The sequence below is a fragment of the Camelus ferus genome, chromosome 19 (genome assembly GCF_009834535.1).
Source record: "Camelus ferus isolate YT-003-E chromosome 19, BCGSAC_Cfer_1.0, whole genome shotgun sequence".
Lineage (NCBI taxonomy): Eukaryota > Metazoa > Chordata > Mammalia > Artiodactyla > Camelidae > Camelus > Camelus ferus.
The window spans coordinates 32,501,794-32,617,399 of record NC_045714.1 but is presented as its reverse complement, the minus strand read 5'-3'; the positions used below and the strand labels follow the sequence as shown (position 1 = coordinate 32,617,399).

Genomic DNA, 115,606 nt, shown 5'->3' with positions numbered 1-115,606 from the left:
CCCTGACTTAATTCCATCCTTGGCTTGAGGCCAGGGACGCTCTCTGAGGTCCTGTTCATAGCAGTGGGTGCAGGGCCTGCTGGCCTCCAGCCTCCGCCACAGCTCCCTGTAGTGCTCCACAAACTACTGTTGCCAAGCTTAATGGCTCTTTGTTCAACTGAATTTAGTTCATGCAACAATCCAAACAATTTGGTCATTGTTTCAGTTGGTTGAGGACCCTCTGGTTCTGAATTTTTTCCCACCATATGCAGGATGTGCCACCAAATCACTGATGAAATGGACAGCAGGGCAAAGCCAGAGTCCACACAATGCTACTCAGACCGCGGGTCCGCTGACTCATCATTAATTGACTAATCAGCATTCTACTCTCCCTCCAGTCAACTAACAGTTAAGAGTATACACAACACAACCACTAGGGAGGTGTATCCATTAACTAATGCTACATGAGAAATTATGCCAAAACTTAATAGCTGAAAACAACACGGTCGGTATCTCACAGCTTCTGTGGGTTAAGATTCCAGGTGCAGGTTGCTAGATCCTCTGGCTTAGGGCGTCTTGCAAGGCTGTAATCAAGGTGTCGGCCAGGGCTGCAGCCATCTCAAAGCTCACTTTGGGGAGGATTCACTTCCAAGCTCACTCATGTGGTTGTTGCAGGATTCAGTTCCTCACTGAATTGTTGCTCTGAGGGACGCACTTCCTTGTTGGCTGTTGGACAGAGGCTGCCCTCAGTTCCTTGCCACACGGGCCACTCCATAGGGCAGCACACAGCATGGTAGCTCACTTCATTAGAGTAAGTGAGAGAAAAGAACTAGAGAGATTATGAAAGCAAAACAGAAGTTACAGTCTTTTGTAACTTAATTGTGGAAGTGATATCCCATCATTTTTGGGAACTGCACTCAAGTGACAATTTACCAGGAAGTGGGGATCACTGGGAGCATCATTTTAGAAGTTTACTACCCCAGGAGGTGAATTTGGCTCTGTTCTGCAAAATAACATGTGTATTTATTCTTTGAGCTAGCAATCCTATTTCTAGAAATCTAAGCCAAAGTTCCATTGGCAAAAATAAACAAAGATGCGTACAAGGCTATTCAATATGGCACATTCTGTAAATAGCAAAGGACTGGAAATAAGCCAGGTGCCATCAGTAGGTCACTGCATAGACCGTGGTATCTCCACATTGCAGTGCCATGCCGCTAAAAATAGGAATGAGAACTATCCATATTACTGTTACCGCATGATTGCCATGATTTTGCTAAATGAACAAAAGGGAAAAATGTATATAGCATATAACCTTTTATTTTAAAAAAGAACGAAAAAGCTTTATTTGAGAGTTGAGTCTTAGCATCCTGTGTGGCTCTACAGGGAGAGGACTCTTGGGAGTTTGGGCCTGATTTCCTCTGGGCCTCACCTCCTGCAGCCTTTCCATTTGCTGATTTTGCTGTGTATCCTTTCCCTGTAAAATCTTAAATGGTATTTAGTAACCACATTGTTGGTAATAATATTGATATTTTTATTCTGAAACTATTATCTGTATATTTAAAGATAAATAAGTAGTGAATGTTGTTAAGATCTTAGATTTTCAAATTAAGATAAAAGAAATTAAGTAAAAACTCTGTAACCTTAAAAATGAATGGAAAGTATTAGTATAAATCCATCATATATTTTTCTCTTTAAAAATGTATTTTCTGGCTCTATTCAGCAACATGGCCTAGGAACAATGAACAGCCCAGTAGTAATGAGCACTCCTAGTGTCCAAATTGTAGCCTTTAGATACCATTCCCACTGAAAGGAACAGTTACTCCTTGGAGAAATGGCTAATTCAAGATCTGGACTGGAAATTTGTAGAGTTGAGGCTGGAACTTCTTGTCACACCAGAGAGCAAGGAAGCTGTTTGAGACTACCAGAGTCATGTTTAAATGACTGAGGAGTCAATCTGAAGGGCTTCCTTTGGCCAAATGTGGGGCAATCTGAACTCAAAAAGAAGAGTGTCTCTAATGTATTGAAATTCATCAAATACATTTTTAAAATGCATGAGTTCCAACATAATAAAAGCTATTTATGACAAACCCACAGCCAGTATAATACTCAAGGGTAAAAAATGGAAAGCCTTCCCACTAAAATTTGGAACAAGACAAAGAAGGCCACTCTCACCACTTCTAGTCAATGTAGTATTGGAAGTCCTAGCCTTAGAAATCAGATAAGAGCAGTGAGGATATAGCTCAGTGGTAGAGCACATGCTTAGCATGCACAAGGTCCTGGGTTCAATCCCCAGTACCTCCGTATAAATAAAGAAATAAAATACTTAATTACCCCTCCCCACTACTCCCCCAAGAGAAATCAGACAAGAAAAAAAAAAGGGATCCAAATTGAAAAAGAGGTAAAATTGTCACTATATGCAGATGACATGATACTATATATAGAAAACCCTAAAGGCTCCACACAAAAACTACTAGAGCTGACAAAAGAATTTGGCAAGGTAGCAGGTTACAAGATTAACGTACAGAAATCGGTTGTATTTCTTTACACTAACAATGAAATATCAGAAAAGGAAAGTAAAAAAAAAAAAAAAAAAAACCCTTTTAAAATGGCATCAAGAAGAAAAAAAAAAAAACTTTAGGAATAGACCTGACCAAGGAGGTGCAAGACTTATATATGGAGAACTACAAAACATTGATTAAGGATATTAAAGATAATTTAAAGAAATGGAAAGATATCCCATGCTCTTGGGTTGGAAGAATTAATATTGTTAAAACGGCCAGACTACCCAAAGCAATCTACAGATTTAATGCAATCCCTATCAAATTACCCAGGACATTTTTCACAGAACTAGAACAAATAATCCTAAAATTTATATGGGGTCACAAAAGACCAAGAATTATCAAAGCAATACTGAAGAAAAGGAATGACGCTGGAAGAATAATCCCCCCAGACTTCAAACAATACTACAGAGCTACAGTAATCAAAACAATATAGTACTGGCACAAAAACAGATACATGGATCAATGGAACAGAATAGAGAGCCCAGAAATAAACCTACACAAAAAAACTATGGTCAATTAATCATGGACAAAGGAGGTAAGAATACAAAATGGAGAAAAGTCAGTCTGTTCAACAAGTAGTGTTGGGAAAACTGGACAGCTGCATGTAAATCAATGAAGTTAGAACACACCCTCACACCATACACAAAAATAAACTCAAAATGGCTTAAAGATTTAAATATAAGATAAGACACTATAAACCTCCTAGAAGGAAACATAGGCAAAACATTCTCTAACATAAATCTTAGCTATGTTTTCCTAGGGCAGTCTACCTAGGCAATAGAAATAAAAGCAAAAATAAATAAATGGGACCTAATTAAAATTATAAGCTTTTGCACTGCAAAGGAAACCATAAACAAAACAAAAAGACAACCTACATAATGGGAGAAAATATTTGCAAATGATGTGCTGGACAAGGGCTTAATTTACAGAATATTCAAACTCATATGACATCATATCAAAAAAGAAAAAAAGCGAACAACCCGATCCAAAAATGGGCAGAAGACCTAAACAAGTATTTTTCCAACGAAGACATACAAATGGCAATAGCCATGTAAAAAAATGCTCAACATTGCTAATTATCAGAGAAATGCAAATCAAAACCACAATGACGTATCACCTCACACCAGTCAGAATATGACAATTATTAAAAAATCCACAAATGATAAATGCTGGAGAAGGTGCAGAGAAAAGGGAACCCTCCTAACATTGTTGGTGGGAATGTCGTTCGGTGCAGCCATTATGGAAAACAGTATGGAGAGTCCTTAAACAGCTGAAAATAGACTTACTATATGATCTAGCAATCCCACCCCTGGGCATATATCCAGAGGAAACTGTAATTCGAAAAGATATATGTGCCCCAATGATCATAGCAGCACCATTTACAATAGCCAAGACATGGAAACAACCTAAATGTCCATCGACAGATGACTGGATAAAGAAGCTGTGGTGTAAATACACAATGGAATACTACTCAGCTATAAAAAAGAATAAAATAATGCCATTTGCAGCAACATAGATGGACCTGGAGATTGTCATTCTAAGTGATATAAGCCAGAAAGAGAAAGTACCATATGATATCACTTATATGTGGAATCTAAAAAAATGACACAAATGAACTTATTTACAAAACAGAAACAGACTCACAGATATAGAAAACAAACTTATGGTTACCAGTGGGCAATTGGGGTGGGAAGCGGTATATTGGAAGTTCGAGATTTGCAGGTACTGACTACTATGTATAAAATAGATAAACAGCAAGGTTCTACTGTATAGCACAGGGGAATATATTCAATATCTTGTAGTAACCTATAATGAAAAAGAATATGAAAAGGAATCTATGTATGTACATGTATGACTGAAACATTATGCTAAATACCAGAAATTAATACAACATTGTAAACTGACTATACTTCAGTAAAAAAATGCATGAGCCCATAATAATACTAAAAAGAAAATAATTTATTAGTTATCTCTAGAGGATGCCAGGAAACCAATTCATTCTGAAAGCTGGTCAATAAAAAGAAAGAATCTAACTCAATAAAATTAAAAACAAAACAAAACAAACAAACAAAAAAAGAAAGAATCAATCCTGCCTTTTCTATACAAGTTGTACTTCAGGATACCAAAGAGTGATAAGGGAGGGTTCTTCTTTATCAGGGAATTTTAGTTAATTAAGTGCAGAAGAGATAATAGAATTGGACTGTCATAATTTTGCAGCCCCTAATGAAATAATTTATCACCATTAGGCAATATCACTAATAGCTGGTAAAATCAGTAGATGAAGAATTGATAGAGAACTTTATAATGCATTGATTAGTCTGATGATCCCTGAACCAACTGACCAATATTAACTTCTCAAAGAGAGAAGGTAATGCAAATAAATAATGTTATAAACTAGGATTTTCCTGTTCTCCTGATGACATGAATAGGATGTAAATAGCACCATCTATGAAGAATTAGTTTAAAGAAAGCAAACCTGAATCTAATCAAGCCTCTTAGCTCTGTCAGATTACAAGAAATATACGGGACGGAAGAACAGGTTAAATTACAAAGATGCGATCATCAAAATCCTGAATGTGGGAAACTCTTCGGACAAACAACCTGGTTTCTTCAATAAATAAATTGCAAAGGGAAAATAAATAGAGGGGAGATCTTTGGGTTAAAAAAGATTTAAGAGACAAAGCAATCAAATGCAACATGTTGACCTTAGTTTGGAAACTAATTTGAACAAAATATTTGTAAAGAATAAGACTGACAATTGGGAATTTACGCACTGACAAGTAGTTAATGATATTAGGAAATTATTAATTTTTTTTGTGTGTTATAAAGTTTCTGTGAGAGTGTTAAAGAGTCGTCATCTTTTAGAGTATTTATAATGTAGTGATACATCTGGGATTTACTTCAAAATAATCCACTGAGACATAGAAGGGGTGGGGTTAAAGATGAAACAAGAAAGACTATGAATTGGATACTGTTGAAGTTGCATGATTAGAATGTGAGGGTTCATGATACTTGACTTTTGCACAGTTTTGATGTTTTCCATAGTCAAAAGGTAAGAAACCATTTTTCTTGCATCCTGATAGCATGACTTCCCCAAGCGCTTTCCTGAAACCACAGAGCCATGGCACCCACATCATTTCTCTGAGCTACCAGTCACTGACAGCAAAGGACTAACAATAGCTAAGTACTTACTAAGTGCCAGAAACAATGCTAACTGCTCTACGTATATTATTTAAGTATCCACCAACGTCCATTTTTAGTTTTTATCTTTTCATGAACACAGACAATACAGATGCTTATATTTTTGTTTTTTTCAGTTAAAATATTGTGGGAATCACTCCAGAGCATATAAAAACATTACATATCCCTTTTGATGGCTGCATAGCTTTCCATTGTGTAGACCTGTCACAGCTTATTCAAATGAGGTTTAGCTAGGTTAAGCGCTCGCCCCAAATCACTCAGCTGGTGCAGCCAGGATTAGAAAAGGCTGACTCTAAAGCATCTAAACTAGTGATTCTCAAACTTTGGTGCATATGTGAATCACCTGGGGCTTTTGCTAAAACTGCAGATAAGGTAGGTCTGGGGTGAGGCCTGAGATTCTTTATTTCTTATAAATAACTAATTATGCAAAAGCAAGGCCAGCCTGGTACACTGGCTACCAACCTTGACTGCACATTGGAATCACCTGGGGAGTATTAAACACTACTGATGCCTGGGTCCCACCCCAAGAGGTGCCAACTTCATTTGTCTGGGATGTAGCCTGGCTATCTTTTCTCCCCTAAAAGCTCCCCAGGTGATTCCTGAGTGCAGCCTGGGCTGTGAACTACTGTCCCAGAAGCCTGCTTGTTCTGAAGGATTCTTCCAACCTCACTATGCTTATTAAGCTAGCTCCTGGGCAGGAGCTGATTGGTATCAGGTGATTTCTAATTCAGAGCAGCCTGGTGTCATTCTGTTTGTTTGTTTGTTTGTTTGTTTGTTTTTTTAAATGGAGGCTCTGTGAATTGAACCTAGTACTTCATGCATGCTAAACCTGCACTCTACCATTGAGCTACTTCCTTCCCCTCTTATTACTGTTTTAAGTTTGGGGGTTATTTTTTACCTGGTAATAGACAACTAATATGCTAGATATGTGTTTGTATGCTGTTTTGTCGCTAAAATGGCTCTAGATTTGCAAGTTCTTATTTTAGAATTTGGTTAGTTCTTCTGAAGCACTATGCTTACCATGACCCCTGTGCTTCTTATTCTGGTGTGTATGTCAGAAAATTGGCTTCTTCCTGAGGGTAAATAACTGAGAGACGTGATAAAGATAAAGTGATTAATAATGCTCTCCCTATGAAATAAACTATTATAGTAATCATAGAGAAAGAAACCTCTTAATTGCTACTTTCATTTTTTGGGAAAAAAATCTAAGTGTAATCATGGGTTTACTTTGCTCTAAGGCAAATCTTCAATTTCTCTTAAAAAAATGTTTTTACTTCAGTATAACACACATACAGAAAAGTGTACAAATCAAGTGAACACCTTGATGAAATATCACAAAGTGAACACATGCATGTAACTACTACCCAGACCAAAGAAACCAAACATTAGCAGCCTTCTAGTAGCCTATCAGGTAACTGCTCATCACTACTCTCTCCCCTTCCCCCAAAGTAACAAGCATCTGGACTTCTAACATCATTTATTACTGTTGAACTTCATATAAGTGGAATCATATAGTATGTATTCTTTTGTATCTGGTTTCTTTTGCTCAATTTGCATTTTTGAGTCAGGATTATAAACATCTTGCCTAATTGACATTAATATATGCTTTACCTGTTACTTTGCATAAAAGTTATTTTATTTATTTTTTTATTGAAATATAGTCAGTTACAATGCGTCAATTTCTGGTGTATAGTATAATGTCCCAGTCATGCATATATATAAATATATTCATTTTCATATTCTTTTCCATTAAAGATTATTACAAGATATTGAATATAGTTCCCTGTGCTATAGGATAAACTTTAATGATAGCCACAGACTGCATGCAAGTTCACACTAGAGAGCGAAGACACATATATGTATTTAAGAGGAGAAAATGCCTCCCACTAATTTACTGGAATTTCACTGAATCTGTGCCTTTTGGTAATTTTAAGGTGGAGAGTAGCTGAAACTCTCAGGAATCCAGACTGTCATTTTTCAAGCTGTATGCCTCTGGATGAGTTTCCTCACTATCCAAAGGTTGTTGGGAGGATTAAGTGATATGGAAAGACACTCGACACTGTTTTGCTTTGTTTGTTTTTAACATTTTTTTTAATTGAGTTATAGTCAATTTTTTTCACTCTACACTGTTAAAAAATATTTCAAGTGTTGTTTTGAAGTTGGGGTTTATCTTGGGACTTCAGATGAGGATGATTCTCGATTCTTCAGGATGATCTATCCGATCTCACAGACTTGGATGAAAGAATAGGTTTTCTCGGTTCTTGCAGGATCCATCTGGGGTGGCTTCCTGCAATAGCTGGAATTTCCAGAGTTAGGAAATACGGCTTCCAGAGTTATTCCTACAGTGAGGGAGCTAGTTTCAGGAGAACATGGTAATTCTATTCAACAAGGGAGAAGCTCATCTTTCTTGTTCAGCCTGCAACTAGCAGTCATTATGGGAAAGGTGAAGAAAATGAGGGACATTACAGTCACCCAGGGGAGGCACTTATGAAATCATCACCGAGCAAGATAAACCCACAATCCTGTTAAACTTGACTGGAGTGAGGGAGTGCCTTGGTGGTACTGAGCCGTGGATCATTCCAGGCTCGGACAACCTTTGGGAGAAGAGACGCTTGTATGGGTCTTTGGTATCTCAGGTCCGGAGGTGGCCATGTTCTCGCCCCCCAAAAGAAGATAATGAGATGACTTAAAAAACAAAAAAACCAAGCAAAACCCCCAACAACCCAGGCTCCAAGAAAGCCACCAAATCTTTCTATGTCCCTCTGTGCACCACACAGACGGGGGGGGGGGGGGGGGGGAGTCCAACCTCTCCTTCAAAAAGCCAACCCTGTTTCCTAGCTCCCACACCCCAGGCTTCACTGCAGGAGGGTGGCCAAGGATTTATAACCGACTCCTTTCTTCCAGTTGCCATGGAGACCAACCCCAGTCCTTTCATTTCTTGTGGTGCTGGGAACATTTCTCTAACGTAAGAGAAATGGAGGGGGCTTAGCCCAAACACGCCGGTGGCAGTGCTGGGGCGGGGCCGTGGGGGAGGTAGCGGTTAAACAGAGCGCGGGGGACTGTCGGCCTAGACGGCAGTGGCAGAATCAGGCCAAGGGACAAAGGCTAAGGTCAGCCTCAGTTCAAGCCTTTCCGTTTGTCAGCGAAGACGACCAGCAACTGTGGGCACACTGCTGGGCTGGAGGAGGGCGCGAGCTGGCAGAATACAGGATGTAGCAGCGGGAGGGACTCGGGGGCGCGAGGCCGCGTCCCGGGAGAGTTCTGGGTCCCGGAGCGCTGACCGGTCCACTCGAAACGGAGAGTGCGGGCCCTTCCACCCACGCGTCTATTGGGCGGCGCCGCCATCACTCTTCACTCAGCAACACCACCGTCTCCTCCTCTGCCCAGCCTGGATCCCCTCCCCCACCATCCACCGCCCTGCCCCGCCTGGGAGCCTCTCATTGGACGGAGGCGCAGTCGATCCGCCTCGAGTCCGTGAGCGGATTGGACAATAGGCCTTCGGGCCGCCCCTAGCCTACTTGGATTGGCTTGCTGCGTGTTGGCGCAACGGAAGAGGCGGCCTGTGAAGGGTGCTCCTTTGCTCTGGGTGGATTGCCGCGGAGGAGGCGACGAGGGGTTCGGCGCTGGGGGGCTGGCTCGGGCGGCAGCGGTGGCTGCTGCGGATGGGAGCGGGCCGGTTCGAAGCGCCCATGGAGCGCCACGGCAGGGCCGCAGCCACCTCCACCTCGTCAGCCGGGGAGCTGGCGCCTGGGGCCCCCGATGGGCGGCGGCGGGAGCCGCTGCGGCGCCGGGCGAACAGCGCGTCGGCGCCCACCGTCGGGGCCTCGGCCTCGGCCTCGGTCTCGGCTTCGGCGGAGCGCGTAAGGCGGAACCGGCCTGGCTCTTACAGCGGTGCTACCTCGGCCTCCCGTCAGCGCGTCGAAAGCCTCAGGAAGAAGCGGCCGCGTAAGTGCCCGGCCGGGCGCCCTGGCGGCTCGCCCTGCCCCCTTCCGGCCCGGCTGCCGTTTTTCCCGCGCGCTCGCGCGGAGACAGTGCCCCCGCACGGTGGTCCCAGGTTGGTGCGTGGGCTGACACCTGGTTGGAGGCCTCGGGTCCGCCAAAACGCGGGGGCTTCGGGGTTCGGCCCCGCCTGGCCCTCGCTTGCAGTGGTCCGCGCTTCCCCGTTGTCCGAGTGGAGTTTCCTTCTTGAGGACCTTTCCTCCCTGTTCTTAGCTCCTTGGACATTCTTTGCCGGAGAATCACATAATTTTATTCCTCGGGAAGGCTTCTTTTGACTCATTTTCATCGCCTCCCCTTTCTCTAAATCGTTTGAATTCTCAGTGTCTTTCTTAACGTGGTTTTCCAAGGAGCTACTCTTCCAAGACATTACATCCTTTTTATCTGAAGATTTCGACCTTACAGGAAAATAGTTGAGTTACTGCAAACTAGATTGCGTGTTCTGTGCACTAGATTTGGTTGCTTTTCTTCCCACGAGAATTCGGGTCATCTTTCACCTAGATATCGCCTTTTTCCTCCCCATCTGTTTGTTGGTTCTCACGATTCAGGCCTGAACCATTCTGGGCATTAAGCCTTTTTCTTTTGAGGGAAAACGACATATTTCTGAATCTCGGTTTGTCAGTGCACACGCTCTTCCCAGAGAATCGGTTTCTCCATTTTATTATTAGGTTTTTCTGCCTTGTGATCTAGTCCAAATATTTTTTTCCCTTTACAGGCCTTCAGGTCCTCTCTCTAGCAGCCATTACACTTCTTGAAGGTGTCCACTAGCTTGATAACTCTAACAGGAGCTTTACAATAGAATATTTTACATATGGTTAGACTTTTTTCTTGTTGCCAGAATCCTGTTTCAGGAAATCAACTTGTTTTAAATGCAGATTATGAGAGTGAGAAGGTGGCAGGGTGAGTGTGAGGTCTTTACTGGATAGTCTTGTACCTTAGCCCAACAACCCAGTTGCTTTACTCTTACCTTTTATGATTTAGATGATTAAATATTAAATACAGCCGTATTTTGCTAGGAAAAATTTGGGAGTTTTCAAGTCTTTTGTCTTTTCCTATCTTCTTGAAAGAGATTTGGAAAAGAGGTTATCCACTCTCAACCTATGCCATTTTTAGAACCAATTTCCTGGTTTGTGTTTGGAGAAACACCTGATTTTTAAGTGATGCAAAACATTAATTCTCTCATGATTTTGTACTACCTTGTTAGAGATGGATGTAAATTCCAGAGGTTCAGCAAATAGGAATCACAGCACATAGCCAGCACTTTGTGGCCAGTGACCACAAAGATTCTAAGTAAGTATTGTAATTTGGGTTTTTTAAAATAGTTTTTTTCATGTAGTCTTTTGAGAGCTTTAATAACTCTTTAGCCCTTATAACTTCTAGGTGGGTGGTAGTATTCCATTTTATAGATGAGAAAACTGGGAAATATTTGCCCAGTGTCAAATGGCTAGTGCGTGGTGGAATGGAAATGCAAACTCAGAAATTCTGGCTTTTTATAACATCTGCTCTTGAATACTTGCTTTATTGAATTGTTTCATGTTCTATTAGCTGTTTCTTCAATTGCTCTATGAAGCATGATTACTCTCTTTTGCGTTCAAGGCTCTCTTACTTGAGGTGAAAATTTCCTAGCTACTGTGGAAGTACTTCCGTATTTTGAATACAGAAATGATCTTGGGAGTTAAAGATACAGATTCCCTGGGTCCAGTTCTCTGTCTTTTGAGTCGAAATCTGGAGAGGGTTCTAAGAAGCTGCATTTTTAACAAGCTCCTTGTATCATTCAGATACAGGTCACTCTGAGACCACTGTGTAAAACACTGGTTTAGACTGTAATGGGAGGATGAAAGTGGTATATAAGGTGCTTTTGGAATGTCTTTTGGGAGCTAAGACAATATTCATCTTGTAGGATTTATTTATTTACTTATTTTTGTTTTGGTAGCTGATGTTTGTCATGGTCCCCTTCATTGCTTTTCCTGACTGATAAGTCACCAGAAGCCATCTCTAAGGTAATGGGACCTACTAAAGAAATAAGCAAGGTATTGTTCTTCCATCCCTTTGTTCTTTCTGTAGTATCCCGGGATGCACCTGTTAGATGGAAAGGCAGTGTATTGACTGCTGAACCCTCCAGGAATATACTTAAGTATTGACTTTGAGGGAATTCGATAAAGGTTAAATCTTTGTATTTTCTTCTTAGGAGAGTTGGGGATGGGGTGTTGCCATCTTTCTTTTGAGATTAGAAAATCTCATTTTGACATCATTGCACTGCTTATCTAAAGGTAGAAGACTAGTTGTCATCTGAAACTGGAAGGAGCTGTTTAGTTTCTCTTAGGAATTGTTGTGGACCCTGATTGTGGTCATGTTCTGCCACACATGTTCCCTAGAGCCCTGTGATTCCCAAACCTGTCCCCACCTCAGACTTAAGACATCATAGTCATTAGGGATGAGGCTAGACATGTGTGTCTAAGAAGTTCTTCAAAAGTTTTAGATCAGCTGGAGTATGTCTCATAGGACTGAGAAATACCTAATAACAATTAGTTTAAAATAGTGGAAACAAAGATGCTAATGATGGTAACATAGTGCTTACTTGTTTATGTTAGAGGCTGTGCCAAATACTTTGTAAACATTTTTTTTTTTTTTTAAAGTCTTAACAGTTACCCTGCCAAGTGGGTATTTGTTGTCTCCAGTTTCCAAATGAGGAAATGGGCTCAATGAAATTGTCCTTTTGTCCAAGGGCATATAGTGAGTTGGTAATGGAGCTGTGTTTTGATTTTAGGTGTCTGACTTCAGACCCAGGTTCTTGAGTTTCTCCATCTTGGAGGGTACATGTGCAGTAATCCAGAGTAGTGGTTCTCACATGCAGTCACTCAGAAAAAAACCTCTCAGATCCTCAGAGGGGTCTAAAAATGTCTTTTAATTTTTAAAATTTTATTGAGGCATAGTTGTGTACAGTAAAATGTACAATTTTCACAAATGTATATACATGCATGTAACGAAAGACTTCATTTTAATCAAGGGCCCCAGATATACAGCAGATGTGCAGGAGGTGTGGGGACTCTGAGATCAGAGTGCTTCACAGCAGTGTGGGGAGGATGAGCTGCATCCTTGAAGGTGCCTCCCGAGCATGTTGTAACACTCCAGGGAGCGCTTTGGGACACGCTTGATTTTGGACTCATGCCAATCTCAGAATGTCTTTAACCTCCATTAGTCTAGAAAATTAAGCTTTTGTTTGTAGCTTGATAATACTAACCTAGAAAATAGATTGCTTTTCCTTGGTATTTTGGGGGGAGCATTGGTGGTGTCAGAATGGAATTGGCGCTGGGGCCCTGGAGGACTGCATTTGATCAGGTGCAGAGTTTCATCTTCAGTTAGGAAATTAGGAAGGGCTGCCCAGTGACTGGGAGCTGAGGAAAGAAGTTAGATTTCTGTTGCTTTGTAGCCCAGTTTTGAGAGATAGAATGGGAGAGGATGCTTTTTAACCTATTGTTTTATCAACTAAATCTAAATGAAATAAAAGTAAACATAGCCCTTCTTCTTCTGAATAAGAAATATAAAGTATTAAGCACAGCCTAAAAATAATACAATTAGCAGCTTGTAAAATGTACAGTATGTTTTTTAGGCATGTATGAATTATGCATTTCGATAATATGATTGTTGAGTGTTGGCATCCCTGCCTTCTATTTATCTGGAGAGATGGTAAGCAAGAAAGGATCTATGCTGTTAAAAATATTTTGCTTAAACTCATGTGAAAAGGAGAAATGAGGAACAAGATAATAGACTGTAGGTTATTTGAAAGTACCTTATCAGGCAGTGAAAAGATAGCTATTTTGACTGGTCATTTAGAAGAGCAGTAATGTTCCTTGGGCTTAAATTTATAAACTTTTCAGGTTCATAATTTGAGGTATCTTTACAGGCACTGTTTTTTCTCAATTTATATTCTTTCTCAATTTTTGTCAGCAATACGGACTAGGATTGAAAACCCCTTTTTCCAAATAATGGCTTAAAGTTTGCTTTCTGAAAGTGAAAACTATCTTGCAGTTTTTAGTAGTCTGTTAGGTTTTGTATGTTTATATTTCTTGAATGTAGAATTTATTATTGAGTCTGCTGGTTTTATAGTAGATAATATTTTATAAGTATCTAGTCCCTGAGTTAAAGCTACTTTGGGAATAAGAAGAATTATTATTAAGGTACATCTTTTAGTGTGAGGCCAAAGAGTGCTGCCTAGACCAGCCTGAAGATTTAGGTTTGCAATATCTTAACCATATGTGGTCTGGTAAAGATGTAGTTCATAATGTTGGAAAATTGAGCACACTTTTATAAACCATATATTTCTCACTGGAAAGCATTTCAGTTGTTGAGACCTATTATGAGACAGTGTGCTAATAATGATTTTACATAAATCTGTAAGGGAAAGTTTAAATTCTTTCTAAAGATGTCCTAAGTCAAGACAGTCTAGGTAGAGTACATTGGATGTCTGAATATCAGGAGATATGCTAAAGGCTAAAAATAGCCTAAAATACCTGAAAATTAATGGAAAGACCCACTAATTAGATGTGATAAAATAGATATTCTTTTAGTGAGATAGGAGGAATGTGATGTGTGGCAGAAGTTTGTTTTTCCATGACTTTTCCCACCAGAAACACATAGTGTTTTTTTCTTTTTTTCTTTTCTTTTTTTAATTTGGGCGGGGAGGTAATTAGGTTTGCTGGTTTGTTTGTTTGTTTAAATCTAGGTACTGGGGACTGAACCCAGGACCTTGTGCATGCTAAGCATGCACTCTACCACTGAGCTATTACCCACCCCCCAACACATAGTAAGAATTTTTTGAGTAAGAATTGGAAGGCTTATTCCAGTAATCATTATATTATAGTTTATGGGGGCAGTCTCTCAGTCATTGATAGGAATCTAAACCCCTTTCAACAGGCTGAATGTTTAGAAACAACAGAATTGTATGGCCTGAGAAATTATCAGAGAGCATGCATCTAATGGATCTCCCATGTCTTTAATTGCCTCTCATGTCTTGGATACATAAATGGTTTGATCAGTAGTATAACAAAAAAACCAGAAACCATTAAAAGCTGCAACAGTATGAACTGAGCTTTTTGCTTTCTTTTCTTAAGACTCCTTATCTATTGCTGGTCCTCTTTATTAATTTAACGTATGTGGTTTTTATTAAACTGCTTTTTACTTAAAAAAAATTTACCCAAGAAAATATGTTCTGTGCTTTTAGGTTTATATAGATACTGGTTAAAAGGATTTAGGAAATCTGGGTTTGAGTCCCACTTCTGCCTTTTCTTGACTGTGACCTTGGGCTCTTTGACACTTCAGTTTCTTAATCTGTAGAGTGAGATGATTGCCTTGCATGGTTAAACATAAAATAAGCTCATGCAGTAAAGTGCTTGGCTGTTAAGGTGATCATTTAAGACATAATAGCCATATGCTAATGTTTCAACTTTTTAATCTAAGGAAAGGGGAGTGAGACTTAATTTGTTTTAAGCATTGCAAAACCTTCCATTGTTCTTAGATATGTCCAGATATGTTCATTCCTTTCAGTCCTGTTGATGAGGTATGTTTGTTGGTAGAGTGCTGTCTATGTCTCTTTTCCTGTGCACCAGGTTGGCAGTATTTTAAAGTTGATGGTTAAAGAATGGTGCTGCTAGTAGGAAAATGGGAATGGGATCGCCTTGTTTCAAGTCATATCCAGCCCTGTTGCTTTCATGAGTGAAGAAACTTTTTTTTTCCTTCTCCTTGCCATGGACAGACTTCATGACTCATGCCAGGTTGAGTTACTCCCTCATTACTGGGAATGAAGTTTCTGTTGGTGTTTAAAAAAAAAAAGTCTCCTTGTGACTGAGTTGGAATGGCTGTGGGGAGTCAGCCACAGTATTCCCTTTAGTATTGCATTGACATTGTTAGATTAATTTGGGGAGAATTAACATTTTAACAGCATTTGCTTTTCCTTCCTGGAACATGATACATCTTCCCCATTACTGTGACTTTCAGTATACAGTTTTGGTTGGGGGGAGTGGAAATTAGGTGTATTTATTTTAATGGAGGTACTGGGGATTGAACCCAGGATCTCAGGCATGCAAAGCACGTGCTCTACCATTGAGCTATTCCCTACCCGCCTCAGTATGCCATTTTAATAGCAATCATACATATTTAGTATTAATTTCTAAATACTTTATGGTTTTGTTATACATGACATTTTTTCATGTAGTTTTCTTGCTAGGTTTAGCTTATAACATAGGGAAAACTGTTGGTATTTGTATTGTTGTGTGTCCAGATAATAAAAATTTTTTAAAAAATTTTGTTGGCTCAATTGATTCTCTTAATTTTTATTTTTTGGAATCTATTGAGATAATCATGGTTTTTCTCCATTAATGTACTAATGTAAGCAAATCTCATTAATTGGAATTTTAATGTGAAAGTCATCATTGCATTCCAGAGAAGAATCTCTATTGACCATGGTGTATTACTCTTACTGCACAGCTGGATTCTCTTGTTTAATAATTTAATATTTTTGCATTTGTGTTGTGAGGTACTTTTCTAGTTTAGATATGAGGTTAGAATGACTTGAGAATCTTTCTAAATTTTTCTGTGTCTTATAAAGGTTTGCCTGAAAACCATTAGAGCCTGCTGTTTTTGTTGTTTGGGTGGTAGGTTTTGACATTGTTAAAAAATTTTTCATTGCTTTTGATTTCTGTTTCCTACCTCATTTTGAGCCACTTTGTGTACTGTTTTTTCTACCTAATCCTCTATTTAGTGTACATTTTGAATTTACTGTTACAAAGTCGTAAATTGGCTTATTTGTATAATTTCTGGTTAAGTACTTTCATCTTCTCTGATTTTTTTTTTTTTTTGAGAAAAGCTATATCTTTTCTTTTCTTGGGTAAAACAAATTTGTTTTAGTGGCTTTTTCAAAGCTTGGTTTTACTGATGAGCTTTGTTGTGGCTTTGTTCACAGTGATGATGTTTTTCTAATTTCATTTATATATTCTTTCATTTTTAATAACTTCCTTCTGCTTATTTTGGGGCTGTTTTATTTTTCCAGCACTTCAGATTGTATGCGACATTCTCTTTTATTGAGGCTTCCTTCTTTTTGAATACATTTGATAAACATTTAAGGCTCGAAGTTTCCCTTTAAGTACCACCTTGAGTATATCCTATTCTTTTTGATACATGGTGTTCTCATTGTCATTCATTTAAAAAAAGTTTTGTTTTGATTTCACCTTCAATCTCAAGAGTTAATAGAAATGGATTTGAAAGTTTCCAGATGGATAGATTTATTTCTTTGTGTCTGTTGGATTGATTTCTTATTTTGAGGTATTGTGGAAAGTGTAGTTTGGTTTTGTCCTTTGGAATTGGAGAGTTTTAGTGCTGTTAATTTTTGTGATTGGTTTATGAATATTTGAAAAGGAAGTATATTTGGTTTTTTGGTACAAAGTTCTATTTCTGTTTAATAAATCCACCTTTTTAGCTGTAATATTTAAATCCTCTGTATATCTTTATTTTGTGTGCGTGTGCAAATTTCTGAGACTCATTTCATTCTCACACTGATTTGTAGATTTGTCAGTTTCTTTTTAATATTTTTTGAAGCATGTGTCAGGATCATATCAATTACACATTTTTATGCACATGACATAATTTCTTTTTGTCCCCCTTTTTTGGGTGGGATTAATTAGATTTATTTATTTAATTAAAGGACATACTGGGGGATTGAACCTAGAATCTCGTACATGCTAAGCATGCGCTCTACCACTTGAGCTATACTCTCCCTCCATGTCTCCTTGTAATGCTTTTTGTTTGAATTCTTTTCAGTCTGCTAGTATTGTATTTGCTTTCTGTTAACGCTTGCTTGATACAGCAGAGTAACACTGTCCAGGCATTTATTTTGCTTACCCAAATTCAAGTATATAAATGTGTCAAAGCAGTTAAATAAATGGTGCCAGTAACTCTACTCACTGATTTAGTCAGTTAATATATAATTGCGAGTGAGCACAGGGATGAGAGTTGTGAATCTTACTTTGGTAGATCACTGTTTGGAGGGACACCTCATAATGTGAGCACGATAACCCTTGTTAAATGCAATGCTGGTTTTGAAACATAAGATTTGACTTTTACTATGTCTTGTTTCTTAAATGTAAGTCAATTGCTCTGTCTAGTTTATCAGTCTTCAGTGAGGTGCTTACGATTTTGATTTACTCGTTTTTGACTGAATGCCATTTTCATCTTAAAGCTTCCAGTTCCTTAGGATGGGACTCTATTGTGGGTGTTTTACCATTATTTACCTTCAGTCTGCTTGTATTATTTTATTTTAGATGTATCTTTTTATATAAGCATATAGTTTAATTTTCTCTTCAGTCTGGAAGAGAAATTTGACCTGTTTGTGATTACTCATATGTTGTATTCAATTCTGTCATTTTGTTCTGTATTTAATACATTTTTTCCCTCATTTTTCAACTGATTTTTTTTTCTACTCATTTGAAGGTCATATGTTCATTTTCTCTTCTTCTGGAGTTACTTGTAAATTTTTAATGCATTTAAACCATCACTTCTTTATTCTTGTTTAGAATTAATCAGAATCTGTATCTTCTGTTCCCCAACAAGACAGAACTGCTGCTTGCTTTGACTTCCCTCTCCTTTCTCTTCCTTCTTCGACTTCCTCTGTTGAAATCATGTAAGTATTTTAGTTCTAGATTGCTTATTTTCCTAAAAGTCAACTTGTATTGCTTCCTGCGCTTATCATTGTTTATTATAGTTCATATCTTCTTGGGTGCTTTAAAAATCTATTGGAGTGCATCTACTATTATTTCAGAGATCTTTGAGTAGTAAACGTTGAGCTCTTTCACATGTGAAAATGTCTTTCTCTTGCATTCCCACTTGAAAGCTCATTTGGCTGGGTATGAGCTTCAGGTTGCTTGCCTTATGACTTTGCCAGTGCTCTGTTGTCTTCTAGCATCTGTGTTGCTGATGGGAAGTCTAATTTTACCTTTATGTGAATGTATCTTTGTAGAAATTCACTTTTTTCCTTTAGAAATTTTTTAGTATATCCTGAAATTTCAATAAGATGTGTCTGTAAGTCTCCTCTTTCTCTACTTACTAATTTTGTTTAACTTAGGGGATCTTTCAATCCAATGATTCGTGTCCTCCCCGCCTTCTCCCCTGGAAAATTTCTAGAACTCACACAATGTAGATGTTGGGCTCTATGGTTCTGTGTTTTGTATATCTACCTTTCTTTCATACTCCAGAGGGTATATGGGAGAATTTTAGTTTTGTTTTCTATTTGTATTTTCTGTGCCCATTTTGTTATTAAATGTATCTGTTGATCTTTATTTTGGAAATCATATTTCTGCTTTTTTCTTTTATAAAAGTGTCTATTGGATATGATTTACATGCAATAAAACACATCCACTTAAAGTGTACAATTCCATGCATTTAGACAGATATATATACCCATGAAGCTTCCCTTTTGCCCCAACAATCAAGATTTGGGTTACCACAGAAAGTTTTCTTCTGCCCTTCTATAGTCCTTCCCTCCTTCCCTCTTTCCATCCTACGGCCTGTGATCTGCTTTCTGTCAGATGCAAAAATGATTAGTTTGCATATTCTAGAGTTTTATATAAGTGGAATCATATAGTATGTAGTTTTTCACACAAGGTTTCTTTCCCTCATCCTATTTTTGAGAATCATTTATGTTAAGTGTATTGTTCCTCCCACCTTTTTTTTTTTCCTAGCTCTGAAAGCCCCCAACTACTAGGAAACTTAACATTGATATAGTTCCCAGGCCTTATTCAGATTTCACTAGTTTTATGTGAACTTTTGTGTATGTATATTTCTCTCTATATAATTTTATCACGTGTGTAGATTCTTGCGGCCATGGCTACAGTTGGCAATCATTTCTTAATTTCTAATTTTCATTTATGATGGCTTACTCATTTTTCATGGGTGAAATCTCATTTTACCTCGGAGAGTGTTTATGATTCTCTTTAAGTCCTCTGTTCCTGCAGCTCTTTCTTCAGATGTTTAGCTTCTCGTTTTTGTGGTGTTGATTTCCCTTTTGGTGATTCTAGTTTGTAAAATGATCATCTCTGGTTTGAGGATTGCTGTTCTGTCAGTGGATGCAGTGTCTGTTTACCAGTTTGTCAGGATGGATTGTAGGGGAGAGATGGGAAATACGGCCAGACTTGGGGACACCTCATTTCTTCTGGGTAGTAGCAGCCACCTGGAAGCCATACTGATTCTTGGACTCAAGTGCCTGCGCTCAGTGAAGACTTTGCCTCTGTAGGGTGGGAGGTGGGGAGTGGTTTTCAGTAAAGGGAAGTGGCTGCCCTGTGCAGTTGTGCCCAGTGTGTTTCCCCACCGGATGGCCTTGACTGCACCAGGGCCTGCTCCCATTTCCCCAGGGCAGCCACCCCCTTGGCCTCTTGGATTGAGCACTCCTCTGCTCCCCTCACCTTCATAGCTGCTCCCAGCTTTTATATCCATTCTCTTTTGAGGATTCTGGACAGTTACTGCTTTTGTCAACCTAGTTCTGCTGGTGAGATCACTTCTTGTTCCTCAGAGTTATTTTAGAAAGTCAGTAAGTCTGTTTCTTTAGTCATTTCTAGGATTTAAGGTGGGAAGAGAAGGCATGTACAGTTAATGCGGTTTATCTTGATCCAGTCTTCAGAAGCCATTTTTCGGGAAGGAATTTTTTTTTTTTTTGGAAATGGATATTAATTAACTTTGAAGCACCTGCTCAATAGATGTCCATTGAACCCTTACCTATTGACTTATTGATTGATTGATTGACATCAGGTTTTGAGAGAAACTGACCACTGTAGCTTATATGTTATATAGTATTGGGAATTTCTTCTACCCATAGTTTGAGTACTAAATGAGAGCTCTGAAAATTCTCAACATTTCTTTAAGCCAAGGGGAAGTATGATTTTCATTCTCAAGTCTCTTTTTTTCAGAGATGAGATTCATGGGTAGTCATTTTGCTGTGTTTTTTTTTTTTTAAATGATTTCACTGTGCAGTTTGTTTGTATAAGAGGTTTGGTTGGCTTAATATTGTGATAGTTTTCTTTTTGATCTTTGTATTTTTTTTTTAAGATTTGCTTCCAGATCAGGCAGAATCATGTCTTCTCCAGAAAATCTTCTACTTAATATAGTTCTTGGAAACCTCAGGGTATGAAATAGTCTAATAAGTATAAATTTAGATTTCAGAAAAATAGCTGTTCTGACTTTTTTTTCTTCCCCATTTAGTTTTTCCTTGGTTTGGCTTGGATATTGGTGGAACTCTGGTCAAGCTGGTTTATTTTGAACCCAAAGACATCACTACTGAAGAAGAAGAGGAAGAAGTGGAAAGTCTTAAAAGCATTCGGAAGTACCTTACCTCCAACGTGGCTTATGGGTCCACGGGTATTCGGGACGTGCACCTGGAGCTGAAGGACCTGACTCTGTGTGGACGCAAAGGCAATCTGCACTTTATACGCTTTCCCACTCATGACATGCCTGCTTTTATTCAAATGGGCAGAGATAAAAACTTCTCGAGTCTCCACACTGTCTTTTGTGCCACTGGAGGTGGAGCGTACAAATTTGAGCAGGATTTTCTCACAGTATGCATTTTTTAGCTTATATACAATTTACGGTAACCTGATTGTTAAAAATAATACCAATAGCAAGTAGTGGAATCATTTCCATCTCTCATGGAACTTGAATTTTCTTGAGCCAAATTAAGATTAAATATAACTTAGTGATAGGAGGTAGCCACCTAGAGATTGTTGTATGGTTTACTTCTTGCCCATTTCAGATGAGTTGTTGAGAGTCAGAACCACTAAAAGCATAGCATTTTGTTGTTCTTTCAGTATGAAAAAATAGTGAAGCTGTGAAGCAGAGTAAGGAACTACCTGCAAGGAACAATTTCTAAAGTCTTGAACAATGATACTGAAGAATAATTTAAACAAATTAAATGTCATTTCATGTCATAAAATTGTTTCCAATCTTGCCTACCATGTAATTTTTCTTATCCCCCTCATTTGTTTCTTGGCAGGTAGGGAGTGGGGAGTGGTTTTCAATAAAGGGCAGTGGCTCCCCTGTACAATTGTTTTACTATTTAAAAATAACAAGGAATTCTGGTCCAAAGCAGTGTTTTTTAGGACTCAGGGCGAGTCAGAGATGGTTGACAGCAGTCTCCTCTCCCCAAATGCCTTTTGATGTGCTGCTTGCTTGTTAGCCAGAGTCTCTGGATCATGTCTGTACACTAGGGGGCGTGCCAGTGGGCACTTGGTTTTGTTTTCATTCACTGAACACTAAGGCCTTGAGGCTAGGTCCTTTGAGGGTGGATGTGGGGGTAGATGGGAGAATTGACAGGCGAATTGGCCAAGACTCTTACCTTCAGGGTGCACTGTAGATTTAAAATATCTTCAGTGACCATGTGTTTAATACCACCAGTGAGAATATTACAGAGATTCTGCCTTTGTCTATGTTATTTTGCATCTTTTTTCTCTCCTGTGTGTTATTGTGTGGTTTGTGACCTTGTTCTCTTTGTCCTCTATCTCCTTTCTTCCATAACTGACCATCGTAATACAAAATTGACATGAATTTTTAAACAAGGTTTTATATTCTACTCTTGAGTTTTTCTTGGTTGTTGGTGTTCAGTGGTTTCTTTTGCACTTACGAGTAAATGGGAAAGTAGCAGGAGGAGAGATCTCCTTACTTTGTGGTTATAGTGGACTCTTAATTGTACGCGGTAGGACTCTGAATTGTGTATGCTCTGTTTCTCGGACCATGTAGATGCCTTTGGAACATACTTGAAAACCACTCAGGCTGTTATCAGAGGTTCTGTGTTGTGTTGGTTTACAAGGAGAGGTGCAGAGTGGATTCTAGGCCTTAGGAATTAGCTCTTAGGCTGTTGGTGTTTCTCATCTGTCTGCACCAGGGCTATCCTTGAAAATTGTGTGAAGGCAAAATGCCTAACAAATCCGGTTTGTGCATTAAGAGTGACTAAAATTTAATAAACCACACTGAAGTATTTTTTAAAATACTGAGTTTATCCTTTCTTTTTTTATGTGAATCAGATTTCCTCACATTGTATTGAGTTTGCTTGTTGGTGCAACACCTACATTATGAGTGACTTGAGTTAGTGAAATTACTCGTGTATTCAGTCATCTAACTTTATCAGTTAGGCTGGGATTCATTAGGAATAATAGCATAGCAGGACACTTCAGGATAACATCAATTACAGGAAAGCTAAAAGGGGATGGTTTGACGTACAATGGTAGAAAACCACTTTGATTCCAGTAGGCCACCAGTGTAAAATGATTTGGCTTCCAAATGAAAATGCTGGCACTTGAGATTCAAGTGTCAGGAAGTTGGAATTGAATTTATCATGATCATGGCAGGGAGGGCATGAGCAGGTGAAATAAGGACATTGATGAACACTTCACAGGCTTGGGTTTGGTCAGAGGAGTAACTTAATATTCTTAATTAGGGATTAATTAAGGATTAAGATGAAGTTACCTATTAATTTCCATCTCCTGTGGATTGTTATAAATTGAGTGTAAATTTAATCAAACGGAAGTTGAGTTAAAGGAGGGGAGGACTTGCAGGGCTAAACTTAGTTGTAAACAGAAATAGGTGTGTTAGTGAGTTGAGGCATCTACATTTGTCACATACATCGAGTAGATATGCTGGTAAACATTCAAATGGGTTAGAAGTTCATAGTGTAAAAAGTGAAAATTTCTTTATATCATCTCTTTAAAGTCATCACTGTTAAAAGTCTGTGTATCTTTTTAGTTTTTCTGTGCATGTAAACATTTTTTTTTTTGGAGGTACTGGGAATTGAACCCAGCCAGGTGCTTTGTATGCTGAGCACATACATGCTCTACGACTGAGCTATACCCCCACCCCCACATGGTTTTAGAAATAGGCAAATTGGATCATATTTTATAAAATGTTTTTCAGCTTTTTTTTTTTTTTGACTAAAAACATGTTATGGAGTTCTTCCCACTTTAATTCTTAATTCAGTAAAGATCCTCTTCATTCTTAATTGCTTTACAGCGCTCCATAATTTGAACAGTAATTTCACCATTCACTTATTAATTATTTAAATAGAATTAAGTTGATACCAATGTTTTAAATTTTGATTCTGCTGAACTGCTGCTCCTCCCCACCCCACCTGCTGTAACTGGTTTAGATTGAAAACTTTTGCCTTTTAATTGGACATTTTCAGCCCTTTGGCTTCAGGTTATTAATAACACAGTGTGGCCTACTTTGATACTGCTCTGTAGCCTTGAAGATGGTCTTTTGGAGGTAGAGGTTGGAGTCCTTGTGGCTCCTGCTGTGTGTCACCAGGTGCTTGCATTGCTTGGATATTTTTAGAGTCTGCTTTCTGGTAGGGCTGTGTTCCTGCCTCATGGTTCCCGTAAGCAGACGTCTTGTTATCTGCTTGGGTTTTTGGCACATTTCTCCAGCTGCTGCAGTGGTTTGTAGGTAGAGTGTATTTGGGTCGTTGGGGGCAGAAGTCTGGCTTGTTAGTTCATCCCTATGTTTGTTGTCTCCAGATCTGTTCTGTAGAACATGCACGAGTAATGTATGTCCATGAGCCCTTTTTTGGTTTGTCTGATGTAGAGGGGATGCCTTATTAAATGGAGATTTTATTTTTGTTTGGCTTGTTAAAAAACTCTGAATGCATCTTTATTTCATTACAGATAGGTGATCTTCAGCTTTGCAAACTTGATGAACTGGATTGCTTAATAAAAGGAATTTTATACATTGACTCAGTTGGATTTAATGGACGATCACAGTGCTATTACTTTGAAAACCCTGCTGATTCTGAAAAATGTCAGAAGTTACCATTTGATTTGAAAAATCCATACCCTCTTCTTCTGGTGAACATTGGCTCTGGGGTTAGCATCTTAGCAGTATATTCCAAAGATAATTACAAACGAGTCACGGGTACCAGGTAGGTCTTTTGTATGGAGGACATTGTTTATTATTGATATCATAATAGGTTGAAATTTAGTTTTCAGGTATTGCATTTAAGTACATCTTTAAGAACTTGTTAAAATTATATGAAGGGTATGTTTCTCTGGGATTATACAAGCAAATATTGTTTCTCTTTGGAAATTCTGATTTCATGATCTACTTTTCTTTCATCTCTATTGCTGAAGATTTCATTACCATAGCTTCATAGAATATCCTATCAGCAGGCTCACTGAGCCCGTAGTCCCTGCCCTCAGGTAGTGTATGGTGTGCATACAGTGTAACCAGGGCTACGAGGTAACATCTATAAGGGAAAGGCAAGACAAGATCCCAGCTTTGAAAGCGGCCTAGAGTTTACATGTATACACACACTCACGTGGTCGGGATATGTGAGGTCTAGAACTTGAGCTACTGAGTAGTAGAAAAATGACTGGGAGAGGGTAGCCCAAAAAGGGAAGATTAGGTGGCAGATGAGAATTGAATACCTTTTGGTTCAAAGATGAGAAATCACTTGAGGAAAAACAGGTGGGTGTTGGCAGTAAACAAGTTTTATTTTTTTAATTTTTATTTTTTTAAACAAGTTTGAGTTAAAGAATAAGAGGAGTACTTTTGGGAGAGAAAGCACATTCATAGATGAGTTCTAGTCAGGGAGAGGGGCTGATGACCCAGGGTGACGAGATGCTTGGTTGGGGATGGCTTGGTGCTTGCACTTGGAGAGAGAAAGGAAGGAGGTGCCCCCATGGCCCTGGGTATGGTGGGCTGATCTGCACCTGAGGTTCCTCCTACTCTGCAGGTGCCCAGACTGCATTGAGGACGTGGGCAGGGAGGCAGGTCCTGTGTTTTGCCACTTTGCTGGCTCACATGAATATGTCTCTTCAAGGTGTCTATTAGGCACTTCATGTTTATGTTTTCACAGACTTGTTTCCTATTGGTGGCATCTGCACGACTGGGTTGGGGCAAGAGTAGGTAGATATATGAATATGGTTTGGGGCTCATAAACATTACCTTCCTATTCTTATTTTGAAAATGGCTGTAATACTATGTTTATTTTTAATCACAGTCTTGGAGGAGGAACTTTTTTTGGTCTTTGCTGTCTTCTTACCGGCTGCACCACATTTGAAGAAGCTCTTGAAATGGCATCACGTGGAGATAGCACCAAAGTGGATAAACTAGTGCGAGACATTTATGGAGGGGATTATGAGAGGTTTGGATTGCCAGGCTGGGCAGTGGCTTCGAGGTAAGGGAAAGGGTGTGTGTACTCTAAGAAATACAGGGCTAAAGTATTAACTATTGGGTGTATCTTTTACCTTTTAAATAGCTTTATGTACTATAAAGCCACCTGTTTAGAGTATATGATTTAGCAGTTTCTGGTATATTTATAGAATTTTGCAGCCATCTCCATAGTCTAGTTTTCAAAAGTTTTCATCACCCCAGAAAGAAACTTTATGTACATTAGCTGTCACTCCCCATTCCCCCACCCCCAGTCCCTGGTAGACACTAGTCTGTTTTCTGTCTCTATGTGGTATCATACAACATGTGATTTTTGTGACTGGCTTCTTTAAATTAGCATAATGTTTTCAATGTTCATCTATGTTGTAACATGAATCAGTACTTTGTTCCTTTTTATTGCTGAATAATATTCTTTTGTGTGGATATACAACATTTTATTTATCCATTTATCAGTTGATAAACATTTAGGTTGTTTCATCTCTTTGGTTATTATGAATAATGGTGCTGTAAACATTGATGAACAAGTCTTTGTGTGGACACGTGTTTCTGATTCTCTTGGGTATAAACCTAGGAGTGGAATTGCTGGGTCATAGGGTAACTCTGTTTAATCTTTTGAGTAACTGTCAGACTTTCCAAAGTGGCTGTACCATTTTACAATCCCACCAACAGTATATAAGAGTTTAAAATTTTCTACATCCTTGCTAGTTCTTATTATTGTCTGTCTTTAGTTTTAACTGCTTTAATAAATGTAGAGTGATTGCTCATTTTGGTTTTGATTTGCATTCCCTGATAACTAATGATGTTGAACATCTTTTCATGTACTTGTTGGCTCTTTTGTCTTTCTTTGGAGAAATGTCTATTCAAATCTGTTGCTCATTTTTTTCGTTGGATTATTTGTCTTTTTATTACTGAATTGTAAAAATTCTTACATGTTGTGCATATAAGTCCTTTATCAGGTTTATAATTTGTAAATTTTTTCTCCCATTCTGTTGGTTGTCTTTTCACTTCCTTGATGGTGGCCTTTGTAGCACAGAAATTTTACATTTTGATGAAGTGATTTGTGTCTACTCTTTCATCACTTGTGCTTTTGGTGTTATGTATAAGAAACCATTGCCTCACCTAAGATCATGAAGGTTTACTTCTGTGTTTTCTTCTAAGCATTTTATAGTTCTGGCTCTTACATTTAGGTCTGTAATTCATTTTGAGTTAATTGGTGTGAGGTAGAGTTCCAAATTCATTCTTTTGCATATGGATGTATAGTTGTCCCAGCACCATTTGTTGGGTAGACTTACTTCCCCTTTGAATTCTCTCAGCCCCTTTGTTGAAAATCACTTGACCATAAATGTATGGGTATATTTCTGGGCTCTCAGTTCTATTCCATTGATCTGTATTTCTGTCCTTATGCCTGGTACCACACTCCCTTGATCACTGGATGCTTTGTAACACTAAGTTTTGAAATTGAGAAGATTGAGTCCTTCGACTTGTTCTTCTTTTTCAAGATTGTTTTGGCTAGTCTGGGTCCCTTGACATTCCACATGAATTTCAGGATCAGCTTGTCAATATGTGCACCAAAAGGCAAGTGAGATTTTGATAGAGATTGTGTTGAATCTGTAAGATCACTTTGGAGAGTACTGCCATTCTGACCTATCAGTTCTTCTGACCCAAGAAGATAGAATGGCTTTCCATTTAGATCTTTGCTTTCTTTCACCAGTGTCTTGTGGCTTTCAGTGTACAGATGTTATTCTTTGGTTAAATAAGTAGTTTATTCTCTTTGATGCTGCTGTAAATGGAATTGTTTTCTTAATTTCATTTTTGGATTGTTTGGAAATACAGTTTTGTGTGTGTGTGTTTTGGGGCACATGTTTTTTTCCCATAATAATAGAAAAAGCCCTCATATATACATGCCTGTTTACTAATTTTAAGCACTTTGTGAATGCTGTAGATTGCATTTTCTGTTTGTGTGGCATTTGCTCATTGATAATCACTTCCTTTTCTGATTAGTTGGGTTTGTGTTCAGGTCACAGCTATTAATATATCAATTCTGTTGGAAATACTTGATCTAATAGGGAGATCTGAAACTCTTATGTAGTTTACTCTTGGAACTCAGCTGTCTGTACTCTGCTTTGCTTAGATAAAGCAGCTTGTGAGATGTGAATGTGACGATTCAGGTGAGTGGCACAGCTGTGTAGTTGGGGACGAATTGTTAATTGAGGTGTCTTCCTGAACTAAGCCGGTTGCTGGAGCATGGTCCCTTACAGTGGGTCTGAATGTGCAGCTATATGATGTCAAAGCTAGATTTCAGTGGAAACCGCAGAGAATATTATTTGATCAGAGTGTTTAAGTTCTTGAAGGTGTATTTCTCTTTGAACAGATGCTCTGTTATTTTGTAATAAAAAGTTTGAAGAGTTGAACAATGTTGCCCTGAAAGTCACTTTTATCTTAATAAAGTAACACTGATGTTCTCTTGGGCTGTGTTGTCTTTGGTTTAGCAGTGGTATGTTTGTTTGTTTTTTTCCATCACAGCTTTGGAAACATGATGAGCAAGGAGAAGCGAGAGGCTGTCAGTAAAGAGGACCTCGCCAGAGCGACTTTGATCACCATCACCAACAACATTGGCTCAATAGCAAGAATGTGTGCCCTTAATGAAGTAAGGGGACGTGGATTTCTTTAGTTGCTCTGAGGAAAATACAGAATTTACTGTGTGGGCCCCACCTTGTATGCAACGTTCTGTCTTCTCCAAACAGTGCCTAAATGTAGTTGTAAATAGTGCAGTTTGCTTCATTGGCAAAGTTAAAACTTTTCACGTGTAGGTTAATAATCTTAATTGATTTTTTTCCCTTACTAAAGGTAAACACTGCTGTTACCTAGAGGTAGAGGAGAGAGTAGAGGGCGGTAGGGAAGGGAGCCAGTGTTGCAGTGACGGGACTGCTGGGCGGTGGCATGGGTGGCGATGCTGAGTCCCAGCGCCGCGCAGCACTGTTGAGCTCGCTGGGAAGGAATGCAGAGAAAGGCACTGAAGCTGGGAGAAGACCGAGTGGGCCGAGAAATGTCCCCGCCCCCTTCTACTGCAGCAGAGCTGTCTTTGTGCTTTCAGCTTCTTTACAGTGCTGCCTTGTAGCATTCAGGTCAAGCAGCATTGTACAGGGCTATGAAAGAACTGAGAATGGCCTTCCCTGGGGCATCCAGTTGGTGCAGCTTTATAGCCTGTCCCTATTTATACACTTTTGTTTAAAATTATTCTTTTAAATAGATAATATAGGCATGTGACTTTAAAGGAAACCTCAAAAGATACAAAAGGATTGTCTCATTTTTAATTAAAAAGATACTGTATCAGCATCAAATAACTAAACATCTTTTATTTGAATATTTGAACACCTGTTTTCTTTATTGCATGTTCCTTTTCCTGTGCTTATGTATTTTAAGGTATTTTAGTTGGTGTACATACCATTTTATGTTTCTCACTTAAATATTTTAAATTGTCTCGCTATGTATTTGATTTTTATACCGTAAGTCATTCATGTAGAGCTGGGCATTTGGTGGCTTGCCAGTGATAGCTTTGCAGTAAAGCATTTTTAAGTGTGGAGCTATTCCTTGGATGAATTTATTCCTGGTAAGGGACTTACTCAGAAGTGAGATTTCTCATCTACAGAATGTGGTCATGTTTATGAATCTTGATAGGTATTGCCAAGATGCTTTGTACAAGGGCTGCACCAATTTAAATCATTTTTAGCAATGAATGAGTGGATCAGTTTTATCACAATTTGACTAATATTAGGGGTAGAATTTCAGTTAGTTGTTTTGCTAACTTTCAATGGATCTAAAATTTTACTTTCTTTGATCACTTAGGTTGAATTTTTTTCTTTTCTGTGATATTTTTGTATAATTTGCCTATTTGCGTTATTTCCTTTGAATTGGATCTTGCTTTTTTTTTTATTTATCTGTATAAAACTTTTTGTTTAATAGTAGTTGTTGTTTGCCATGTTTAATTCAAATGCTTTTCCCAGTCTGTTTTCTACTGTGACGTTTTCTGGCATGCTTTGAAGTGGGTCTTGAGTTGTCTGGGGATCAAATTTAAGTAGTCCTGGATCAACTGAATTAAATGTAAATACTACTTTTTTCATCAGCAATCAACTTGCTGCTAAAAACTTTGTACATGGTACACTCTTTGGGGTAACTTTTACGAGAGAACAAATTAAGATGAAAACTAATTGCCTTTTTTTGATGTGCTCAGAACATTAACCAGGTGGTATTTGTTGGAAATTTCTTGAGAATAAATACGATCGCCATGCGGCTTTTGGCCTATGCTTTGGATTATTGGTCCAAGGGACAGTTGAAAGCACTTTTTTCGGAACACGAGGTAAGCGGAAGTACTTTCTGTGATGTGCTGTTTCACAAAGGGCGTGTGGTTCACCCTGCACTGGGATTTGAAGCTGTGCTTCTTATTTGTTTCTGTGCTTGTGTGATGTGGGTTAACTTCGGTCGTGTTCAAAAGCTGTTTCTTATGTGATTTAATGTAAGGTAGATTTTTGGTTAATTTAATTGTGAGCTTCAGCAATTTTAGAGAAGGAAGTCTTGATGAACAGCTGTATTCCTGATGCCATGTTCTTTTCTGAACCCCCCTTTATACTTTCCCCATTGCAGTTTGCACTTACTTTGTAAATGTGCTTACTCTGAATTCTCCTTTTTTCATTTTTGGGTGTCTGTTTTTATGTGTTGATTAGTTTATATGTCCATTTATTTAAGATGTATGTTCTAATCAGTAAAAAAACATTCCAGGATTAGAACCACACTGTCATTAGAACTTAGCACATAGGCAGGCTAGAGATGACAGAATGGAAAAGAATCATTGAGTTGCTCAACCTGTTTTTCATTTTGAGGGACAATAGAACCAGAGCTGTGGAAGGGGCTTTCTCTTTCCTCCCCTTGGTTGTGGGGCAGTCAGACTCTTTTAAGTGTTGCTGGATTGTAGATGGTGTTAAACTATCATGAACATTTTCCACAGTTGTATGTGCTTATTTACTTTAACAGTGTTTATATAAGTTGACGGAAGTCAGAGTAGGATTTGAAGTGACACAGAGAGGTTGCTTTTTCCTTAAAAGTTGCTCTAAGTTTTTCTTTTTCAGTCGCTTAAGTTCATAGTTAAAACCCAAAGTGTATAAATTCCCCATAAAAAGCTTAAAGTTTAAGTCATTAACTTTTTTTAACCTCTAATGTTATTATATTAGTAAATCAGTACTGAATTATCAGTTTCTTATAACTTTTACATACATCTTGCTTTTTGTGATTTTTGACCTGTTTTGTTTTGCTTAATACTAGAATAAAAAGAAGCCCTGTTTAATGTTACGTCTTAGTATAACCTGCGTCCTGCTGAGTTTCTGCCTCTTGTTGGACCTTTTTCTAGCCAGAACGTGGAGGCTAGTTTCTTAGTTTAACTTTATTTTTTAACTTACATCTTTATATCATAATAGTTATGACATGAACCCTTTATGAAATTTTGTGTTTACATTTTGTCATTCTTAGGTCCTGCCCTCTGGTTAGCACTGTTTTTCATTTATATTCAGGCCTGTGACTCTAGTGTTGATTTCTGCACTTGTGGAACTCTGATTATTTTAGGCTCTCTAAGTCATAACATACCCTCCTGCCCTCACACTGAAGTCAGCATAACTATCATGAGAGCTTTGTATAGATTCTTCTCAAGCCTTTCTCTTTTGTCCTTCATGCTTCTTGGCTTATAGCAACCTGTCTGCCTTTTTACTGGATGGTAGGTTCTGGGTCTTCAGTGGCACTCAGTGTAATGGTTAACTTTATCTCTTCTTTTTTGTTGTGGAATAAAACCCAGCTACAGAAAACCACATAAAGTGTGTAGCCAACTCCTATATTGTGAACACCCTTGAACTCTGTCCTCTGGACGTGATTGGGGGTTTCTGAGCGCTGTGGGTCTTGCCCAGCTGTGTCCCTCCTACAGTTTCTGGCCTTTTCTTATAACACATCCGTGTGGCTGCTTATTTTTAAAACCAAGAAATAGAGTGAAAGGGCAGGCTTCAGCCTCTCTGGTGTGTGGCTGCATGTTTTTTGGAGAAGCTTTTCTTGGAAAATATATTGGACCTTAGTTATTTGATATTTCCAAGCCTTCAGGTACATTCTTTAATCCACAGCAAGTCTTCAGGATCTTCCCATTTCCTTTTTCAGTCATTTCTTAAAGTACTTTACTATCTGATCTCATCCTTTGGAGACCTTGGATTCTGTATCATTGTAGGCTTATTCTGATTCCTGCTGGCTTTCTCTTTCTGCCAGTATGGGTTTTGTCTTTTCTTTTCTATTTAATCCTTGTTTTGGTTTGTCTTTGGGTTGTTGTGTCTTGGTTGTATTTGACTGTGACCGCTTATTTCAGGAGGTGGTCCAGCATTGTCTTTCTTCCACTGCTGCCTCTGTCTCGTGCTTCTGTCCTCTCCTCAGGTGCTTGTGTTGGTCTTCGGATGTTGCTCTTCCGTCCTCGTCCCTCTCTGCATGTTGCCATAGGGTTCTGTTGTCCCCTCCTCTGCTGCCTGCCTCTGCCAGTGCTGCCCTGCCCGCTGCTCAGCTCCGGATCCGGACGTCCCGTCACCACCTGGATGCGGCTGCCCAGCTGCCCGGAGCACTTGGCTTTGCACGTCCTGTGCGGAGCCCGTTCCCTTGCTCTTCACATCTCTTGCTCCTGTGTCCTTGTTCTCAGGGGTGATGGCACCAGATGCGTGGGAGGGCCCTAAACCTCCCTACTGCCCCCTCTTCTTCTGGCAAGTCTTAAACCCATCCCACCCCCAACCAGCTAGGCCCTCACCCGTGACCTGCCCCCACTTCCGCTTCACTGCACTTCATGTGTCATCCTCCCCTCATCCCGTAGTTGTCTGGAAATGCTCCAGCCCTTGCAGCTTCTTACTTCCTCATTCCCCAGGAGACAGTCAGGTGCCGTCTCTTTCCAGAGGTCACTGGGCTGCTGCAGGCCTCATAGCTGGTCTGACGTGCCAGAGTGTCTGGTACGGTTAACCCTCCCCCCTGGCCTGGGGGCTCCTGGAGCAGCTCTGCTCCCAGGCTGGCCTTGGGCTCAGCAATATGGGTGTCAGGAATTAAGAGCTGTGCTGGCTTTAATACTGGTAATCGTATTTATGGTCATTTAAATAGTTCTAAGGAGAATCGCTCTTATTTTTCTTTTTTCTTTTTCTTTTTTTCAGGGTTATTTTGGAGCCGTTGGAGCACTCCTTGAGCTATTGAAGATTCCCTGATTGCTACCTGGGGAGGGGTTCCTGGAACCTTCCACGATGGGATCTGTGGACCTGTGTTTTTTTAAGAGACTTACTCAGTGTTATGATTGTGTACTACCTGAATCAAAGCGAGAAAGGACAAGTGTATTTTTCTAAGTCATCAAGATAAATCCTTAAAAATTCAGTCTGAACTAATAACCAGTAAGGAAAGATACATGTTAAAAAACGCGGACCATGTCCATGTTGGTGAGGATTCGCTGTATTTAAGTTGCCCTTCAGTATGGCTTTGTTCAACTTGCTGTGTATTTTTGAAATTCAGCATTACTCGGTGGAGCCACTTCAGGGGGAGAGCTGTTCTGTGCTGAGCTGGCTGTGGTTTTATGTCCTGTTGAACTTCCTAAATGTAAGGCAAGCTGCTGTGTATTGTAATCTAATCTAATCTAATCACAGTTTTGTCAATATGGCTTTGGAGATCATCTTCTGTGCATTCATTCTGGTGTGCATTTAGCCTGTGTGAACATATTGAAAAACATGTTTTGTTTCAAGGTTCTGCAAACTTACTGGAAAGGTTAATTCTGTACCTGAAACTTTGAACAATGAGGCAATTTTTGGAAGGTATTTCCAGATTGTTTACATTGTAGATCCTATTTCCTTGGGTAGTGGGGGGATTACTGACATGTTGGAAGTAAGCTAGTAGAAAAGGCACATCTGGAAGACTGAAAGCAGACACAGAGGGCTACATCTTTTCAAGGAACAGGGGCAGGGGTGGAATCTGGTTATATCCGGCTGGTAGAAAGGGAGGAATTGGGGTGTCCATTGACTAACTCATGGGGAGCAGGCCGGGGCTCTCCTGATTTCCTTTCACTCCTGCCTTGTGCTTGCTGGAACCTGCCTGGCAGGCTGGCTCAGTTGGATCCCCAGTGTGGGGGGCTGTATGTGGGAGGCTCAAAAGGCAGCTTGAGGACAGATGGGGTCTTGGTAGAGGTTGACCTTGAACCTTTTTTTTCTGCTGTGCAGAATAATTTGAAAAACATTCTCCTTGGAGATAGAGCAACATTTGTATCTAATTTTTTGTATTATTTGGTTCCTACATCCCTGTTGGAGGCAATGAAGGTCTGTATAAAGCAGTCTTTGAACTAGAATGAAACCCCAGGGCTCTATGGCCTCTTTGTGCCCCTTGGTTTCAGGTGAGATTGGCCTGGGAGGGACTGGATGGGAGGCAAGGTTCCAAGGGACAGAGGTGTGCAGGAGGGTAGGGCTGGTTGTCAAGGGAGGAGGGGTGAGCTTCGGCAGCGTGGGGACAGCAGAAGCTTGCCTGTTGTGAGAGCTATGGTCCACCCTCTTGCAGGGAGGGCAGAGCCGGGGTGGGGTCAGCCCAGTGCCATTTCCCAAGGGTGACCGCCCTTGCACACTTTTCTGAATTTGTGGGTTGTGGGTGCTGTTGGCTGGTACAGGCCACATTGCTGGAGTGACACTGGGTTGGATGGGAATTGTGGTCCCTGGCGGTGATCAGTCTCCTCTGCTGTTGCCTCCCATCCTGGGCCTCAGCCTGAGCCACCTCCAATCCTGTCCTTCTGCTCTTCTGCCCTCGGCTGCTTCCAGCCATGTGCTTGGTGGCCCCAACTTTCCCCTACAGCTGCCAAAGTCAGCACCGCCGCCCACTCATTGGTACCACAGTCATGCCTCCCCAGCCCCTTGTGCCCCAGGCTTCCTCCCAGCTTCCTCTAGGCTAAGCACTCTTCCTCTGGAAAAGGGATGGAGCAGGAGCAAGCCTGCTGCCCATGGAGACCCAGGCCAGCCTCCAAGACCCCGTGGGTCCAGCCTGTTCTCCCTGCGTGAACTGTGCTCATGAGGCTGTGCTAGTGCTTTTTGTGGTCATCTCATGCAGCCTTGGTCATCCTGCAACCTAACAGAGGAGGAAACCTGTCACACAGCTAAAATCAGGCAGAGCCCCCTTTTCTCTCGTGCCTTGCACCACTTCGTATTCTGGAGAAGCTGCCTCTGTGACTTCAGTTTGTGCTTTGTGCTCAGTCCATCCTTGTATGCCAGTGAATCCCGTTGCTAAATCTAATGGACAGTTAATGTCCTCATGAAGACGTCAGTTCTAACACTGTAGAGCCCTCTTGCTTTTCCTTCTGCCTCCTAGGCCACTTGTCCCTGCCAGTTTATTCTCCTCTGAAGACAATTAGATATTGACAGCCCTCAGGCTCAGTCCTGGCTCTCCCTAAGCAATCATCAGCACTCCCCTTAACTCTGATTTTCCAAGCACTATGTCTAGCCCACCCCTTGCTTCTGAGTCCCAGTCCCAAGGCAATGACTGCTTCCTCTTCTCTTCTCCCTTCTCTACACAGAGATGTCTCCATCTTCTCCCCTGAACATCCACCAGGATCCTTTCCCAGTTTACTGCCACTTCACTACCTCTAGCTTGTGAGATGCATGTAAGCTCAATCTCTAGTCACCACCGCACCACCCTGGTGTAAGCCACTGCCCTTTCTCATCTCTGCAGTTGACCCTTCCACTCTCCCCTCCACATTCTGTAGCCTGAGGGTCCCTCCCCACACTCCCCTAGTAGAGGCACTAGTCAGGGTGGTAGTGGCTGTGGTCACTGTCCAGGTGTGAAAGGAAGGGGGCCAAACCAAGATGGGAACAGCGGATGGCCAGGTAGATAGAGAGGCTTCAGAGGGCTGAGTTTTGACATGTGGAGATTGGAAATGGGGGAGGGAGATTCTGTTGAGGGCACCTAGACTTGCTGGGGAGACTTGGTTTGGGGCTGCCTGATTTTCTGTACCAAATAGGCAGCTGATACTTGGGTTGGAAATAACAGACCTGAGAATGATGTGCATGTAGGTGGGTAAACTGTAGGCAGGGATTTAGTGAATCCCAAGTTAGAGTGAGAATAAGATAGGCAGAGAAGGAAACAGCTGCAAAGAACACGGAACGGTGGTCAGGGGACTAGCGTGGGGCCTGTTGGTCAGGAGAATTGAGTGGAGAGGAGCTCTCCAGGGGCCTGCATTAAGAGGAGGTTTCAGAGGTGGTCCAGATTTGGCTGCAGGGTCATGGATGACCTTGAGGGAAGCAGTTTCTAAAGCTATGGGGCAGAAACTGAGCTCAGAGGTCCTAGTGAGGGTTGGTGAGTAGAAACAGCTGCCACACGGTGGCTTTGGACCAAGAGATTTTCTTCTCCTCCCAACAGAATAGTTGGTATTTCCCAGCCTGGGACATAGCGAGAGGGGTGGAGTGTGCGCTAGTTTGCCACTTCAACCCCCTTTAGGACTAGCACCCACGTTTGGGAGACTGCTTGTCTGTTTCCAGCCACATCTGCACGCTGAAGCCAGCCAGGGTGGTTGGTGGGGACTCGGCCTCTGCCTTCCCCCTTGCTGTGGCCTGGGGCTCTATGTATCACCACCGACCTGTGTCCCACCTGCACCCCACACCACGGGAGGAGACAAGCTGGAAGCTCCTCCATCACAATCATCTGTTGCTGATGACCAATTTCACTTGTTCAGAAACACTCACCTTGACTTTGCAGCTCTTGCTACGTGGGCTTAAGTGGGGTGTGGGTGGCCAAGGGTGGGTACATGCTCAGCACGAAGTACTTTCAAAATCTGTTTATTTACATTAAGTCAATTACATGCATGTTTTATTTTTTAAACGAGAGTAATTAGCAAAATGCATTAAAATTTTAAAATAGCAATTAAATATACAAAAATATAGCTTACAAAAAAAGGCGAATGTTTAAAAATATTCTGCTGCAGAATTCTTAGTGTACAAACATGTCTATGAAACCTGAGGCTCAGCATTTCATAAACCTTTTTTTGAGGGAGTTATATGATATTTAGTGAATAAATCCCATTGGGCTTAAACTACAAGACTAATACCCTCCTTTCTGGCAATGATCTGTCAAGAGACACAGAAATGACAGTTCAGGGACACTCTCTTGGAAGACTGAGCTGTCACTAGGAAGGACTTCCTAATACTGGCCCCACTTGCCTCCCACTCTAGTGGGGCCTGGGAGGGAAGGAGTGGACGGAAGGACAGTGTGCACCTTGCCCAAGATGCAAAGCCACTAGGCCTTTGCTGGCCTAGGGAGCAGAGCTGCCTGGAAGAAGCAGCTTTAACTTTGATCTCCTGCAGGGGCAAAAAAGAACTTAAAATTTTTTTTAGAAGAAAATATTGGTGGGGAGAATATTCCATCTATTGAATAGAAAAAAATATTGGGCAAGGAGAAAATTCCATGGGGATGCTTGCTTTTTAGTGTGTGCAGGAAGAGTGGGGAGGGGAAGGGAGCAGGTTGGTTTGTGAACTTGGACTTTCAGGCAAATCTGCTGTTAATTCTGAGGCGGCTGACCACCTATTTGCTCAGCAACATCTGAGACATTGGCCCCACAAAACAAGGATGCCTCAGCCTTCAGTTACTGCTGCTTCTCAAAATTCTGCCTCAAAAATGGGACCTTGCCTAAGAAACCGTCACCGTTGTAGCCAGACGTCACTGTCTGACTCCAGGTCCTCACTTGGGGGTCGGGGTGGGGCTGCAGCATGTCCAGGCCCCTGCAGGGGCTGCTGGGCTGTGCTGTCGCTTTTGGCCATGGCGCCTGTTTGAGTGTCCTGTCAGATCAGGAGGATCTATGGAAACTGGTTGTGCTCTCATTTGGGCATCTGTCTGTGGTTAGGGTCAGGGTCAGGGTCAGGGAGGGATTGTAGCTTCTGATTTATATAAAAAAGAATTGCAGCATGCTTCAATCAATGGAAAATATGCCTTATTCAAAGGAGATGTGATTGCAAAAACATCCCCCAATTCTGGGCTCACCTTTTTACAGATATTCTGACTTCTGGGATGGTTCTTCCCACATGAACAGGAATGCTCCTTGAATATACTTGTCCAGTATTAAGTTAAAAAAAAAAAAGTTAAGTACACACAGTTGATTCTTGAACATGGGTTTGAACTGTGCAGGTCCACTTACATGCAGATTTTTTTTTTTTAGTAAATACATTCTACACGATCCAAAGTTGGTTCAGTCCAGGGATGTGGAACTGGATATGGAGGGCTAACTGTAAAGTTGTGCAGATTGTGCAAGGAGTCAGCACCCCTAACCCCTCCGTCATTCAAGGGTCAACTGTATATACACACACACATACCTACATACACTCATATATACATACACACCTGTATTTGCTTGCGTATGCATAAATGATCTCTGGGAGGATACACAAGGAACAAATAGTGGGTACTCAGCAGGTGAAAAGCTTGGCTGTTGGAGGTCAAAGATGCAAGGAAGACTTAACTGTGATTTGAGAGCCATGTGAAGGTAGTACCTTTTTAAAAACTTAAGGAATATTCAGCCACAGCAACCAAGTCGGGGAGCACTGTGGGCACAGGTAACTGGAAGCAACTAAGGAAGATCAGGAGGGGAAAGGGAAACGAGCCAGGCAAACCAGGAACCTGGGGAGAGCCCCTACATCTCAAGGAGGCTCTGCCGAGTTTGTTTCCACTGGGACAATAGAGCCCCAGTGGCCAGCATGATGTCACCTAGTAGCAGCAGCTCCCATGACTCCAGGCCTGCTGCCCACCAGGCTCTGGACATGGTGGCCAATCCCCGCAAGAGCCAGTGAGGACACTGTTACTGTAATCCCTGGGGGGCAAATAAGGAAACAGGCTTTGAGAGGCTAACCTGCAGGAAGGCACATGGCTGGTGAGTGGCAAGGCAGGGTTCAAATCAGTCTCGGCACCTTTTCTGCCCAGAGCTCTGGGGATGCTGCCCTGTGTGCATAATTCCCAGAAAGCCTCAGAAGAATAATTACAAATGGTTCAGAGTAGCTTAGCAGAGTGGGAACAGGCCATGAAAATGACAAGCTTTGGAGTGGAGCTGTGGAAAGAACAGGGCCCAAGGTCATTCCTCTGATGGACCTGAAGGGCTAGGCACTGGAGAAAGGATCTATTTGTCAGCATTTGGTATGTGGCAATGGTGTGAGGTCCCCTGAACGCCTCAGCCCAGACTTCCTCATGGGCTCCCTGTCCCAATCTGGCCATTACTGTCTTGTCCTGTTCCTTGGCTAGGGACCTTCCTACTCGGGATAGGCCTAACCAAATCACTACAGCAAAGAAAAGTGGCATATGACAACTAGTGTCTTATGCCTGCTTAACCAGGAATCAAGTCAGGCTGGTTTTGTTCCCTGTTCCTAAAGCCAGCTGAATTCAGCTGCACCCCTATTAACACCGAGATAATGTCTCAGTCATCCATGGAGTCCAGTTGGGGCTGAGTTCTGCTCCACTAACCACAGCACACAAGCAACACCATTCTGAGCTGCTTAAGACATATTAAGACCAAGTTAAAAAATCACCATGTCACCAGCCAGCAGCCAAAAGGCAGATCAGAGTCCTCACGTGTCTACAGATTAACAAAAGGTCAACAACTCATAGAGACAGATTCAGCCAGGGCAGCCCCCACTGGTCTCACTGTGGGGTGAGGTGTGAATGATCAAAGAGTATTAAGAGATCCTTAACTTATTAAAAAAAAAATCCAGATGGAGATTTAACCTTGTCTTTTCACACAAAACTGTGGTTTTAATCAGAATTAAAGGGAGACAAATTAAACCCCGGCCATTCTGTTACAGCAGTGCAGCCCAGGGAAGTCCTGGAGGGAGCCCCAGATGTGGGGAGCAAACACATCTGCACTGTGTTGCTGAGGTGTGAGAACTGCAGTTGACACTGGCCATGCTGCAGCAGGACACCAAGCCAAGAAAAGGAAGACGACTACAGGCAGAGTGAACACGCTTAGCCCCACCTCCGTGAAAGAGCTGTATTTTTAAAAGCCGTCCACATTCACAAATGTTGAGGTCATGGGGTAAAGCAGACCCACGATGGTGCCTAGTGGAGAGTGCGTAGCATTCTCAAGCTCTCCTCTAACGGCTGGGCTTTGCGCCACTGGCCCAGTGCTATGCACCAACCACCTCAGCTTGCCTTTGGCTGTGACACAGTGAGGTGAATTAATTGGCCTCCCTACAAATACGGACACACACGGATGGAAAAAGGCTGCAACTGAAAGGCTATATAATCCTACAAAAGCTGTGAGATGAAATAATTTGTAGTATAGAATACAAAAATTCCTCCTTTGTAGGGAAAAAATTCTTTTTCCTATTGGAACTCCATAACAAAGATTTGTCCCAAAGCCACTATGTGAAAATGGTGAGTGCTGGCTATTACTGAGACTAGTCCAGAAGCAAGCCCACTTCTGACATTGCCAGTGACAACACCTCACTGTGAGCTGGGCGCTCTGCAGCATTCAGCTCTATTGTGCTACAACTAGAGGACGCAGAAACAGAGGACGAAAGTAGGAGCGTACAAACAGTTCTTTTCAGGGGTGCCAAACAGGCTAAGGCTTTCATATAAAAATATTCCACACCTCCCTTGCCCTGTTTAAAGCAGCAGTCCAGTTGGCATACCACAAATAGGTCACACATAGGAAACAGCCAATTCTGACCAACTGGATCTGTAACTTTCCAAACTGGACTCTGCCCAGCACTTTTCTAGGCTAATGGGAATTTTCCTCCTCATCTGATCCCAGCCACCTGAGCCAAAGACAGGTTCCCTCTCCCGTTCTAAAATGGCAGAGGCTGGATTCCAAAAGAATTCCTGGAGACATGCCATGAACACAGTAGCAAAGCTTCCTTCACTCTCTCCGAATCATGCAGGCTGTATTTCCAAGGAGAAACTGCCCCCACTCACACCTGTGGGATGGAGCAGAGGCAAAGAAAGCTGTCAACAAGGAGTCCACCCCTATGATGGAAAGAGGTGGAGAGCAGGGCTGTGGAAAAGAACTTCCTACCTGACCCAACGCTGCTTCACATAGTTAACTTATACACTATTCACGAATCCTAATGGACTCTGAGTCATTTCTAGAAAAGTTGGACAGAAAGAGCCAAAGAGCAGCATGCATTTCTCTCCCATCAAGACACTTCAACTAGTTACCCCAAGTGTGAATGCTGAGGCACAAACCAACGGCAAACAGCCCCGCAGGAGCTTCCTGAAACCACGGTTTCAAGTGGATCCCCACCTTTGGAATAACAGGGATCAATCTTATTTGGGAAGATTTAAATCATTAAAAAGTTAACAACAGGCATTTTCTCAAGTAGAAAGAGAGCAAGAGAGGGAAGAGAACAGAGGGAAGGACAGAGAGGCAAGGAGTTCAGCATCCTCCTCTCAGCTCACCAGGGCCAGGAGGACTGGCCATTATCAGAAAGATGCTCCTCTTCGGAGCCGTGTGAGGCGCTCGCAGCAGCTCCCTACTCAGGCAGTGGGCTGAGACCGGCAGCTAGGCTGGAACCACACTGTGTACATGGGGATGTGGGCAGCACCCTTGGGTCCCCGGGTCACGCAGGGACAGCATGGGCTCAGAGGCCCACCCCCTGCTGTGGCTCCTGATAGCAGCTTGGCTGTGCCTCACTGGTGAGCGGGAGGGGGAAGTAAGAGGAAATGGCTTCTGACCAGACCTTTCCAAGTGCATCTAATGTTTTTAGCTTAGATCATCTGATAAGTAAGTCTTGTGAACTCGAGGGAGAACTGGTGGCAAGGGACACTGCTGCTCTGTTGTAACCAAAGCCCTTGGGTTTCAAGACAACCTTATCAAAGGAACTTAACGTGAAAAGCCTTGTTGGCACTGCCTCCGGCACTGGAACCGGCTGGGTGTGGGCTGAGGTAACCACTGTTTTCACTTGGCTCAGGGGCTGCCCGGAGGGTCTGCTGCTGCCCAGGCACACGGTCTGTCCTGTCACAGGGTGGTGGCTTTAAAGACCTGCCCTCCGTTCCCTCCTCTAACACTTGTGTTTATCTTCCTTTCTGGTTGATAAAGATTCACCTTAACGTGGAGATAAGTGTCTGGGAGACAGAGAGTAATGGAGTTAGCAAGAGACCCTCGTGAAGTTTCCTGAACCAAACCCGAAGGCTCATCCACTCCTCTTCTCATGGGGTAGTGTCAGAGTACTTTGGTTGTCACAAGACCCAGAAGTCTGGGTTCCCAGCTTAGCTGGCCCAAGAGTTCTTCATGTGACAAAGGAAGTGGCAACTGGTGCCCCAGGTAGCGCAGCCAGCACAGAGACTGCTTCTGTTCTTCCCGGCTCCAGGCAGACGTTGGATCCTGCAACAGTTTGATCCTTGTGGTGAGCTATACAATGTTTTCTGCCCCGGGGAGGGGCCCCTGTGGGGGTCCACGGTCCTGCTTACTATGCAACTGGGCCTAGCTGCAGAACCGGCATGTTGCATAGGGGACACACTTTGCGAACCTCCAGCCACTTAATAAGGCACCTGCAGAACAAGACACCACAGGAAGGAAGATGTCAGTCTCATGGCACCCCTGGCCACGTGTCTCACGTGAACACATCTGTTGCCCAGAGCTGGGGACTGGGTGACCAGCCCGGTCCAGAAGAGTTCTCCCACCAGGCGGAAAGCACATTTCACCCTCTGGAGGAACCAGAGACTCCAGTCTTCCAAAAGGTGATACAATGAAGCCACAGACAGCATGCTACACCCTCAGTCACCCATGACTTCTTAAACAATGAAGTACACTGAGGACTAGTGGGGATGAGGATAAATTAAGTTTTCTAACAGAAATACAAAACACATACAATTGCAAGAGAAGGGGGAATATTAAATATGTCTGTAGGAATGGGGAGGAGATGGTTCCACACTACTATTTACATTCAGACTTAACTTATTTTGTTTTAAAACAACTATGGTTTTGCTTAAAGTAAGTTTTTAGGAATGGAAACTCTCATTGGAAAGTTCTGGTTAAATAGCTCTTTATAGCTTGGGCTCCAAGGAGGTGTAGGCTTGTCTGGCTCTTTGCCTGAAGTCCTGCCTCGGTGGTCATATTGTACCACCCGGTGCCTTCCTAATGTCACTGTCATTCACACACACACACACACACACACACACACGCACACACACACACACACGCATGCACGCCCCACCCTGCAGGGTGCCTTTGGCTTTTTGCATTATAAGCCAATCATGAAGCCACCAAGCTTGTCGGGCACCGCCCCAAGCCCACAAATGAGTTGGTCAACATGCCTCAAACTCAGGTGCCCTTAAATAATTCCACATTAATACTCACTTTCTGTGGAAGGCATGCTTACATGGACAAATCCCCAACTCATCTCGAGGCTTGAAGTCTTCTAGACACACTGCACAGAGCTGAAAAACAAATTCACAGATGAGACAAAGTATCTGAGAAGTGCTCTCCCAGGCCAAAGTAAAGTGCAGGCCCCTGAGGGCCAGCTATCTGAAGGGACTTACAATGTCCCACAACTCTTTAAGTGAAAGAAACAGGCTCGAATGGGCGAGGTCTTCTGAAGAAGAGTCTTCTGTTCTTCCTGTCACATGTCTTCAAGATAGAGGGCAGATGGGAGAAGACAGAAAGCAAGAGACAGGTTCCTTTACTTTGGTGCCATCAGAAGAGTCTGACAGGTTTATTCTCACCAGATACACTGACCACAATGTAATTTTCTGTGCTGTGCCAAGGGGCTGACTATCTGCAGGGAATGTTCTGCCTGCTTAGCAGCACGGCCCTTGAAGGGACCACTCACACCCTGGGACAGGCCCTGGGGATCTCCTTTCTCTGGCTTTTATAATGTATAAACTATAAACCAGGGCAAAGCCTGCAGTAACATGCTTTATGTAGTTCCTTGGGCCCCTTACTTTGGCACTGTCCTTCTGTCAGTGTCTGTCTTTGTCATATAAAAAGTTATGCAAGAGTCACTGAATTGAAACTTACAAAAATGAGAAGATGGGGCCAGGATTGCTCTGATAGGTGGCTAGGCTCCACTGCTTGGAAAGAAGCCTTCTTCACATCCAGAGGCTAGGTTCTAACCACTACTTCTTAGACACTTACCAGTGCCCAGGGGCACCAGTATCAGCCCATTTACTCTCTTTACAGAGAGGGAGACTGAAACTCAGAGCCATAACCATGTTGCCTGAGGCTGGGGCCCCCGGTTCTGGTGCACTTCTGTCCGCCCAAAGTTTGAACTCCTCCCTGCGTGCTTCCCTGTCCATCTCCAGGGGTGCTGGTTCAACCATCACCATTTCTTGTGCAGACTGCTGACCTGCCTCCCTGTCACCTGTTTCTTAACCTATAACATGTAACCCAGTATTCTTAGGCTAAGTGACAGGACATGTGGGTCCTTGGGGCCCCATGGCCAGTGCTGGGAATGCTGGTCTTCCCAACACCCTTCTCCAGGGAGGAGGAGAACGGACAACTGTCTTATCAGATCTGGCATTACTGCTGATACTGCAGGAGAGCAGGGAGGAAGGCAGGACAGACGGCTGGCCTTGGCTCAGACACCCACTAGCTGTGTCACTTCAGCCATCGTGATGCCTCTCAAGCTCTGCCCCTTCATCTGTAAAGTGAGGATGCTACCTGCCACCATCCCCTGCCTGGGACTGTCACCATCCCCTGCCTGGGACTGTCACCACCTAGGCACCACCAATACCAGCTGTTTTTATTCATGTTTAAATTTAGTGATGGGAGCACTATTTTCAAGCCCATTTTTAAATAAATGCAGTACTTCATTTATTATTTTTTTTAATGGAGGTACTGGGGACTGAACCCAGGACCTCGTGCATGCTAAGCATGTGCTCTACCACTGAGCAACATCCACTCCCCCAAGCCCATTTTTGTTTTCTGGAGGAAGGCTGTGAACAAGTTGTGGATAAAGATGAGAAACTAGCAGTTCCAGCCTTTGGATGACCTTCCTGGGCCTCAGCTTCCCATCTGTAAAGGGGGAATGATGTTCCGCCTCCTAGACTGTATGAACAGGTCCTCAAGCTTTAAACACCCAGCTTCTCTCCCAGCACAGCCTTCTGAAATATTTATCAACAACTTACCTCATGTAAATTCAGTTCTTTTACTTTCTCTTTTAATATAACCTGTAAGACAAAAAGTACGCTTTTATGCCCACTTACATCTATAATTTAAAAAGTTTCTCATTATACTCACAAATATTTTTCTTTTGTGTATATAGCTTATTTTCCCTCATATTCAGTATTGGAGAGAATCTCTTTTACAGTTTGAGACAGAACATTTTAGCAACATTCTTTTAACTTGAGCAATGATGCAATATTCTCCTGAAAAGCAATTTTAAAATCTCTTTGAGAATATATTAAATTTTGGGAAAAGACATTGACACATGCCTATCTGGAGTTAAGTGCTAATATGGGTGGAAAATAAATGAGATTGCTTGCCTTATGATTTAGTAAAACAGTATTGGCTTGTGGGATTGACTGATAACTTATAAAAGATTAAAAAGTAAGTCAATTGTTATTTTGGAAGTTTTGCTTATTATTATATATCATGATCCTCAGAAAATTTTGTTATGTAAAATGGGCTTAAAGTTCATCCAGGTGCTGTCCCCAATCTGACTTTGTGGTGACTGGCTGTCAGTTAAAAGGAATATAAAATGACAAGAAGGCAGATTACTATTTAAAAAGAATATTTCTAAGAATAAACTTAGTTTACTAGAGTTATATTTCATTTTAAAGTGAAAAAACAGGCAAGTGAAATTTGGGGAAAATTTCTAAATCTTGAGTATCTGAACCAAAAATCGTTTTGAGGACAAGTCATATTTCCAGAAATAGCAACCAGAAGCTACCATCCAGCTAAGCAGGGATGTACTAAATTTCCAATTCAGTGTGTGTGTGTATGTATGTATGTATGTATGTATACACATATACACATACACTTTTTTTCTCATTCAGTATATTTTAAAGACCACTTTTGCCATCTGTCTTGTGACTTAATTATTTCTATCAGTCAATCTCACCTTTTAAATGACCACCATGGCCAATTTTAATCTCTAGTTAGCTTACATTCAAATATCTTGCAGGTTGTCAAGACGATGATAGAACTGAGACAAAAGGATTCATTCATTTAGAAAACTAAAACATTCATTTCTTTACATGAATCCCACATAAGACCCATGGGGAAGAATGGACATCTAAGGAGCTCACCAACGAGTTCAGATTTCAGAGACACGCAAAAGATGGACAAAAAGATACGTGATCCTAAAATGATTACATGGTTCTGTAACATCAGCGTCAGCAAGATTAAAGACCCAAATGAACTGAAGCTTGCCCTCCCAACCCCTTCCCCCACAAACTGCTATGGACAACAAAAGTAGTTTTATGCTTAGGGTCAAAAGAAAATTAAGGAACACTTAGGCCCACTGTTTGGTGTCAGTGGTAAAATATTAACAGATAACACATGTAACAAATTTTACTGGCTTTCAAGAACAGCTAAATTATTACCTTAAGTAACAAATCAGCAAAGGGATAGTACAAAGGGCTGGGGGTTAACAGGAATGATCCAAGTATTAGGACTTCTAATGGTGTGATGTGAGCTAACATTTAAAATACAAAGGGGAGGATGTAAGATCACTGTAATGTAGCTGGTTACCTCTGAGGAACTAGTATGTCTTCTAATAAAGAAGGAGGTAAAAAATTCATTTAACTGGGGAGGAGGGTATAGCTCAGTGGTAGTGTGCATGCTTAGCATGTACAAGGATCTGGGTTCAATCCCCAGGACCTCCATTAACTAAATACATAAATATATCTAATTACCTACCCCCACTAAAAAAAACAACAACAAAAATTCATTTAATGGAATCTCTGAACTCCATTTAGGGTAACAGTAACAGTAAGGATTTTAAGCTACAGCATTTCCTTTTAGCAAAATGTTGGCCAAAGTTCCCTGTTAAATTACTTTATCATCTGAACTTTCTATAACTTCAAGTAATACTTAAGAAGGAAAAGAATACTTGAAGTGAAGTTGATCTATTTTGTAATGCAAACTGGCAAGCAAAATACTAAAATGAACACAAGTAAATCCAATCCCAGTTTAAAATATGAATGGAACTCCAAATTCTCATTTTAGGTAAGAAACATGATCAAAGCCAATCTTAAGTAAATCTTGCTCACCTGTTTGTAGGCATAAAATTCTTTGTGTGCTTGATGTCTTAGCCTAAAAGACAGAAATGAGCAATGCAATATTGAGATTTCCAATATAACAATTTGAAAAAAAATTTAATTGCTGATTTTTGGTATTAATTTTTATCATTTATGGTTTTAAATCCAGAATCTTTATTCTAGAATACACCCAAATGACATATCTGTTACATGTTATAAGAAAGTGAACAGTGAACTATAAAATGTTATCCAAATATATAAGTTCAAGTAAAACCTTGTTAAAACAAAAGATCAAATATTTTAATGAATAAGTCTCAATTCTTTTTTTAGTGATGACAGCCTACATATTCCAATATTTATCACATTTTTCTTAATTAAAGAATTGAAGTATAACATATACCTAATAATGTACATAAGCCTTAAGAATATAGATATTAAAAATAATTTTATCTATGTATACATACACAACAGTGCAACTGTCACCCAGATCAATACATAGAACATTTCTAGCATCCCTCAAATGACGCTTCCCAATCAATGTCCATTCCAAACACTATCCTACTTTTTATCGTTGTAGATTAACTATGCTTATTTTTGAACTACATAAATGGATCATTTCGGTATATACTCTTTTGGCTTCCTTCAGTCAACAATTACTTGTGGAATTCATCCAGGTTGTTGGGGTAATTATCTTGTTGACTGACATATATTGTTTCTTTGTATGAATGAACATAAAGCTATTTATTTATCCATTCTACTGTTGACAAATATTTAGGTTACTTCCAGTTTTGGGCTATTATGACTAAAACTGTTATACAAATTCTTCTACATGTCTTTCAGTGGACATATAGACTCACTGCTGTCGAGCATATGCTCAGGAGTAGAACTGCTAGTTCAAAGCACTTGTACCAATTTCTACTCCTATAGGCAATGCATGAAAGCTCTAGTTGTTCCACATCTTTGCCACTGCTTGGTAGGGTCAGTTTAAAATTTTTTAGCCAATCTGGTGGGTGTTCAGTGGTATCCCATTTTGGTTTTAATTTTGCATTTCCCAAATAATGTTTAGGGCCCTTTCATATGTTTATTGCCCATTTGAGTATCTTCTTTTATGAAATGCCTGTTTTAAGTCTGTTGTCCATTTAAAAAAATGAGTTGGCTATCTTTTTTCTTATTGATTGTAGGAGTTCTTTAAACATTTTAGATCCAAGTTCTATGTTGGGTCTATGTATTGCAACTATCTTTTCCTACTCTATTGCTTGCCTTTTCATTCTCTTAATGTTATCTTTTGATGAACTGAAGCTATTAAGTCAAACTGGTCAACTCTTCCCAATATCAGTTCTTTTTGTGTGCAGTTAAAGCAATCTGCCTACTCCAAGATCATGAAGATACTCTTTTGTGTGTGTTGTGAAAATAATGTTATTTTACATGTCATATTTAGGTCTATGATCCATTTGAAATTAGTCTTTATATACGATGAGAGGCAGGGGTCAAGATTCTTTTTATCTACATGCAGACTTTCATTTGATTCATTTATTGAAAAGACCCACCTTTCCCCATTGTGTTGCAATGGCACATCTGTTGTAAGTCAGACCCAGTATGTGGTTGTATTTCTAGAGTTTCTATTCTGTTCCATTGGTTTATTTTCCCATCCTTGTGTACAGGGTTGAACAGTGTCTCCTCAAAAATTCATGTCAAACTGCTACCTCCGAATGAAATCTTATTTAGAAACAGAGTCTTTGCAGGCTACTTATTAGTTAAAATGAGGTCATATTAGGATTAGGGTAGACCCCAAATCCAGTATTACTGTTGTCCTTAGAACAAGAGGAGAGGACACGTGGAGACACAGGGAAGAAGGCCAGGTGAAGACAGAGGCGGAGACTGAAGGGATGCAGCTACAAGCCAAAGAGGATCAAAGATTGCTGATAACCACCAGGACCTAAGAAGAGGCAAGGAAGGGTCCTCCCCTAGACAGCCTTTGGAGGTAGCATGGTCCTGCCAACACCTTAATTTTGAACTTTCAGCCTTAAATTTCTGTTGTTTTAAGCCATCTGGCTTGTGGTACTGTGTTACAAAAGCTCTGGGAAACTAACGCACTTTGTGTCCATACCATGCCGGTTTTTAAAATAAATGTTTATTTTGAAATAATCTTTGATTTAGGCAAGTTGCAAAAAATATCAGAGTTCACATACTTCTCTCTCTGGTTTTCCAACACTCACATTTTACACAACCATAGTACAATGATCAAAACCAGGAAGTTTACACTGATATTTTGATATCAATATTTATACAATATTAACTAAACATTTTATTCAAATTTCACTAGTTTTTTTCACTAATGTCCTTTTCCTGTTTTGTGATCCAATCCAAGATCCCACTTTGCATCTATTTATGGCTCCTTAGCTTCCTCCAATTTGTAGTAGTTCCTTGTTTTTCCTTGTTTTTCAAGATTTTTATCACTTGGTTATGGCAGTGTCCACCGGGTCTCTCTACAGTAAAGTTACTATTTTCCCCTTTGTAACTGATCAATATCTTGGGGAAGAGATGTTGAATCAATGCAAATGTCCTATTTTTTCTCAAGCTTTTGCTCACTGATTTTAGCATCCATCTTGCCTACAACTATAGTGTTTGCCTGGTGGTGGTTTTGTAGTTACCTAAATCCTTGTACATTTATTAACTGGAGTTCCTCTGTAAGGAAGAGATGTCCCTTCTTCCTCATTCATTTATATCAGCATGGACTCATGGATATTTGTTTTAGTCTATGGTTATAATTCAATATTATCATTTATTTTGTTGTTCAAATTGATTTAGGCTTTTAGGTGCTCCTTTAGGTTGAGTCTTGTGTCCCTTCAACATGCCCTCATTCTTTTCCATGCATTTCCTTGCTTACTGGCACCAAAAGATGTTACAGGCTTATTTGTATTTTCCTTGCTCTACTTGTGGAATTAACCGTTTCTTCCAAAGAGCCTTGGTTCTTTTTATTGGAGAATAATATTTAGAAACCAAGACCTGGGTGCTAAGTGAATAGTACTGGAGCTTTGTAACAAGTCTTGGGGTCCAGCAGTGTTAAATCTGTAAGCTTTGTTCTTCTTAACTATCTTAGCCATTCTTGGTCCTCTGCATTTCCATATAAATTTCATGAGCTTGTCAATTTCCAGAAAACATGTTAGGGTTTTGATCATGATTGTGTTTAATGTAGAGATCAGTTGGGGGAAGAACTGACATCTTTGCAAGAATGAGTTTCCAACCCATGAACACATCATACTCTATTTACCAGAGCTTCCTTCTCTGCACACGTTCCTACGTAGAACACATATATCCTTCAAATTTATTCCTAGATATTTGGAAAGTTTTGATCTACTATAAATGGTGTTTAAAAAATTTAAATTTTCTAAATCTTTGTTGCTACTACATAGAAAAAACCCTCAATTTCTGTATATTGATCCTTTATCTAGTGACTTGCTAAGTTCACTTACTAAATGTAAATATTTCATCTGCAGAATCTTTTGGATTTTTAATATATACATTTTGTCTGCAAGTAGTAACAGTCTAAGCTCTGCCTATTTAATCTTAACATATTTTGCTTCTTTATTCTTTATTTCACTTCTTTTCCTTTCTTCTTTTTTCCTGCACTGGCTAGGGCCTCCAGTACAATGTGAAGTAAAAGTGGTGATAGTGAATGTCCTTACCAATATGTTACTATAAAGTATGATGTTACTATTAAGTATGATGTTTTTTGTAGATATCCTTGATTCAAATAAACAAAATTCCCTTGTATCCTAGTTTTAGATTAAAAAAATCATGAATATACATTAATTTTTATCAAATGCTTTTTTCATCCCCCCCCCCTTTTTTTTTTACTGTTAATGTGGTATATTGTACTGATTTTTGAATATTAAAACAACTTTCATTCCTGAACAAATCCCACTTGGTTGTGATGTACTACCCTTCTGTACATCTCTAAACTTGATTTACTAATATTTTGCTCATGAGAGAGATTAGTCTATATCTATAATTTCCTTTCTTGTAATGTTCTTGCCAAGCTTTGGAATCAAAATTATCTGGCCTCATATGAGTTGAGAAGTATTTCTTCTACTTCTGTTCTCTGGAAAAGTCATATAAGAGTAGTATTTTTTCCTTAAATGTTTGAAGGAATTCACTGGTGAAGCTACCTGGCTTGCAGTTTCTTTGTAGGAATGCTTTAATAAATAACACAATTTCTTACTAGATATATAATTATTAATGTTTCTATTTTTTCCTGAGTCAGATTTTTAAAAAGTTACTCTTCTTTATTGTATCACATAACATACAATTAGCCATCTTACAGTGTATAATTCAGTGGTATTTCATGTATCACAATGTTGTGCAACCACCAGTTCTCTTTAGTTTCAAAACTTTTTCATCAGAAAACATCTGAGGGCATGGGGTGTATAGTTCAGTGGTAAAGCGCATGCTTAGCACGCACGAGGTCCCGGGTTTAATTCCCTATACCTCCATTAAAAAAAAAAGCTCCTCAGAAAACATCTGGTACTCATTAAGTAGTTGCTCCCCATTCCCCCATCTCTGGCAATCTCTAATCTCCTTTCTGTCTCTCTGGATTTGCATATTATAGATATATTACATAAAAGAAACTGTACAATACGTGACCCCTTTCTCTCTTTTCATTTAGCATGTTTTCAAGGCTGTTCCTACTTGTAGTATGTATCAATACTTCCCTCCTTTTTATGGCTGACATTTCACTGTATGTATATGCCACAATTTGTTGGTCCATTCATTTGTTGATGAGCATCTGGGTTGTTTATACCTTTTGGCCATTATGAATAATGCTATAAGCACTGTGTACAAACTTCCGTGTGGACATCTCTCTTCATCTGTCTTGGGGATACACCTAAGTGAAATCTCTGGGTCATGTGGTAATTCTGTGTTTAACTTTGGAAGGAACTGCTGAACTCTTCCATAGCAGCTGTACTGTTTTACATTCCCACCAGCAATGTATGAGGGTTCCTAGTCCTCCACATTCTTGCTAACACTTAAAACTTTGCATATTTTTAAATACGGCACCCTAGCAGTTGTGAAGTGGTATCTTACTGTAGTTTTAATTTGCATTTCCTTAATGACCAATGCTGCTGAACATCTTTTCATGTGCTTGTTTGCCATCTGTATATTTTCTTTGCAGAAATGGCTATTTAAGTCCTTTATCTGTTTTTAAATTCAGTTGTCTTTTTGTTGTTGAGTTGTAAGAGTTTTATACACACACACACACACATATACATATATTCTGGATATTAAAACCCTTATCAGATATATGTGATTTGCAAATATTTCTCTCCCATTCTGTAGGTTGTTTTTTAACTTTCTTGATAATATTCTTTGATACACAAATATTTTTAATTTTTATAAGTTCAATTAATCTATTTTTTCTTTTGTTGCTTGTGCTTTTGGTGTCAAATCTAAGAATCCACTGTAATTCGAGGTCATGAAAATTTCCTCCTGTTTTTCCTCCAAGAGTTTTATAGTTTTAGCTCTTACATTTAGGTCGCTGATCTATTTTTTGAGTTAATTTTTATGTAGGATATGAGATAGCGGTTGAACTTCATTCTTTTACAGGTATCATTCAGTTGTTTCACCTTTGAAGAGACTACTCTCTCCCCACTAAATGGTTTGGCACCCTGATCAAAAATCAATAGGCCACAGATGTTTGGGTTTATTTCTGGACTCTCAATTCTACTTCAGTGTCTATTCCTATGCCAGTACCATACGTTTTAATTACTGTAGCTTTGAAGTAAGTTTTGAAATTGCAAAGTGTGAGTCTTCTACTATGTTTTTCCTTTTCAGTACTGCTTTGGCTATTTGGGGCCCCTTGCGGTTCTAAATGAATTGAGGATCAGTTTTTCCATTTCTGCATAAAAGGTTATTGTAATTTTGATAGCCTTTGCATTCAATCTGTAGGTTGCTTTGAGGAGTATTGGCATCTTAATAATATTAAGTCTTCTAATCCATGAACATAGGATGTCTTTCCATTTATTTAGGTCTTCTTTATTTTAGCAGTATTTTGTAGTTTTTCAGTGTACAAGTCTTTCATTTGCTTGGTTAAATTTATTTCTAGGAATTTTATTCTTTCGGATGCTATTCCAAATGTTTCATTTATTTCCTTTTCAGATTGTCCCTTGCTGGAGTACAGAAATACAACTGATTTTTCTTTTTTTTTTTTTGGTGTTGATTTTGTATTCTCAAAGTTATTTTGTTTACGAGTTGTAGATTTTTTTTTTTTTTTTGGTGTGGATTCTATGGGATTGTCTATATATAGAATCATGTCATCTGCAAAAAGAAATAGTTTTACTTCTTTTTTTCCAATTGGATGCCCTGTATTTCTTTCTTGCCTAACTGCTCTGGCTAAAACTTCTAGTACAAAGATGAATAGCAGTGGTGAAAACGGGTATCTTTGTCTTGTTCCGGAACTTATAGGAAAAGCTTTCAGTTTTTCACCATTGAGTACGATATTAATTGTGGTTTTTTCATAAATTCTATTTCTTATGTCAGTTTTAATGTGATATATTTTTTCTAGAAAAATGTCTAATTCAACTAAAACTTCAAGTTTATTGGTATAAAGTTGTTTATGATATCCTTTGCACTCTTTTTAATGTTTGTAGAATTTGTAGTAATGCCCCCCCTTTCATTTCTGATATTACTAAATTTATGTTTTCTCTTCTTTTTCTGGACATCTTCCTAGAAATTCATCAATTTTGTTAATCTTTTAAGAATCAGCTTTTGATTTCAATAATTTTATTATAAATTTATTTTCTATTTCATTGATTTTTGTGCTTAGCTTTTTAATTTTCTTCCTTCTATTTTCTTTTGGATTTAATTGACTTTTTCTAGTTTCATAAAAGGAAAATTCATATGAATGGTGTTCAGTCTTTCTTGTCTAATATATGATTTCAAAACTATAAATTTCTCCTAATTAGCCCAAATTTATTAATCATGTAATTCAAATCTTCCATATCCTTACTTTTTTTTTGTATTCTTGTTTTACTGAGAGAAGTGTAGAGTACACTTTCATATAAATGCATAAAATTAACTTCATTAGAGTTCATTAAAATGAGGCCATATTTGTAAATTTATTTTGCTTATTTGACTCTTTCAGTGGGATCTATATATTTTCACAAAGCATCATTACTTCCAGTCACAGGACTGGTCAATCTGTGTTCACCTTTTTCTTCAACCCATGGCTCAAAAATTAATCTCTTCTAGAAATTCCTACTTAAATTAATGTCACCCTTCTGATTATTCCTTTACTCTAAGTCCACTAATTATCTAATATTTCAAATTGCACCATTTTATTTTGCATTTGTTATGCATTTAACACAAACATATTTTTGTTATTCCTTCCTATAAACATATTGGTAATATAGATTATGACTTATTTGGTGAAAGGAGGTAAAAATGAGGAATATTTTTCATTTCCTTTTTCTTAAGTACCTTGTTACTCATTAAAAGAAAAGTATGTACTGACTTCATTAAAAAATTCCAGGCTCAAAAAAAAGTTTTAATATTGTAAATCAACTATACTTCAATAAAAAAAGTTTTAGAATATCTTCAATATGTTCTTTGAAATGTTTATTTGAAATGAAGCCTGATAAATATAAACATTATTTTTTAAGCAGTTAAGAGCATATGCTCTGGAGTCAGACACAACTGGGTTTGAGTCCCAGCTCTAACCATCTTTTTTTTCTCTGTGTGACTGTAGGAAATTATTTAACTTCTGTAAAATACAGCATATGGTCTGGCATATAGTAAGTACTTAATAAATACTGGTTTCTAAAAAAGTAACTGAGAGGTCATAATTAACAATGCTGAAGAGTGCTGGGAAAAAAATGATAAAACCATGGAGCTTATGGTCACTACAAATCTGTAGTCTCCATGCTAAGCTAGATCCTCCACACTGCTCTCTGATTCTACCAATTCATGCTGAATATCCTAAGCTTCCATGCCATAGTCATTTCAAATACTAGCCACTCTCTTCAAGCTTTATCTTACCACCTCCTTCCCCATGCTTTTCAACTACTTTTCAGAGAAAGAAAGAGGTTTTCAGGTAAGCAGCTCTCTTGCTCCCAACTCCACATACCTATATGTGTACTGTTTTCCACAGTTACCTTCACCTCTGTCTTAAGAAGGTATTCTCCTATTTAGGGCCAACACTGATGTAATTTTTAGGTATGTCTCTTCTCACCTCCATGATTCATTCTTTTTCACAAATCCTCTACAATTAGTTTTTTCTCCTTAGTATTATATTTATACATATGCCTAAATCTCTATCTTAAAAAAACCCAAACACCAAAATACTTCCTTAATTTACAGCAAACTGCACTCCCCAACTCTGATCTTTTCTTAGCCAATATTCTTCAAAGAGGAAGTTACATTCTTTGTATCCATTTTCACCTGCTGGTGAGACTTTGTCCCATTATAACTCGCCTTTCATCACCTCTGTACCCATGCTACTGAAATCTTTCTAACCAAGACTATGGATGCAAAGCTAATTGTAAAGTGTAATGAGAAATTTTAAATTCTTCTTACTGGACTTCCCTGAGAACAGCTAACACAACTGTTCTGGGTGTTTGGAATACAGGAAACAGAACAGATAGTCTAGGAAGAAAGATGAATAACAAACATAAATTAGAATATTACATGATTCATTATAAAATAGGATGACTCCTAGCTATGCTATGAGGTCCTTTTTGTGCCACGGCTAATTCTATAATTAAAAAAAAAATGAATATTTATATAACATTTATCAATCTAATATTAAAGAAATGTTAGAAAAAGGAAATTTCTGGAAATAAACAGATTTTTAAAAAGTTTTTCCTGAATGCTATAATTATACTAGCTAAGTATTTAATTTATTTATCTGAACAAGACCTAAAAATCATCAGCAGACAGCATATAAGGGGAAATTACATTTTTGAGAACTTCAGAAAAGATTCACTTTCTATAAAAATGTAAATTAACTTGTCAGAAAATTAGGAACTACATACAAAATTCATTCGACTTTGACCATTAGTAAGTGAGTGCCTCCAAAACACTAGTGGCAAAAATGAATTACTGATGAAAGGTATCTGTTGATGGTATTTACCTTAACCATAATCATATATTATACAAACACTAAAAACTGTTAGATGTATAAGCTATTTAATAAAATTAAATTCTCTTTTATTCCATAAAGCTCTTTGAATACAGTGTAAAATTTATTATAGCCTCATTTTTGGCTTTGAAAATTAGGACCTAATTAAAAACTTAAAAAGAAAAAAACGATTGCTTAAACAATTATGAGTCAGTTAACTATGAGTCTTTACTGTTCAAACTCATTATTCCTTCAAGTGGGTTTTTTATCCTTTGTCACTTGTCTGTACGTGTGCTATAGAACTTGTAGAGTATTTAGTCTTTTATGCAGATAATCAATCTTCTGAACACCTGACCAGTTCAGCAACAAATGGAAGCTTAAGATCTTCTTGAGACCACAAGAACCTGTTTAAAGGCTTGGATCTTGTTTTGGACACTGTTTTCTAATCCCTAATGATTTTAGCTAACAATGAGGCAACACCCTCCTGAAAAGCAATCTTGAAATTTCTGTGAAAGTAGATTAAATCCTAGGGACAATGACATAGGTGTATCTGGGCCAGGTGCAAGTATGTCAGAAAAATAAATGAGGACAATTTTCCCCTATAGTGTAAAACACCTCATCAGCAGATAAGACTGAATAAAGATGTTTTACTGATCAGTAACCCACAGCAGGTTAAAATGTTAAGCCACCTTAATTTTAGAAAATTTGCTAATTATTATATTTATAAAAAATTTAATCTAAGGGTAGAACATATTTTGAAGCAACACAATGAAAACTGATTACCTAATCAAGTAGCAACAGAAGAGTAAACTAAGGATGAAGACAAATATAGCAGTGCCAAAAACCACAATATATATGTTGAGCGGCAGATTCTGAAATCCAATATTAGGCATCCTGAAGTTGTAATGCAGGAAATCCGAGCTCATGGATGAACTAAGGAAAGAAAAGAATGGAAATAAGTTAGGTTACAAAGATAAGAACCAAGATAGCATTATCTTTGCACATGTACAGAGGCAAATTTTTTCTTAAGGCTTGACCGCATTTGAAACAATTATGATAGACAAAGGGTTAATATCCTTGTCATTAATCATGCCACAAATATTTATTGAGTACGTACTATGTACTTGGCACTATCCCAGAAGCTTGAGCTCCTACACGAAAAGCTTTATAAAAAGGTATTCATGGAGAGCTATTCCACTGAAATAATACTAGTAATCAATATCAATAAACATATGAAAAAGTTCAATCCCAAAGAAATGCAAAGGAAAAAAAAGGACAAGTGTCAAGATTTTAAAAACTCCTTAAACTTTAAAGTAGTAATATTAATAATGGTAAAATACTGGAAATAACTTAGATATCTCACAAGGAGATAATGATTAAATAATTATGTAGAGTCATGTTATAATATTGTTAGGTCATGTAAACCTGTTTTCAGTAAATTTTAACTTTTAATAAAGATACATGGGAAAAATGAATCAGGATATAGCTTGTATATAAAATATGATCCCGATTTTGTGAAAGGTTGAAAAAAAGGTAGATTATATATTATATATATATGTGTGTGTGTAGCAGGAAAAAGTCTGAAAGCTAACAAATCAAAATATTAACAGTGGCTTGTGGTTTACTAGTCATTTTGATTTTCTTCTTTAAAAAAAAACCCTTTATTAAGTCAGGCTCTGTTATAAGCATTTTATTGGCTTTATTTAATTTAATTCTCACATAAAACTTCTATAGGTAGGTACCATAATATGTCCCCATTTTATAGATATAGAGACTTTTGGCCACATAGTCATGACTGACCAAATATGTATGGGGGCCAAGGCATGTATCTTTTCCAATTAGTGTTTTGTTTTGTTTTGTTTTTGATAAATACCCAGGAGTGGAATTGCTGGTCATACGGTAGCTCTAGTTTTAGTTTTTGGAGAAACCTTCATACTGTTTTCCATAGTGGCTGCACCAATCTGCATTCCCATCAACAGTATACAAGGCTTCCCTTTTCTCCACATCCTTGCCAACACTTGTTATTTGTAGTCTTTTTGATGATAGCCATTCTAACAGGTGTGAGGTGATATCTCATTGTGGTTTTAATTTGCATTTCTCTGATGATTAACATTGTTGAGCATCTTTTCATGCGCCTATTGACCACTTGTATGTCTTCTTTGGAAAAATGCCTATTCAGATCTGCCCATTTTTTAATTGGGTTGTTTGTTTTTTTGATATTGAGTTGTATGAGCTATTTATTTACTTTGGATATTAACCCCTTATCGGTCATATCATTTGCAAATATTTTCTCCCATTCAGTAGGTTATCTTTTTGCTTTGGGGATGGTTTCCTTTGCTGTGCTGTTTCTTTTTTTCTTGATATATGTACCACAATTTCCCTATCCATTCATCCACAGGTGGACATTTGGGTTCTCTCCACCTTTTGGCTGTTGTGAATAGTGCTAATATGAACATTTGTGTACAAGGATTTGCTTGAGTACCTGTCTTCACTTCTTTTGGGTATATTCCTAGGAGTGGAATTGCTGGGCTATATAATAATTCTATGTTTAACTTTTTGAGGAACCACCAAAATGTTTTCCACAGTGGCTGTATCATTTTATATTCCTACCAGCAATGTATGAGGGTTCAAATTTCTTCATATCCTTACAAACACTTGTTGTTTCTGTGCTATTTTCAAAATATCCTTCCTTGTGGGTGTGAAGTGGTATTTCATTATTGTGGGAGCCCATGACTGGGTTAACAAATTGTAACAGACCCCAGCCACTTATCTCCTTAAAGAAGATGTGCTTAGTAACTGCCTTGAGGTTTTGGCAATGACGGAGGCCGCCAGTTATAAACGCTGGGCATGCCTGCTGTTAGTCTTCTATCCCCAAAACAGCCTTGGGCTGGAATGGTAAAAAGCTGCAGACTCAGAGGTGAGAAGGCTGGTTAGCCAATGATAGGTAAGATCCCCTGAGGGGGCAACCTAAGACAGGCACAGCCCGCCTGAGCCCAAGAAAATCTTGTTAAGCAGCTGATTCTCATTCCGCCCTGATAAGCTAAAAGGCTCAACACCATTATGATTCACCAAAAAGGGTCTTCTGACCTTGAGCCAAACACCAACAATAAACAAAGCCTTTGTACTCATTGTGATCCCACCCTGTCCTTCCCTAAATTCCCCCTTTGACTGTACTCAATAAATATGAGAGATTTGAGAGGCTCATGGAGTTGGCTACTGACTCCCTCTTGCTCTCTTCCCCAGAGTCTTGAGTAATTCATTCCATCTCGGTGGGACTTCTGCTGGCCAGAACCCACAACTGGTGACGAACCCACACATTATGGTTTTGGTTTGTATTTTCCTAGTGACTAATGATGTTGAGTATCTTTTCATGTGCTTATTTCATTTGTATATCTTCTTTGGAGAAATGGCTACTTAAATCCTTTGCCCATTTTTAAATTGGGCTGTCGTCTTGTTGAGTTGCAAGAGTTCTTTCTGTATTCTGAATACTAAACCATTACTAGATAAATGACTTACAAATATTCTCTCACATTTTGTAGCTTTTCACTTTCTTTATAATGTCCTTTGAGACAGAAAAAATTTAAGTCTACTTTTTTGGCTTTTTTTTCTTTTGTGGCTCATGCTTTTGATGTCGTATCTAAGAATTCATTGCTAAACCTGAGGTCATGGATATTTACCCCTAAGTTTTCTTTTGAGAGTTTTCTAGTTTTAGCTCTTCTATTTAGGTCATTGGTTCATTGTGAGTTAATTTTTGTATAGGATATGAAGAAGGAGTACAACATGATTCTATTGTATGTGTATATCCAGTTGTTCCAGCACCATTTGTTAGACTATTTTTCCCCATTCCATGGTCTTCAGATTCTTGTCAAAAATCAACTGGTCCTAGATGTTTGGGGTTTATTTCTAGATTCTCAAATCTATCCCATTGGTCTATATATCTATCTTTATGCCAGTACCACAGTTTTGATCACTGTAGCTTTGTTTACTATGTCTGTGAGTCTGTTTCTGTTGTGTAGACAAGTTCATTAGTATCTCCTTTTTTCTTTTTTTAGATTCCACATATGAGTGATATCATATGTTATTTTTCTTTCTCTTTCTGGCTTACTTCACTTAGAATGATGAACTCCAGGCCCATCCATGTTGCTGCAAATGACATTATTTTTCTCTTTTTTATGGCTAAGTAGCATTCCATTGTATAAATATACCATAACTTCTTTATCCAGTCATCTGTTGATAGACATTTAGGTTTCCATGTTTTGGCTATTGTAAATCGTGCTGCTATTAAAAATGGGGTGCAAGTATCTTTTCAAATTAGAGTTCCCACCAGATATATGCCCAGGAGTGGGATTGCTGGATCATATGGTAAGCCTATTTTTAGTTTTTTGAGAAATCTCCACACTGTTTTCCAGAGTAGCTGCACCAACTACATTTCCACCAACAGTGTAGGAGGATTTCCGTAAGAGTTTGAGGACTGCTTTTCTATTTCTGCAAAAAGATAATTGGAATTTTGATAGGGATTGGACTGAAACTGCAGATTGCTTTGAGCAGTCAGTCACCCCACTATTTTGGTTTGTTGTGTTTTCTTTTTCATCCAGCTCAGAATGTTTTCTAATTTTCCTTGTTTTTTCTTCTTTAACACATGGGCTACTTAGAAATGTAATGTTTAATATCCAAATATTTGTGGGTTTCCCAAACTTCCTTCTTTTGATGACTTGTAATTTAATTCCACCCTGGTCAGAGCACATACTTTGTTAGGTTTCAATCCTTTTAAATTTACTGAGACTTGTTTTATGACCTAGCACATGAGTTGGCAAACTATGCATGGCTTCTTTGTTTTTATAAAGAAAGTTTAGTGGGACACAGTCATTCCCATATTAAAGTGTTGTCTATGGCTACTTTTGAGTTAAAATAGCAGAGTTGAGTAGCTGTGACAGAGACTGCATAGACAACAAGGCTAAAATATTTACTCTGTGGCTCCTTAAGAAACTTTTTACCAACCCCTGGTCTACCATATGACTGTTCACTGAGTGCTTAAGAAGAATGTGTATTCTGCTCATTAGGTAGAGTGTTCTATAAGTGTCAGTTAGGTCAAGTTGGTTGATAGTGTTTTTCAACTCTTACGTATCTTTAGTGATTTTTGGTATAGTTGTTCTACCCATTATTGGGAGTGAGGTACTGAAGTTTTCAACTATTATTGTTGCATTATCTATTTTCCCTTTTAATTTTGTCAGTTTTTGCTGTGTGCATTTTGGGTTAGGCTGACATATCTTCCTGATGAATTGACCATTTTATTATAAAACATCTCATTCTGTCTCTATTAAGTTTTTGTTTGTTTTAAATTCTAGTTTGTTTGATATTGGCATATTCTTGGCAAGATGTATCTTTTCCCATCATTTTATGTCTTTGAATATAAGGAATGCCTCTTGTAAACAACACATAGTTGGACCTTTATATTTTTCACTCAGTCAGTCAGTGTCTGCCTTTAGTTGATATTTTATTGACATAACTGTAGATTCACACATAGTTGTAAGAAATAACAGAGATCCTTTGCCATGTTTCCCACAATGGTAACATTTTACCATATAAAATCACAACTGTGTAGATTTATAATATATCACAAACAGCCAAAGGATGTTGATGTAATCAACATTACTCAGATTTTTCCCAATTTCACTTGTACTCATTTGTGTATGCATGCATGTGTGCGTCTCTACCACCCAGACAAGATACTGAACAGTTCCAATACCACAAGGATCTCTCGTGTTACCCTTTTATAATCATACACACTTCTGTCCTTTACTCTTATTACCTAACTAGCCTCTGGTGATAACCAATCTGTCCTCTATGTCTAAAATGTTGTCATTTCAAAAATGATACATAAATGGAACTAAAAAGTCTATAGCTTTTTGGAGTTAGCTTTTTTCACTCAGTGTAATTTTCTGGAGATTCATCCAGGTTGCTGCATGTATCAATAGTTTGTACCTTTTTATTTATTATTATAAGATTATGTATGTATTAGGTTATTTACCCACTCATCTGCTGAAGGACATCTGGGTTGTTTCCACTTTTTGGCTATTACCAAAAAAGCTACTATGAACATTTGGATATAAGTTTTTCTGTGAACATAAATTTTTATTCCTCAGCCCAGGAGAGCTTTCTTGATTTTTAAACTATATATACATTTATTTCCTTAGTGATTACTCTATAGATTACAACATGTATCTTATCACAATATACTTCAGAGTAATATTAATTTAATTCCAGTAAATTACAGAAAATTTGTTCCAACACAGTTCCATTCCTTCTCTACTCTTTTGTGATATTATTTTCATATATATTATGTTCTATATGTAAGTCTGACACAGAATCACAATGATTGCTTTATATAATTCTGTGTCTTTTAAAGATTTTTAAAAAGGAGAAAACATATAGAGTCTTTTGTATTTACCCATATATTTACCTTTACCAGTACTCTTCATTTCTACCTTTGGATTCAAATTACTATCTGGTATTATTTCCTTGATCTGATATAGCTCCATTTGCTCTGCTTCTTTTTGTGATATTATTTTCATTTAGATTATATCTTTATAAGTTACAAGCACAGTGATACATTTTAATAATTATTATTTTATGCAAGTATCTTCTACTTCTTGAAATAATTAAAAGCAAAAGCAACAAGGGATGTTGACTATGATATGAAGCTCACTTTTCTTGATCATCTCACTTTTCCTCTTCATACCAAAATCTGTGTTCCAATAAGTGTCACACAACCCAGAACTGGAAGTCTTAAGGTCCAGGTGGCTCCTCACAGCTTGATCATGTTGTTCATAATTTTTTTTCTCTAACTTGTTCACTAAAAAAAGAAAGCTTTTGGCAAATTAGAATTAGCTTACTTCTTTGTTCTTTATTGAGTATCTTTAGGGCCTCTCGAGAATATTTCCTAAAAAATCTTTCAGTGGGTAGATGGGAGGGAAATTTTTAAATTTCAAAAATACGTGATTGTACAATAGAAAAATCTAAGCTTTCAGATCAAAAGGATGTGCTTGGGTACCATAAAGAATTATTAGGGGAAAGAAAAGACCTACATTTAGACAGTTATTGGTAAAATTTCTGCATTCTAAGATAGAAAAACTATGACAAATTTCAAGAAAGAAAAGTCAAGTTGCTACAATGGAAAGTATATGTCAGACTTGTCCTAGGCCACAGGTAGTAGAGTGGTCTTAGGCTTAAGGAGTCAGAGAACCTGGGGTTTAATCACAGATTTGGCAGGGACTTTGAGCACGTTACTTACCTTTTCTATGCCTCAGTTTCCTCATCTAATAAGGTAGAATAATAGTAGTAATTATTTACTAGAGTTTCATAGGAATTAAATGACTCAATATATGAAAAGCACCTAGAATAGTATCTGGGTACATAGTGTATACTTGAGAAATGTTAGCTATCATGATTATTAACTAAAACACTGAATAATACAAGACATCAAAGGTCACTGTCTATACCTCCATCAAAAGACATTCTGGTTGCAGAAAGATGGCATAGACATACATTTCCTATTTCTCCACCTAAATATAACTAAAAACTCTGGGCGTTACATATGAAACAATGGGAAGTTCATGAGAATACTCCGAAAGATGATGGGAAGAAAGCACACTAGCTAAGGACCTCAAAACTCAAGAAACAATATGGTATTGAGTTCCCTGAGATTTCTTTTTGTCTCATATATCCCAGACTTGGAGCTGGAGAAGTTAGCAATCCAGAAATCAGAGCAGGTGAAGACAAAAATAGCCTCCCAAAACCTGTTCTCTCTGACCACCAGACCACAAAAAGGGTAGTCTAGCAAGGCAGAAAACTTTCAGACAGTAACTGCTCTACTCCAGTCAAACATCCCAGAAAAAACTATGGCCCAGCCTACATGTGCCAGCAAAGGCTGAATGGACAGCCTAGATTTTCACCCTGGCCAGGAAGTGACAAAATGCCCTAAGCCTGGGGTAGTATCAGAAAATGCCAAATAGGAGGCTGGAAATTGTTTCCTGCCAGGTGGTAATGAGGCCTCATCTCTCTAATGTCAGTGAAGACCACATGTGAAGGGAGCCTGGACTTCCACCTTTATCTAGCAGTAATAAGGTGACTGTACCCTTCTCTACTGGGGTGGTGACAGAGGAGGTATAGTGCAGAATCAGGATTTTACCATTATCTAGCAGCAATGAGCACCTATCCCTCCCAGTCAAAGTTGTGAAAGTAAAGACAAAGAAAAAAAACCAAACAAGCCCTTGAAAGCAACCAGAGACAAATGTATATTACCTTTAGTGGAAAAACAATTTGAAAGAGAGCAAATTTCTTATCAGAAATAATAGACGAGGCCAGAAGGAAGTGGACATTTTTAAAGTGCAGAACGAAATGTCAACCTAGAATGCTATATCCAATGAAAATACCCTTCAGAAATGAAATATGAAATCAAGGCATCCTTACATAAAGAAAAACAAAGAGAATATGTTGACATAAGACCTACTCTGAAAGAATAACTATAGGAACTTATTTTAACAGAAAGGAAATAAGAAAAGGAATCTGGGAACATAAAAAGGAAAAAAGAACATGGCAAGTAAAAATATGGTAAATACAATAAACTTTCCTTCTCTTGAGTTTTCTAAATTATGTTTGATAATTGAAGAAAAAATGATAATTATCTAATGCGGTTTTAAATGTATGCAGAGGAAATATTTAAGTATATTATACATAAGAGAAAGTAAAGAAACATAAAGGAAGGTAAGGTTTCCAGTGTTCATTCAAACTGGTAAAATGGTGACAACAGTAGATAGCATATATGTAATATAATACCTAGGGCAATCACTAAGAAAGCTGTACAAACAGATACATTCACAACACTACAGAAAAATCAAAATGGACTTCAAACAATTGTTCAAGTAACAAAGAAACAGAAAACAGAAGAAGCAGAAAACAAAAATTAAATTGGTAGGCTTAAGCTCTAATATACCAATAATTATATCAACTATAGTCTAAATCTAACAGTTACAACACAGAAATGGGCAGAGTGAATTTAAAAACATGACCCAATAATATGCTATCCACATGAACTCTCTTCAAAAATAACCATATGGGCAGCTTGAAAATAAAAGGATGGAAAAAGATATATATCATGCAAGCATAAATTTTAAAAAAGCATAAGTGGTTTTATTAAATATCAGACAAGGTAGACTTCAGAGCAAATAAAATTACCAGAAAGAGAATGGAACATTATATAATGACAAAATGGTCAATCTAGTAAGAAGACATAATAATCATGAATGTGTGTGTACAAAGCAGTAGAGATGCAAAATATGTGAAGCAAAAACTGGTATGACTGAAAGGAGAAACAGAGAAATTCACAATTATACCTGGAGACTTCAATAGTCTCTCTCAATAATTGATGGAAGATTAAATAGAAAATTGATAGAAAATAAGCAGGTTAAAGAAAAAGTCAACAACAATTCACATTAACCAACAGGATCTAATGAAAATTTATAGAATACTCTAACTAATAACATCAGAATATATTCTTTCAAGTGTTCCTGGGACATATACCAAGACAGACCATACCCTGGGCCATAAAACAAACCTCAACAAACTTTAAAAAACTGAAGTTGTACAAAATGTGTTTTCACATATAATGGAATCAGACTAGAAATCAGTAACAGAGAGATAACAGGAAAATCTCCAAATAGCTGAAAACTAATCACCACACTTCTAAATAATACATGGGTCAGTAAGAGGTCTCAAAGAAAATTTTTTTAAAAAGTGAATTGATTTAAATGGAAATACAACATACCAACATTTGTGGGACACAGGTAAAGCAATGCTCAGAGGGAAATTCATACCATTAAATGCAAGCATTAGAAAAGGAGAATCTCAAATCAATAATCTAAGCTCCTACATCAAGAATCTAGAAAAAGAGCAAAATAAACCCAAGTTAAGCAGAAAGAATACTCATCTCTGATAGTGAGCACTCCATGAAAAACTAGCTGCAAAAAAACACACCATGGCAACTGAACATAGATAGTGACTTTCTTTGAGCTTTTTACTTATATATCACTTAAAATAATTATGAAGGACACAGATCACCAAATATCACTTTCGTTTTGGACTAGCTGACCTAGAGAATATCTTTCTGACAAGAAAAATTGCAAATGGGCAAGTTGTCTCTCAAGGCCCTGCCCAAACAGGACAGTGCCCAAACACTGTGCTTTAGAAGATACAATAGTTTTTTGCTTTCTAATATAGCCAAAGATGGTCTCAGGAACACATTATGAGAAAACCGTAACACATCCCTGTTTTTCAGCTAGAACATAGAAACCAGTTGCAGAAGAGATCTTTCTCTCAGATTTATGACTGGGGTTCAGCTGATGTGACGAGTCACAGTGTGGCCTAACTGGATTGGCCAGTACCTGGCCCTACTGCAATAATCTGAGCCCGAGAGAATTAGATGGCAGTTTCTTTGTCTGAATTAATAGTCAGGGGTAGATGTGGAGCCTCTGCAGCTCGCCCACAGCTGGCTGCTCTGCACCATGTCGGTGGCCACTAAAACTGTAAGAACATCTATTACTAGTTGAATTTGGTAGATTTCACTACTAGACAATATAGGCATTTGCTTGAATATGCATAAACTATCCCCGGAAGTATACTGATAGCATGAGCTGCGTTTGGTGAAGGGACAAGGAATCTAGAGAGGACTTTTCACTGCATATATGCATTTATTTATATCTATATCTATCTCCTTTTGTATCTTTTGAATTTAAAGTAAAAAATCAGTGACGTATTCAACTGATATTTGTCTACAATTGCATATAAAAGCTAGGAGAGACAATGGTATTAAAGGATTTAAAGAAAGAAAGTCTTAGTAGAAGTCCATCCGTATAGAAGCATATATATAGATTTAAACATACATTTCTTCTTGTTCCCAGAGTGTGCCAATGAATGTCAAACACTTAGTTCCCCCATAAAACATTTCTACACTAGGGAAGAATACTTCAAGTGCAGCAGGCAAACATTTTAAAAAACCACTTATGTTCCTTTATTCTAACTTTAACCTTACCAAATTATACACTATTTTAAATCCTGTTTTCCTCACCTGACTCACCTAAGGGAAAGAGTGCAAAAAGCTTACTCAAGTCAATGTTCAAGTTCACCTGAAAATGCTATTTCCCATGACAAATCTATTAACTGGCAGTCTTGTAAGCTTTTGTTAGCAAGATTCTCCTAGGCCTTGATTATCTCTGAGTAAAGGTAAAGTTGCACTTCCTTATGTATAGAGGCCCAGACCCAGAATGCTGCAGCTCGGGGTAGGGGGGTGGGGGAGTGGGATTCTGCACTGAGATGTTTTGTGCCTGAATACCTAAGCTAACGCTCCAGGATGACACCACCACCTCACTTCCTTCAAAGCGCTCTAGTCTCTATCACTTAAATTCAGAAGTTCCTCTGCATTCCCCAACTTTTATAATTTCCTCTGGTACTTGGCTATTGGAAATTCTTCTAAGATATCAGGGTTCAAAAATCTTTTGTCTTCAAAAGGCAGACAGCTAGGTATGATAATTGTATGGTATTTTGTAAATATTTCTCTAAATGTATCGTCTTTCTATTGTTTGAGTTGCAAAGTCTAAGGTCACTCTTATCCTTTATTCTCCAGAGGACATTTCTTCCTTTCCAGTTTGAAAAAACTAGTAAGTAGGTATTGAGTATACTGTCTTTAAGTGCCAAATCTGGAAAATAAGTACTCCATAAAATCACAACCTATAGGCAAAGGTCTATTTTTCTCTACGATAACTTCAATTTTATCTTTACTGAGGCTTTCTCCTATCTGCAATCTACCCCTACTCTCCCAATTATTTAGAGGAGAGTTGCAGGAGCAAAAAATTAAGTCTACAGGATTTGTTATAACCTATTCATCTATTCCATTTGTATTTTAACCTGGATCTTTCCATTTCGCATCAATTTTACTGACTGTACTATTATTTAAATGCCATTTTTTTAAAGGGATGTTGTAAGTTTTATTATACTTTTTTTTTTTATCACAGTGCTTTAGGTTTTTATTTTATTTTGTTTTAAAATTCTAACCAGTTCCTTTTAATGATCTCTGTGTCTTTCCTTCTTTTCAGCCTTATTATTAACAATTCCATTCCTTTAGGAGTGGCTTTTTTTCTGTTTGTTCTATTATCATTGTCTTCTCTGGGTTTGTACACACTTTTCTCTTTTTTGGTGTTGCCAAGGTTTTAAAATCATGCCTAAGGTGCTATCTTTGTTTGTCATAATTGAAATCTGTCTTCTTAAACATTTTTAATTTCAGATGTTTGTTATTTTGGCGGGTCTATTTTTACTCTGTCATATTTCTAGTTATTATTCTGTCAGCTCCTTACTTTCCTTCCATTTTTCTGTAAAGTCTCTATTTTCAATTTAAATCATTCCATCAGATTTTCATGATACTTCACCTTGAAGATAGTGAAGGATTCAGATCTGATGTCTTGGATTCCCCTTGGACTTCTATCCCAGGCACAACCACACATACACTATAATTCCACAAATAATCTGCTTATTAGCCTTTAACCATTGATTCCTATTTAATGCATAGTCTTGTGATTAAGGATGGAACTCTTCAGAGGATGGGTTGTAGAAAAAAAGAGCACAGAGTAATGCTGAGATGGGGGAGGATGAAATCAAAGACAAGTTGTAAGGGAGGAAAATACTCTCAGGTTGAACTTCACATAATTACACCAAGGCAGTGAAAAGAAATAAAAAGCAATGTGCAGTTCTCACCCTCAATATGAAATAAACCCTAGGTGTAATATAATACCTGCTTAACTTTAGAAAAAAGTGGATTTCCCCCCCAAGAAAACAACATGTTTTTCCCACAACAAGCAAATCAAAATGCAATAGGAGAACAATGCCTATGTTACTCAAAACCACACTCTAATTACCTGCGAATGTTTAATTTTCAACATCTCTCAAGTTTGATGAATGGGCCAGTGAGCCTCTTTCTTTAGAGTCAGATCTTATTCTATATTAATGGCTTATCATCTCCTGGTTCTTGTACAGGTGGGCATAATAGACACCTGCAGAGCACAAAACAAATATAATTCTTAAAGATTTGATAGGTGCTTCTAGTTGCTGGAGTAAACAGTACTTATTGTTGACATAATGTTAATCTACTTATTTACTGGGATTAATATAAAAATGGATCATGAAAAATCTTTAATAGAAAATTTTTTGAAAAAGTTTTGATTGAGTAATAGATATATTATTGGAGAAATGGTTGTATCTTTTTTGTTCCTTCAAGAAAACCAACCTGATTGTAAAGAAGGAATTAAAATTATTATTTGCAGATGATAGTAAAATAAAAAGAATCTCATTAAAAGAACAACAAAAAAGAATACTTTACTAATAAATACACATAACATATTAAAAATATGAAAAGTACAAAAGAGGATGTGAGTAACTGAAAAGATATATCTGCTTCTTGGTTGTGGAAACGCAATATTAGAAAGATAACAATTTTCCTTAAATCTGTAAATTTAATGGAGACACAACAAAAAAGTACTGACTTAATTTGACTCTTTCAAGAGAGAAGAGGGTGGTTAAAGAAGCTAATTCTAGTTCAACAGGAAAATGAAATTGACAGAACAGCCAGAAATATTCCAAAAAGGAAAAACCTGCATTATTACCACATGAATTGACAGATTAACAAGACAGGATAGAGATATGGTAGGTTAGTCATAGCTGCTGTTTGCCAAATATTTTCAGTTTTCCATTTAGGCACATGCACGACTACACTTCCTGGCATCTTACATTGGAGCCACGTAATGAACACTTGTTACTGAATTGTAAAGGGAATTGATGTTTGTCACTTTCAGGCTAAACATTTTATTGATGGAGTGAGACTCTCCCGAACTCTCTTTTCCTTTGCTAAGATAAATGGTAATGTTCAAGATGACAACAACCCTGTTAGTCTAAGCTTTTGAGTAAGGAGATATGGAGCAGAGCCCCTAGCCAACCCTTGATGGACATGTACCAAAATGAAAGAAATTTCCTGTTACAAGCCACTAAAATTTCGAGGTTGTTTGTGACTAGGGCATAACCTAGCCTATCCTGGCGGACACAAGAAAGTTGAAGAGCAGCCCAAATTCGTGTAGAAAAGTTGATATTACCCATTAGTGGGAGAAACCACTCTTCGACATTATTAGTGAAACTGTCAGTTAGTAAAACTGTCAGCCTCCATGAGAGCAACTTAGCAAAATTACGCAGAGACTTACCCACTGACCCAGCAATTCCGCATTTAAGAATTTAGCTTTCCAGTGTGCTTATATGTGTACTCAAAGACACACGTACCAGGCTCTTCTTTTCAGCCTTGTTTGGAATAGCAAAAGATTGGAAGCAATCTAAATATGCAACTGGTTAAATTATAGTATCTAAACATAATCTAATTTTGCAATTGTTAAAAAAAATGCTGTAGATCTATAGATGTGTTGATTTGGCACAGTTTTCATGATAAAATTACTAAGTAAATAAAACAAAAACAAAGTACGGAACAGTATATGTAGCATATTACTATTAATGTAAAAAGAATTAAGAGAGAAACTAGCTTTGTATATGCCTAAAATGTCTTTGGGAGGAAACATAAAAAACTGTTACCAGTGATAGCCTCTGACAGGGCTGAGAGGAGACTGACCTTTCACTGAATAATTACTTATGATACCTTAGGTCTTTGATAGTAATGTGCATATTATATATTACTTATTAAAGAGAATAAAATAAAATTTTAATTGTAAATGGAAATAGTAATAAGTTCTCTGTGTTGTTTATAAAGATTTTTAAGGACTTCTCAAACTTGGTTCTTATTTAAAAGACTTGGTTGGAAACCCTGGCCTTATCTGGATAGATTTGGTGAGGAAAATTTTCCACAAAGATTATTGTTAGCCAGTTCCTAAGTATCCTGTAGCTCTCTGTCTTATATCAACATTTGCTTAGATAAGGTAATTACTGAATGATTTTAATCCCTCCTTTATAATTACATATATATAAATTGTTTCTTCTCTGAGTTGTCTAATGTCTTTAGAATAATGTTAAAACCAATGTAAAGAATGGACATTCTTGTCTTATTCATAATCTAATGAGATTGTTGTTTTATCAGTAAATAGGATGTGTATAGCTTGAGACACACATAAACATACACACACATTTACCATATTAAGGAACTTTCCAACTATTCTTAATAAATTACTTTCTACTGAATTGGAAAATGTGTTCCAGGATAAAGGAACTTACCCATTTATTTTACCAATTCAGTAACAACCAGTCTTTTAAAATATTTCTCTTTACTCAAAGGTAAGCACTTGAGGACTACTGATGAGCAGCTTTGACTTCACCAGATCTTCTATTTCTTTGACCTCTCTTAGTTTTGGCTTTAGATTGGGATTTTTGAAAAAGAGCTTGATTGACCTATGTGAGGCTGCTGTACGAAGTGGGTAAATCAACAGCCAGTAAACATAGCAGGAAAAATAATTAAGAAAGATCTGGTTGAAGGCACACAGCTCTCCTTCACCAAACACTGAGTCAGAGCATTTAACTATCTGAAATACGGACCTAGAATCCATTTTATGTCTCTCAGATTAAAAAAAAACAAAATTTCATCATAGACAGTTAGTAGCACTACTTAAGTATTTGCCAAGCTCCCCATTTTCAATTTGTTATAGAATAATTTACTTTTGGAAACAAACTACAAGGTTATAGGTTTTATATAATTGGTAGATTGGAGACTGTATCTTTCTAGGGTCTCTCTTGAAAAGAGCTCCACAGATTCCAAGGATGGTTTTTGCTTTAAATTTCAGGAAAACTAACAAACTAGGGGATTTCATATTTGAAATTCTCTTCCTAGAGTCATGACTTTCAAAGCAAAAGGGCTAGACATTGGCTTAAATAAGTAAGGAAAAAATGTGCATGTAAAACTCTCTATATTAAATGGATCATAATGTTTAACTTACTGCTTTGCATTTCTCAGTCACATTGGTTCAAGTTCAAATGGATTGTTAATGATAAAATATTCAATATCATAAGCACTATTATAAATGTCCCCTATGGATTCTGACTGCACACAATGGAGCAATCAATTAATCTAAGAAAAATCTCGGAGAGCCAGCCTGAGCCTGTATATCCCCCAAACCAGGGAATCTTTTTTTCTTCAAATAATTTCTTAGGATATTAATCAAAATAAACATTTTGCATAGTGTTTTAGAGAGTCTATGACTGGCATTCACATAATAAATCTCATTTAATCCTTATAATCAATGTGGGGTAGATATACTCCTCTATATTCAAAGGAAGAAACTCAGAAAGGTCAAGCTGGTTGCCCAGACTGAAACAGACTGAAACCTATGTCTGAAACCAAATCCCTTACTCTTCCCACGAGATCCTGCTGCTGTCTTCCACAGATCAGACTACATTTGCACTGCACTGTCAGTGTTTGAAAGGATGCACAAATGAAACAATTTCTGTGACTGTTTCCAGTGGGCAGTGAGTTTGCTGATGCATCCTGGGTTATTGCCGTAAACAAAGAGGCCCAGGAAAAGCCAAAACCATAATTTTCAAACAAGTTGAAACAGTTAAAAAAAATGTATAATATATATATAAAAGAAACTTTAAATTTTGAAATAATTTTAGATTTACAGAGAAGTTCACAAGTTCCCATATACTCTTTTTTCAATATATATTTTTATTGAAGTATAATCAGTTTACAATGTTGTGTCAATTTCTGGTGTACAGCACAATATTTCAGTCACATAGGAACATATATATATTGGTTTTCATATTCTTTTTCACCTTAAATTACTACAAGATATTGAATATGGTTCCCTGTGCTATACAGTATAAACTTGTTTATCTCACAAGTTCCCATATACTCTTCACTTAACCTTCTCTAATGTTAAAATCTTAGACAACCATAGTATGACAGGAAATCAACACTGATACAATACTATTCACTAAGCTGCAAACTTGACTCAAATTTCACCAGTTTCCCCACTAATGTCCCTTTTCTTTTCTAGGATCCAACCCAAGATCCCATATCACATTTAGTTATGTCTTTTAGTCTTCTCCAATCTGACAAAGAACTGTGTCCTTTAAATTCAAATTAATTAAGGTTTATTTTATTCTGAAAATGTCATGGCATTTCTAGAAATAGCACTGAATATTGAAAACCTGCCTTGGGAATTACTGTATCCATGTGATAACCAAGAAAACACCCTGAAATAAAGAGCTATAGTGGCTCTAAAGATGGAAAAAAAGAGTCACCCTTTAAATAAAAGGAAGAGTTGTTTGTGATAGTCTGAATAGGTCAGTTAACACACTCGTCCACAGAAAAGAAATCACCAATCAGTTATAACTCCCTGGAAAAGCACAGGGTATGAGAGAGAAATCAATACACCTCCATTTAATGGAGCAGTCATAAAAGATTAATTTATTTTCAAATTAAAGGGCTTGAATTTGTTCAATCTACAGATATAGGAACTTAATAACTAAATTCAAGTATACAAAAGGTTATTAGAGGGCACTAAATTTCCTCCACATATGGACCCCTTGTTCTAAATTGTAGCACAGAAGTTGCTGAGCTATGGGTGTCTCCAATTCAAACCCTGAACCCTTCGGAAGGTACAGTCTCTAGACGTTGTTCAAGTTACTCTAGGCACTGGAGAAGTGGCAGGATGGTCCTCTATAAACCTCAACAGGTTACCTCCTATTCTTGAGGGTTCTGAGTTGAGCACATTAAATCCAAGACTTTACTGGTGAATTCTCAATTACCAGAAAAGGTAATTGTTTTTCAGAATTCCAGGAGCTTAGAATCCTTGAAGAATAAAGATTAGAAGACATAAATTGTATTACTATGATTGAAATGAGGAAGTTTAGTAAACCACAAGCACTTCTAGAGTGGTAAAATAAGAACAAGCTAACAAATGAAAAATTAAAGATTCTGTTTTGTGTACAGCCTTAAAAATGAGAGAAAACAGCAAATGTTAGCTACTATGTATAAAAATAGATTAAAAAAAGTTTCTTGTGTATAGCACAGGGAACTATATTTAATATCTTATAATAGCCTTTAATGAAAAAGAATATGAAAATGCATATATGTATGTATATGCATGACTGGGACATTGTACTGTACACCAGAAACTGATACATTATAACTGACTGTACTTCAATTAAAAAAAAAAGAGAGAAAACAATGTATCTGTGGTTTAAAAATTTATCAGCCAGGAAATGACGGTAAACCAGAGGGCTTCATAGCAATAAGTGGGCTCCATAGAATATGCCATAGTAGAGACATTAACTGCAGATTTGAGCTTAGCCACACCTGCCACTAGGACTTTAAGAAAGTCTAAATTTCCTCATGTGAAATTAGGAATAGTTACAACGTCTGTCTCGCGGCATGGGGGGAGGAGGGCAGGTATACGTGTGTGCTAGCATCTAGTGAGTGCTCATCATCAAGGTCTCTTGGTTCTTCGGTGCGAGGTCAGCATTAGAGTTAATGTTTAAATTTTCCTGACTCAGGGATAATTTGGGCCTGGGCCACATTTCCCTGGGCCACTCTGCTTCAGATCCAAATCTTTGTGCCTGGGCCACAAGTGGACTGCTTTTTGAAGTGACTCAGACACAGTAGGGAATTTTGGGAAATAGGCATTAGTTTAGCTACATTTCTTCAATAACAATTTCCAGATGCCTAACCTGTATAAATCAAAAGCCTGCTTTTGGGTCTTAATATTGTAGAAGGAAAATTCTATAGCCATAAAATGGCATTTAAGATGCTCATGACTAACTCAGCAAACCCCAAATAGTTATGAATTCAGTGAAGTGTGCAGGCTGTCAGGCAGTTTGATACTGGTGATAATTACCTCAAGTTTCTAGCTATTACAGTCCAAAGCACGGCCTCAAAGTCTCTTCCTCTTGTCCACTGGAATCACTTTGTTCTTTTAAGAAAGATATGGGAAGACTTCACCTTTAAGATAGATGATTTCAGGCAGGCAATGGAACAGTTGAGAAAATGGCACAGATAAGATATGTTATTTCAGTATTCTGGGGGGGGGGGTGAGTCTGATTTTGTATTTTCAAAAATTCTAAAAAGGTACAATCATTCCAGGACAGTAAATAATTCTCCACTAAATGGATTTTTAAAGGTCAAGACATGTAATACCATTAGCCCTGGAAGCTCTCTCCTATATAAAAACATTCTACTAGACCACTACTAATTTTCACCATGCAAAGCACTATTATTTTGACTTTTTAGATGGATATATTAAAGACTGTACAAGTTTGTGATTTCCCCACCCCTACTGGCTTCAAGATCAGGAATAAGATTGGTGGCTCAGGTCAGATGAAGCCTTACAAGCTCCTTCTGATGTTACTGTACATCTAGGATTGAGTCTATTCTTTGCTTTATCAGATTTCCTGGTGGCTATTGGGCTCAGTGGGAAAATTTCACACTAATGAGAGGCTGGCTTATAAATCATAATAACTCATGATTCAAACCTGGAAATGTATCTAGCAATTCTATGTTGGAAGATCTTGTACATTAACCCAATTACAGAAAAGAAAATGATATATTATTAAGAGATGTTTCTACTACATTGTCAGCTCTTCTCTGATAAAAAGACATTTCCATTTACAGAACCAGAATCAGCAACTAGAATACAGAACCCTCCTTCTTTAGTGAAAGAGATATAATAGCAAATGCTCCTCAGTTTTCCTTTTTGTTTATCATTAGCCAGGTAGTAGAGACACCCTCCCCACAGTATCTTTTCTCACTTCCTTCCACTGTAGTTAGAATTTGTAGTTGGGCACATGGCTCTACTTCCTGGCTTTCCTTCCAGCTGTACATATGGCCACATGTCTCATGGATTCACATGTGACGATTCACGTGGAAGTGTCTGGGAATCATGTGTGACAGAGCACAGAAGATGCCTTCTACACTTCTGCTTCATCTCTTTCTCTTCCCTGTAATCTGGATGCCATGATATTGCTCAATAAGAATATGGTTTACACTCAAGAGGAGGGTAGAGTGCGAAGAGGGAAAGGGAATGATAACTGGTAAAAAAAAAATCCCTGATGCCATGAAGTTCCCTGTCAGATCTGTGCCAACTCTTACATGAATGGGAAATATATTTTAATCTTGTTTAAACTGGTTTACAGTTATTGTTTTGGGTTTTCTGTCACAGCTGAACCCACCTAGCTAATATATGGTTCTATGTGAATACTGTTTTAAATTATTTTGTATTAACAGACATTTGGAATATTAGATCATGAATCCTAATTACAGGTCAGAAAAATATGATTTTTGCTAAGATATACCATTAGCCTTCTGTCATGACACCACATTAGACAACCATAGGAAATCCGACAGTACAATGCCACCTTCTTGATGTGATGTGGAAAGCAGTCTGGAACCATCAATATTTTTACCAAAAGAAACCAAGCTAATACAAAAGAAAATTATCAAACCACAAAAAGAAAAACAACAAGAAAGGAACAAAGAGGAAATACCCAATCAACTGGAAAACAAAGTTTACATTAAATGGCAATAAACATGCATCTATCAATAATTACCATAAATGTCAATGGACTAAATGCTCCAATCAAAAGACACAGAGTGGCAGACTGGATAATAAAATAAGAGCCTACAATATGCTGCCTACAAGAGACTCACTTTAGGGTGAAGGACACACAGATTGAAAGTGAGAGGATGGAAAAATATATTTCATGCAAATGGAAATGACAAGAAAATGGGAGTAGCAATACTCGTATCAGACAAAATAGAATTTAAAACAAAGGCTATAAAGAAAGATAAAGAAGAACACTATACAATGATAAAAGGAGCAATACAAGATGAAGCTATTATACTTGTTAACATATATGCACCCCTATATAGGAGTACCTAAATATACAAAACAAATAATAACAGACATAAAGGGAGAAACTGATGGAAACACAATAATAGTATGACACTTTAACACCTCATTAACATCACTAGACAAATCTTCCAGATAGAAATCAATAAGGCAACGGCGACACTAAATGACACAATAGAGAAGTTGGACTTGGTTGGTATTTTTAGGACAATATCACCCCAAACAGAATATACATTCTTTTCAAATGCACGTGGAACATTCTCTAGGACAGACCACATACTTGGACACAAAAGAAGCTTCAACAAATTAAAGAGGATAGAAATTATTTCAAGTATCTTTTCTGACCACAATGGCATGAAACTAGAAATCAACCACAGAAAAACAAACAAGAGAACAACTGCATGGAGACTAAACAACCTGCTACTAAAAAAACCCAATGAGTCAACAATGAAATCAAAGAAATTAAAAAATACCTTGAGAAAAACGACAATGAAAACACAACACAAAGTCTATGGGATACAGCAAAAGCAGTCCTTAGAGGGAAGTTCATAGCAATATAGGCCTTCTTCAAAAAACAAGAATATTCTCAAATAAACAACTTAACCTACCACCTAAAATAATTAGAAAAAGAAGAATAAACAAAACCTAAAGTCAGCAGAAGGAAAGAAATAATAAAGATCAGGGAGGAAATAAATGAAGATTAAAAAAAAAAAAGAAAAAATCAATCAAACCAAGGGCTGGATTTTGAAAGAGTAAACAAAATCAACAAACCTCTGGCTAGGCTCACCAAGAAGAAAAGAGAGAAGACAAAAATAAACAAAATAAGAAAGGAAAATGGAGAAATTACAACCAACACCAATGAAATACAGAAACCATAAGAGAATACTATGAACATCTCTATGGCAACAACCTAGAAGAAATGGAAAAGTTTCTAGAAACATACAGACCACCAAGACTGAATTAAGAAGAACTAGATCACTTGAACAGACCGATCACTAGAAGTGAAACAGAATCAGCAATAAAAATCCTCCCTGCAAACAAAAGTCCAGGACCAGATGGTTTCACTGGGGAATTCTACCAAACATACAAAGAACTCATACTGATCATTCTCAAACTCTTCCAAAAGATTGAAGAGGAGGGAATACTCCCAAACTCATTCTATGAAGCCACCATAACCCTGATACTAAAACCAGACAACGACACTACCAAAAAAGAAAGTTACAGGCCAATATTGTTGGTGAACATAGATGCAAAAATCCTCAACAAAATATTAGCAAACAGAATCCAACAACACATAAAGAAGATCATACACCATAATCATTGGATTCGTCCTAGGCACACAAGGATGGTTCAACATACACAAATCAATTAATGTGATATACCACATTAACCAATGAAAGGACAAAAAATTTACATAATCATCTCAATAGATACAGAAAAAGTACTTGATAAAATTCAACATCCATTTACGATTAAACACTCTGACCAAAGTGGGTATAGAGGGAACATATCTCAACATAATAAAAGCTATTTATGACAAACCCACAGCCAGTATAATATTCAAGGGTAAAAAATTGAAAGCCTTCCCACTAAAATCTGGAAGAAGACAAGGGTGCTCACTCTCACCACTTCTATTCAACATAGTATTTGGAAGTCCTAGCCATAGCAATCAGGCAAGAAAAAGAAATAAAAGGGAACCAAATTGGAAGAGAAGAGGTAAACTGTCACTATATGTGGATGACATGATACCATATATATAGAAAACCCTAAAAGCTCCACACAAAAACTACTGGAGCTGATAAAATAATTTGGCAAGGTAGTGGGATATAAGATTAACATACAGAAATCAGATGCATTTCTTTACACTAACAATGAAGTATCAGAAAAAGAAAGTAAAGAAACAATCACTTTTTAAATTGCATCCAAAAAAATAAAATACTTAGGAATAAATCTGACTGAGGAGGTGAAAATTTACACGCAGAGAACTAAAGAACATTGATTAAGGAAATTAAAGATGACTTAAAGAAATGGAAAGATATCCCATGCTCTCTGATTGGAAGAATTAATATTATTAAAATGGCTATACTACCCAAAGCAGTCTAGAGATTTAATGCTATCCCTATCAAATTACCCATGACATTTTCCTACATAACTGGAACAAATAATTCTAAAACTGATCACAAAATACCCAGAATTGCCAAAGCAATACTGAAGAAAAAGAATGAAGCTGGAAGGATAACCCTCCCAGACTTCAGACAATACTACAGAGCTACAGTAATCAAAACAGCATTGTATTGGTACACAAACAGAGATATAGATCAATGGAAGAGAATAGAGAGCCCAGAAATAAGCCCACAGACTTATGGTCAATTAATCTTTGACAAAGGAGACAAGAATATACCATGGAGAAAAGACAGTCTGTTCAGCAAGTGGTGCTGGGAAAACTGTGGACAGCTGCATGTAAATCAATGAAGTTAGAACACTCCCTCACACCACACACAAAAATAAACTCAAAATAGCTTAAAGACTTAAATATAAGATAAGACACTATAAACCTCCTAGAAGAAAACATAGGCAAGACATTCTGACGTAAACGTTAGCTCTGTTCTCCTAGGGCAGTCTACCCAGGCAATAGAAATAAAAGCAAAAATAAATAAATGGAGCCTAATTAAAATTATAAGCTTCTGCACAGCAAAAGAAATCATAAGCAAAACAAAATTACAACCTACAGAATGGGAGGAAATATTTGCAGATGATGTGACTGACAAAGGCTGAATTTCCAGAGTATATAAACAGCTCATACAACTTAATAACAAAAAAACAAACAACCCAATCAAAAAATGGGCAGAAGGCCTAAACAAACAATTCTCCAATAAAGACATACAAATGGCCAATAGGCACAGGAAAGAATGCTCAACATTGCTAATTATCAGAAAAATGCAAATCAAAACTACAATGAGGTATCACCTCACACCAGTCAGAATAGCCATCATTCAAAAGTCCACAAATGATAAATGCTGGAGAGGGTGTGGAGAAAAGGCAACCCTCCTACACTGTTGGTGGGAATATAGTTTGGTGCAGCCGTTATGGAAAACAGTATGGAGATTTCTCAAAAAACTAAAAATGGACTTACCATATGATCCAGCAATCCCACTCCTGGACATATATCTAGAGGGAACTCTAATTTGGAAAGATACATGTACCCCAATGTTCACAGCAGCACTATTTACAATAGCCAAGACATGGAAACAACCTAAACGTCTATGGATAGATGACTGGATAAAGAAGCTGCAGTGTATATTTATACAATGGAATACTACTCAGCCATAAAAACGAATAAAATAATGTCATTTGCAGCAACATGGATGGATCTGGAGATCATCATTCTAAGTGAAGTAAACCAGAAAGAGAAAAATACCATATGATATCACGCATATGTGGAATCTAAAAAAAGAAAAAAGAAGATACTAATGAACTTATCTGCACAACAGAAACAGATTTACAGACATAGTAAACAAACTTACGGTTACTGGGAGGAAAGTGGGTAGGAAGGGATAAATCAGGAGTTCGAGATTTGCAAATATTAACTACTATACATAAAATAGATAAACAACAAGTTTCTTCTGTATAGCACAGGGAACTATATTCAACATCTTGTAACATATAATGAAAAAGAATATGAAAACGAATAAATGTATGTATATGTATGACTGAAACATTATGCTATACACTAGAAACTGACACACTGTAAAATGACTATTAAAAAAATTTTAAAAAAGAAGCCATCAACAGTCATTGTTCTGTGACTGGTTAAAAATCCAGGTTAATTTTGTAAAAATTACTGTAAAACAACAAAAACAGTTAAAATGCTTAAAAAAATACATTTACAAATCATCTTCACAGAATCACAGAGTTAAAGACCATCATCACAAATTAAGTATAACAGCCCCACTTTACAGAGGAAGAATCTGAGGCACAAAGAGGCTAGGTTTTTCAAAGTCAAAAGGCTGACTTTTTCTTTTTAAATTGCAACCATAAATTTGAGGGGAATATGCTCTGAGGATTGTATTTCTATGTATCCTGTTTCTAACAACTCACTTATACTAGTATATAATTATTGGTTGTCCCCAAAGAAAATATCTGGCATTTAGCTCATCAAGCTCACATAAAAATTAAAAATGTAGTATATAACCACAATTATTAGCATGTAACATGCAGCATGTAACCATAGGCATTATATAATAATGTGTAAGTTATGCAGAACATTCAGCAGGAAAATTAGTTACAAGAGGAAAATAGCAAAAATGACAGTGGTGCAACAGTTGTAAAACTGTACAACAGTACCATAGAGTTACACATTATTATTAATTGTATTAAAAGATGTAGCAATAATCATGACATTATTAACATACATAAATGCAGCAAAAAAGAATGCTGGGGCACGAATCTTTTCCACATTTTATACTGGAACACCATTCTTTGGTTGGCAGCCACAGTAATTGCTTATAGGGCTTTTCTCATCATTTATGAGTAACAACCAGTCATGGGACGCCAATGAACTTTCTTCATTTAAAAAAAAAGTCACTTTATCTCTTCTCCCTAGGTCTGTGTGCCTCTAAGAATCTTAATGTAACAAAAGGGGAACATGGATAGACCTTGAAAACATCATGCAAAGTAAAAGAAGCCAGTCACAAAGGACCACATATTGCATGACGCCATTTATATGAAAGCCCAGAACAGGCAAATCTAAAGAAACACTATGAGTAGGTCAGTGATTTCTTAACAGTGGGTAATGGTGGGGGGGTGGCAGCATTGAGGAATGACGATTAGAGGAGCAGGGTTTTTTTGGGATAATGATAATGAAAATGCTCTGAAATTGACTGTGATAATGGACACACAACTTTGTGAATATACCAAAAGCCACTGTATTTTTCAATTTAAATGAATGAACTATATGGGATCTAAATTATGTCTCAATAAAACTATGTAATAAAAAGGGAGGAGAGAGTCCCAGCTGCAGCAACCAGGTAAGAAAAATAAAAGGAATCCAAATTGGAAAGGAAGAAGTAAAACTCTCACTGTCTGCAGATGACATGATACTATACATAGAAAATCCTAAAGAAGCCACTAAAAAGCTACTAGAGCTCATCAATGAATTTGGTAAAGCTGCAGGATACAAAATTAATATGCAGAAATCTGTTGCATTTCTATACACTAACAAAGAACTATTAGAAAGAGAAATTAAGAAAACAATCCCATTCACTATTGCATCAAAAAGAATAAAATACCTAGGAATAAACCTAACTAAGGAGGTAAAAGATCTGTAGTTGGCAAACTATAAGACTCCGATGAAAGAAACTGGAATGGAATCTCTAACCAGCCACAGCTTGGTAGCCAGGCTAAAATGGCAGCATAAATGGTCTCGAATTTATGAAAAAAAGAGAACTGAGATGTAGCAAAGATTGTTCTGTGTTTACTTTTTCCTTTGTCTTACTCTTTGCCTGCCTAACAACAATTATTAGGAGAGCACTTTATTAAAGGATATAAACTACACTCACAGTAACTCTCAAGTTATTCAATCATAAACTCAGTAACTCAGAAGTATTCCATTATAATTGCCTCTTTTGAGGCTAAGAGAGGTAGTGGTTCACCAAAGCCACACAGTTAACAAATAGTAAGGCCAGAACTTACTCAAATCCCACATGCTTCTCACTACATCACCTCACTTCTTTTTTGCCTTTATGAAAATAAACTTGTAAGTTACTGTGCAAAAATATATGCTTAGGTTTTTAAAAGCTGGAAGTTAGTCTGAATAAAATCTAAATGCAGACTCCTCTCTACTAATTTCACTGCATTTGCAGTTAGTTATCTTAGCCTGAAGAAAGTATGAAATTCCTTGAGGAGCCAATTTTCCTCAGCTTTACAGGAACTTATAAGCCAGAACATATGTAAAATGTCAGAAAAAGAACATTAAAATTACAAACTCAGAGCTAATAAATTCAAAAGTGAACTACACCTTAACTTCATTAAACGTAATAGAGGTATTCAATAACAATGTATTATCACAAGATGTAGGATTTCTATAAATTCAGACTGAACAATATCTGGCACTTATAAGATACTCAATAAATAGTTATTCACATGAATAAAGGTAAGATGGTAAATCTAAGCAGCATACTGGATGAAATAACTGCAATATTTCTGAAAAAGGAAAAACCATCCTTGTTTCTGGCATAAGATAGAAAAGAGAATGTACAATCTTTACGGCCTCCAAAGAGCAGAGATTCAACACCACTAATCCCTGTGCTCTACCACTTTCTACCCCACAAAGCACTTAACAAACACAGGAACTGGATAAAGACTGCATGATGGGGCTCTAGCTCAGGGACTTCTGGCTACATTAAATGAGGGCAAGGAGGCAACATAGCTGAAACACAATTTCCTAGAGTTCTTTTTAAAAGAAGAAGTGCATACTTCTTTTTAAAATCTTATTTGAATAATCTTTATTTCAATAGTGAAATCAACCCTACTAGTCAGCACCCAGCATAATGACTTGCATACAGTAGGTGTTCTAGGAGCCTCTGTTTTAATTCAATAGGTAGGGAAATGTAATTTTCAGTTCTAAAACCATTTTAAGAGTCCTGATGAGGAATAATCAGCTCAACTGACTAATAATAAGTATACTGATCATACCTATGGTCTTTTGAGGTATCCCTTTATAAAGCCATTTTGTATCTTTCAGAAAAGACCCACAGTATTATTATTTTAAAATAAACAGCATAATTATAGCAAGGGTTTGCCTATGGAGAAATCATACTAGCACATATGTTTAATGGCCTTCTCAAATATGATTAGAGGCTGTCTAGAGATGTTCACTAAACTAAGAACACTGACATGTTTAATTTTTATTTGATATCAAGGTTATTTTCCCCAGAATATATAAATTTAGAAGATAAAAACAACTGGTTTAAGGTAAAATGGAACAGGAAAAATAAAGCTTTATTTGCATGATTTTATTCAATAATTTTACTGATTAGGTTTGCTTAGAAACAGTGATCAAAGGACTCTTTCTCACAAAGCACAATTTAAAGAAAAAGAATGATATTCAATGATGAAGAATTCTCCCTGCCTTTAAAGACATTTAAGTATCAATTCTATAATACATAACCTTGATTTCTTTAGTCTATGTACAGTTTCATGAAAATACCGGCAAAAATGTTAGGGATAGACATATGCAAAAAGCCCAGTCTAAGAAAAACGAATGGATTAAACATTTAGGGGCTGGACCAAATTGACTCTGGAAATCTCCCAATTTAAAAAAATTAATTAATAAAATATTGAAGTATAGTTGATGTACAATAGTATATGTTACAGGTGTACAATATAGTGATTCACTATTATACTCCATTTATAGTTATTATAAAATATTGGCTATATTCCCTTCCAATTTTTTAATCTTAATCTAGGGGGAGGATATAGATCAGTAGTAGAGCATGTGCTTAACATGCATGAGGTCCTGGGTTCTATCCCCAGTACCTCCATTTAAAAATAAATGAATTAAATTTTTTAAAAACTCTAATTACCTCCCTGATCCCCCTCAAAAAGACTGATTTAAAAAAATAAATAAAATTAAAAATTAAAATAAAAGTCTAGTTAGTACTCTTTCCTCTCTACTGCATCATTCTAATTTATAAAAGACTTTCATTTATCTCTAACTCTCAGAGCAACTGAAGTGTACATTCCTAATTGTAAAAGAAAAGCAATCATTCACATTTTGCTACAGTACTCAGAATTTTATTGTAACACTCATTAAAAGAAAAGATTAACTCAATTCCTTTTATTCTGATTCAAACTCATTATCTGTTATCGAGAACATAATAGTGTTAAGATTATTTGGCAGTCTCTCACACAAAATGTATTTCAGAGTAACCCCAAACAGATGATGAGACACAGGTCTTCTTTACAGAATTCCTGCTAGTAAATGTGAAAGAGAGGACATAATAAGAAAATCACTATTTTGCCACACTGTTGAAATATCTGATACTGACATGACCATCAGTAGGGTCTTTAGCTGTAAGTGAGATAGCCAGACAACAGCAGGCCTCTGAATGTGATGGATATTAAGCACCTCCTGAGTATTCTTGCCAAAAATTTAAATGTTTTAATCAAGTCTCTTGAGCTAATTTCCATTTGTAGGAAATAAAGGGAACAGAGTAACTGACACTGTGAAGAAGCAAACAAATCCCAAATGTGAGAAATTCCACAGGACAACTGACCTGGTTCCTGTAACTAGTCCATGACACACACAAAAAAAAAATGCGGGGAGAAAGGGAGGAGGGAGGAACTAACCTAGATCAAAATAGGCATGAGAGACAAAATGACCAAATGTGATCTGTGGACTTTGAATCCTGGTGTGATCAAACCATCTCTGAAAAAGATATTTGGAGACAATCGGGCAAACCTGAATAGGCTCTAGCTATTAGATAATACCAAGGAGTAACTGTTAATTTTATTAGGTACGAGAATAGCATTTTGGTTGTATAAGACGATATCCTTATTTTTTAGAGATGCATATAGAAGTATGTCAGGGTATACGTACAAAAATGTCTTGAATTTGCTTTAAAATACCTCATCAAAGAAAGATAAAAGAAAAAAGGACAAACGAAACAAATGTGTCAAAATCTTGAATGATGGACATATGGGGATATGTTGTACCTCTGCTCTACTTTTGAGTGTATTTACTATTTTTTATAATTAAAGAAATTAAAAAGAAGAACCTCACTAACAGAGAAGTCTGAAAAACAGTACAGGTAAATCTAGTAAGTAATATTAATCTTGGATAGAAAATAAATGGATCAATGAAAAAAATTAGTATGACAGTTGATTATTTAGAAATTGAATGAGTTATAAGGAAAACATCAATTTTCTCCTCATATTATACGGTTAGTGCTATAGACTCAATGTATGACACATGTTCCTCCCTCCTCCCCCCAGATTCATATACTGAAACCTAATTCCCAGTGTGATGGTATCTGGAATGATTAAGTCAGGAGGGCAGGGCCCTCATGAATGGGAACAGTGCCCTTATAAAAGAGGTCTCAATAAAAAAAGCCCTAAGATAGCTTCCTCGTCCCTTCCACTATGTGAGGATACAGCAAAAAGACAGCGAAAAGTATTGTCTATACAGTAGAAAGTGGGCCCTTACCAGACACTGAACCTCCTGTTACCCTGATCTTGGGTTTCCCAGACTCCAGAACTGTGAGAACTTTCTGTTGTTTGTAAGATACCCAGGCTATGGTATTTTGTTACAGCAGTCCAAACAGATTAAGATAGTCAGATAGCTATGATATACAGTGTTTTATTCCTGAGGTAGGTTTGACTACTGAAAACCCATGGCAGAGAACAAGCAGTTTTGCAGAATACGTTAAACAAAAAACTTTAGGAATGCAGCTGTTTCCTCCCTCAGAACTGTGTCATGTTTTTATGTAATCTGGAGTTCTAACTAGATGGTGGTAATGAATTGAAATAGAGAAAACTGAAACACAGAGAACAGGATTCACAGCTGCATTTTTAACTGAATGCTGTGAGTTTTGGATTATCTAGATGAACCGTTAAGTCCAATGACATTGTCTTTATAAGAAAGAGGAGAAGACCATGTGAACGCGCAAGCAGAGACTGGAGTTATGTAGCCACAAGCCAAGTAACTCCAGCCACCAAAAGCTGGAAGAAGCAAGAAGAATTATCTCCTAGAGTCTTTGGAAAGAGTGAAGCAGCTCTGCTGACACTCTGACTTCAGATTTCTGGCCTCCAGAACTGTGAGAGAATAAATTTCTGCTGTTTCAAGCCATCGATTTTGTGGTAATTTGTTACAGCAATGCTAGGAAACTACACAGTCCTGTTGCCCCATTCTAGCAAGTCATTTTTATTTACCTCATTTGTAGTTAGTGTAGTAGTTCTTCAACAGTCAATTACTTCTAGATTATCAGAAGAGATAAAAAAAATGTAGAATCTCCAATCTCCAAATCTCTCCTTTTCTCCAGCCATTTTCTGCAAAGGTCTCGGAATTTCCTCTATCAATAGTCTTCCAAAAAGTGCCAGTGCAGGATAGCATCTGAATAGTAAAGACTTACATTCTTGTGAAAGTTGACAATATCAACTGAGACACGTGGTAGGTTGGAGGATGAAGGCCTGGGTTCTAAACCTGGCCCCTGAGCTTGTGAACTTGAACAGGTTACTCTGACCTTTCATTTTATCATCCATAAATAACCCTTTGAAGGTTGCTGTAAGGAGTAAATAAGCAACATGTGTAAAGATACTGACATAAGTTTTTTTGGTAGAGGTTAGCTAACGTGTAAGATGATTTTCTGGGTATCATATTGCCCCTGGCTACTGATAAACTGTCCTATGGTTTAAAAAAAAAATCTCTCACTACCACAAAATTTCCTCTGGCTTGTTTTCAGGGACAATCAATAAGTTTAAGTAAACATTTTCATTCAATTATAGACAAACAAGAGATTTCTAACATATTTCTGAAGAAGTTTCGCAATTTCTTTTGCACTAAAGGAAAAGAATGAAAGCCTACACCTTTGATTTATCTTCCCACCAACTTCCCATAAACTATATTAGCTCACACTTCAGTGCTTCATTATTTGCCAAACTTTTTCTTTCAGTACAAGATGAAGGGCCTATTTGGATATGATACCTAGATTCTATTTCAAGTTTATATCACTGAGCAAAATTTTTCATGCTCAGATTTGGGAGAGAACAATAAAGAGACACAGGTAATTCATAATTTTTCGGTTTGCCTAGATGAACTTTTAACAAACACAGGTAATGCAGCACCATTCAGCCTCCAAATTAAAAAAAAATTTTTAAGGTAACATAAAGCATACTGATAAGACTGTGGTGAAGTTGTTAACTTTGAGAATTCAGTAAACATTGTCATCAAATTAAATGAATGCTCATTATACTTGCAGTGCCATATTTGTACTTTTGTCTTCAATTAAATTATTATGACATTTAGTTTGCTAAAGGAAGAATTGTATCTGATACAAACACCCATTTAGTTAGGAAAACATAAATAACAGACAAAATGAGACAGATTTTAAAACACACATAATTAATGTTCTACAGAAGCATATGGTTTATAGGAGAGCAAGCTTTATGACAAGATGAAAATTTATACTAATCCAAATGACCAAAACTTTAGAAGAAGAAGAAAATGAAAAGAGGCAAACCTCACTTCATGAAGAGTCAATAAATGAAAACAGTAACATTGAAAGCAGGTAAACTGGAAGTTATTTATAATATAAAAACATTCACTATCGATACTTTAGTAGTAAGTAACTCTAATACATCTAACAGTATTGACCCTATTAAAAATTCAAGTTGCATTGCACATTCTCAGAGCAAATTCTCAACATGAGGTTCACTCGTAATGCTGTCTAAAAAGGGGCTTCCTTCCCTTGCCATTCAGGCTTGTTCTATGTCATACTGTCCTTAGGGCAGATGCAGGCCCCAAGTTGGCTTTCCCTGGAACAACCAACCAAAAGTAAGGCCACTGGCCAGTTACTCCTGGGCCAGCTGGCATGGAACAAAGTGTTTGGTTCCTACCTCCAGAGCAGACGAGGCTCAGCCAGCTGGCTTTCAATGGACTGCACTAGTTGGAGTGCTCACAATTCCTTTCAAACCATCTGGCATTCTTGTTGAACTCTAAATTTACCCAATGCTAGTCTGACGTCTGAAATGCTCACATAATTGGAGGAGTCTCCACTGCCTACCAAGATAAGAAAAGAAAGAGGTAGAGTTACTTACTGCTAAGTCGATTACTTCAAGAAACAATTTCTAAAATTAAAAACTGCTTTCAATTTTATCTTGTGTATTATCTACCTTAAAATCTAAACCATTAAGCAAACTTTCAAAACAAAAATCAAGACAGATAATAAGGGGAATAGATAATTTTACATGCAGAAAAGTTTTAAGACTTCTTTAAGGCTGGCAAGATGCGACTCTCTACTCTGAACTTCTATAGAACCTGTCTTTATCCCTCATATGGTCCTGCAGTGGATTTTGTGTTGCCACATATTTTTATCTTCCCAGCTAGCTAGTGAGTGAAAAGAGCAGTATCTTATAACTACTTCTAAAAAATCTGTTGAAGACATACTGGGTGTTTTAAAAGTTCCATTTCCAGAAATAAGAAAATTTAATAAGGACGAACATGAAGAAGGAACCTCACCTCTGGGCAAGCCAAATATACAAGGAACAGGACCTGGCTAGAAATAAAAATATTTTATCAAGTGATCAAATGATTTATCAAATGACCAGACTGCTGGAAGTGGTATAGGCTGCTCATCTGTCAATTGTAGATCATTTACCCAATCTATCAGGTGGGCTAATCTTGGGAAGAGAGGGTCAAGGAATCAGAAAAAGACCTTAAAACTAAAAATAGGAGAATCACATTCATAGCCAATATACTCTAGAAGATATAGTATTATAAACAAAAATATTACAGTGGCCAAGTCAGATCAAATATTAGAAAGTAGAGAAGAATATACAAACAATAACTATAATTATAATTTTTTTTCATTCATTAACCCCTATGCCAAGTACTGAGTTTACCATTTTACATATTACCTCATTTGACTCACATAGCCAACATATGAGGTGTGTACTATTCTTATTTCCATGTTGCAGATGAAGAAACAAAGAGGTTAGGAAATCTGCCCAAGGTCACGTGGCAAAAAGTGAAAGAACTAGAATTCAACTCTAAGCAGTCTGACTCCAGAATCCAGCTGTGAGACTGCCAATGTTAAATTACACTTAAGAAAAAATGAAATGTAATGTAAAATAGGGGAAAATTCAATTGTTAATACATTCTTCATAATTTTTTCAATTCTAAGTGTAGCAAAAAGTAGAGAATAATTTAAAAAAATGAAAACTGATTTTTTTAGAAATTTTTAAAAAGTAAGAGCTATTCTACCAGGTTAAAAATGTCAGTTATTCTTTTTTTGCCCCCATATTAAGTAAGTACTTTTGTCAACTGCTGTCCTAGACATATAATGATAAACAGGATAGATGAGTTCTTTGCTTTCCTGGAGTTGACTTTCTAGTGGGGGGGTAAGAGACCAAAAGTTCAGTCAACAACAGAATTTTGTAGAGTGATACGTAGTACAGAGGAGGTAGGGAGGAAATGCAAACTTCTCTTTGAGATATTTACCCATGAAGGTAAACAGAAGGGGATGGATATGAGGTCAGGCGAAAGTTGTTTTGTTGTAATCTTTTATTCTGCTTTTAAAGATGGGCAGTATCAGAGAATTTGTGTATGCTGACATGGGTGGTGCCCTGTAAAGTTAATGAGGATGTGAGAGAGGGCACAAATGTGGAAGTCAAGTCCATGAGTAGGTATGAGGGAGAATATGGTGGGGAGGGGAGTTGGCCTCTGATTGAAAAGAAACAGAAAATCTATATCCTAGGGAAGGCAGATCTACAGATTTGGTGAGGGAAGGATGAGGGGTATGTGATAACTTCTAAACCCTCAATGAAGTATGAAGCCTGCTTTATCAGCATTGGGGAAGGGTGAGCTGCTCATGAGTTTAAAGAGCGGGGAGAAATTAGTTACAGACAGAAAGATCTTATTAGGAATCTGGTAGCTTTTAGAGGCCAGTGTTGAGAGCCTACTTCAGATTTTTGGTCATAAATCTTAAGTTCTCTAGTAATATTCAGCCACTGATGTGTACCCATGGGAAATTAGATGAGGGATAAAACAGCTGTAAATAGAAAAAATTCATGGGTTTAAAAAACACATATCCATGAGATAAACACTAAATCAGTGACAATACCCAAACAAGCCATGGTCTATGTAACTATTTGTCTCCATCTTCTCATCACAGAAATTCTTGCAAATAATGTGTTTGTCATATTTAGTCATGACATATTTAATCATGAAGTTTAAAAACCGTTTCTTTCTGGTCATGAATGGTTCTATCATTTCCTAATGTGCACCTGATAGTCCTCGTGTTGATTCTAAGACTGACTGCATTTTACTATCTGAAGAAACTTTCTCTGGTGTTAACTGTTATTTTCAGTTAAAAGTAAACTGATGATTCTATTTAAAATTTAAGAAGAAAAATTAAAATACCCCCTCAGGGTGCATGCTTTTGATTATCCAATTGTGCTCCTAAACCAGGATGTTGGCCTAAGACCCAAAACATCCTGGGGAGCATTCATGTCCACACAGCTTTAAGGAGAGGAAACAAAGACCCTACCTCTTAATGGAAGCATGCCAACACCATAAGAATAGCAAATTGGGTGAGATGATGTATAGGTCTGTGTGTCTGTATACACATATATATATACTCATTTTGGGAAAATATTATCTGCCCTATAAGCAAAAGGAAAGAAAAAGGAAAAGATGTTTCAAGGAATATCATGAAATGTCAGGAATACCAGGGAAAAAAAGAGGATTCTAAAATCTTCCAGAGTGGGAGGAAAAAGGAATGGGGATTGGAATGACGTTATACTTCTCAATAGCGACACTGGAAGCATTCAAAAGAGGGACACTAATTTTCAATCTGGAATTCAATATCCAATTAAACCACCATTCAAGTGTGAGGGTAAAATAAAGACATTTTCAGACATGAAACTTCTGAATTCAGGAAGGAATTTCAGAGTTTGTAGGTGCCCTTTCTCAGGAAGCTACTAAAGAATAAGGAAAACACAGGATCTAGGAAATCAAGGATCCAACTAGGAGGAAGGCAAAGAGAATTCCCAAGATGATGAAAAAGGTAAGTCCTGGATGACAGCTAAGAAAAAGAAATGAAACAGAGGTTATCTGAAAATGCTGAAAGAGGATCAGTTCTGTCAGAATTTGAGGATAAATTAGTGACTGGTACAAAGAAAACTAAGCAAATGAAAAGCAAGCAAACAAAAGTGACAATTATTTAACTTGGAAGAAATAAAAGCTGCATAAGAAAGAAAATGTAATGGCTCATCTGTGAATAATAGATACCTCGTTACAGTCATATAAATACTGAATACTGACTTAACTGGGAACTGTAAAGTATAGGTATGAAGGAGGATGGAAGGATGGTTGTGTGGGACAACCAGGTCCTCAACCTCCAAAATAGAACTCCACAGACAATATTCAAAGGTGGAAAGTCAAGAAATAGCAGTTTAAACATTAAAAATGAAATAAATATAAATACCTGAAGAAACTGCTAAGAGTTGAAAGTAATTGAACCATATGAAACCACTGATTTTTGACTAGTTCTCAATCTAAAAAATGGCAATTTCATATAGTTTAAGCTAATACATTATAATAACATTATTACTGATTTCAGAATAAACTTCCATTTGAAACAGAAAACAATTATTGACAGAAAATGCTGGGAGGATAATGGATCCAGTTTAGGGTAACAAAATGTCATTGTATATACCATTACCATCACTAACATAATAATATTAGTATTTCTAATGAATATAAAGATTATATTTAATACTAAAACATCATTTAAAATAATTTAAATAAAGTAATTCAAAATAAAATAATTATAAATTAATTTTTTAAATTTAACCTATTGTGACAACATAGGAATGACTTTAGAATTTTTCTTCAATCATCATACTACAAAAATGCTAAACTATGGATTGGTAAAGACTTTAATTAACAGAATGCTGAATAACAAGTCCAGGTTGTTTTTAGTTTCCTTTGTTGATACAAATAGCTAAGTCACTCTTGCAAAACTAAAGTTCCACAATACTTCGGTACTATGCAAGCCTATTTCAGTGACAATTCCGGTTATACTACTCTGTTTACTCAAGACTTCCTCTTATGATTTGTTTTAAGGGGATTCTTAAAAAAAAAATCTAATGTAGGTAGTTTATAAATTATTGGGGTTGCTTCAATATTAGTGACACTAGTTAAAGAAGCCCTTGTTTTCAAGTTAGCTTGTTTTGAGTTAAATTCATTTATATTAAAATTTTATTTAAGTCTTACATCATAAAACCAAAACTTCTCCAAACTGAAAAATAAACTTTTACTAATTTTAACTTTTACGAAAAAAGAATTTGACCATGCTAACATAAGTTAAGATTTTTACCAAGAATAATGGATCCTGTTCCAACCAATGGAAAATTTCCCCTTCAAATTAAAAACAAATTTTTTTTAACAGAGGGAATATACATAAAGAAATACTGTAGAAGACTGCTTAGTTTATATTTCATTTTGCACTGAAAACTAATTAAAATACATGGATTTAAAATATATGTGATTAAAAGTAATAGTCTTAAAGAGAACCTTAAAAGTGAATCAATTCAATTATTCATATCATCTAATAAGCTCCTCAATTTTACCACTACTATTTTGAATCGAAAGATTATAATAAAAATACATTTTGGAGGTATGCTTCTTATAGTAACTGAGTTTAGCTAATTTCCTATCACTGCAAAATTATACCGGTAAAAAAGAAACTGAAAAGCCAACCATCTTCTAAAGCTTAAAAAATCTGTTTAAAAAGAGACGAGGTCCGAGAAAGGAATAGTTGGTGTTATTACATTTGCTTCTTTTTAATTGGTCTACATTAACTGTGACTCCTCATAACTTCACTAAGACAACAAAGTCAGGCAGTCAGAGCCAAAGTCTGTGGGAACCTGCAGAGCTTCCTCCTCTCTCTGGGGATGAGGACAATGATAAAAGGTGTTCTGTTTTCCAATAGTCCTGTAAGAGGAGCCATTGAGCTGGGCTGCACAACCAGACAACAGAACACAGGAAAATTCAGATCAAAGCAAGGGTGCATGTCGGGGTAATATGCAATAAAATCCTTTGCCAAAGCATTAAGGGGGGTGAGGAAAGCAAGGAGGTGGAGAGAACCTGCTGGACCACCTTCTTATAAGCTCAGCCAGAGGCAGGAAGAAACATAATCTACCTGTACTGAGGAGCTGAGAAAACAGTGTCCTAGATATACTGGAATATATAGATATACTACCAATTAACTAAACCCACAAAGCAGTGTCCTATATGCACAGGAGTTTTCTCATACGTATATATTAATATATTACCATTAACTAAACCCCCAAAAGCCAAGTGTTCTAGATATTCATGTATTTGAGTCTACAGACATACATTTTCAATTAACAAAACCCACCGGTTGTACAGTAAGAAACAAAGAAATACTGTTTGAAAGAACATCAGGGGAAGACTTGGGTGAAGATGTGATGAAGTAATACGTCTTTTTTCCTCAAACCCTTTTGAATGATCTCGGATTCTCTCATTTCATAGGTGACACATGCACCATGAGGTCTCCAGAAACAAAGGAGGGTCTTTAATTCTCTGGCCTGTGGAAGCACACACGGCCCCCACCCACCGACAGGAGGTCAGCACCTGACTTTCATTAATGAGTAAGCTGAGGAGAGAGATCTCACCCCAGACCACAGCCTTACACACAGTGACAAAAGGGCACGAGACAAACGCCACAAAGAAAGGGGAGGAGCAGATGGGGACCAGGAAAACACTGCCACGCCGCGCCCCCCAAGGCGCGTTCCCATCGCCAACACCGAGGCAGCCGTCCTCACCATCCCCGCCCTTGCCTCCCTGCTCTTCTCAGCCACCTCCCACACGTGGAGACCCGACGCCGGGCACAGGCTAGCGGGGCGTTCGAGGTGCCGCGAACCTTCCCTCTTTGACCTCCGGGTGACAGCCCTGCGCCTCCCTTTGTGCGGGACTCACCCTGCGGCTCAGGAAGGGCTCTCCTCCGCGTCCCTCCCGGCCTGGGGCCACTGTCTCACCGCTCCCAGCTCCCAGTCAAAGCGCCGGGAGTGTGAGTGGGGAGGCCGGCGCGGGCCCACGGTTTCCTCAGCATCCCGAACCCGGACCCGCCCGGCTCCCTAAACGCCAGCCCGGGGACGACGGCCCTCGGCGACCCCGCCCTCGTTCGCTCACTTACTCGGTCGTGCCGGCGGCGGCGGTGGCGAGCGTGGCGGGACCGTCAGCGCCGGGCGGAGGGCGGCGAGCTGCAGGAGTCTGTCGGGACCCAGCGCAGCTGAGGTGGCAACAGCCGACTGCGAGCGGCGGCCCCCGGCGAGGGGCGGGCCCGGCGGGGGAGGGGCGGGCGCGGGGCGGGCGCGGCGGGGGAGGGGCGGGCACCGCGCCTCTCATTCAACAGCGGGGGCGGGGTGAGGGACCCGGATGCCCGGGCAGCCCCCGCCCACCTCGCTGAGCCCTCCCTGGCTTCAGAGTCTGGAGTGCGCAGGCGCGGCGCTCAGAGACCCGCCCCGCCCCGCCCCTCCCGCTGAGGTTGTGCCACGAGAGGAGCTGGCGCGGGTAGATCTTACCTCTTTTGTGTTTCGTGTTTTTTCGTGTCCTGTAAGCATTTTTTAAAGTGAAAGCTTGAAATGCCACTTCCTTACTAGCATCCAACCTGCCAGCATGCCGGGGACACAGGAGTGGCATTAATCTGTTGGGGAAAATGTGCACACAGCCCTCTTCCTCCGTCTGTTTCATCTGCAGCAGGTCTCAGACCTCTGAGACCCAGAATCTAATCAGATAGTGGAGAGAAGTGTGTGCAAGAAAGAGTGCATTACTTTAGCTGCACTGACCTAGTCTCTTCAGACCCGAGTTCGCATTCCACAAGTCAGGCAAGAAACTGACCTTTGTTTTAGGGGGACTTAGCTCTTCCTGTAATACCAGGGCCTAGGGTTTATCTAATGCAGCTCCAAGGATCAGGGGAGGCCCCTTGTCTTTGGCAGGCAGTGTGTTCAGCAGAGACACCCTCCTGTTCCCAACCCCTTGGCTCTGCCAGAAGTCTTTGGCATTGCTGGAAGTCTGCAGTCAGCAGGTCTCACAGTCATCAACTCTTCAGTGTGTGGGCACTGGAGCTTGGGGAAATTACAGAGATGATTGTCCACCTTTCCTCAGTCCCTAAGTCCCTCGTCCTACCTTCCTTCCCCTACCCTCCAGGCCCCCTCACTTAAACTATAAACAGCTCAGGTGCTTAACTTTGGGAAGCAAAGGTCTTTGTGGAAAGTGCCTGAGGGCAAGTCCCTTCTGCTTTGGCAAACAATGAACCTCCAACAGGTTGGGGAGGGGAGGCATGTGGAGGGATAAAGACAGAAACCTCAGTGAACATCTCAAGAAGTTACCCAGTGGTGGCAGCCTCCCAAAGTGAAAGCTAGGTAGAGGCATGTGCTAGGTAGAGCATGACAAAAGAAAGTCTGTCAACACCTAACCCTCGCCCCTGCCATTGAAGCCAAGAACTCGGGGGTCCTTTTCCTTTCTCTCCCTTCCTTCCTAGCTCAATTAGAGCAGTTATCAGGAGGGCCTTCTCAACTCTAGTTTGCTGATACTTCTCACTCTGTCTAAATTAGGCCTCCTCATCCCTCTCCAGATCTATTGCTGGATTCTCATGCAAATCAATTCTCATGATATGCAGATCTGCCCACGTTACAGTCTTTTTCTCTCTCCCTGCCCCAGAGGCACTTTAGCCCTATTTTCCAGCCATTTCCAGAGCAGGTGTTTCATCTTTGATGTGTTTCTGCTGTCCCCTCTTCTTTGCTCATATCTAGCTATCTGCCTGCTCTAACGTAAGGACATAAGGAGTAAGGGCCATGTTCAGTTGCTATTTTCAGGGAGATCCATCGTATTAAAATTTTGTTGAGGCATCAGCTAGCCCAAGTGACCTTTGGAGTCAGGGAGAAAGTCTCCCAATAGACCTGGCCACAGTTTTACACCATACTTAAGGGAGAATCCTGCCTTTCTGTCCCTAGTGGTGAATTGTTCCTTGTCCCCTTTGAGGAATAAGTCAGAGTTATGGTCTCCTTGGTGTCTTCAGCTGGCTGAGCTGTCTAGTGATACAGAAGATTCTATTCCCCTCTGACCACTCCCAACCACCGCCCTAATTCTCTAGGCAAAATGCATATAGGGGTGTGTTATGGGTGCACTAAAGGGGGTCTGGGCAGTTTAGGTGGGTACCCCAAAACTAGCAGCATCGAGAACTTGAGGTAGTGGCTTTCTCAGCTCACATGTTCCCTTGTTCCAGGGGTAGTGGGTGTAGGGGTGGCTTCACTGTTGGGGGCTTCAGAGGATGCCCCTCTTTCTATCTCTCCTTCCTCTAGTCCTTTTGCATCCTATTCCTACATTATACTTCCTTTAAAACACTTTTATCACCCTCAACCCATTTCTCAGAAAACTCTGCCCCCTACCATGATGGTCTGAAGTCCTTCAAACTCCTCTACCTTCCGGAAAAGAAATGATATCTAATTTTAAACTAAATGTTTGTGACTCATTTTGGAATGGCAGTTTTTCGGATAGTAAGTGTAGTGGGAGCAGGAGCTGGTCTTAGTCATCTTGGATCTGGTGTTCAATGCAAGTTTGTTGAATGATTGCCTGACTGGTAAAGGGAAAAATCAGTCTTTCAAATAGAAGCTAGAAATCTGAAGGTTGTGCACAGTCTGACCCTTTGCCTGTCCTCCACACCTAGTGGGGCCAGTCCATCTGTTGAGTGGCGGGTACTATCCCAGAAAAACATCCCTCATATTGACCAATCACTTAGCAGCTTAATTATCTAGAGCTCTGAATGGGAGTCCCACCATTTCTGTGAGAGCCTGAGGGGTGCTCTTGTGCTCCCTGAACCCCTTTGTCAGATAATTTCAGAGTCTCCTGTTGGGGTTCTTCCTGCTAAGAGCCCTCCCAGTGATTCTCAGATCCTCACAGCCCATGTGGACCTCCAGCTAGGGTGTGATCCTGCCCACAGTGGCGTGGAATTGCTTGTCAATGCAGGTTATGTATGCGTGATTGTGAGACAGTGGGAACAGGGGAGGAAATGTAGGTTCCAATGTGCATAATAGCTTTAGGTCAGGCTATGTGTCCACTCTTGGATGTGGGATTCTGGAGTCAAGGATTCTGTTTCTTCAGCCACCAACAAACTCCGTTTCCTTTCTGGCATGTGCAGGCCCAAACACTCAAACAGAACTCAGAGCTTCTAAAAATATAAATATGGGACAATTGGGAGTGGCCAAGATGGCAGAGTAGGAAGACCCTAAGTTCACCTCCTTCTACAGGCACATCAAAACTATAGCTGTTTACAGAGAAACTATTGATGAGATAAATTGGAATACTAGCAGAAAAGATCTTCTACAACTAAAGATAGGAAGAAGGAATCACAATGAGACAGGTAGGAGGATGGAGACACAGTATAGTCAAGACTCATACCTCCAGGTGAGTGACCCACAAATGGGAAGATAATTACCCTTGTAGAGGTTCTTCCCAAGGAGTGAAGGATCTGAGCCCCACATCGGGATTCCCAGCCTGGGGGTCCTGCACCATGAAGACTAACCCAAGAACATTTGGCTGTGAAGGCCAGAGGAGCTTACTTTCAGGATGCCCAGCGGGCTATGGGAAATCCAATCTTAAAGGGCATACACAAAATCTCACATGCTCAGGGACCCAGGGCAGAAGCAGTAATTTGAAAGGAGTCTGGGTAAACCCACTTGCTGATCTTGGAGAGCTTCCTAGAGAGGCAGGAGGCAACTGGAGCTCACACTGGGTACGTAAACACTGGCAGCAGCCATTTTGGGGAGCTCATCCTACCACAAGGACACTGGTGCTGGCAAGTGCCATTTTGGAATCTTCTTTCTAGATTATTAGCACCTGGATCCAGCCTTGTCCACAGAGGTACTGGGAAGCCTCAGGCCAAGCAGTCAGTCAGGTAGGGACACAGCTCCACCCACCAGCAGGCCTGGTGCCTTAAGACCCCTTGAGCCCAAAACTCCCCCAGAGAACCCAGGATTCAGTCCCACACACAGTGCACCAGCACTAGCCATGGGACTTCTGGAGCTCCACTGCCAGCCACTGGGTCCTGGCTCTGTCTACCAGCAGGTTGACACCAACTCCAGGACCCCCAGGGCCCTGCAGGCAGAGGAGACCCCAGGACCATCAACAGGCTGACACCAGCACTGGGACCCCCTGAGGCCCAGCTACACCAACCAGCAGGCTGACATCAGCTCCGAGACACCTTGGAATGAGCCAGCTATTCTGGGATTCAGCCTCACTGACCAGTGAATCAACACCAGCGGTGAGATACCCTGGACCCCCACAGCCAGCCATGCCAGGAATGGTCACTGCCCACCAGCAGGCCGACTGTGGTAGGACAATTATACTCCAAAACAGACAGACAAACCATGGAAAAAGAGATTAGATTTGTGGTTACCGCAGGTGGGGCTTGGGAGAGGGGACATTGGATGAAGGAATTCAAAAGTTACTAACTTCCCCTTATAAGATAAAGAAGTACTGGGGATGTAGTATACAACACGATAAAAATAAATAACTCTGCTCTATGTTATTAATGAAAGTTGTTAAAAAAGTAAATCCTAAGCATTCTCATCACAAGGAAAAAACATTTTAAAATGTCTTTAATTTTGTATCTGTATTAGATGGATGTTCACTAAACTTACTGTAGTAATCACTTCATGATACAGGTAGTCAAATCATGCTGTACACTTTAAACTTATGCCTTATGCATTGCTTTATGTCAATTATATCTCAGTAAAACTGTGAGAAAACAAAATAAAAACATAAATGTGCTCAGGATCTCTGGTGGGAGCTTCCCTAGCTGAGACCAGTTGCAGACAGAGAAAATGGAGCCACTATTTCCCAGGGTTGGTGTAGCCTGCTCAGACTTGCTTTTGGGTTGGAGGATGATGCCTTTCTTGGTACAGGTCTCCCAAGAGCAGACCCTGAGATAAGGGCTGGGATGCAGGTAATTTACTTCAGAAGTGATCCCAAGAAATAGAAGTGAAGAAATGGGGAAAGCAAGATATGGAAAGGAGAGGAGTCAATACCAATGTGTGTCGATGGGCCAGTTACTGCCATGAGCAACTGGGGCTCCATCCTGCTGGGAAACCACTGAGAAACTTTGTGAAACAGCCTCAATACTGTCTTCCCCAATGATGAGGAAGTTGGAGTAAATTTATCCACTGACTTCCATCCCCTCTCTGCTTATAGACCAAGATCAGGGAATCAATTTATGTCTGCATAGCAAGGTGAGCTGCCTGGCTCAGCAACTCCTGCCCCTACCGCTACCCCCACGATTAGAACAGCAGCATCACCGCAATTCCTGACCCTCCTGAGTTCTCCCACCCCATTGTATCACTACCTTTTCTCTCTGCTGGCTTCTTAGGTCTGAGTTTGAAAGAGGAAGTGAAGTAGGATAATATCTTTGCCTACCCATTCTAGGAAAAAGGAACTACAGTGGTTTACTTCCGCCTCCATTTCAACCTACCCAATCTACCCAACTGAGTCTCAACCACCATCACCTCATCCCAAAACAAGGGACAGGAAAAGAGGAAGGAAAAAGAGCAGACAGGTTTTCTGGAATGAATTCTGTCATCAGAGAGTCATAGAATCAGAGCTAAAAGGGAGGAGCTCTCACATTAGAAAGATGACAGTATCTTTTGCTTCTCCCACTACTGCAGCACCTCCTCTAGGCAGGCTTCCCTGATTTATCTTCCTATCCTTCCAAACTACAGGATCATAATTGGGGCTCAGCCCTTTATGCCCTTAGAGGCAGGCTAAGGCTATGCCTGGGGAAGACACTTGAACTCTATAGGGGGTGGGTATCCTCCATGGGGAGACATAGCTTCTATTGCAGGCCTCTGGCTCCCTTACCTGAAGTTCTCATTCACCTGTCTGTCATCCACAGGATGAACTGAACCCACACATCTACTTTTGTTCCCTCCTAAAACCCACTACAACTACTATAAAGGGATTCTTTTTTAAAAAGGTGGAAACTTATGAGGACAATGAGAACAGCAGAAGAAACATGAACAAAAAGAATTTTGGAAGCTGGAAAGTAGACGGATGAGTGATAATTGATTTAGCAGTCCCAAGAAAGCTGACACCCAGGGAAAGCTAAGAACAGCCCTGCTTTCATGGCAAAATCCCGGAGGGAAAGCAAAAAAGAAAAAAAAAAACAAAAAGAAAAAAGAAATTGGCAGTTTTTGATACCTCTGGAACTGAGTAAGCCAAAAATCAGAAGAACTGGGTGAAAGGTAATTGGGAAGCAGTTACAGTCCTAATTCCCCTCTCCCACTCTCCAAGCTCAGGGCACTCTCCCACCAGGCAGAGGCCTGGAGACTTAGTTGCTGGAGAGGGTAAAACAGAGGGTCTCGGGACTGGGGGCAAATCACTGTCAGCCACTTTCTACCCCTCTTCTCTGGAACCCTGACCAGCCAAAAAGGAAAGAACTAAGGATACCAGCCTTGACATTTCCAATAAATGACCACCCTTGTCCCCCAGCAGTGAATCTCTGAGTAGACAAGCCTGACTCCTGCACTTAGGGCTAGACTTTACTCTTTTTTTTTCTTTGTAAGTAGTCTTTTTTAAAATTTTGTTTTTGTTATTTACTTATTTATTTTGGGGGGAGGTAATTAGGTTTATTTATTTATCTGTTTTTTTAGAGGAGATACTGGGGATTGAACCTAAGACCTTGTGCATGCTAAGCATGAGCTCTAGCACTTGAGCTATATCCTCCCACCTCAGGCCTTTGCTCTTAATCTTAGGTTCCCTAGAAACAGAGGCTGAGCTGAGGATTCAGATGCACATGATTTATTGAGGGTGGGCTGCCTGGAGAAGCCTCCTTCCTCTCTCCTTTCCACCACCTCCATCCCTAGAAGCAGCTGGGAAGGAGATGAGCAAGGATGTGGTCTTCACTAGAGTATAGCCTTGTCAGATCCTACAGGGACCCCTGAAGTGTAATTGCATCACAGAGTAGATCTCACCTAGAAGCAAGAAGCCTATTTCATACCCACATATTAATCAGTCATTGGCTGTGGGCTGCCAGGGAAGAGGCCAAACCTTCCAGGAAAGACAGCTTCTGGCTGAGGACAATTCTCTAGAGAAAGGGACAGTTCTGATCCATTAACAGCCAACATTCACGGGGGTATGGGCAGGACACAAATAATATCCATTGCAGAATATCAGATATCTGAGGGAAACTAACATGGAAGACAGAAAACAAATAATAATAAAATCAAAACAAACAAGCAAACTAACAATCAAAATAAGCAGAAAAAAAGCAAGCTGGAAGAAAGCAAGATTTACTCTCAAGAATAAGAGGATGTTACACCCATGGAACAAGAATAAAGTGCTATTTTAAAAAGTAGGAGACAAAAATAAGCTTTTAAAACAAACAAGCAAACAAACATGATAACAGAAATTAAAAACTCAATAGATGGTTTGGGAAATAAAGTCTAGGTTTGTCTCCCAGAAAAATAAATCCAAAACACAAAACAAAGAAATTTAGGAAAGAAAAGAAGGACAGAGGAGTAGTAGTGTAGAAGGCTTAATATCTAAATAACAGGCATTTCAGAAGAAGGGGGGAAGAAATTATTAATGAGATAATTCAAGAAAAACCATTTATGAAAAACCATAAATTTCCAGTTTGAAAGGGCCTACCATGTACCTTGTTCAATGGGTAAAAACAGTCCAGCCAAGCCACATACTTGTGAAATTTCAGAACCTTGGAGACAAAGAGCAGATTCCACAAATTTGGATAAAGAAAAAGTCATATACAAAGTCTCAAGTCTCAAGAATCAGAGTGGCTTCAGACTTCTTTTCACTGGAACTGTTCCAACAGCACTGGAAGGTAGAATACTAGAGTAATATCTTCAAAATTCTTAAAAAAAAAAAAGATTTTCAATGCAGAATTCTATTACAAGCCAAACTATATCAATCAAGAAACAAGTAAAATAAAGACATATGCATAATCTCTTGCTCATGCTTTCTTTTCTAGGAAGTAACTGAAGGATGTGTTCTACCAAACTGAGGAAGTAGACCAAAAAGAAGGACAGGATACAGGAATCAGGGGATCCAACACAGTGGGGAGGTATGGGAATCCCCATAAGTCTGATATTAGATGAACCTAGGAGGACTGGAGCCGAGAGACTTGAGACACTGATATGTTAAGGACTGTTGTCACCAAGATGACACTGCCCTTGTGCCATCTTTAGAATAACTTTTTCTTAGAGGCATAGACTTTTGAGGTAAATTGGCTAAGTGACAGAGACCCCACTTATTGTTGGAAAGAGCACTAGACTAACACTATTGAGGCTTGGCAGTCAGTCCCAGCTTTGTCTTGAAGTAGCTGTGGAACCTGGGAAAGCCTCTTTCCCTCCCTGGACCTCAGAATCATCCACTGTAAGTGTCAAGTATGGACTATGTGATTCCATGTGTCTTTAAGGCTATTTGTGCCTCTGCGAAATTTATTCTTCATAGTATATAGTTATGTGGGTTTTAAAAAATGCACAGAGCCATGTAACCACCTCCATAATCATGCTACAGAACAATTCCATCACCCTCAAAAAATGTTCTCATACTACTCTTCTGTTGTCAACCCCCTTAACCCCTTGAAACCACTGATCTATTCTCCATCCTTATAGTTCGACCTTTTCTAGAATGTCATATAAATGGAATCATACAGTGTGAAGTCTTTTGAGTCTGGCTTCTTTTATTTAACACAATTCATTTGGTTTGCTATACTGACCAGCATTTACTACTGATCTTGTTTTCAGTTCTTCCCCAAAGTAGACTCAGACAAGAATTCAAATGCAAGTAATTGGTGTGGGAGTGATTCCCAGGAAGTACGTTAGATCAATGTAGACGTGATATAGGGAAGGGAAGGAAGCTGAAACAAGGTGTGTTTTTCAAGTGAGGTATCACTATGGGCAACAAGCTCTATCGTCTTGGAACTTTGGGATACAGGGCAGAACACAAACCTCTGAGATGTCTGGCCCAAGGGGTGAACAGCTGGGCTATCTATCCATCAACAGCCTGTTCATCACTGGTTGAGAGTTGCTTCTGGGGGCCTTAACTCTCCAGCATTTCTGGCTGGCTGGCCTGATACATGGACCAAGCATGTTCCTGTGGCCAGAAAAAAAAAAAAAACAAACCTCAGGCAGAATACAGGCAATTACAAGTATTCATAGTACAGCATTTGGTATGCAGAGGTGAGTGCCAAGGGAGATGTATGGGGTGCTGGCAGCACCCTGCCCCCTCCAGTGAGAGAGTAAAATCCTCATATACCACAAATCAACTTCAGAGAAGGAGCATTGGGGGATTCTGATATAGGGGCCTGAGAGGACAGTCAGGACAATGAACTCAGGGTCCCACTGAAAGAATTCTAAGAATTGGAGAGTAGGAAGAGTAGGAGAGTAGGAAGAGTAGGAGAGTAGGAAGAGGTAAGACTCAGAAGTAAGACTGCCCTACCTGAGTACTGATGGAGACCACCACCCAAGGGCTATGCTCCCAGTGCTGAATCTCACCCATGTCACCTACCCCGTCCTCCATTAGAATCAATCCCCTGATGTGAGCAGTACGGCCTTTTCTCTAGACAGTTGGTAAAACTGGCTTTTTATTACTTACTCAGAACCCTTACCTCTCTTCTTTTAGCAAATTATTGGTGTCATGGATGTGAATCTCAGCAGAAAAATGCAGCTATGCAAGAAATATCTTTCAATTTTCACAATCTAAATTGAACTCAGTTTCCATTGTGAGCTTCATTTTGTGGCGGTGTCACCTTAATCTCAGTCAGTTGTTGCCCAAGTTTCCAGGATGCTTTCAGAAATCCAAAGCATTGGCAGATGGCTTCTGGTCTGTGTCATCACTGTCCACATAAGCATCATACAAGATGTAGTCTTTCAACCTTGTCTTTGCTACTCATTTCACCCAAGCCCTTGCTGGCCTAACCCTCATCCTTGACTGTATGATTCCTTGGGGCCTGGCTGTCTCAGCCAACTCCTGTGCTCCTCCTGATTCACAGGATATTCTAAGCTTCTGTGTTGGGCCAAAGATGACTCAGTGAATTACCTAGGACTCTCCGGATTTTCTTGGCTGTTCAAAAATGTATGCGACTCATGCTGTTACTTCCAGACTTTGCTAGTTCTTGGGAGCCCCAAAAGGGCTGGCTCAACCTGCCATGTGCACACAGCCAGCTCTACTGGGAGGCCTTACTGCCACCCTGAGCTCTACCAGGGTTCTCTCTGCACTCAGATTCCTACACTCATCTGGGTTTCACTGAGGAAAGAAGGCAAGATATAGAGCTCCTTTTCTCAGACAGCCTCCATCACGTAAGTTTGCTCACTACTCAGTTTGGGGATTTATTCTAGTGTATGTATGTATGGGTTAATGCTTGCTCTCAAATCAAATGCATTCTCTCAAAAATGTCTACACATACATTGGTCTAGGTTTCTTTCTAGTGGACTTTCTTTTTATTTTGAGATAATTGTAGGTTCACATGAAGTTGTAAGTAATAATACAAAAAGATCCTGTATCCTTCCCCTGTCTTCCCCCAGTGATAATATATTGCATAACTATAGCCCAAAAGCAGAGCCAGGAAATTAACGCTGATACAATATACCAGTCTTACTCAGTTTTATGTTTATATGTATTTGCGTGTGTGTGCTTAGTTTTGTGCAATTTATCACAAATGTAGATTCCTGTAATCACTGCCACACTTGAGATACAGAGCAGTTTGATTACAAGGCTCCCTTGTGCTGCCTTTTCATAGTCACACCCACATTCCTCCCACCTTACCCGCAACTGCTGTCTGTGACTCTTGGCAACTACTAGCAGATTCTCCATCTGTATAATTTTGTCATTTCAAGCATATTATATATATAAATTGACACAACATTGTAAACTGACTGTCTTCAATTTAAAAAAAGAATATTATATAAATGGAATCATACCATATGTAACCTTTGAGGTTTATTTCCACTGCATATTCCGTAGAGATTCATCCAAGTTGTGTGTATCAATAGTTCATTCTCTTTTACTGCTGAGTAGTGTTCCATGGCATGGGTGTTCCCCAGTTTAACAATTCGCCCATTGAAGGACCTTGGAATTGTTTCCAGCTTTGTCTATTGTGAGTAGTCAAAACAATACAATGGTGATGAACTTTCCTGTACAGGTTTTTGTGTGAATATCATACCTCTGGGATAAATGCCCAAGAGTGCAATTGCTGAGTCCTACGGAAATTGCCAAATTGTTTTTCAGAGTAGCTGTACTGTATTGTATTCCCACCAGCAATATATGAGGGATTCAGATTCTCTACATTCTTGTCAGCACTTGGTGCTGTCATAGCTTTTCATTTTAGCCATTCTGGTAGGTGTGTAGTGCTATCTCATTGTCGTTTTACTTTGCATTTTCCTAGTGGCTAATGATATTGAATTTTTATTTTCATTTACTTATTTGCCATCAGTTTATCTTCTTTGGTGATATGTTTGGGCATATCTTTTGATCACATTCTAATTGGATTTTGTGAGGGTTTTCTTTGTTTTTGTTCCTTTTTTTTTTACTGTTGAGTTTTGAGAGCTCTTTATATATTTTAGATCCCAGTCTTTTGTTGGACATGTGGTTTGAAAGTATTTTCTCCCAGTCTGTGGCTTTTCTTTTTGTCCTCTTAAAGGGTCTTTCACAGAGCAAAAGTTTTCAATTTTGATAAAGTCCAGTTTATCAAAATTTTCTTTTATGAACTGTGCTTTTGATGTCAAATTTAAGAACTCTTTATCTAGGCTTAGTTCCTGAAGATTTTCTCTTAAGTTTTTTTCTAAAATTTTATATTTTACCTTTAAGTCCATGACTCATTTTGAGTTAATTTTTGTATTAGATGTGATATTTAGGTTGAAGTTTTTTGTTGTTGTTTTTTTTTAACTTGTTTTCTTTTGTTTTTGCCTTTGGATGTCCAGTTGTTCCAGCACCATGTGTTGAAAGGGCTATCCTCCTATGGACTTGCTTTTGCACCTTTGTAAGAAATCAGTTGGGCATATTTGTGTGTGATGTATTTCTGGGTTTTCTGTTCTGTTACATTAATCGATGTGTCTATCCTTTTGTTATATTTTGTATGTGTGACTTCAATTACTTTAAGTTAGTTGAGGTTTGTTTTAAGGCCCAGGATATGGTTTATATTGGTGAACATTCTATGACTTCTTGAAAAGACTGTGTGTTCTGCTATCGCTGGTTGCAGTATTCTTTATGTGCCAATTATATCCTTTCGGTTGATGGTATTGTTGAGTTTTTCTACATCCTTATTGATATTCTAATGACTTCATCATTTGCTGAGAATGGAGTTGAGGTCTCCACTTGGAATTGTGGATTTGTCTATTTCTCCTTTCAACTCTATCAGCTTTTGAACCATATATTTTGAGACTCTTTTTGGCAGGTACACAGTTAGGATCCTAGTGCTTTGTGGCTAGAATCCACATCTTTTTGCCCGAGGACTTTGTCCAAAGCATGAAGTCTCTGGTCTCTGAGCTGGCCAGAGACCAGAACACCCTCCTACCACACAGCCCTCCACAGCACTTAACCAATGACTGAGAGGAGTAGGTGCCTAAACATACCAGTTCCCTTACCACTCTGACAAGGATTGGGGGGGCAGGGGAGGGATAACCCTCGGGCATGTTCTACATTCTACACTGGCTCCCAGCGTTCTTCTGCGGGATTAAGCCCTAGTTGCCTGTACTGGTAGCTTGCTGATAATGTACCTTTATTGGCTGTCTCCCCTTCCTTGTCTCACTTCTCCACTCTCCTATTATGTTTCCTGGCATCACCTCTCAGTTAACCTACTTGCATCTAATTCCTTGCTGAAAGTCTGCTTATGGGAGACCCTCAAGTAACACAGTGGCTAAAGGGCATCATTATCCTTCAGTCACAGACAGATTGCAACTAGCAATGAGCAAAGGCATTAAGCATGGGCAGTGCCAAACATGGCTGCCATGAACATCTACTCGGGTGGTGCACTATACAATTACTGGAGTTTCACAAATTGATGCCTGTATTAGTTTCCTATTGCTGCTGTAACAAAGTAGCTTAAAACAACACAAATTTGTTATCATAGAATTCTGGAGGTCAGAAGTCCAGAATGTGTTTCACCACACTAAAATCAAGGCATTGGCAGCTGTGATCCTTTCAGAGGCTCTGTCTAGGAGAGGATATGTTTCCTTGCCTTTTTCAGCTTCTTGAGGCTTCCTGTGTTCTTGACTTGTGAACCCTTCCTCCATCTTCAAAGTCATCAGTGTTAACACCTTAAAGTTTCTTTCTCTTTCTCTCCTCTGTTTCTACCATCACATCTCCTTCTCTGACTCTCCTGCCTCCCTCTTTCCTTTATGAGGACCCTGTGATTACACTGGACCAACCTTAATAATCCAGGGTAATCCTTCCATCTCAAGATCCTGAATTTAATTACATCACAAAGACCCTTATATCATATAAGGTAACAGGTTCTAGGGATTAGGATGTAGACTTCTTGGGGGGCCTTTATTCTGCTTACCAAAGCACCCATGGTCAAGGGTCCAGAATAAAGGGGTTGTAAGTTAGCAACACTGTGCATAGGAAGCACTGTGAGGGAGGGGAAGGTGGCCAAAGAGATTATAATATAAAATGGAGAAATACATAGAGGAAAACATATTTCTGTTGTTTTACATATAAATATGTAATATTTATATATAACATATTATCAACTAGTTACCAGTATGTAAATAAATAAACTATATATATTTAGAAAGAGAGAGAGAAATGTGTGTATAGATGCATGTGTGTGCACACCTAGGGGGAGTAAGGTGGAGGAAGTGAGGTGAGTGGAATAGTGACAGGGGCCTGGAAGAAACAAGAGAAACTGTAAGGAGGAGACAGGGTGGGTCTACTTCTGAGGAAGTGGCCCTGTCTGAGGTGGGGCTGCAGGGAGGTGGAGCCCATGCATTTTACAGAGAAAAGTTTTATAGGCCACCAAGAATGTTCACAAGCAGTAAAAAAAAAAAAAAAAAAAAAAAAAGAGGAAGGGAGTGTGAGTATGGTCTGTTGCTCCAGGCAGACCAGAGGGTGGGCGGAGCCTTCCGTGGTGTCCAGGATTGCAGAGAGAGAGAAGGGAAGAGGCAGGGTTCTGAGACCACGGAGGAAAAGAAAAGAGAAACTAGGTTTAAGAGAAACTATGTTTGTTATGGGAAATAGGGCTGTGGTTTCATAGTGGAAATGCCTGTGTGTGATAAGCAAGGGCAGGGTTTGGTAACAGGTTGGGGAAGAAATATACCTTTGGAACTTTTGTAAAACGTTTTGTCCCCTAATAAAATATGTGCGTAGCAAGTGAGATTCATGCATGAATTCATGTAACAAACACTGAGCTGCTGCTAGGCATTGAGCAGTGTTCTCCGCACTGGAGACAGGAACAGTGAGCAAATGAGCTGAGTGAATGGACTCAGGGAATCAGCAATGAAAGAAAAAGACTATGGTATGAATGATGAAGTGGGTGAGTAGAGGACAGAGGCAGAGAACGCTTTCCTTGGCAGGAGATGATGTGGGGTTTTCAGTACCCTGGTCGCCTGCAGGGAGGCTTGCCCAGCTCCCACCCTGCAGCGCATCTGGCCTGGGGAGCAGCTTTAGGCAGTCTTTCTCCACTCTCCTCCTCCTTGGAGTCCTTTCCTTTTTTCTTCCTCCTTTCCCTCTTCCCATGTCTTCCTTTACCCTGGAGAAGTTAACTGTGGTTTCCTTCTCTTGCTTCCACCTTTTCTTTCTATCTTGGACCCAACTGAAGGAACAAAGATTGGGGGAGGGTATAGCTCAGTGGTAGAGTGCATGCCTAGCAAGCACGAGGCCCTGGGTTCAATCCCCAGTATTTCCATTAAAAATAAGTAAATACACATTATAAACTCAGTATATTTCAATAAAAATATATATTAAAAAATTAGTAAATAAATAAAAACCCAATTACCCCTCCAAATAAAATATTAGAAAAATTTAAAAAACCAAAGAAGGGGATGGGAGACTCCCACAGCCAAGGGCAATCTCCAGCAAGGGGGCATCTGGGAGCTGTTAGCAGCCAACAAGCACAGCAGCTGGGCCAGGGTGTACCAGCCAGGAAAGGGGGTCTGTGTGAGGCACCGACAGCGTCCACAGAAAGAAGGAAGTGAAGTAGCAGATAATCTCACACTCCGCTCTAGAAAATGCACATTGCTATAAGACTTTGGAGAGCAATTTGATGATATCTTATAGAGTGGAAGACTCACGTGCCCTATGAGCCAGCACTTCCAGCCATATACCCTAGAGAAATGTTCATATGTGGCAGAGAGTCTTGCAGAGAGAGGGAGAGAGGGCTGCAGACTGAGAGGGTGCTCAGTGAGCACCGGCATTTAGGCAACAGGAAGAAGATGAAAGACTCAAGCGTAGACTCCAGGAGGCAGGGACTATGTGGTCTTGTTCACGTCAATGTCCTCAGCATCATGCCTGGCACATAAGGAACGTTCTTGGGGTGCATGAGAAAGGAAGGAAGAAGTAGTGAAGGAGACAGAGGTCAGAGAGAATCCAAAAAATCAGGAGCCCTCACCCTGGGAGCCAGAAGAGGAGATCATTAAAGGGGATAGACGGCTACCTTGTGGACTGTGCATTGGCCACTCTTCCACTCTGGACCCAGCCTTGCTGTCTGGGTGTGGCATTCCAGCACAGAAGGGACAAACACCAGTTTCACTTGGTGGGTTTTGTCTCAGTCTTAGCCTCCGAGCAGTAGGAACTGAAAGGCCCCACCCCTTCCTGTCTGCCAGTCCATCTCTTTATTCTGCCACACCCTTCTCTCCCTTTTCCCTTTTTTGGGGGGGTGGGAGAGAGGTCATTAGGTCTATTTATTTAATTATTATGTTTTCTCTTTTTTTAATGGAGGTACTGGGGATTGAACCCAGTACCTCATGCTTGCTAAGCCTGTGCTCTACCACTGAGCTATACCCTCCCTCCTTTCTCTTTTGCTTCCCCTGTTTCTCTCCTCATGTCTCCTCTCCAGCATCCCTCCTTCTCAGGTCCTCACTGTGAGGAGTGAGGGTGCAGAGGCCCAGAGGGGAAGAGGCTTGGGGCAGTCGAGGCTCTCTGGGATCAGGAGTGCAGGTGGGCATGGAGCAGGTGGGGGATGGAATGGAGCCCCTCAGTTGCTACCTGTTTGGCCTGAAAAGCTCTCCTGAGCCCTTGTAAAGGGCAGGGAGCCAAAGGCTCCAGGAAAAGGTAGACTCATTGCCCTAGAGATTAGGTGGTTTTGAGTGCGGGAGTTTCACATGTGGCTTTTTTGCATAACCAGGTTATCAGATAGTCCATTAGAGGGCTCATAAAGTCTCCCGCTGCTCTGACTCACAGCATGAGACATGTGTGAGGTGAGCCAGAAGGACAGGCTCTGGGGAGGAGCCGCCCCGTGGCCGGACTATGGGGTGTCAGGTAGCAATACATTTTGGGGCCTAAGTGTCACAAAAACCTGGACTTTAGAATCAATCTGAGTCCAAGTCTTGGCCCCATCACTTGCCAGCTGTGTGACTTTAGGCACGTAATTAATCTTCCCTGAGCCTTCGTTTCCACCTGAGGGCATTGGTGGTTTCAAGGGGGAGGACTGGCCTAGGAAAGTGCAGCTGGCTGCCCTGACAGATCCCTGAGGAGGGCAGGACCTGGGCGTGGCCACCACTTTCTGGATTTGAATCCTTGGATTCTCTTTGGAAATTTAGTGATTGGCGCTTTGGCAAACTTGGACAGTACCTACTAAACCCACTGAATTTGTTTCCTACGACTGCTATAACGAAGCATACAAACTAGGGGACTTCAAGGCAACAGAATTTATTCTCTCAAAGTTCTGCAGGCTAGAAGTCCAAAATCAAGTTGCCAACAGGGCCACACTCTCTCTAAGGCTCTAGGGTGAGTCCTCCTATTGGGGTCACCATTGCCCCTTTCTTTAGGACAAGAACTTTTCTGTGGAGGCCAGGGCAGGGCACAATAATGCCTATGTCAGTCCTGATAACATATGGAAGGGTGGGGAGCCCTCAGTGCAGGAAAAAAGGAGGGAACATTATGGAGCCTAAGCTAATCGGGGAGGTTATTTGGGGATCCTTGCATCTCTTCTGGTCCCCTTGAGGTGGCCCTGGGTCCTCAGCATCCTGGTGAGATCACCATGTGTGGGTGGGAGCAGTCAACTCCAGCAAGTACTGCCTCTTCTGGGTCTCCCTCTCTGTTCCAAGGACTCACCCTTCCACCCATGCCCCTTAGGCTAGAGGTATGGGGTGTGGAGAAGCTGGAGGTGGGGCTGATAATGACTGGTAGGAGGTGGCCGAGGAGCAGGATGTCCACTCGAAGGGGCTGCCTGGGGATTCAGCGGATGCCAGGCAGGCTGGGAGAGTGGGGCTCTGTCCTGATTCCCAAAAATTATGCCTCAGAACAAGTGGGGGCATATATATGTGTGTGTGTGTGTATGTATATATACATAGACTCCCATGGTTATAGAGACTGGTAAGTCCAAAATCTGCAGAGTGGACCACCATGCTGGGGACCCAAAGAAGAGATGACGTTGCAGTTCAAGTCCAAAGACCATCTGCTGGCAGAATCTCCTCTTGTTCAGTAAGGCTTTTTCTCTATTCAGACCTTCAGTTAATTGAATGAGGCCCACCCACATTATGGAAGCCAGTCTACTTTACTCAAAGCCCACTGCTTTACTCAAAGCCCACTGATTTGAGTGTTAATCTCATCCAAAAGCACCCTCACAGAAACATTCAGAATAATGTTTATCCAAAAATATAGGCACCATACGGGCTAACCAAGTTGACACATAAAATTAAAATTAACTTTACTCAAATGACTTCACCAGGAAATAGGAATGGCAGCTCCCAGCCACTGAGGACTTTCCTTGTGTTGGGGGCCTTGCACTTACCTCCTAACACATCGGTGTGGTGTTATGCTTGTTTCCCAGAGGAATCCACTGAATCTTGCCTAGTGTGATAGCCAGTGCTGGACCCCAACCTGGATCTCTTTTCCCAGTCAGTAACCCCTCCCACAACTGCTGCCAGGGCAGTGGCTAAAAACTGGCATCTGAGACCTTCTCTAGGGGATTGCCTTGTGGCTGATGTCCTTATCCAGAACCTCTTGGGAACTTCCATCCCCGTCTCCCATCCCCCACCCCCTATTTTCCAGAGGAGGACAATGGCTGATTGATATAGGGTTATGAGAGCCTGGCTTGCTTACCTCAAGGGGGGATAACTCTGGACCATTCATCACCCCCGCGCAGCCACCAGAACTCCCCGTGGGGTCAGGCTGAGGTGAGACTCCAGCGGAGACCCCATCCTTGCCAAGTATCTTCCCTTGCCCTGCCCTGCTTCCCTTCCTCCCTTTCTCTTGAGGTCACTTCCTTAGTAAATCATGCTCATGAATCTCCATGTCACGCTCTGACTCTAGTGAATGGGATTTCAGACACCTGTTAGTGAGGAATTTAAAGCCAGGTCGAGCTGGCTTCAGAGCCAGCCCACGAACTCCTGCATTGTGCCCAGTTGGGGATGGGAAGCTGGCAGGCATGAACGCATCCTTGGGGGACTGGGGTCTTAGCTGAGAAGAGCCCTAGCTCTTTGGTGGCTTTGTCACTCCTTCCCTTGCTTGCTCGCTCCTAACTGCTGTCTCATTCCACAGAACACAGCACCAGCAACAAGCTGCCCAGTTGGGTACTTCCACGAGGGCAAGAGGGGCAAGTTGAAGGTTACACTCATGGGTGCAGAGACTGTGGGTCTGGAGCCGCAGCCTCAAGGCTTCCCTGAGCGGAGAGTCTTGGCTTTCAGGAGCAGGAGGCAGATGTGCAGCAGCAGCTCTGTCCTCAAAATCCTGAGCTGCTCCTTGGGAGAGAGTATGAGCCAAACCCAGGCAGGCAGGCAGGCCTCCTGGTCAGCAGGCTGCAGGCCCAGGCTGTGGTCTGAGGCCCCCATGTGCAGCCCCCTGCCTGTGGGAGTGCCGAGTCACCACCCTGGGAAGGCCTCCGCTGGATTTTTCCATAACTTGGAGGTTTGGAACTGCCCCAGTCACCACTGTTCTAGTTAGAATTTTGCCTCTGGCTTTACCAGGTGGCCTCCAGTCCTCTCCAAGAGACAGCTGCTGAAGGAAAACAAATATGTGAGAGCACATTCTGCCGAGTGGAATGAGAGAGTCTGGACTGGAGAGGGTGGAGCCAAAGCCTGGCAGAGGAATTGCTGGGAGTGGCTGTGGAGCGGAGGAAGGGCTCCTTGCTGGCCCCCAAAGAGCCTTCTACTCCAACCAGCTGGAGAAGACAACAAAGGATGGGGCCCCTGTTGGCAGAAGGCTTCTTCTAAAAAAAAGAGGAGTTGGGCTGTTCTCTTTGGTTGAAGACCTTCACTACTGCTTTTTCTATAAAAGGATATCATGTGGGAACTTGGAAACTTTGGTGTCAGAAGACCTGATTAAAAACCTCTATCCTATCCTTGTAAGTTTTCTGATGCTGGGAAAGTCACTTAATATATCAGAGGCTCAGTTTCCTCATCCAGAAAATGGGTGGCCATGCTCAGTGCACAAGTTTACTGCCTGGGATGGGGCAAATCCAATGAAGGATATAGGTTAGTTTGCCTATTCTTGAACTTCATATAAAAAGAATCATACAGTTTGTACTCTTTTGTGTGAAGTTTCTTTTGCTCAGCATAATACACTGGAGATTCAGCCAGGTTGCTGTGTGTATCAGTAGTGAGTTCCTTTTTCTTGCTGAGCAGTATTCCATAATTTGCTTATACATTCTCTTGTTTTGTTTGTTTTTAAATATTAGTTCAGAATTCTTTTTTTTTTTAGTAATTTATTTACTTTTGAGGGGAGGTAATTAGGTTTGCTTGTTTATTTATTTATTTATTATTATTATTATTTAATTGTGGCACTGGGGATTGAACCCAGGACCTCGTGCATGCTAAGCACACACTCTACCACTGTGCTATACCCTCCCTCTTCCATTCTCTTGTCGATAGACATTTGGGTTGTCTCCAGTTTGGATTCTTATGAATAAAACCATGAACATTCATGTACAAATCTTTCTGTAGTCAGGCACCGTGTACCCCTGGAGTTTTGATTCGCTGTCCTGCTTCACTGGAAAAGTTCCCTGCCACATTAGTCACATACTCAGCTAGAAAGACAGATGAGTTGTTTCCCCCATAAAGCCACTATTCACAACCTAGATGGAACTACACACGCATATCCCTAAACCTGCTCCTTCTGGGGTCTTTGCCATGTCACTATATTGCTTGGGCCAGAAACCTGATTACTCTCTTTGCTCATATCCTTCAACCTAGCCATCAACAACCCCATCAGATGTACCTTCCAAACACCTAACCACTTATCTCCTCCATGGCTACCAGCTGGTCTGGACCACCATCACCTGCTGCCTGGGTCACTGCAGTAGCCTCTCCTCTGCATTCACCCTAGTTTTTCTCCCCCACCCCCACCTCCACTCCTGAGTGATTCTTACCATAGCGTGCAGAGCAATCCTGCAGAGGCTGAGAGAGACTATGCTCTGCCTTTGTATGAAATCCTCCCATGGTTCCCACCCAACTCTAAGCAAGAGCTGCAGTCATCACAATGTCTGTGAAGCCCTCACGATCTCCCCCTGCTAATTCTCTCCCATCACCTCCCT

At 39.3% G+C, this 115,606-nt stretch overlaps 2 protein-coding genes across 3 annotated transcripts; one reads left to right on the top strand and one right to left on the bottom strand.

Moving 5' to 3' along the window:
* Positions 1-9,233: 9,233 nt before the first annotated feature.
* On the top strand, positions 9,234-33,784 carry PANK2 (pantothenate kinase 2). 2 transcript variants are annotated; one of them, XM_032461889.1, is made up of 7 exons: positions 9,234-9,686; positions 20,979-21,331; positions 24,425-24,678; positions 25,759-25,935; positions 28,452-28,575; positions 30,160-30,285; positions 33,137-33,784. In XM_032461889.1, the coding sequence occupies exons 1-7, from the start codon at positions 9,404-9,406 to the stop codon at positions 33,185-33,187; spliced, it is 1,368 nt and encodes a 455-aa protein (XP_032317780.1). In that variant the 5' UTR covers positions 9,234-9,403; the 3' UTR covers positions 33,188-33,784. The 2 variants fall into 2 exon arrangements, with proteins under 2 accessions (XP_032317780.1, XP_014416724.1); XM_014561238.2 differs by lacking the exon at positions 9,234-9,686 and having other exon boundaries at positions 20,977-21,188.
* Positions 33,785-37,359: 3,575 nt separating this feature from the next.
* RNF24 (ring finger protein 24) lies at positions 37,360-95,253 on the bottom strand. Its single transcript, XM_032461890.1, has 6 exons — positions 95,105-95,253; positions 57,016-57,165; positions 47,130-47,172; positions 45,042-45,083; positions 43,273-43,352; positions 37,360-42,464 (listed from the first exon to the last, which is right to left on the bottom strand). The coding sequence occupies exons 2-6, from the start codon at positions 57,156-57,158 to the stop codon at positions 42,383-42,385; spliced, it is 390 nt and encodes a 129-aa protein (XP_032317781.1). The 5' UTR covers positions 57,159-57,165; positions 95,105-95,253; the 3' UTR covers positions 37,360-42,382.
* Positions 95,254-115,606: the final 20,353 nt, after the last annotated feature.

Excerpts from the sequence above, each read along its gene's own strand:
- PANK2 (XM_032461889.1), top strand. The coding sequence starts at position 9,404 with ATGGGAGCGGGCCGGTTCGAAGCGCCCATGGAGCGCCACGGCAGGGCC. Across the intron at positions 9,687-20,978 it reads CCTCAGGAAGAAGCGGCCGC|TTTTTCCTTGGTTTGGCTTG; the intron begins GTAAGTGCCCGG and ends TTCCCCATTTAG. Across the intron at positions 25,936-28,451 it reads GGCTGGGCAGTGGCTTCGAG|CTTTGGAAACATGATGAGCA; the intron begins GTAAGGGAAAGG and ends TTTCCATCACAG.
- RNF24 (XM_032461890.1), bottom strand. The coding sequence starts at position 57,158 with ATGAGCTCGGATTTCCTGCATTACAACTTCAGGATGCCTAATATTGGA. Across the intron at positions 47,173-57,015 it reads TTCTGTTGCTACTTGATTAG|GCTAAGACATCAAGCACACA; the intron begins GTAATCAGTTTT and ends TCTGTCTTTTAG. Across the intron at positions 43,353-45,041 it reads AAGAACTGAATTTACATGAG|CTCTGTGCAGTGTGTCTAGA; the intron begins GTAAGTTGTTGA and ends TTTGTTTTTCAG.